We start from the raw sequence: 117,544 nt of genomic DNA on the forward strand, positions 1-117,544 counted from the left end.
GTGTTTTAACACTTTAAAGGTGACAGCGGTGACAGGTGGCGGTACATTATAATCTGAAACGACAAAGAAATCGAACGCTGTCAGCATTTTAATTTCACCGAATTATCGAAAAGTATTTCAATTACTGTCGTTGGAGAATGTAAAACCATTTCGATATTTTATCTGCTGCAGCTCAATTATCTATATCATTGATGTTTGATAATAAATCAGACTGGTTAAAAGCTATTATGCAAATTTCATGAAATCGACTTTTGCTCGAATAGTGTGTTTTTAACACAAACTTTGAGTATGATTGCCAATGAGCCAACTTTCCACCAGCGACAAAAAAGACATGGATTTAAGCAATAGTATATGTCACCTTACGACCTTCGACAATGAGAAAAACAATAGAGGAAAACACATATGATAAACAGCAACACCCAACTGAACAACCACTGAGTTACAGGCTCCTGACTTGGGACAGTCACATAAAAAAATCATTTGGAAATGCTTGACTCATTAGATCGCCATGAAGGAAAACATGATTAACAAAAAGACAAAATACACAAAGTACAGATCTAAAAGACACATTTCCCTTAGTATGCAGGAAATATTTTCGTCTTGAATCAATTAAACAACAAACTAATTAATCAATCAGTTGATTTCTGATCAGAAATAACACAAAATTCTGTGCTCCGAGCCTAATGTTATCATTGAAATGGATCAAGGTTCCAGCCTAGCTGGTCTTGTTAAAAGGTTTCGTTTTTGTTTTGTCTATACATTTTTACTTACTTCCAGCATACTGATAATATAAAGACAAGAACTGAATTCGTGATAATATAAATGCAAGAACCTGATATCGTGTTCAAAACAAGTGTTTTTGCATTACCAGATGCCTTTAACAGCAATGCTCAACACCAAAAGTATGGAAACATATTATATTTATACATGATAGGCAAGCAATCATATTATCGAGACAACAATTCAAACTGGTCAAAATTTTACTTGAGATTTGCAACCATTATAATTTATAACTGAAGACTGAATAACAGTCAATATATATCATTAAGTCCTGCAAGTGAGAAAACTACAAATGTAGCTACTGGATAGGTGATACATTTATAAGCCAACCAATAGTGCAAGTAGTACAAACATATCAACTATATATAGCTATGAAGCAGACATATGCGCATAAAAAGTACATTCAAGTACGCTTTATACGATACTTATATAAAATCAAATGTTTAAATAGAGCATCTAAACCAAAAAGGTTAGCACAGAACAGCAACAATTGGAAAATCACTTTTGCCAAGAATGACAATTGCGACCATCATCTTTCAAAAGTCAATTGCAAAATTTATCTACATAAACTGAAAATGTGCAGTTTTAACAGCTCAGGGTCAAATTATTGGCTACTTGGCGGATGGTACTTTTGTGTATACGATGACACATTCAAGATGGATCTGTTATTATTTTCTTTTACACCTTAGTACAATGTAGTACGTTACCATAAATTACATGTTTTTTGTTATAAATATTTCAAAAATGACACATCTTTCTCACCATCCTATTGTTGTTCAATTATTGTATTATTTTTCGCATGTAATTTTAAAAAGAAACTGTAGGCAAGAATTTCCAAGGAGAAATATTCAGATACATCTATATCAAAATATCACAATCCAAATAAACAGGTTGATTTTCTTTTTATTACAATAATTACAAATGTGTAGTCATTCGAAACCACTGGTCATCCCGTTTACACAAACAAACTGGATCACCTCAACCGCTGTCAAATATGACAAAAATAGACAAGTTTATTTCCCAGTTAAGTGTTAATGTGACGCAAGATGAAATAATGATATACGTACAAGGATAATCCGGAACTTTGTTTACTGTCTGGATCCCCAGCTGACGCAGACCTGCATCTGTTACGGATTCTTTTTAAGGAAATGTTGATAGGTTATTCAATTGTACAATTCATTACATAATGAGCATACGATAAATGTTATTTTATGTGATACTGAAAAATAAGTTTTTGTACGGATAACTCGAATAGAATAACGGTTGCTACTAGTATGGCACAAGTTCATCTTGATGACATAGGAAAGATATAATTGCAAAGTTGGTTAAAGCTGGGGCGTCGATAGTTCTTTATGAGTTTGTCATCAGTTGTGAAAATAGATAGTCCTTAACAATATTAAAACATATTTTATATACACAACACTATAAAAGTTTAGGAACCCAAATTAATATATTGTATCCGAATAGTATTTAAGTTCCTGAACATCCCGAACTTGATATGAATTCCTTAAAAAAAAGATTTCTGTAATTAAAATACTTTACAGTATGAGACCTTGCATACAAATAGTCAGAGTAAATAATTATTCGATCACAAAACAGTATCTTTTAACAGTTTACAAACGAATTATTGCAATCACAATATGCAAATTTCAAATATGATCGTCTCAAGTTAAAAAAAATACCTTAAAAATAGTTTTATTTTCTATGGCACTACTTTTCTGGTTTCATTGAATTGGAACGTTACATCTGATTTGGGTGAGAACCACGTTTTCTGCACGTTGAAGAGCACCTGAAAACTGTTCTACCGAGGAAATTTATATACGAAAAATGAGTTCATTTTCATGTAGGTTACCACAAAATACTGTCTGCTTTTGTCATTATATAAAATAAATATTTTGAAAATAATTAATACAGTGATGGTTTCCCCAGGTTTAATGTAGTGCATGTTTAATTTATCAGGAAAGGTTGTGAAGTGTATACTTAATAACCACAGTACTATAATACAACTAGTACTATAAGTTTGTACTAGGCTACTGTGTAGGTATTATAAATTAGGTTAATCTTTCACAATATGTTTGCATTTATTTATAAGTAGTTATAATTCAATACAAATTCAAATTTGACACGACGCTAAAAAAACCCACACATGGATTATTCTTTTCACTCAAAGATGTACTGTAGTAATAATAACAATCAGATTGAAACTCAGGATACATTCTACTGAAGCAAATCAGTAAGATCTAGTATTGCCCCGTCATCGTGGCAGTTATTGTTTTCCATAAGACTATTTCCTTTACAAACAAAAGTATTTATTCACGGATAGAAGGTAAACTTGGTACATTGTTTTTCCATCGTGATGTTGGAAAACAAGTTTGTCGCCAATAACTTACAAAGTATTACACCAATTTACCTAAAATATATTACAAAAAAAAGGCTTAATCATGCAATCAGTACTTGCATTCATTCTGTATCACAAAATGCTCGGGTAGGTAAGTATTATCCTGAAACTAGAACAACTCTTATCTTACTTGTATAGATGTATCAGAAAAAGCTTTAATGTATAAATGACGTACTGTGAAGAGATGTTTATAGATTGATAGATGTTTGAGTTACGTCCAGTGGCAAATGTTTCATGCGTGTTCGAGAAGTTTGTTGAACACCTTTTTATTGAAAAACTAAAAGACTTAAATGGTATGGGTTTTGGTCATTGTTGGAAAACGAAAGTTGATCTGTAGCTAATTCTAATTGCATCCTTTTAACGTGTACACAGGCAAAATTTGCTAACGTGAATTTCTCATGAATCTCGCATGAAATTCACGTGAAAAATTTCACGCGAGCTTCACCTCAAACGAGCTTATACACGAAACTCACGTGAAAATGTTCATGTGATTTCAAGTGAATTGAGATTCACATGATTCTCACGTGAAATATTTCTAATGAATTTTACGTGAACTTTAAAAAAACAAAAAGCATTTTTCTGGTTTTTAATTAAATTTGAAAATTTATATGTTGTTTGAATTACTTTATTTTAAAAATTTATTTGAAGTTCACGTGAACAAAATTATTGCTAATTTTACGCGAAATCCAAATGAGATTCATGTGAAACTCACGTAAAATGATTGCACGAGAGTTTCACGCATAAGTTAAATTCACGTGTAATTGCTGTATCTATTTAAAATCAAATTTGCCTGTGTAAAATACAAAACTATTCTTGCTACAATTTATCTTGAAAGACAATTATGAACGAATTGACGTATTTTTACTCTAAAAAGGGCACATGACAGTGTCAGATAATCACGCACAATATAACAACTTTGCTAATAATTACGGAAAATTTATTAAAGTTATTAAATCGTTCTGTATTTAATTCTCGAATATTTTACGTATAATCCAAACTATCAAATCGGTTGCGCTAACTTCAAAACATTAGCAAATAAAAACGAACATGCTCCCGAAATCAAATGAAACCACTAACTTGCAAGAAGAATTTCATTGTATAAAATGTAATTTTAAATTACTTTGATTTACTCAAATATGATGTGAAAAGTTCATTTAAAAAAAATTCAACAAATGATATATGTTAAGGTACAAGCAAGTTACAAAATACTAAAGTTCATTTAAGAACAAAGACCGATACGGTTTTGACATTATCAATAAATATGTTTAAGATCAATTGAAGATTGTTTTGAACTAGAGGCAAAGTGCATGTACACACTTAGCAGTTTATATAGGCCGGCGGATATTTGTTCAACTTATTTTGGAAACAATATTTTCAGTTTGACACCTTTCACAAATTTGATTTACTGACTATTAATAAAGCAATAAATTTCAAACCATCAATATTACATTGAACTATTTGATAAATGAGATTTGTGTTTGTTTTGAACACTAGAAATAGCTATACTGTAGTACACTTCCCAGGACGATGTCATACCTAGTGCATTTTACATAATACAGTCCAGTATTAAGGAAATTACTAGTTGTACATAATTCATTTTACAAATGTTTGGGTTTTTTTTTTTTTTTTTTTTTATAAAAAGGATGAATGAATATAACGTATGTAATGAAAAATTATCAATCATACGACGCATTCATTTATTAAAATAATAACAAGGCAATCATATTTGTTTATAACAGTTCTTTCCCTTTCACTGACTTACAATGAATAGCAGACGTGTAACCTTATAACTGATTTTTATAATTCGTTCTTTGTACTGTTTCACCATTGTACAATATTAGGGGAGAGGGTTAACCTGTTTAATATCGCCATTTTCTTTATGTATGTGTCTGTTCCATTTCAGGAGGCTGTAATGCAGTGGTAGTCGTTTGTTGATGTGTTACATATTTGTTTTTCGTTAAAAAAAACTTCACTAAAAAGGCTGTTAGTTTTCTCGTTTAAACTGTTTTTAAAACATATATGATTTCGGAGCCTTGTATAGCTTACTGTTGGGGCAGGGTATGCTTTGCTCATTGTCAAAGACCATACGGTGACCTATAGTTGTGAGTTTCCGTGTCATATCGTCTCTTGTGGAGAGTTGTCTCATTGGCAATCCTATAACATCTTTTTTTTTTTATATAATTGCATACACACTTGAATCTAGAAAGTATCGAACGTTGGTGCTATAAAGAGCTTAACTGTCCCTTTGACGTAATTTAAGATTCATTTTTCCTACTCCTTTCTCTTATCATTCATTTTTGAACTTATTGGTAATATCTTTATCTTTTCGATAAAGTTTGTAATATTTGCTGCTGGAAGTTGAATATTTGCTTAGTCGGAAGTGAATGATGAAAAACGTGTTTAATAATCAAATGACCGTGCTGACATGCATGTGATATGGTCACAAGAATGCTATCATGTGAGGTTTGATAACTGATAATAAAGGACAGTTATCAGCCTGATAAAATGTTAAAAATTTACGCAATCCAATGTCATTCATTAATTTTCTGAAAAGTAATTTCACAAATTCAGAAGTGACCTTAAATTATTATCAGCAGTTATCAGTGAGGTTGATTAGAGATAACATCTGCAAATCAATTGGACAATGTCATTTTAATTTAAGAAAGGGACATTTATGAAAAAAATAAAAATTGAGACAGTTAAATAAATAAAAAAACATCTTAATGTACCTTCGTTCTCAAAATGCATGAAATATATGCCACTGAACGTTTAAGGAACCATCAATTAATCAATCTTAGTGTACTACTCGATATTCATTTTACACTTTTTAAAATTAAGATCAGGTTGAATATTTTGTCATAATGATAAATCTTAAGCTCTTTTTTACGTTGCGTTCTTGAAATCTCCGACTATGAATACAAACCACAAAGGCATCAAAGGCCAGAGTGTTGATTACAAACCCGTACTAAAAACTTTAGCTTTGTACTTTAATATAATTATCGTTCATCTTAACAAAAATAGCGTACCTATTAGCACATATAATCTTTCTTTAGATAAATGAAAATGATAATATTAAGATAAAATACAGGTCTAACCACCAATATACAATACGAATCAACTATAAGAAAAGCTAAGCTAGTCATTGTTCGTGCCTCGGGACAAATGATGAAAGGTGGTTCACCTGAGAACACAGGTATATAACTCCTATGACTTCGCAGTTTATCTCATTATATCAAAGTAGTCTCACCTGTTCACTTCGTCTGATCATAGTATTTAACTTTTCACTATGGGTTTAAGTAGGAATATTGTCAGTTGTATTATTGTTGGTGATGGCATGGTAGGAAAGACATGCTTAGCTAAGAAATTTTGTGGACAAGAAATAGCAGATAATTATGTTGCAACCATTATGGATACTTTTACTGGAACAGTATCAGCTTATGGACAAAAATATACAATAAACATCAAAGACACTGCAGGACAGGTACGTTCATTCTTATATTGTTTAAGGAGGAATTGGCAACTTTTTTTTATTCAATTGACAGTAGATTATTTTTTTCTACGAAAAGTATGTTAGTCATAAAACTCTTCTTGCTTCCAATATGTCGAGATTCTAATACAGAATATTTTTTGTATTTAACAGATTCGCCAAAAATTCTCGATTCCAAACCAATTAAAAATGTTTCTCTCCGTCTGCGAAAAACGTTCAACAAGGGCTCAAAGTGCATATTAACCTCTCTAATGCAATTATTTTAAGCTGTTATATATCCATGATAATAGACTATTTCTAGTCATCTTAGTTAATTGATATTTCTTATATTTGCAGTTTGAAGACTCTGAAATGAGAGAAATTGTTTACAAAGAGTCCAATGTATGTGTCATCTGCTATAGCGTTCTAGACAGGGATTCTATGGAGAGTGTAAAATCATTATGGGTTCCAGAGATAAAGAACTTTTCCAAGAAAGTGCCCGTTGTTCTTGTAGCTACCCAGTCTGATCTCCGAGAAAAGGATAATACTGATCATATTACTAACGCTGAAGGATCAAAACTTGCCAAGGAATTGGGTATTGAACAATTTGTTGAAACTTCATCTTTTAAGAATGAAGGTGTTAAAGAGGCATTTGAAACTGTAGTGAAGGCCTTAGTCATGAACAAGAAGCGAAAAGCAAAATGGTTTAAGCCAGCATTTGGGTCTTGAACTCAAATTATAAGTCTCTGCCCGGAGACTTGTACGTAAAAGATGAACTTCTGAATGCACTCAACTATGTGCATTCGATGAAATTCGAAATGTCCGAGCGTAAGCTATCCACTGGTATGATGACGGAGATACAAATATAGAAACTTACTATGTCTACCGTGTGACATTGTTCTAACAACATCAATGGAAACAGAAGCTATGTTTAAATACAAATCATAAAGATCGTATATGATAAAGAACCATTAATAAGCTATTTATAAAACTGTCAACATGTGTATTTATAAACATGAGCAAGCATATTGTTTTCCAATAAAATCATTTAACCTTTTTTATGTATTGGTTTTGTCATTTGTGATGAATCAGTCAGTAGTTCACCGCAAGTTGAAAGGTGTATTAATTTGTATGTAGTCACCCCCTCATTAAGACGCTCTAGTCAATCCATCATAATATTAATTAAACACATAATTAAAAATAGAATGTATGTCATGATGACCGTCATAAACAACCATTTGTATGGTCACTTAGCAAATGAAAATAACTCTTTTTAAATATGGTGCTTCCGATGCGCTATCTTCTTCACGAACGCTCAAATCCGAAGTTTGAAGACTGTTTACATGTTTGAAGAGACAAATGATATACAGGGAGACAGAACAAAACCACAACCATATACTGTAAAAGTACTTTTTTCGAGGGTATCAATTTTGGTGGTTTGATCAAATACATGTTCATGGATTCTTAAATTCGTGGATTTTAATTCATTAAAAGACAAAAAAATGGTCGGGAGATTTTCAAGCCATCTGAAACAAAAACTCGTTGGTATATAATAGTATGAAATTCAAAACAGTGTAGCTGTGGCCATTGATTGACACATTAAAATCATTCATTGACTGGGACAATTTAGGTGAACGTTTGTATGTAACGACCAATGCTCACTATGTACTTTTTAAAGACACTTAAACTATGGGGTCACCAAAGGTTCTCAACACCTAAATAAAGTAATTCGAAAAATTAATCAGAAATAACACGATATTTTGATTTATATCAATTATATAAATCAAAACACAAAGGTTATTCCTGATTATTTTTTCGAATTATTTTATAACTAAAGGCGTTAAGAAACCTTTGTTGACCCTACAGTTTAAATGTCTATCGTAGGTACGTCATGAACAGTGGTTGTTACAGACAAACGTTCACGTAAATTGTCCCAGTCAATGGATGATTTTGATGGGTCAATCAATGGCCACAGCTATACTGTTTTGAATTTCATACTAATTTCTTAGACATTGCAAAATGAGATTGCAAATGAGACATAGTAACATTTGCTTGAAGGAAAATACAGAAGGCATATACGACATAGGTCAGTTTAAGGTCGTTTAAAGGTGAAAACAACTGTACTTTAGGGTAATGTCTATAAGAACCGGGTGTTTTTTTCCATGGGACATGTGGTGCATGTACACTGGTATAAGCAGAAATGTATTATTGGATTGACAATTGCCGTTATTTTGATCAATTCTCATTTAAATTTTACGAAAGCTTGGTCTACAGTTCTCTGTTGCGACGTGAGCATTATATTGTTTTGATTAATTTCTAGTTCAGATTCTCTTAGCTTCGTATATCTTTATATAACTTTGGTTTTCAATGCGTAAAGCTATTTACGATTCTTATGAAGGTAAACAAAGAATTGTCACCAGAAGAGTTTAAGTAGCCCAAGTTATAGTTTTACTAATGAATAGTTGTAAATAAATAAGTACATTTAACTCCAAATTATCATTTATGATACAAATCTTCGGTTCGAAATAATTATGTATTTGAACTATTAAACATGCTGCCGAGAAGGATAACGTCTAGTGTCGTAAACTCCTTTATAGTGATCAGTGCAGGCGGAAATTGTCTTCGTATTTTTTAAATAGCAAACACAATTTGACAAAATAAAAGCAAAATTCGCAGGTTAAAGTAATACTACTATTAATAATCGATAAAAAAAAGTATATCAGTTGGAACATGTCATTTTCCATATGAGGTCTTATACCCTCTCAGAACTATCTCATCTTTATCTGATATAAGATCTTGCAAAAATATGGGGACTATATGTGACGTCATTAGTTGAGCATCATATCGATATCAGTCCCAGCTTTGCATGAACTGTACTTGATACGGATAGGCGATATCTTTTTGCGCCAAAGCTTCTTCAGCACCACTCAATTTCAAATACATCAGGCTGAAGCTAGTGAACAATAATTTAAATACTATAGGTATCATCTAATTAAGCCAATTTTATGAATTTATTTATTGGCGCAATTGTGGGTCCTCAATGCTCTTCAACTTTTTACTTGTTTGGCTTTACAACTTTTTTGATCTGAGCGTCACTGATGAGTCTTATGTAGACGAAACGCGCGTCTGGCGTATTAAATTATGATCCTTATGGTACCTTTGATAACTAATTATACCATCAGAAAAAAAAGAGTGGCACAAATGATTCCTTTTAAAACTGTATAATTGATTCAAATTGGTTCTGCCCATACAGACTTACTCAGAACCTTGCGTGAAACACCATGTTCCCCCTAGCTATATCAAACAGGCAAATGTGTAGTAGGCATATTTGCGCTAAATACGATTTGATAGATTTCATTAGGAAGTGTCTTTAGATATTTTACGGTCATATTTCATGTGTATTTCAAATGATATTGAAACAATCCAGTTAGAGAATAATATTGATAGCATGAAAAAAAATACCCAGCAAATTCTCTATATATACAAAAATAATAATATGTGGTATAATTGTGAATGAGTCAACTCTCCACCAGAGACCAAATAACGTAGAAATTTTCAACTATAGTCAGCCAAACTTTTAAACGATGCAACAACAAAATATAACCCAATGACCGACTATGTAAAAGTAAATATCCTATACATGAGTGTACACAAATAATATAATAGAGTGACGTCTCCAAAAACCACAACGATTAGTAGGCTGAAGCAATTAATTATTTTTGTACCATAATGATAAATACACAACCTATTCTGGCGCCGATATATTAAATATATCCTCAATTAGACAAAATGCAGCAAAGTTATGTCTGTGTCGTGTTTTATAATGTGCAACCTTGCATTAAATGATACTAATTATTGTTTATGGTTTTTATAGTATGTGTGGCAGATATTAAAGTAAGCATGGTAAGTTTGTAATTCAAGAAAGTGGCTACCGTTCCATTATATGTGGAAATTATAGAACATGGACCTAGTTTACAACAACGTAGAAATCATAAGTTCAAAATAATTGATAAATTAGAATGATTGATGCATCTTAATATACGTGTTTAAGTGGTACCAACACAGTCACGTTCCTGATAAAAGTTGTTCTATAAAGGAGACAAATATGATATTCTTCTCATCTTAGTCGGTCTTAATTCATCACCGAAGGTGTAGTTTGTAGATTTGATGATCTTCGATTTTTTTTTCTCAGTCTAACATCACTCCCTTCGCTTAAACGTAAAGACCGTGTATCTTTAGTTTTCATGATCCTGAATTCAAGGACGTCCTCACTTTTTCTTTTGTACAATTCTTATTTTTAAATTCTAGCTAGGTTGTCCTTACTTTTTCCTTTATACAAATCTTATATCTTAATTTCTATCTTCACACCTTTCTTGTTCGAGAGTGATATGACTGTCAAAATTAACATGTAAATATATGCTAGAAAAATTATTGCTAACCAACAAAATGACATTTCCGTATTGACTACAAACAATTCTATGTATGATTGTTTTCTGTCGGGGGAATCCCAACATCTCTATACCCTTTTGTGACAAAGAAGAAAAACCACAGGAACAGTATGACAGAATTAATATGTTTTATTGTTCACTGAATTAATGATGCAGCCAGCAATAAATATTCACACGTATACTCTTTCATTCATGAGTGGGCACTTTTTGTGTCATGATAATAACGCATACGTTTCAATATTTATTTTTGGCTTTAATTCTAAACTTTCACTTAAATTCAAATCAAAGAACTATATGTTTTTTTTTTATATATATGTTACAGTAAATAGGTGAAATTAGGAATTACATGTAATCACTAAAATTTAGGGATTACATGTAATTCCTGATACACTTAGTAAATACATGTAATTCCTGAAACCGCCCAGTTATTACCAGTAATTACTAATTTTAAAACGAATTTTTACAGCTATTTACTAACCGTTGAAAACAACATTTATTCTTCTATTCTTGTAATACCTTGAGCAAAAAATGCTCATCTGCACAATTGTATGTGATTCAATAATATCAGTTTGAAAAATAAAACACAAACATAATGTACCCTTGCTAAATTTAAACATATTTGAAAATATCTATTTGATTTTTTTGGAAATGTTTTATTTCTGTGATACGTTATTAAACCTTTACATGTACTGTACATTTGCTATGCACAGATCTTTTTTAAAAACACATATGAAACTGCGTCAATTAACTGAACTATCGATGCGGTCTATAGTTGTTTTGCAGGCAAATTTTATTTTAAAACTCACAATCTAACACAAAAGATGATAAATATAAACACAAAAAAAGAATAACCTAAAAAATTGCCACGGAATCTGTTAAGGAATCGTAGCTGTCATTGGCACTCATACCACATCTTCTTGTATCTATATAAAACAAAAACCTTGAATAAAAAAATACCCATTTTCATTCCAGTGCATTATAACTTTCATGTAGTTTTCAAAATTTGAATGTAGTAGGGTTAAATGTTAATTTTGTTTTGTCAAATGTTGTTTTTTTGGCAGTTTCAGTTGGCCTATCTTAAAAGTAAAATAATAAAAATACCGAATATTTAGAGACACTTTTTACCTTCAACTGGTAAATTGAAAAGCTGAAACATATCAAAGGAATGTAAAACAATCCGTAATATTCCTGACTTGGTACATGCATTTCCCTGTGTAGACAATGGTTGGGTAAATAATTCCTAGGTAGTCGGTGCTACAAGTAGAGCAGGATCTGCTAACCCATCAGCAGCACCTACGGTCACCCACATACAGCTGTGTGGTTCATGTTTTTGGCATTTAGACTAAAGGCCTATCAAAAATGACCATGGTTTTAATATTAAGAACCTTGCATATGTGGTACATTGTTTGACTCTTTCAATATTCAGAGTTTTTGAAAGCCCTATAGCTTACTGCCATAGCATAAAATGCTTCTTATATATGTATTCATTCCAATTGATATTTTATAGCGTGTCTTTCTATGTTGTGATGTTACACTATTGTTCCAGATAAGGGAGAAGGTTTGGTACCTTCAAATGTTTAATCCCGCTGCAATTGTTTTCACCTGTCCTAATAGTTATCAAAGGTACATGTACCTAAGTCAGGAATCTGATGTTCAGTATTTGTCGTTTGTTGATGTGGTTCATAAGTGTTTTTCGTATTTTACATATTAGACCGTTGGTTTTCCCGTTTGAATTGTTTTACACTAGTATTTTTTGGGGCCCTTTATAGCTTGATGTTGTTGTGAGCCAAGGCTCTGTGTTGAAGACCGTACGTTGACCTATAATGGTTTACTTTTATAAATTGTGACTTGGATGGATAGTTGTCTCATTGGCACTTACTTATACCACATTTTCCTTTATCTATTAAACAAATTCAAGTATGTGAAAATATTCAGATATAAAGATAATGCTTATGATTTCAATACAATTACCGCTTTTCTACCTTGCTCAACTCAGTGTTTCTGAGTTTCAAAAAAGTACTGTTATAAATCATTATCAACAGTACTCTTACATGTCTTAAGTAACAAAACCCACCAACAACGTCAATTACATTACCATCAAAATACCATTCTTCTTCTACCCTTACATAACCACCTAGATTCTAAATAACATCATTTGTGTGATGGAATTGTCAAACTCCATTTACAAGGGTACAACAAAATTGTGTCGAATAAAATTGAAAATGGAAATGTGACAAAGAGACAACAACAACCCTACCAAAGAGTTAAAAAAAAAACCAGCCACTGGCCACCAATGGGTTGGTGTTTTAAATTTTATAATAGTACCTTTTACAGAATCAGAAAACAATTATATCATCGGCATACTTAAATAAATACAATTCCTGTACATCATAAGGCGATTTACCATTGCTTAAAAATTCCCTTTCAAAATCATTCACATACAATGCAAATCCTGTTTTGTATTTTGTCTCTCTTGAAGAAATATTTGAAGTGATCAAGAATTCCTAATGAATATTAATCCAGAAAAGTGCTTCGGACACCCGAGATTTATAAAGTGAAAAAAAAATGTTTTCTTTCACTTTTTTATAAGGGTTCTTGAATTATGTCAAAGATATTAAAACAAAAATATCAAGTTAGTAAATAGCTGTAAAAATGACAAAATAAATCAGTGATTACCTGTAATCACTAAACCAATCAGTAAATACATGTAATTACTAAATTGACTAGTAATTACAGGTATTTACTGAATTGGTTAGTAATTACATGTAATTCCTGATTTCATCTATTTACTGTAACATATACATGTAGAACGAAGAACATGACAACACTCATTGTGATATTTTGAAAATACCAATAATAAAAGTCAATCTGGCTTTTCTTGCCTTTGTTTCTTTAAATCTTTCTGAATAGCAGTTATCCAAATATAGATGTAATTTTTCAAATTAATTTTGTAACAAGTACTTGTTTTCTGCTTTTTCAGTTTCATTTTTACGGCAATATTAAAATTCAGATCAATTTAACAAGATTATGAGAAAACTACAAAATTGTAATTTATAAATATATGTACAAAGCCTGGCGAATATAAAAAAAGGTTTTTGTGGCCCTCAATTTTTTTTTATAGGAAGTTAAACCTTTATGCATCATTTAATTTAGTTGATATAACAGATTAAGCTTTAATGTTTGAATGACAATTTAGGCAGTTATCTGTAAGACACTGAATATATATGGAAACAAAAATAAATATGTATTATATAAGTATACTGCGTACACTTACGGATTGCGCTAAACCCATTTACAAGCTTTTATAATAGACAGACAAAATATTCTGGCATTTTCACTATCGTGTTTTCATCTTGCAAACACAACCATATTTACTCATATACCCCACATCATTGACATAAAAAAGGAGAAGGAAATTAAGGATTTTTTTCCCACTTCAAAGTAAAAAAGTCTAGGTACAATGACTTAAACAAATTGAAATTCTTGTTTACTGCTATGATTTGAAAACGATGGACGATTAAAATACTTTGGGAGATTTATCATTAAGTCTGTGTAAATCTAGCATAAGAAATCAAAATATTTCATAAAGACATGCCATCAGCTATAACTAAGCATAATCGGTTTATTTCTATTTTCGTTTTCCAGTTTCTATATTTGAAATAAGGAACAGGAATGTTAAGCAGATATCAAATCGGTTTAGATATGATTTGACCTTTCTCTGTCGACATTGCTGGGGTTTCGTATATCCATGTAAAAAACAACTATGCAAAAAGATCGATTCTTGCAAAGACTTAAACACATACATTTAAAACCATTACATATAGCATGATATATAAAAGGCACCGGCGTGATATCATTAGAATCTATTCAAAAGATAAAAAAATAGCATATTTTGACGGAATGCAATAAGCAAAATCCACTTGATATAGCTTGAGACATGCACAAAATGAATATGTCGATGTTTAACCTGTTTTCCCTCTTAAACAAGGACAATGAGACAACACAATATATAAAGAAAAAAACTCTCTACTATCAGCGTGAAAGGACTTGGTTATTTCTTCTGTTGGATCAAATACCCTAATTGCACTCTTAGCCTATTGGCTTTGTCTCATTCTTGCCTCGTCTTTATGATTTTAATTGTACATTTTCACTTTAGAGCAATATGTTATAGCATATCTATTAATAAAATACCCTACCGTGATTTTCATGTAAAATATAATAAAAAAATTCAAAATTACACAGATAAATATGATTCGATGTTTGAGAAGGATGCATTCGTGAAATCAATAAGAACTACGAGCATGATTCATTTATCAATTTGAATTTTATTTTAGAATATTTTTAAGAGCAGATTCTATAATTAAAAAAGAGGTATTTTTAAATCTTGTATGACAAAGAAGCATCAAAATAGAATCTATTATTATAGCTGGTATGAAACTGTTCCAAAGTTAGCTGAACTGAAACGGTTCCACCATTTATACTGGTCAGTTAACTGATATATATATATAGCTTTGATCTTGTACAGATGACGGTAAACAAGGGATAAATCTGTCACTTATGATGATCATCATTTTCTTTCCTTTTGTAGTTGAGATATTTATAAACGCTACATGCTGTTAAAGATACTTGTTTTGGTCATTATAACCAATGTCCTTGGTGTTATCAACTCTTGATCATATAAACAAACGTTCAAGGCTGTGCTATGTAAAATGTTTAAAGTTCAAATATAAAATGATTGATTTCGAATGTAGCATGAGCATGATGTGCGTGTGTGTTATATGATGCTGAATATGATTTCCAAAGACATCATCACCCAATAGGAAAACAAGAATGCCCTTTGCAAAAAAAAAATGGACAATAAAAAAACGAAATGTTTTGGCCTTTTACCGTATACGAATATATATGTGCTGGTACTGTAAAACCATACTAAACATAATTTTATTTTGGCCACAAATTAAAAAAAAAAACAATGTTTACACAGTTCGATTAGTCTGAAAACAAATAAGAAGTGATAAGTGTATTTCTTTAAAATTAAAATGGTATGCGATGTTGCTTTCACATCCTAATGTCCTTAATCTCCTTAACGGTTTGGTGTCCTTTGTGTCTTGTTTATTGATATAATATTAATTGTATAGGTAAAAAGCATACAGGAATGATTCAGTTTTGTTCCCGTGTTGAGATATCGATATAATAAGGTGTTGCGCATTCCTGCTGAAGGTATATCAAGAAAAGCAATTCGAAAGCATTCTATTTATAACGTGTTGTTTTAATTTTTTGAAAGACATAAAATATTTTGTTGCAGAATTAAATACCCACCTTCTTGGGTTATTGGAACTATATATGCTATTTAAAACCCTATCCTGACCTCTAATTATATATCTTTTGATCCCTTGTTTATTTATCATGTTTCTCTTGTCAAGGCTGATCATGTCTAACACTAGCATGACCTTTTACATAACAAAATACGTACGCGTTCCTAAATAATGGAAATGCATATGTTAGAATGCATTTCATAAAGAACATGCACAAGACTAGTGAGCACCCAACTTCAAATTTAAAAACTAAAAAGCTTTTTCTTAGTTCACCTGGCACTATAAACTTTCTCATTACTTTGCGTCCGTTCTCCTCTGAAACTACACCTTCTCTTTGGAACCTCTAGTTTTTAGTACAGGATGCTGCTTGCATTTAAAGTTTTCGTTTAACTTATTCACCATTTTCTTTGTGGATTACAGCTTTTCTTACTTTATGTAACATTGTGTCTATTTTTAAGACTGTATTTTAACCTTGATTTCTATTGTTTATTTGTGTCGTATAAGTCACATCTCCTTTTTTGACAATAAATTGAAATTTTAGACAAGCTGAAAGTTCATAACCTGTATATTGTCTGAAACTTTTTTTATGAATGAATTCAAGTGGACAATCAACTTTGTAATTAATATTCTTTTAGGTGTTGTAGTGTAAATATCAACATGGTCATTAAGATTTCTTAATTTAAATTGTACTTTCAAAATACATGAATAGTCCCGAAATATCTTGAATGAAAGGAAGTATGGATCTCATTTTCTCACAAACATCGAAATAGCGAACACCGTACGTTGATTTATTACAATAAGATCGTTTCAGTTAAATAAATGTCAGTAACATGTGCATTATAATTAATTTAATAACTAATTACAATACTTATGTGTATCGCGAAACTTTTATTTGGAACATTTAACTCCTTACAATTTCAAAGACATGATATTTCTTTTCTTTCATCTTTTAAATCAAGTCCCACTGTTTCGATTTTTGAAGGAAGATTGTACTTTTGCATTATCGATAAGCAGTATTTTATTTTTCGTGCATTTCATATTCAAAATCTGTATTTTGTTTTTCATGTATCAAATCATGCTTAACAAACTGATAGTTACCCAACACCTTCACTATAAACAGAGTTTTAAAAATAATTTAAAATAACTGTCCATCCAATAAACAGAAACAAAATCGTTATCATCAAGTAAAGGAATTCATATATCAAAAGTTTGTTGTATAATACAAAAAAAAAATGATTAAAATTTCATGCAATGGACGACGATACAAACTTATTTGCATTAGTTATGCAAACGGAAAGTCTTTTTTCTTTGACTTATTATTTATAATTGTCCTTTGGTATTCTCCATTTTTTGTAATGCATTTATTATACTGTCCCTCTGGTATCTTTCGTCCCTCTTTCATACGTGTTATTCCATATTCTTCAAATGAATAGAAAAACCATAATCTACATAGAGTCAAGTCCCGTCAACACTTATATAATAATTGTATCTTGCTGTACATTAGTTAATTCTGTAAACATACGGATAATCTTTGTTACAAAATCTAGAAGCCCAAAACGGCTAGAAATAACTGATTGACAGGACGGTGTTAGGAAGTGGAAGTCTGTTGTATGAGTTTAACAGTTTATTTCGTGAACATATTTATCTAACACTTTTATCTAATATTTACCAATTTATCATAACTATTGTATTGGTCTTTAAAAGAGCATACACGTTTTGCATTGTACATTTTCTTAAAACATTGTCAATATCAAATATGATTATCCATCCCATTTCCGCATAACAAACGTTTCAATTTTGATGTTACAATTTAGATTATATTATAAAGTTGAATTATCGCTCTGAAACACTAGTCTGGCTCAATACACATATGATAGGTCGTATCCTTCTCGAAACTGAATATTCCTCTATTACCATTGGTATGAAGGATCACAAGGTTGAACATCTAGGTTCAATTTATGACCTTTTCTCTTTGCGAGGATAAAGTATCTGCACTTTAAGACATGGTGTCATGGTATTTTATATCCCTTGGCTGTGATACATACGTTTTCATCGTCCGAAAACACGTTTTATAATACTGGCTGTCTTCTTTTTGTATATAACTGAAGCTAAAACAACGCTTTCAAGAACATTTCTCATCCCAGTTTTCGCAGCAGCTGAACATTTATTATAATATTCAGCCCCAATAAGTTTTGTCATATTTTGTCCTTCTAAGTCAGAAACATGTTGAGTGTTATTTTCATCGCGAATGTCACTTTGGGTCCCAACTAAGATAACTGGCCTCCTTTTGTTGAATTTACGAATTTCATGTATCCAGAATGACTGCACATTGTTAAAGGTTTCTCTCTCTACTACACTATAGCAGACGATAATGACGTCAGCATCTGAAATCATTTGTGATCGTGTGTGTTCATCTTCATGCTAAATGCAGAAAATAGAAAAAAAATATTAATGTGTTTTTAAAGGAGTAACAATGTGGAAAAATCAATTGACTTCGGTTTAAATTTTATTGAAATGTTACTGAAGAAAAAATCCGTGTAACATTAAGAAATTTCATACCTGACCATTTGTATCCTTTAAATTAACACTGTACTGGTCACCGTAAGCAGTCACATAACCTATATAACTCTCGGCTACAGTAGCTACATAATAATCAGGGAACGAGTCACCAGCAAATGCTTTGGCCATGCATGTTTTACCTATAAGTCCATCACCAACAATTGTGCAAGATACATCATGACTGAAGCAAACCATTTTCACTTATCGGTTAGCGGTTGTAATTTTTTTAAAAGGCTACGACAAAAATGATTATCAACTATTAATTCAAACTTTTTATATACCATTACTAATTGCCTGATTGAACTCTATTGTTTACAATAATCTCCTGCTAAGTAAAATTGAATTATTTTCTATTGTTTTATCTTGTCAATATACATTGTGTATAGTAACCCCCCTGGAGCTTCTAGTCAGTATGTCGTATTGGCCGCTTGGGGGCATGAAAATTTAAACTCCATGCTTGTCCTTATTTTGGAGCAAGGTGTTAATGAGAAAAAAAAGTTTGAAAGGATTAATCTTTGAAATTATCAATATTGCTTGAGAAAAAAGTTGTGTATACAAATTAAACATGTCATTGACCTATTCGATATAGGAAAGCCCATATGATCGGGCTAATACAGAAGTATCGGGGTGATAACTGGACAGATATGCAAAAAAGCAGATATTAAATAGTTTATCATATGCTTTTACTTATCGGCTAGGTTGAAAACTGAAGTACGTTCAAACAGCATTTGTGCTTTTTTTTTTTTTAGCAATGGTGTTTTTTTTTTATCGTTTGACGAGTTTGAATGTCCTCCTGGTATCTTTCGCCTCTCTTTTGCAAACGTTTATTTTACAGTGATATTTTGATTAATGCCATTGTCTTCAGTTTTATTACATTTTCCAAACTAGACATATCCGTTTGATAAATGAATATAGCACTCACTAAACTCCGTTATATATTTCTAAGTAATGTAGTCAAGCTCAAATTATACTTGGACGTTCAAATCTTATAATATTAATTCAGAAGAAAAAGAAATCAAATTATGATTCCTGACAAAATTCTTGTGAGGTGTCATATTTTATTTCATAAAACTGACCACAAATTTGTATTATTGCTTTGTGATGCTTTATTGTTAATGTATAACAAAAACAAAAAAAAAAGATTTACACAATTCATAATTTACGTAGAAATTTTGTAAAATTAAAATTAGAAATGCGAACAGTCACTGCACATTTTTGCCATAGAATAAAGAAAGAATTCCAAGATCTGAACCTTTTGGTTGTTAGGGATGAGGGATGGATAAATACCCTGCCACGTCCGATCTGTGTTTCAGTTTGATGTATTTCTGCTTTGTATCGAACTGATGAGTTGAGCCTCCTTCAGCTGTTTTTTTATAGTTTGTAATTGTGATGTGCTGTAACAGCACTGTCCAAGGTTGGGGATGATTTAGTGTTCACAAACATGTTTAACCCCGCCATATTTTCATGTGCCTGTTCCAAGTCAGGAGTCTGTAGTTTATTGGTTGTCATAAGTTCATATTTGTCATAAATGATTTTTCGTAATATGTTTTGTTACAAATAAGGCCGTTACTATTCTCAATCATGGCGGGACCTTTTAGAGCCAGTTATACGGAATTGAGTTTTCTCATTGTTGAAGATCGTACGTACAGTTGCCAATAATTGCTTACATTCACTTCATTTGAACTTTGCAGGATAGATGTCTTTATGGCAATAACACCTCATTACCTTATTTTTGAATAAGCCGAAGTGATAAAATCCACTGAGAGTCAACTATTGGCATATGTTTAAGTAAGTGTAGTAAAACTTAATTGATATATAGGTTTAAAAGAGGGGTGAAAGATACCAGAGGAAAATCCAAACTTATAGATCGAAAATAAACTGACCATGCCATGTTTGTTTTGATCACAGTTTCTGTACATCCCATTCGTTGTATAACCACCTGTTTTGTAAGATATTTGTTAGAAAAAAACCCACCAAAAACAAAAAACAACTAACTGGATGTTTAAGTCATATATAAATCCATCTGTTTGACAATGTAATACCTGTATCAAGAGTTTCATTTCGAAGTGTTTAATTTTTTCACGAGTTGTATGTTGTATGTGTATGTTTCTTTGATTTATTTTGCGAAAATGTTTGTGAATTGACATGACTATCATAATTTTTTACAAACAAAAAACACCATAATGTACTTTTAATTTTTTTTAATATTCATAATACGTAAAAAATTGATACATTATATTTTTTTACATATTGAATTCATTGTCACTTCGATTATCATAATTTGAAAGAGTTTTGTTTGTCATGCAATGTTCAATATTCATAAAACATCACCAGTGTCAGTTTCAGACAGCTGACAATCGTTGTAAGTGTCAATTGGTATGCTAATATTCACCATGTCCTATTCATTTATTTCCCAATGTGTGTTCGTATTTGCTCCATTACGGCGTAATGGACCATACTATTGTCATTGTGCAAGGTTATTCACAAACTTTTCAGCAGCCTGCGTTCCAGCTTCGATCCGCAAACTTAATGAAAATTGTTCCGGAATGGAAACGATCACTGTACGAAGTTTGCGTTTTTCAATGGTATGGTAGAATCGCCTGCATCTATGCCTTCACTCTGCTCCGTATTGCAAATGTACACCGGTGGTACAATGCAAGCAGACGTGGACTTAAAGTATCAGGCTTCAATCTATCTTCATACTGATATCTGTTTATAATCATATTATTCAACTCTGGGATGAGAGAATTCTCTCAGTTTTTCAACGTGAGAAAACACGTTTCAGTACATTTGTCTTCTTCTTTCGGTATCTAATGGCGGCACAAACAACACTTTCAAAGACATTTTTGACTCCGTCATTAGTAGCGGAAGAACATTTGTTGTAGTAGTCAGCCTTTATTGATTTCATTAAATTCTGTCCTTCAGTGTCGGACACGTGATCAGTGTTATTTTCATCACGAATGTCAATTTTAGTTGCCACTAAAACAATCGGCTTTTTCTTGTGAAGTTTTCTGACCTCTGGAACCCAGACGGATTTGGCATTCTCAAATGATTCACTGTCAACTGAGCTATAGCTTACAATGATTACGTCAGCGTCTGTAATTGCTTGTAATCTTGTTGATTTTTCTTCATGCTGAAAAGATAAATGAGAGAATCATGAGTAAACTATAAAATAAAATTCATTTATGTTTTGAATCAATGTTTGTGTAAATACAATTCAATATTCTTTTGAATTAAAATAAATTTAATCTAATCTTATTTTATATATTTTCAAAATTTGTCTTTATAGATATTTGTAAAGATTCTTTAATAATATTTATTTATATGTTTACCTCATGAATATTCAAATTGTATTTGTCCCCATAAGCAGACACAGATCCACTGGTTGTTTCTGAAACTGTGCAACATATTTGTCTGAGAATTGGCTTCCAGCAAATCTTTTAGAAAGGCATGTCTTACCAACCATTTCGTCACCAACAATTTCACAGGAAACAGTGTTCTGGTAGCAAACCATTCTTTCGATTTAAAAAAAAATCTTTAAACGTTGAAGTACGTAGAAAAAGTGTTATGCAAGCAGGTAAAATCTTCAGCTCTTTTATAGTTCACAAGTCGTTTGCTTTGGTAAATTCATTGTCAATTAAGATCTCCTACAAAGTGAAGATTCCATTGTTTGAAAACTGTCAATACTGTGTGATCAAATATACCCCCAAGTGTTACAACCAAGGCGATTCTATCGCTGCCTGTGGTTGAAATTTGAAACTTTCTTCTTGTTATATTTTTAGCCCTTTTATCTCATTGTAGATAAAAAGGAAACATTCTTTGTTAACTTCATGTTATTGATTATTTTGATGTTGTTTGTATTTCTTTGTTTTGATATTTGATAGTTTTTAAACTCTACAGTGAAAATTATCAAACATTATAAGTTCACAATGAACAAAGAGAAAATTAAAGGAACAACAAACATGAATAACAATTTAATAACTGACTTTGCTTACTACATGGTATTGATTTTTTTTATTATTGACATCCTTATCTTTTGATCCCCGAATAGATATATAGTTGTTTCATTGGCAATCATCCTACTAACATTTTTCTTATATTGTTATTTATACCTTGTAGCTATACCTTGTAGCCTATGTCTTAATTAAGACTACCGCATTTTCATTTTTAACCAAAGAGACAACTTTTGCAAAAAAACTGAAAACAGAACGCCTCTGAAGCGCTATTCTGGATGTAACATCATCAGGAACGCCCAAAGCAGAAAAGTTGAAAACCAAGAATGTCTAATAACCTGGAAAAAGGACCTAACAATATACTCAAATTTATTTAGGTCAACTTTGCATAAGGCAGTTGAAACCTAAGTGTCTTTTGATGTCAAAACTTGCGATACTGCATCATACCACATCTTCTGTTTTATATATACTTGCATAAATATAACTACAGTTTAGTTAGAGATTTGAAAAGATAGATTCACATATTCTTTTGCATGTTTCTTATATAAAAAAAAGGACATAGTCATTCAGTATTGATAAAGCGAAGAGCATATACAATATAAAAAAAGGTCATTCCTCTCTCCAGAACTATCAGAATAATCCATCATAGAACTGTCCTGAATAGTACTAGTTGACACCATCAGGGTAAACTAGATTAAAAGGTAAGATATAGATAATACCTTTATAACCGACTGTGTCAAGGTCGTTAAAAACTTCCATCATCATATACATTCATAGTATTTTAAGAAAGCTTAAAAGTAGTCACATATATAAAATTTCTGTGACAGAGACACTTGCTTACTACTGGAAATAGTTAAGAACTGGATACAAACAGATATGTACATAGTCATTGGCCATATACAGACCCAGGAAGAATTTTAGGAAGCAATGACATACACGAACAGCTATATCATAGAACTTAGGCCATAAGTGTCCATTCATCAGAATTTTATAATTTCCGAAAACAAAACATTGGTACAAAAATGTATATTCTGAATACTCCAGCTCGCATTATTTTGGCACAATCTTTATGGGGTGTCTATTTATTGTAAAACCGCTTTTGTTTTAAACAATACACTTACATTTGGCCAACAGAAAGGTATCATATTTTTTGTTTTGATTTTGAACAATAGAATATATTCCCTGCAGAGATCTTACAAAGGCAGTAATATGAGGCGTCCAGGTGGTAATACATTGTCTATATTGGGAGCATGTATGCTATTCATTTGCTTTATTAAGCAACTTCTTTTCCTCTATATAAAAAGCATGAAACATTTTGCATATTTTGATTTCAAAACCCGTGCCTGCAACAACGTAGTTTGGAGGAAAATTTGATATACCTTTTTTTATAAACAAGTGTTCTGTGAATGCAATTACAGTGTCTGTTCTAATGTGGTGATGTACATTTACGTTTATGGATATAATAAAGGTGGAGCATTTAAATATTCCTTTTATTCAACGCAAACGTGTAACAGTGACAGATATTTTCATAAATTGGATTTAATTAATTGGTTTCTGAAATGATTTAGAGCTGAACATACATATTGATAGACTTTTTTTATAAGTTTTTTTTTTTTCTAAATTGTTATGTTTTGTATTTGCTTTCAGTAAAAAAAAAAAAAAAACATTTCTTAATTTAGATTTTTTTTGCAGATTTATGTGTCAATGATTCATTTACATTTCCATTTTAAAGGAAAAAAGATAAAATTTGAGCTTCATTTGAAATGTTCAAAAACGTTTGATAATACAAAATGTTCTATGCACATTAGGAACAAGTTATTTTTTTAAGTGAAACCCAGGGTAAATTACAAAAAGGGAAACATGACCAAATAGTATGAAATTCAAAACAGTGTAGCTGTGGCCATTGATTGACCCATCAAAATCATCCATTGACTGGGACAATTTACGTGAACGTTTGTCTGCAACAACCACTGTTCATGACGTACCTACGATAGACATTTAAACTGTGGGGTCAACAAAGGTTTCTTAACGCCTTTAATTATGAAATAATTCGAAAAATTAATCAGGAATAACCTTTGTGTTTTGATTTATATAATTGATATAAATCAAAATATCGTGTTATTTCTGATTAATTTTTCGAATTACTTTATTTAGGTGTTGAGAACCTTTGGTGACCCCATAGTTTAAGTGTCTTTAAAAAGTACATAGTGAGCATTGGTCGTTACATACAAACGTTCACCTAAATTGTCCCAGTCAATGAATGATTTTAATGTGTCAATCAATGGCCACAGCTACACTGTTTTGAATTTCATACTATTAATAGCCCTTTTTTATAATTTTTTTTTTCTAAATTGTTATGTTTTGTATTTGCTTTCAGTAAAAAAAAATAAACATTTCTTAATTTAGATTTTTTTTGCAGATTTATGTGTCAATGATTCATTTTCATTTCCATTTTAAAGGGAAAAAAATAAAATTTGAGCTTCATTTAAAAATGTTCAAAAACGTTTGATAACACAAAATGTTCTATGCACATTAGGAACAAGTTATTTTTTTAAGTGAAACCCAGGGTAAATTACAAAAAGGGAAACATGACCAAATAAGACATTAAAGACATATCAACCATAGAACTGCATGGAAAATAACTGTCACAATCCTGACTTGGTACAGGTACCAAAGTCACATATTAAATTGTTAACAGTTCAAATAAGTAACAAATATTATGTTTCAAATATTTCCCATTGCAGGACAGGAACTGCCTAAATTTTTCGAGTGCAGCCTCCTTCGAAATGCTGTTCATGTTTCATTTTCGGTGTAGAGTTTAAAATGTTGTTTTAAGTCATGGTTTAGTCCGGCTTTTGTGACTACTTGTTTTAAATTGTTGCCTTGGTATATTCTGTCCTTTTTTCCATGTCAGACAACGAATGTTGAAAACAAAATGTTCAATGCCCGAATAACTTTGTATGTTTTTATCATTCCTCCTGAGTTTTTTACCATTTAAAATGCTCGTAATACTTTATATTTACTGATGCTGATAGAATAATATTTTATTAAGATATTTTGGTTATTTAAAATCAGTTTATTAACAAAATTGATGTTTTTTTGGCAAAATTTTGATATTTCTCGTTTAATAAAAATGTATTTATAGGCTAAATTTTTACGATATAAAGACATTAAAAGTACAAATATCATTAAAAAGTATCAAATATTTTATGTCATTTTACCAATGCATCGTTTTTGTACCTTTCAAGTTTTCATTATTTTTTCTAAAAGATTTTTCGTAAAACAAGAAACTTGAATTTACTTTTCTACTTGTTACCATATTCTAGGACAATCGTTTTTTTTCACAAAAAAAGCTAAATTAGAGGATTGTTGCTTAAAAAAACACTCTTCAATGATACCAGGCTTGTACTTTTTAACGTCAGACGTGCTCCTTGTTACATAAGGATCGCCAGTGGGTCTCGAATTAAATCAGTAGGAAGGCATTATGAAAAATAATATTAACAGTTTTTAAACCAAACAAAGAAAATGTAACCAAAAAACGATAAGGATGTATGATTGATCCTAAGTGTTTCAAATATAGAAAAATTTAAGCGGAACGGATAATAAAAAGTAAAATAACAAAAATACCGAATAAAAATGACCGCACCATTAATGTTTCCAGCTTTTTTTTTAGCAGTGGCATCGACCTACTGGACCCATTAAAACCACCAATGATAGCAGGCTAATAATTTAGGTTAAAACGAGATTATCAATGACTATAGATATTTTTCATTTTCGTAGGCCTGATCCAAACATCTCTTCCCGCTATAAGTAAACCACATAATGTGACTTATCAGCGAGTTTTCGTTTATCATGATAAACACAATGGGTGCCGTAAATTGAGCAGAATCTTCTAAACGTTGCAGTGATAATCATTATGCTCCCCAATCTTAAGTTTTCTTTGTATATATTTGTGCACTGCTGGTTGCTGTTTTTCATCAGGCCATTGGATTGTCTAGAGAGGTATGGGAGTTCATCCTTATTGATTCTGTTTCTACTTATGAATAATTAGCTAACTTTCCATTATCTTCGATATCAATTAACCTTATGTGTTTGTAGAAATAAGAAGATTCGGTATGGGTGTAAATGAGACTACTTTACATTCAAGTCACAATGTGTAAAACAGCAATAATTAGTATTTGGAAGTTCAATCAATACTTATACAATAATAATATAATGACAAGTAGCAATGTGCAAAAGCAGCAATGATAAGTATTTAGAAGTTCTATCAATACACGAGATAGACTTTTTATATGTTAGTGAATAATACTTGTACTAGCACAAAGATTATGACAGTCAAAGCATATAATGTTTTACAGAATAGCAACTATACTAACAAACAATGAAATCAATGAAACAGTATCAATTACACACCACAAGCAGTGAAATAGTCATATAGGTAGAACTCCAGGGGGTTAATATGATCATATATACAAAATTTAAAACAATAGAATTGTCACTTTGCAGGAGATATTTTATCAAACAAAAGAAGAGACGGAGCGATCAACTTAGGTTCTATAAAAGGCAGGCGACTTTAAACTTTCTTCATAACACATTTGTTGATTTAAAAACTCTGACGAAAACCAATCTAAGTATAGTTCAAAAATGGTTTGCTACGAGAACACTGTTTCCTGTGCCGTTGTTGGTGATGGAATGGTAGGCAAGACATGCCTTGCTAAAAGATTTGCTGGAAACCAGTTATCTGAACAATATGTTGCTACAGTTGCAGAAACAACAACTGGATCTGTGTCTGCTTATGGTGACAAGTACAGCGTCAATATCTATGAAGATCAATCAGCAAGATGCAAAACAATAACAGAAGCTGACGTCATTGTGGTATGCTACAGTGCAGTTGACAAAGAATCATTTGAAAACGTCAAATCCTTTTGGATTCCAATGGTCCGAAAACTAAATAAGAAGAAACCAATTGTTTTAGTCGCTACACATAGTGACATGCGTGATGAGAATAATACTGACCATGTAACAGACACTGAAGGACAAAACTTTATGAAATCAATTAACGCTGACTATTACAACAAATGTTCTGCTGCTACAAACGAAGGAGTAAAGAATGTCTTCGAAAGTGTCGTCTGCGCCGCTATTAGATATAGAAAAAAGAAAACCAATGTGCTTAAACGTGTTTTCGCACGATGAACTTGAACTTGTCTCTGCCCGGAGATAAACATTAACTACACAAATCTTGTGTAAAGAATAGCAAAACACTTGCTGTAAACAGACTTTGCGATAGAAGGAGATGGAGGTGGAATGTACCACTGGTGTACATTCCGACAATGGATTAAAATATTGCTGTCGAATTACAGTGTTTGAGATGGAGAATAAGTAGTTCCGGTGATGTTCAAGGACATGAACTTAGAAAAACAATATGAAATCAGTCATATTTATGAACTTTAAAGAGAAACGAATTGACTTAGTGAAAAGACACAAACAATACTTGTTTATTATTGTAAAGATGATAACAACAATTACTTTAATTTATGTTTTAAAAATAAATTTTACGAAAAAAAATATTTGTTCTCTTAATATTTTATTGATTGTATATTGAAGGAATGACCTGTAAAGGTATAAATACTACTTAGTTACAAGTTTAGACTTAAGTTCAAATAAGAATGATGTTGTATTGCATGAAGACATTGATAAAATAGAGACATCATGAATACTACTTCTCAGAGAAAAAAAGACGAAAAACAAACAACGGTCCAGTAAAGAATAAGTTGTACAGCACATTTTTAACACAAGTTTTAAGATCATAAAAAATTTACCCAACCTATGACAATGCTTTAGGGTGAAACAGAATGCAAAAGTTACGAAAGGGACATTCAAAACACATAAATCAAAACTGAAAACACAATGGCAAAAACGAAAATAAAAAACAAAAACCTAAGAAAGCTACATAACACATAGAAAACTAAAGAATAACATACACGAAACCCGTCGAAAAAAATTTGCTTAGGTTATGTTTATCCGAAATATATTAATTAGTCCTTTATCTGTATTTAAAAGGATTTTTTTATTGACCATGGTATACCTTCATCTTACATTAGTGTTTTCGAAGTTACAATTTAGTGATTGTGCTCATTAAAAATCACGAAATCTTTGTTGTAAACGACATGTCCTTTTAATCGACCAAACAATAATATGAAGCAAAAGTACCATTCGAAAATAGTAAAAAAGGAAGTTGAAATCATCATGATTTGTACTCAAATGTCACACCATATCAACAGAGAGGTATCAGTAAAGGTTTGGTGGTTCGCTCGTATTGTCAAAATTGTTATCTATCGGTTCAATCTCTATATATATTGAACAGAAAATAGAAAAAAGGAATTTCCTCCAGATTTTTCTTAAAAACCCATGTATAACGTTTTACTATTCCTCAGTGTGTATTTGCACTTCTATAACGCACGATAACAATCAACGTCATCTTTGTTAAGTGATATGTATTTTTTTATAGAAAACTGCTGAAGCCTAAAACTCTATGTTGTTTTAATCAATCTGTTATACAAACCCAATAAGACAACGAAAAATTATAAATTGTACGACAAGTTTTTTATTTTCTTTTTTAGGCCCGGCGTTGTCAATTTTCTTTTCGAATTTTCTAGTCTGCATGTCCTTTTGGTATTCTTCGCTTTGCGTTGTTGTTATCGCTTAATAATTTTTATTAACGTGATACGTGATCTGAAGAAATATTTTTTTTGTATATTGTTGTATTTTGTTAACATTTTGTTTTGAATATTCCCTTCGTATCTTTTGCCTATTTTTATTCCGAATACCTGAACATTTTACATAGGTCTTGAGAAATGTTTCTCTATTTTAAACACAATTAAGCTGTCGTATGAACATCATATAATAGTAGATCATGACTTGGAATTGATAAACCATTGGGACCATAAAATTTACGAAAAACTTAACAACCTTTATTTGAATTGGTAATCTTTTGTTGAGTTTTGATTTTTCATCTTGTTCATGAAGTATTCATGATGTTGTCTATAATGATGTGTTTTTATTTGCATTAAAAGCAAAGTGTGTTACCCAGTAACATTGATATTTTGTTTAAATATGAATATTTTTCATTGATTTTTATCAAAAATTAATTGACTGTAACAACCTTTACATGTCATTCCTTCAATGTATTGCGAGTACATATCAAACAAAATAAACACATTTTTTTTTATAAGATCATTTATTTTCATTATATAAATCACTGTTATTATTTTACAATAATATACAATAATAATTTGTGTCTTTTCACCATTTAAGTTTTTTTCTTCAAATTCATTCTCATAACTAATTTATAATGTTTTTCAATGAATTATTACGTTTCCCTTTAAGTTGATACTGATGACTGATTTCATATTGTTTTTGTAAGTTTGTGTCCTTGAACATCATCGGCACTACTTATTCTCCATCTCAATCACTGTAATTCGACATTAGTATTTCAATCCGTCTTTGGAATGTACACCAGTGGTACATTCCATCTCCAACTCCTTTTATCTCAAAGTCTTTTGGTAGCAAAAGGTTTTGCTATTCTTAACACAAGATGTGTTTAGTAAATGTTTATCTCCGGGCAGAGATAAGTTCAAGTTCATCGTGCGAAAACACGTTTAAGCACATTGGTTTTCTTTTTTCTATATCTAATAGCGGCGCAGACGACACTTTCGAAGACATTCTTCACTCCCTCATTTGTAGCAGCAGAACATTTATTGTAATAGTCAGCATTTATTGATTTCATAAAGTTTTCTCCTTCAGCGTCTGATACATGATCGGTATTGTTCTCATCACGCATGTCACTATGTGTAGCGACTAAAACAATTGGTTTCTTCTTATTGAGTTTTCGGACCATTGGAATCCAAAACGATTTGACGTTTTCAAATGATTCTTTGTCAACTGCACTGTAGCATACAACAATGACGTCAGCTTCTGTTATTGTTTTGCATCTTGCTGATTGATCTTCATAGATATTGACACTGTATTTGTCACCGTAAGCAGACACGGACCCAGTTGTTGTTTCTGCAACCGTAGCAACATATGTGTCTGAGAATTGGCTTCCAGCAAATCTTTTAGCAAGGCATGTCTTGCCTACCATTCCATCACCAACAACGGCACAGGAAACAGGGTTCTCTTGGCAAACCATTTTGTACAATTTCTGTTTAAAATCTTTAAACGTGAAATAAGCAAGTAGAAAAGTGTTATGCCAAATGTAAAATCTTCAGCCCTTTTATAGATCCCGAGTCGTTTGCCTGGATAATTCCATTGTTTATAAAGATCTCCTACTAAGAGAAGATTGTATTGTTTATAAATGACAACCCTGTGTGATCAAATTTACCCCCAAGTGTTTCAACCTAGATAACTCTCTCACTGCTTGTGGCTGAAATATGAAACGTTTTATTGTTTTATTTATAGCATTTTTCTCTTGCAGTTTTAGCTTAATGGAAACATTTCTTTGTTAACTTCATGTTATTGAACCTTAATTATGATGTTGTCTAGTTTTTCTTTGTTTTGATATTTGATAGTTTGTAAACTCGATGCAGTAAAACATAATACATTACCAGTAAGCAATACAGTAATGGGAAAGGAAAACACAAAACAGGGTGTTCTGTAATCATATAGTTTAAAAATATAGCAGACGTATAATTGATAAGTAAAACATAATCGGTACCAATTTTACTGTCCTTGGTGCACATTGCGACAATTACTGTTTCTGCAGTGATGCTCAAGACAAAAATATTTGTAAATCAAAAGCTTATACAAAACGGAACAACAGTATAGCAAAAATTTGTTATTCTAGTTTTTAGGTACATCAAAAGAAGTAATTTTACATACCGCATACTTCGTTTAAAAATTACAATATGTTGTCGAAAGTGAAGTTCCTTGCAAACCAGTCAAGAAGGAAAATAAATTATAAAGTCGAACTTTATAGACACTTATCGTAAACAATAGATGAAGCATTTTCTTCAAACAATTATTCAAGTCCAGTAGTCAGCACTTTTTGTGCTGACATAAATTATCATTGATATTGTTATATTTATAAATTAACCGTTTACAAAATTTTGAATTTTTTGAAATACTTCTAAGGCTTTTCTACCTCAGGCATAGATTACCTTAGCTGTATTTGGCAACACTTTTAGGAATTTTGGATCTCAAAGCTCTTCAACTTCATACTTTATTTGGCTTTTTTTAAAACTTTTTTGGATTCGAGCGTCACTGATGAGTCTTTTGTAGACGAGACGCGTGTCTGGCGTACATATAAAATTTAGTCCTGGTATCTATGATGAGTATATTAATATGAAAATGATGACTCTTTTACTATAGTTAATACACAATTTTGCTTACACTTCAAACTTCGAGTGGGTATCTATTCATTATTTACTTGCCTTTGTTTTAAATGATTGTATCAGTCACACAGAAAGCTATTAAATGAATTGTTTTGATTTTGAGCAAAGAAACATATTCCCCACAGAGATATAACAATAGGTGTAACATGAGGCGGCCTGGTGGTAATATTGTCAACACAAGGGACATATTGCGATATTTACATGTAATGGAACTTGGTTTCCTCTATATATAAAGCTTTGATACTTTGCTTTTTATAATACAAATCAAGTTTATCTAACTAGCTTGGATGAAAATTGTATGGAAATATTTGGATTAACAAGTGTATTTCTTGATGTCTTGTGTGCGTAATTAAAATGCTGCAATGCATGTGGGGAAGTAAATACGATTTCATCAAAATGATTTCGCGATGATTTGGATATAAAACAACGTAAAATGTCTAATATGACTTAACATTAGAATGAGGAAATTCACAGTGCCAAAGTGATACAGTAGATAAATATTTTTCTTTAATTGGATGTTATTTATGGATTTCCACATAACGTTATGACTTTATTTGCATATTCTAGACATTTTTTAAAAAGGACCTAGTGCATGAAAAATAAATTTCAATTTCTCATATTTGTTATCTAGATTGTCAGGTGGTATATTTATTCTTTTTTTTTACTCAATTCACTGTAGCTTTTATTTTCCTTTACATTATGAAGGGTTCACGTAAATGGGATCGCTAATTAGGTTTAAGTGAACAATGTACCTAAATAGGAAAGGTTGTTGGTAATTTAATGAAAATAGATAATTTATGTAAGCCTAAGCTGCATTTGGTTTGAATTTCGATCGAAAATGAACTTGGATCATAATGAAAACCTTATACAATGTATTTGAGCAAAACGTTTTCTTCTGGTCATCATTTCAAAATTAATAAACGACTAAATAAACCAGGTAAGAGCTCAAAAATATTCTTCCCTTTCGAGAAAATAGTCAGTTATACACATTAGGATTTGGAATATCAATAGTGGAAACGATTCAAAATCAGTAAAAGGAAGAATTCATTACTAATTATCATTTCATGTATCTGTGATATGTTATTCTGCAAAAAACAATCAATTCAGTCATTAGACAATAGGATCAGTTGTTGAATAAAAAGCTGTTGCAAATGAAATCAAATATCAAATATATATTCTCACAGTAAATGCTTAAATAAATAGAATCAAATGGTACTTTTTGTTGTTTTCCTGTTTTATTTGTTAATATTAGTTGGTCAATGTTAGCCTTGAGAAACGTCTGGTTGCGTACATGGCAAATGTCTATTTAAAGTTTCCTGCTCCTTAATAAGGCAATAATAGTATATCGGTGTAAATAACCTGCTTAAGAGGTTTTAGAGTCAAATTGATTGACATTTCTAGATGGCTTTTCAGACTGAATGTGCAGGTTGCTGTCTAAATGAGTTTGCCATATGCAATCTTTACTTTCTATTTGTAATGAACTTCTTATTTAAGTTAATCTACACATATATACAATCGGGCCCTTTCTATATTCCTTTGAAATGATTTACATTGTTATATACAGGCTTTATAGATGTCACTAGTATACTTTTTGGTTACATTTAAAGTAACATAGAGATGTAGCAGGAGTAGTTTACTTATGTTCAGCCCATTTTGAATACACAAACAAAGATACAAAAAATCTTTTAGTGTATCAATTGGATTTCTAAATTGAACGAAACCGGTGCGTTCAGATGGTTTGACTCTGTAATGCAGGACTACTCTGCAATGTGAATCAAGACTTATTTAGATAGATCATACAAAATAAACTCATCATAGATATCAGGACTAAATTTTGTATATACGTCAGACGATCGGTTATTTTATTGATCACATTACAATACTGCTCATGGATTGAATACCGACAAACATGTTTCTAGTTAGTTGCAAAACATAGCAAATGATGACAGGGTATATGATTTTTTTAAACGGAATGTAAAATCTAATTAAAGTGATATAGGAATAAGAAGATGTGGTATGATTGCCAATGAGACAAATTTCCATCCAAGTCACAATTTATAAAATAAAAACAGTATAGGTCTTCAACACGGAGCATATGCACACATATCGTCGACATTTTCCTGAGATTTACTCAGGGTCCGAAAGCTAAGATAACAGGATATCAGATAACCCAAACCTAATGTTTGAAATTTCTTTATTACTATTAAACTTATTAGTAAGAGTAGAACATATGTATCATAGCCAACCCTTCTTCATTGAACAAACTTATCGATAAAAAGGAATATATATATTTTCCTTGGTATCTTTCTATCTTAAGTAACAACACAGTTATTAGCTACATTGCAAATTTAAGTGTTTCATTTAAAAACAAACTTTAATAGCGTTCGTTTCCGTAAATAGTTATCAAAGGTGTTAAAATTAGAATTTGATACGATAGACACGCGTTTCGTCTTCATAAGACTCATCAGTGACGATCATATCAAAATAGTTATGAAGTCAAAAACGTACAAAAATGAAGAGCATTGAGGATTCAAAATTCCAAATCATTTGCCAAATACTGCTTAGTAACGTTTCAAATGTCAATAATAGGGTCACTGCTTCTATAAAAAAAGACTACATTGCTGAAGACAGATGTGTTTTATTTTTCGAAGATGTGATCCGATATATTTGCTTGCATTTATAACTTATGACCTCTTATCGTGTGCAGTACAACATGTGCCATAAGTGAAGCAGGAACTGAGTTTATCTTTGGACTTTAAAGTATTTATGCTGATAACTCTTTGATAGTCTGAGTGTTATTTCTGAACTGCCGGATTTTTCTGTCTAAACTCAAGTTTTTCTTAAAGACATCTGATTTTTTTGCTCACTTGTTTTTTTCTTTTTCTTTAAAGATTACTGTTAAAATTAATATAAAAGGTTGAGATCTTACTATGAACATCTTTTACATGATTTTCCCGGTTTCTTTGATCTATCTTTACATTGTGTATTTGATTCTATTAACATACCCGTAACACGTTATGCAACTAATGTGTTAACAGGGAAAAAAATAGTATTTGGTAGTTAGTTGAAATACAGAAAATTTGTATGTGTTTGTCAACACTAGAACTAGCACTTACATTGTCTACAGTCTAGGTATATGATAATAAAAGTAAACAAAGTTGTCAACTATACACAGAAAACAATGGCATAAATCAAACGATATCAATTTACACACAACAAGCAGTGAAATGATCATATAGTTAGAACTCCAGGGGGGCTTATATGATTACATACATGCAAATATATAAACAATAGAATTTTCACTTTGCAGGAGATATTTTCAAACAATAGAAGAAACAGAGCGATAAATCTAAATTTAGATACACAACGTTATGATTTCAGTTTTGCAAAACATAGAATTTTCTTTTTCGTTGTGCCATATACATATCAGTCGAAAATAAAGTTTTAAGGCTTCTGAAGCGGTTTTGTCCACAACAATTTATCATGATTTTTAATAGACCCATTAACTTATGGTTAACCTGAGAAATGTGAGATAAGATCTAAGCATACCAATGTCATTAGAAGTACCATAAGGTGAACACAGACAGACGAAAGACTGAAATCAGTCGGATAAATATAACCTGAGATTATCTCCATTATTTGATGGAGTTTGTGTTATTAAGTGTCAAGTTTTCTAGATAGTATTTATTTGAGTTTTTTTAATTGTTGTATTTTTTATATGGTCTTGTCAGCTCTCATCATTGCATGAGAAAATTTAAAATCACAAATAAACTCCAAGAAAAATTAAACGAAGGTCTTTAATCAAATGGCAAAATCATAAGATAAAACACATTGAACGAATGGATAACAACTGTCATATTCCTGACTTGGTACACACCATTTTTTTATGTAGAAAATTGTGAATTGAACCTGGTTTTATAGCTTGCTAAACCTCTCACTTCTATAACAGTCGCATCAAATAATGAGAGTTTAATACACCTTCAGTATCTTCTTCATCTGTATTTTTTCTGATATATGAACATTTGACGTGTGTTGGATGTGAACTGAGTAATTTATCCACACATTAAAACAACTAGTGGATCTCGTCTATAATAATTGTTTTTGTTTTATTATAATGGGTTTCGAATATTGCATGTTTTTCGTGGGTTTTTTTATGCCCTCCGACCGTTTTTAATGCTTCTCCTTCGACATGTAGTTGTATCCCATTTATATGTTTTTAATTGCTTTTAAATAAAAATCAAAGTTTTTCCCATTAACATTGATGTTTTGTTTCAATATGAAAACATTTCAATGATTTTCGTCAAAAATGTTACTGACTGTAACAACCTTTCATTCCTTTCACTGTATTATGAGTATATAGCAAACAAAATACATATTTTTCATATAAGATAATTTATTTTCATAATATAAATCACTGTTATCATTTTACAATAATTAACAATAATAGTTTGTGTCTTTTCATCACTTCAGTTTTTTCTTCAAATTCATCATCATGACTAATTTGATATTGTTTTTCAATGAATTATTTCGTTTCTCATTAAGTTCAAACTGATGACTGATTTCACATTGTTTTTGTAAGTTTGTGTCCTTGCCCTTACTGGCACTACTTCTTCTTCATCTCACAATCACTGTAATTCGACAGCAGCATTTCAATCCATCGTAGGAATGTACACCAGTGGTACATTCCATCTCCAACTCCTTCTATCTCAAAGTCTTTTGGTAGCAAAAGGTTTTGCTATTCTTAACACAAGATGTGTTTAGTAAATGTTTATCTCCGGGCAGAGATAAGTTCAAGTTCATCGTGCGAAAACACGTTTAAGCACATTGGTTTTCTTTTTTCTATATCTAATAGCGGCGCAGACGACACTTTCGAAGACATTCTTTACTCCTTCATTTGTAGCAGCAGAACATTTATTGTAATAGTCAGCATTTATTGATTTCAAAAAGTTTTGTCCTTCAGCGTCTGATACATGGTCGGTATTATTCTCATCACGTTTGTCACTATGTGTAGCGACTAAAACAATTGGTTTCTTCTTATTGAGTTTTCGGACCATTGGAATCCAAAATGATTTGACGTTTTCAAATGATTCTTTGTCAACTGCACTGTAGCATACAACAATGACGTCAGCTTCTGTTATTGTTTTGCATCTTGCTGATTGATCTTCATAGATATTGACACTGTATTTGTCACCGTAAGCAGACACGGACCCAGTTGTTGTTTCTGCAACCGTAGCAACATATGTGTCTGAGAATTGGCTTCCAGCAAATCTTTTAGCAAGGCATGTCTTGCCTACCATTCCATCACCAACAACGGCACAGGAAACAGTGTTCTCTTGGCAAACCATTTTGTACAATTTCTGTTTAAAGTCTTTAAACGTGTAATAAATCAGTAGAAAAGTGTTATGCCAAATGTAAAATCGTCAGCCCTTTTATAGATCCCGAGTCGTTTGCCTGGATAATTCCATTGTTTATAAAGATCTCCTACTAAGAGAAGATTGTATTGTTTATAAATGACAACCCTGTGTGATCAAATTTACCCCCAAGTGTTTCAACCTGGATAACTCTCTCACTGCTTGTGGCTGAAATATGAAACGTTTTATTGTTTTTTTTATAGCATTTTTCTCTTGCAGTTTTAGCTTAATGGAAACATTTCTTTGTTAACTTCATGTTATTGAACCTTAATTATGATGTTGTCTAGTTTTTCTTTGTGTTGATATTTGATAGTTTGTAAACTCGATGCAGTAAAACATAATACATTACCAGTAAGCAGTACAGTAAGGGGAAAGGAAAACACAAAACAGGGTGTTCTGTAATCATATAGTTTAAAAATATAACAGACGTATAATTAATAAGTAAAACATAATCGGTACCAATTTTACTGTCCTTGGTGCACATTGCGACAATTACTGTTTCTGCAGTGATGCTCAAGACAAAAATATTTGTAAATCAAAAGCTTATACAAAACGGAACAACAGTATAGCAAAAATTTGTTATTCTAGTTTTTAGGTACATCAAAAGAAGTAATTTTACATACCGCATACTTCGTTTAAAAATTACAATATGCTGTCGAAAGTGAAGTCCCTTGCAAACCAGTCAAGAAGGAAAATAAATCATCAAGTCGAACTTTGGACACTCATGCATAAGCAATAGATGAAGCATTTTCTTCAAACAATTATTCAAGTCCAGTAGTCAGCACTTTTTGTGCTGACATAAATTATCATTGATATTGTTATATTTATAAATTAACCGTTTACAAAATTTTGAATTTTTTAAAATACTACTAAGGCTTTTCTACCTCAGGCATAGATTATCTTAGCTGTATTTGGCAACACTTTTAGGAATTTTGGATCTCAATGCTCTTCAACTTCGTACTTTATTTGGCTTTTTTTTAAAAACTTTTTTGGATTCGAGCGTCACTGATGAGTCTTTTGTAGACGAGACGCGCGTCTGGCGTATATATAAAATTTAGTCCTGGTATCTATGATGAGTATATTAATATAAAAATGATGACTCCTTTACTATAGTTAATACACAATTTTGCTTACACTTCAAACTTCGAGTGGGTATCTATTCATTATTTACTTGCCTTTGTTTTAAATGATTGTATCAGTCACACAGAAAGCTATTAAATGAATTGTTTTGATTTTGAACAAAGAAACATATTCCCCACAGAGATATAACAATAGGTGTAACATGAGGCGACCTGGTGGTAATATTGTCAACACAAGGGACATATTGCGATATTTACATGTAATGGAACTTGGTTTCCTCTATATATAAAGCTTTGATACTTTGCTTTTTATAATACAAATCAAGTTTATCTAAGTAGCTTGGATGAAAATTTTATGGAAATATTTGGATTAACAAGTGTATTTCTTGATGTCTTGTGTGCGTAATTAAAATGCTGCAATGCATGTGGGAAAGTAAATACGATTTCATCAAAATGATTTCGAGATGATTTGGATATAAAACAACGTAAAATGTCTAGTATTCTTTACATAAGAATGAGGAAATTCACAGTACCAAAGTGATACAGTAGATAAATATTTTTCTTTAATTGGATGTTATTTCTGGATTTCCACATAACGTTATGACTTTATTTGCATATTCTAGACATTTTTTAAAAAGGACCTAGTGCATGAAAAATAAATTTCAATTTCTCATATTTGTTATCTAGATTGTCAGGTGGTATATTTATTCTTTTTTTTTTATTCAATTCACTGTAGCTTTTATTTTCCTTTACATTATGAAGGGTTCACGTAAATGGGATCGCTAATTAGGTTTAAGTGAACAATGTACCTTAATAGGAAAGGACTTTGGTAATTTAATGAAAACAGATAATTTATGTAAGCCCAAGCTGCATTTGGTTTGAATTTCGATCGAAAATGAACTTGGATCATAATGCAAACCTTATACAATGTATTTGAGCAAAACTTTTTCTTCTGGTCATCATTTCAAAATTAATAAACGACTAAATAAACCAGGTAAAAGCTCAAAAATATTCTTCCCTTTCGACAAAATAGTCAGTTATACACATTAGGATTTGGAATATCAATAGTGGAAACGATTCAAAATCAATGAAAGGAAGAATTCATTACTAATTATCATTACATGTATCTGTGATATGTTATTCTGCAGAAAACAATCAATTCAGTCATTAGACAATAGGATCAGTTGTTGAATAAAAAGCTGTTGCAAATGAAATCAAATATCAAATATACATTCTTACAGTAAATGCTTAAATAAATAGAATCAAATGGTACTTTTTGTTGTTTTCCTTTTTTATTTGTTAATATTAGTTGGTCAATGTTAGCCTTGAGAAACGTCTGGTTGAGTACATGGCAAATGTCTACTTAAAGTTTACTGCTCCTTAATAAGGCAATAGTAGTATATCGTTGTAAATAACCTGCTTAAGAGGCTTTAGAGTCAAATTGATTGACATTTCTAGATGGCTTTTCAGACTGAATGTGCAGGTTGCTGTCTAAATGAGTTTGCCATATGCAATCTTTACTTTCTATTTGTAATGAACTTCTTATTTAAGTTAATCTACACATATATACAATCGGGCCCTTACTATATTCCTTTGGAAATGATTTACATTTTGATATACAGGCTCCGTTACGTTAGCTATATAGATGTCACTAGTATACGTTTTGATTATATTTAAAGTGACATAGAGATGTAGCAGGAGTAGTTTACTTATGTTCAGCCCATTTTGAATACACAAACAAAAAATCTTTTAGTGTATCAATTGGATTTCTAAATTAAATGAAACCGGTGCGTTCAGATGGTTTGATTCTGTAATGCAGGACTACTCTGCAAAGTGAATCAAGACTTACTTAGATAGTTCATACAAAATAAACTCATCATAGATATCAGGACTATTTTATATCTACGCCAGACGATCGGTTATTTTATTGATCACAGTACAATACTGCTCATGGATTGAATACCGACAAACATGTTTCTAGTTAGTTGCAAAACATAGCAAATGATGACAGGGTATATGGTGTTTTTAAACGGAATGTAAAATCCAATTAAAGTGATATAGGAATAAGAAGATGTGGTATGATTGCCAATGAGACAAATCTCCATCCAAGTCACAATTTATAAAATAAAAACAGTATAGGTCTTCAACACGGAGCATATGCACACATATCGTCGACATTTTCCTGAGATTTACTCCAAACAGGGTCCGAAAGCTAAGATAACAGGATATCAGATAACCCAAACCTAATGTTTGAAGTTTCTTTATTACTATTAAACTTATTAGTAAGAGTAGAACATATGTATCATAGCCAACCCTTCTTCATTGAACAAACTTATCGATAAAAAGGAATATATATATTTTCCTTGGTATCTTTCTATCTTAAGTAACAACACAGTTATTAGCTACACTGCAAATTTAAGTGTTTCATTTAAAAACAAACTTTAATAGCGTTCGTTTCCGTAAATAGTTATCAAAGGTATTAAAATTAGAATTTAATACGATAGACGCGCGTTTCGTCTTCAAAAGACTCATCAGTGACGATCATATCAAAATAGTTATGAAAAACGTACAAAAATGAAGAGCATTGAGGATTCAAAATTCCAAATCATTTGCAAAATACTGCTTAGAAACGTTTCAAATGTCAATAATAGGGTCACTGCTTCTATAAAAAAGACTACATTGCTGAAGACAGATGTGTTTCATTTTTCGAAGCTGTGATCCGATATATTTGCTTGCATTTATAACTTATGACCTCTTATCGTGTGTAATACAACATGTGCCATAAGTGAAGCAGGAACTGAGTTTATCTTTGGACTTTAAAGTATTTATGCTGATAACTCTTTGATAGTCTGCGTGTTATTTCTGAACTGCCAGATTTTTCTGTCTAAACTCAAGTTTTTTCTTAAAGGCATATGATTTTTTTGCTCACTTGTTTTTTTCTTTTTCTTTAAAGATTACTGTTAAAATTAATATAAAAGGTTGAGATCTTACTATGAACATCTTTTACATGATTTTCCCGGTTTCTTTGATCTATCTTTACATTGTGTATTTGATTCTATTAACATACCCGTAACACTTTATGCAACTAATGTGTTAACAGGGAAAAAAATAGTATTTGGTAGTTAGTTGAAATACAGAAAAGTTGTATGTGTTTGTCAACACTAGAACTAGCACTTACATTGTCTACAGTCTAGGTATATGATACTAAAAGTAAACAAAGTTGTCAACTATACACAGAAAACAATGGCATAAATCAAACGATATCAATTTACACACCACAAGCAGTGAAATGATCATATAGGTAGAACTCCAGGGGGGGCTTATATGATCACATACATGCAAATATATAAACAATAGAATTTTCACTTTGCAGGAGATATTTTCAAACAAAAGAAGAAACAGAGCGATAAATCTAAATTTAGATACACAACGTTATGATTTCAGTTTTGCAAAACATAGAATTTTCTTTTTCGTTGTGCCATATACATATCAGTCGAAAATAAAGTTTAAAGGCTTCTGAAGCGGTTTTGTCCACAACAATTTATCATGATTTTTAATAGACCCATTAACTTATGGTTAACCTGAGAAATGTGAGATAAGATCTAAGCATACCAATGTCATTAGAAGTACCATAAGGTGAACACAGACAGACGAAAGACTGAAATCAGTCGGATAAATATAACCTGAGATTATCTCCATTATATGAGAGAGTTTGTCTTATTAAGTATCTAGTTTTCTATGTAGTATTTAGTTGAGTTTTTTAATTGTTGTATTTTTTTATATGGTCTTGTCAGCTCTCATCATTGTATGAGAAAATTTAAAAATCACAAATAAACTCCAAGAAAAATTCAAAACGAAGGTCTTTAATCAAATGACAAAATCATAAGATAAAACACATTGAACGAATGGATAACAACTGTTATATTCCTGACTTGGTACACACATTTGTTTATGTAGAAAATTGTGGATTGAACCTGGTTTTATAGCTTGCTAAACCTCTCACTTCTATAACAGTCGCATCAAATAATGAGAGTTTAATACACCTTCAGTATCTTCTTCATCTGTATTTTTTCTGATATATGAATATTTGACATGTGTTGGATGTGAACTGAGTAATTTATCCACACATTAACACAACTAGTGGATCTCGTCTATAATAACAGAGAACACCTAAGTTAACCATAACCTGAATTGTTTTTGTTTTATTATATTGGGTTTGGAATATTGCATGTTTTTCGTGGGTTTTTTTATGACCTCCGACCGTTTTTAATGCTTCTCCTTCAACAAGTAGTTGTATCCCATTTATACGTTTTTAATTGCTTTTAAATAAAAATCAAAGTTTTTCCCATTAACATTGATGTTTTGTTTCAATATGAAAACATTTCAATGATTTTCGTCCATAATGTTACTGACTGTAACAACCTTTCGTTCCTTTCAATGTATTATGAGGGATATAGCAAACAAAATACATATTTTTCATATAAAATAATTTAATTTCATAACATAAATCACTGTTATCATTTTACAATAATTAACAATAATAATTTGTGTCTTTTCATCACTTAAGTTTTTTCTTCAAATTCATCATCATGACTAATTTGATATTGTTTTTCAATGAATTATTTCGTTTCTCATTAAGTTCAAACTGGTGACTGATTTCACATTGTTTTTGTAAGTTCGTGTCCTTGCCCATCACCGGCACTACTTCTTCTTCGTCTCACAATCACTGTAATTCGACAGCAGCATTTTAATCCATCGTAGGAATGTACACCAGTGGCACATTCCATCTCCAACTACTTCTATCTCAAAGTCTTTTGGTAGCAAAAGGTTTTGCTATTCTTAACACAAGATGTGTTTAGTAAATGTTTATCTCCGGGCAGAAATAAGTTCAAGTTCATCGTGCGAAAACACGTTTAAGCACATTGGTTTTCTTTTTTCTATATCTAATAGCGGCGCAGACGACACTTTTGAAGACATTCTTTACTCCTTCATTTGTAGCAGCAGAACATTTATTGTAATATTCAGCATTTATTGATTTCATAAAGTTTTGTCCTTCAGCGTCTGATACATGGTCGGTATTGTTCTCATCACGTTTGTCACTATGTGTAGCGACTAAAACAATTGGTTTCTTCTTATTGAGTTTTCTGACCATTGGAATCCAAAACGATTTGACGTTTTCAAATGATTCTTTGTCAACTGCGCTGTAGCATACCACAATGACGTCAGCTTCTGTTATTGTTTTGCATCTTGCTGATTGATCTTCATAGATATTGACGCTGTATTTGTCACCGTAAGCAGACACAGATCCAGTTGTTGTTTCTGCAACTGTAGCAACATATTGTTCAGCGAACTGGCTTCCAGCAAATCCTTTAGCAAGGCATGTCTTGCCTACCATTCCATCACCAACAACGGCACAGGAAACAGTGTTCTCGTAGCAAACCATTTTTTGAATTTCTGTTTTAAATCTTTAAACGTGAAATAAGCAAGTACAAAAGTGATATGCCAAATGTAAAATCTTCACCCCTTTTATAGATCCCCAGTCGTTTGCCTGGATAAATCCATTGTTTATAAAGATCTCCTACTAAGTGAAGATTCTATTGTTTAAAAATGACAACTCTGTGTAATCAAATATACCCCCAAGTGTTTAAACCTTGAAACCTCTCTCACTGCTTGTGGCTGAAATATAAAACTTTTTATTGTTTTATTTTTAGCAATTTGGTATTGCAATTTTAGCTAAAAGGAAACAACTCTTTGTTATTGAACATTATGATTTTGTCTCGTTTAATTTGTTTTGATATTTGATAGTTCGTCAATTCGATGCAGAAAAAAACCCATAGTACATACATGATACAGAAAAATGGTGGTACTTTTAGAAAATAGAACATTGTTGACGACAGATTTTTTGTAGCCATGATCCCATATATTGTCCTGCATTGGTGACTTATAATTCCAAAAATATTGTGTGCAATACTACATGCGGAATGAGTGAAGCAGGAACTCGTTATTTTTTGGGTTATGAAAGTTTTACAAATCTTAAGGTTATCTGATATTTTGTTACACCGTCATTTTTTTCTTTCTTTCTAAAACCATTTATACAAACATATGATTTTTACTGCTCACTTGCTATTTCCTAATTCTATTTCTCGTGTTGTTCTTTTGATTACTTAATACTGTCTACATAGATAATAAATTTTAAGAACTTACTATGAATATCTTAAAGGGGACATTTCTTGTTTCTTGAATGTCTTTCCATTGTGTATTTTGTTCTGATAACTTATATTTAACATATTGTACAACATGGTTTAACAAAAATAATATGTACTTAGCCGAAAGTTAAAAAAGACAGAATTGTTATTTGTTTGTCAAAACTTGTATTAGTACTTAGATTGTCTTCATTGTAAATATATTATACTAAAAGTAAACAAAATTATCACTTACACACAACTAACAATGAAATAAATAAAACAATATCAATTTACACACCAAAAGCCGTGACATGGTCATATAGTATAACTCCAGGGGGCTAATACAATCACATACATACGAATTTATAGACAATAGAATTGTCACTTTGCAGGAGATATTTGTCAAACAATAGAAGCAACAGAGCGATCCACCTATGTTCTGTAAGGGTCATCCAGCTGAAAATATCTCACAAAATATTTGTCGTTCTAATGCATTTTTTTGTAACATTTTATTTTCATTGAAATTTTGATACATCACATTATGATTTCAGTTTCCACACTTCAAATTTTCTATTTCGGAGTGGCATATGGCTATCGGTCAAAATTAAAGTATGGTTGCTTCTAAGGAAGTTTTGTCCACAACAAAGATTTCATGATTTTGAACAGGCAACTTCACTGATTCTGACTTCAAGATAAGATGAAAGTATGCCAATGAAAATAGAATTGTCTCTAGAACCATGCTGGTACAGAAAGATGAAGGACTGATATAAGTGGGATACACATAACTCGAGATGACCCATGTTTTGGTGGAGTTTGTGTTGCTCGGTCTTTTTTTCTATGTCATTCTTTGATAACTAGTTTGTCTTTTTGTCGTTTGTTCTTTTTAGCCATGACGATGCTAGTTTCTTAAGTGTTTTATATCCGCTTCGCATCTTCTATCTCTTTTTGGTTATGCCTTATATGTGAACATTTGTCATAGGTGTTGAAACAAATTGCAATATTTTATAATATGTGTTGATAATGTACAGAACAAATAAATCGAACGTTATAAAACGAGTGGACATTGACCGGGAATTGCTTAACCAATTGGAGCACAAACATTTTAAACATTGTATCCGCAACCTGTATTTTACTTTGTGATTTTTTTATGTACTTTGTTTTTGTTGTTTCGTCTTTTTTTATGAGTGTTCATTGTGTTGTATCCAGTAATATTGTTGTTTTGTTTCAATTGGTATACTTTCCATCGATTTGTATCAAAAGCTTACTGACTGTAAGAACTGTTACATGTCATCCCTGTAGTATATCATAAGTAAATGGTTAACACAACAAATCATTTTCATGTAAGATAATTTATTCAAACAACAAAAATTAAAGTAATACAATAATATACAAGTATTGGTTGTGTCTTTTCAACATATAAGTTTTTTTCTCTTAAAGTTTATCATCGTAATTAATTTCACATTGTTTTTGTAACTGTTTGTCCTTGAACATCACCGGCACCACTTATTCTCCATCTCAATCACTGTAATTCGACAGCAGTATTTCAATCCGTCTTTGGAATGTACACCAGTGGTACATTCCATCTCCAACTCCTTCTTTCTCAAAGTCATTTGACAGCAAGTATTTTGCTATTTGGACACATTTGAAGATGTGTAAAGTATAGGTTTATCTCCGGGCAGAGATAAGTTCAAGTTCATCGTGCGAAAATACGTTTAAGCACATTGGTTTTCTTTTTTCTATATCTAATAGCGGCGCAGACGACACTTTCGAAGACATTCTTTACTCCCTCATTTGTAGCAGCAGAACATTTATTGTAATAGTCAGCATTTATTGATTTCATAAAGTTTTGTCCTTCAGCGTCTGATACATGGTCGGTATTGTTCTCATCACGCATGTCACTATGTGTAGCGACTAAAACAATTGGTTTCTTCTTATTTATTTTTCTGACCATTGGAATCCAAAACGATTTGACGTTTTCAAATGATTCTTTGTCAACTGTACTGTAGCATACAACAATGACGTCAGCTTCTGTTATTGTTTTGCATCTTGCTGATTGATCTTCATAGATATTGACGCTGTATCTGTCACCGTAAGCAGACACAGATCCAGTTGTTGTTTCTGCAACCGTAGCAACATATTTGTCTGAGAATTGGTTTCCAGCAAATCTTTTAGCAAGGCATGTCTTGCCTACCATTCCATCACCAACAATGGCACAGGAAACAGTGTTCTCGTAGCAAACCATGTTTTCAATTTCTGTTTTAAATCTTTAAACGTGCAATAAGTCAGTAGAAAAGTGTTATGCCAAATGTAAAATCTTCAGCCCTTTTATAGATCCCGAGTCGTTTGCCTGGATAAATCCATTGTTTATAAAGATCTCCTACTAAGAGAAGATTCTATTGTTTATAAATGACAACCCTGTGTGATCAAATTTACCCCCAAGTGTTTCAACCTTGAAACCTCTCTCACTGCTTGTGGCTGAAATATGAAACGTTTTATTGTTTTATTTTTAGCAATTTGGTATTGCAATTTTAGCTAAAAGGAAACAATTCTTTGTTATTAAACATTAAGATTTTGTCTCGTTTTATTTGTTTTGATATTTGATAGTTCGTAAATTCGATGCAGAAAAACCCATAGTACATACATGATACAGAAAAATGGTGGTACTTTTAGAAAATAGTACATTGTTGACGACAGATCTACTCTATCTTTTGTAGCCATGATCCCATATATTGTCCTGCATTGGTGACTTATAATTCCATAAATATTGTGTGCAATACTACATGCGGAATGAGTGAAGCAGGAACTCGTTATTTTTTGGGTTATGAAAGTTTTACAAATCTTAAGGTTATCTGATATTGTGTTACACCGTCATTTTTTTCTTTCTTTCTAAAACCATTTATACAAACATATGATTTTTACTGCTCACTTGCTATTTCCTAATTCTATTTCTCGTGTTGTTCTTTTGATTACTTAATACTGTCTACATAGATAATAAATTTTAAGAACTTACTATGAATATCTTAAAGGGGACATTTCTTGTTTCTTGAATGTCTTTCCATTGTGTATTTTGTTCTGATAACTTATATTTAACATATTGTACAACATGGTTTAACAAAAATAATATGTACTTAGCCGAAAGTTAAAAAAGACAGAATTGTTATTTGTTTGTCAAAACTTGTACTAGTACTTAGATTGTCTTCATTGTAAATATATTATACTAAAAGTAAACAAAATTATCACTTACACACAACTAACAATGAAATAAATAAAACAATATCAATTTACACACCAAAAGCCGTGACATGGTCATATAGTATAACTCCAGGGGGCTAATACAATCACATACATACGAATTTATAGACAATAGAATTGTCACTTAGCAGGAGATATTTGTCAAACAATAGAAGCAACAGAGCGATCCACCTATGTTCTGTAAGGGTCATCCAGCTGAAAATATCTCACAAAATATTTGTCGTTCTAATGCATTTTTTTGTAACATTTTATTTTCATTGAAATTTTGATACATCACATTATGATTTCAGTTTCCACACTTCAAATTTTCTATTTCGGAGTGGCATATGGCTATCGGTCAAAATTAAAGTATGGTTGCTTCTAAGGAGGTTTTGTCCACAACAAAGATTTCATGATTTTGAACAGGCAACTTCACTGATTCTGACTTCAAGATAAGATGAAAGTATGCCAATGACAATAGAATTGTCTCTAGAACCATGCTGGTACAGAAAGATGAAGGACTGATATAAGTGGGATACACATAACTCGAGATGACCCATGTTTTGGTGGAGTTTGTGTTGCTCGGTCTTTTTTTCTATGTCATTCTTTGATAACTAGTTTGTCTTTTTGTCGTTTGTTCTTTTTAGCCATGACGATGCCAGTTTCTTAAGTGTTTTATATCCGCTTCGCATCTTCTATCTCTTTTTGGTTATGCCTTATATGTGAACATTTGTCATAGGTGTTGAAACAAATTGCAATATTTTATAATATGTGTTGATAATGTTCAGAACAAATAAATCGAACGTTATAAAACGGGTGGACATAGACCGGGAATTGCTTAACCAATTAGAGCACAAACATTTTAAACATTGTATCCGCAACCTGTATTTTACTTTGTGATTTTTTATGTACTTTGTTTTCGTTTTTTTCATCTTTTTGTATGAGTTTTCATTTTGTTGTACCCAGTAAAATTGTTGTTTTGTTTCAATCGGTATATTTTTCTTCGATTTGTATCAAAAGCTTACTGACTGTAAGAACTGTTACATGTCATCCCTTCAGTATATCAAAAGTAAAATGGTTAACAAAACAAATCATTTTCATGTAAGATAATTTATTCAAACAACATAAATTAATGTTATACAATAATATACAAGTATTGGTTGTGTCTTTTCAACATATAAGTTTATTTCTCTTTAAGTTCATCATCGTAATTAATTTCACATTGTTTTTGTAAGTTCGTGTCCTTGAACATCACCAGATCCACTTATTCTCCATCTCAATCACTGTAATTCGACAGGTCTTTGGAATGTACACCAGTGGTACATTCCACCTCCAACTACTTCTATCTCAAAAGTCTTTTTACAGCAAGTATTTTGCTATTTTTGACACATTTTAAGATGTGTAAAGTATAGGTTTATCTCCGGGCAGAGACAAGTTCAAGTTCATCGTGCGAAAACACGTTTAAGCACATTGGTTTTCTTTTTTCTGTATTTAATAGCGGCGCAGACGACACTTTCGAAGACATTCTTTACTCCTTCGTTTGTAGCAGCAGAACATTTATTGTAATAGTCAGCATTTATTGATTTCATAAAGTTTTGTCCTTCAGCGTCTGATACATGGTCGGTATTATTCTCATCACGTTTGTCACTATGTGTAGCGACTAAAACAATTGGCTTCTTCTTATGGAGTTTTCTGACCATTGGAATCCAAAAGGATTTGACGTTTTCAAATGATTCTTTGTCAACTGCACTGTAGCATACAACAATGACGTCAGCTTCAGTTATTGTTTTGCATCTTGCTGATTGATCTTCATAGATATTGACGCTGTATTTGTCACCGTAGGCAGACACAGATCCAGTTGATGTTTCTGCAACTGTAGCAACATATTGTTCAGCAAACTGGCTTCCAGCAAATCTTTTAGTAAGGCATGTTTTGCCTACCATTCCATCACCAACAACGGCACAGGAAACAGTGTTCTCGTTGCAAACCATTTTCGAAGTTGTTTTTAAGTCTTTAAATGTGTTAAGAGTATTTAAAGTAGATAGTCGTTATGAGAGATAGTTAAAATTTCTGTCCTTTTTATAGATCGTTTGTTTTTCGGTCGGATTCTCCCATTGTTCTTCAAATCCCCTGCAAAGAAACAATGCTTTTGTTTTTTCTTGCACACTGGTGGTATCAAGTTTACCCCCTGGAGTCACTACGTATATGTCCAAATCACTCTATGTGGTAGGAATAGGAAAGTATTTTGAAATTTTTTAATGTTTACTTTTCGATAGTCGAGTTTTCCACAGACATAACAGTAATACAATACGGCGTTGGAGGAGAACAACATTTTGTTTATACAGTTTTGTCTTTTTGCATTTCGTATGAATTATTGTTTTGAAATAGAACAACTCACATGAATGTCATGCTGTCTTGATTTTTGAGTTTGTAATCATGTATGATAAAGTAATACCCTTAAAGTAAACTTTTTGTGTAATTCCTCCTTTCTCTTTCAATACTTCCTACCTTGTTTGGAAGGCAGCATTTCTTATGAAACGAATAAGTCTTGTGAATGTTGTTGTCTTCTTTACTGTACTTGTTTATATAATTTTCGATGATTGTATAGTTTGATCTGTCTTTTTCAAATTAGTATAGCTTAATGGTTTTTTTTTACTCAATTTTGACAAACATGCTATTCCGTGCAGACAGTGTATGTTGTTGAACATATTGTAGAAGGAATTCATATCTGATAAAAGAAGAAGTCTGAAATAAGTTCAAATATGCTTGCATATTAAGCACAGTGATTTTCATACGATTAAATATTCGTTTGTGTCTGATTAAAAACAAACGGGTACAATATTTAATGCTAATGTTTGCCATGTAGATATACAAATTTCACTTCATTTTCTGCATAAATGTGTTTTCAATTAACATACCGATCACAATAGAAAACCTCTATATAAGGTAGTAGATTATGCAAACTCAGATATAATTTACATGTTATATGGTATATATTGGTGTAAATAGAATGCACGTTTTTTTTGTGGATTCTCATTATATGACAGCCCACTGTCTGAACTTTAAGTGGAATTTTACTGATACTATATGTCGAAGATAGTCCAAGTGGGGTTATTGAATTGTTTTAACATCAAAATATATCGCATTTCTCGTTTCCTTTTTTTACTATTATATTGACAGACCAACAGAGAGTTTCGAATATCACCGTCGTGGCTGAAAACAAAAGGTGTATTCGCTTGATTAGAAAACAATGAGTATACCTACTGATTGACTCAAGGTGGTAAATATCTATCTGGTTATCCTGGTAGGGGTTGTAATATTATTCACTTGTTCAGTTTTGAAAACTACAGGGGGTCAATGTACATATATACTGTATTTGGTTGTGCTCTATCATTTTTATTCTGTAGATGGAGTAGCGATGATTCCTTAGGGATATTCAGTGCAATTTCCACTGTTTGGCAATACTATATTTTTGTTTTACTTTATTATGGATTAATAGAAGTGGAATTATTTTGTGTTTTCTTCAACCCAACAATATTCATGGATTATAAATTTATCAATATCATATATTTGTTTTAAAAACTAGTGATGATTTTGTGTTCCTGCAATTATGATAAGATTCAGGTGGATGTAAAGAGGTTTGATGAGCAAGTTTGATCACTTAATTGTGTATTCTTCAAAAACAATTGTCGATGGATTAAATTTCATACACTGCAAACTGCATTGCATTTGAAAACTGTTTGGTAATTCTGTGTTACTCTTTGGTCTCCCTTATGGTATCTGAACATTTCCAAAATTTGTGCATATTACGATTTGTTTATGAAAAGTTTATAACTATAGTAATAAATAGATTGAAAAAAAAATCCTCTATTTGTAATTTCAGACTTAATTTTTAAATTGTGCTTCTTTTTGCAAATTATTTATTAATAATGTTAAAATATTTTACTAAACATCGGTTTCCATCCTAATATTTAGATTGCACACTTTCATGCAAACTGCAATTGATTTATAAGATGAGAGGCATCGATGTTGTGTTTTTTTCGGTGGTGATTCAAGCTATGTTTAGACTCAGTGTCGTTTTGGGAAAAATAATTATTTTCAAAGGCGACAATAGTAGTATTTTGGGTCCGTGTTTTCATGGTTAAAAAAAATCGGTCTACAAAAAGACATATTCTGAGTTTTCAACATCTGTGGTTTTGAATACATTTGAATACATTTGAATAAAGGTGCCACTGCTTTTTTACGTAACATTGCCTTTTTAGGATATTGTGTGACTCCGGGTGGTTTTCTGTAAAAACGAAAATAAGAAACCGAAATTTCAAAATGCAAAATAAAAATTAAGGTCAAAAGCAAAACAATTTGCAAGGTAAGGTCACATTAACAGTTTAACATTGAAGAATAGTAGTATATTGATTTTTAAATGTCATATTCCTTTGCTGGGGACATTTAACTTAAGTATTTAAATTATTTTGAGAAAAGATTTTAAACTATTTAATTAGGCAGATTTCGCTAAAAGACTCTTTGTTAAATTCGTAAAATTAAGTAAATTTTCACTAAATAAAATTCAATACCGTCAAATTGACATACCCCATACCAAGTATAAACAGTAATATTGTAAATGGCCTTGTCCTGATTGTGCTACATAAATCTGATATTGTTGTTAGAATTTTATATTCAAAATAGTTGCAAAATATTATTTTAATGTAATTATTCTGCAAATAAAATGAGAGTTCTGTGAACCGGTCAGACAAGTTATTACAGGGAATTAAGCGTATTTTGTCTAGGATTGCAAATAAATCTTTGGGAAAACCTGAAAAATATTACAGTGACTTTTTATGGTTCTTGCTTTGATATCACATCGTAAGTTTATAAGGATTATATATATTCAAGGAAATTATAATATAGCACGTACTCGTGGTCTTGATCTTAGAATAAAATCACTGAATACAAAGTTACTTTTTTCGTAAACAAATGCAACTAAAGTACCTATTTAGTCGACTCTATGATCAGTTGTAAAGGGTTGAATTTTTATTCATAAAAAAAAAAGAGTTAGCGAATGTGTTATTTACAAAGAACTAAACACAGAAAAATCAAAAAAAAAATTTTGTTGGAAAAGGGGGATAAGCTTTTTATCGCGATTTTTTAAAAACCGAAAGGTAAATCAAAGATGGAACAAGAAGTCATAAGTTCAGAAAAAAAACCTGACCTGAACATAAAAGTATCATGGACGACATAAAAATAATTTGACCTTGTTCCTAATAATTACAAGCATTTCGTTTATATGTTATAATGTGAATTATAGCATATTATAGAGTTCCTGACATGATATATAAAATAACTCTCTTAAATTGAGTAAATTATTAATTATAATTTGTTTTATCATCAAGAAACTAAAGTTCCATCTTCCTCAGTTGACCTTAGATGCTATCATTTTAAGTCCCCTTTTTTGTCATACAGCTCTTTCTTCTACATCATTTGGTTTCAAATATTCGGCTTTGAGCGTTCCTGGTGAAGATAATTAAAGCCTCGGTCACACCTTACCGGATAGCTCGAACGGACGCCTAACGGATAAAAAAAAAGTTATCCGTTGACAAAATTTTTATCCGTTGGGAGTCTGTTGGTGTACTAACGGACATGTAACGAATGCCTAACGAACACACAACGGACATTGAACGTACGTGAAACGGATACGTACCGGACAGAACGGACGTCGAACGTACATCCAACGGACGAGTACCGGATAAAACGGACACCTAACGGAAGCGTAACGGATAAAACGGATAAACAAAATAATCTGAAAAATAAAGGCAATAAACCATCTAAAAATTAAAGGCAATAACCCATGAGAAATTTCAGTTGGCATTTGTCCGTTTTACATCCGGTAGGCATCCGTTTTATCCGTTATCCTTCCGTTAATGTCCGTTTCACATCCGTTTTATCCGTTAGGCGTCCGTTAGGTGTCCGGTAGACGTCCGTTGGTGAATTGGTCTACCGGATCTCCAACGGATGCATAACGGACACGTAACGGATACAAAACGGACGAGTACCGTACAAAACGGACGCCTAACGGACGACTAACGGACGTTCAACGGACATTTTATCCGTTGGACGTCCGTTCAAAGTTTTGAACATGCTCAAAATTTTCAACCGGACAGAACGGACGTCAACGGATAAAACGGACGCTTAACGGACGCCTAACGGATATGGGCGGACGCCTAACGGATAAGAACGGACGTCTAACGGACATGAACGGATTGAAAAAAAGTTATCCGTTAGGCGTCCGTTCAAGCTATCCGGTAAGGTGTGACCGAGGCTTAAGAGAAGCGCCTTAAACATAAAAAGTCAAATCACAAAAATACTGAGCTCAAAGGAAAATTCAAAACGGAACGTCTCTAATCAAATGGCAAAATAAAATGATAAAATACATCAAACGAATAGACAACAACAAAAAACATAAAAGTTATATACATTGTAGTTTTATTTTCATTTTCATAAGAGCTTTTTTTTTAATCTTTATTAAACGTTCTTCTGTGAGATTTTTTTTATTAATATTAATGGGTTGCAATGTTATTTTGATACTTATCTATTGATATTGGTTTCGTGTGGATGTTAACTCATTTACGAATACGAAACACATCACTTTCATGGACATCATCTTCCATTCCGTCCATGACTTTATACTTTGTTTTGAAACCCCAGATTGTTGGAAAACTGATAAGACAATCTGTGTTGGGTTATAAAGATCTACTGGTATTGTGCCAATAATCCGTTAGTTTAAATTTGTAAGCAAGAAATTTAAAAGGGAAAACTCTGTTTGAACCGTTTGATTATATAATAGATTTGATAATAGCTTGATACATAACAACCTTTCAATAACCATAGCCTTGATTGCGAGTGTCTGTGACATATCCTCGACATGAATCAAAATATTGCAGCCGGTGCAGTGTACCCGCTTGATAATAACACTAAAGTGGGGTAGAAAGTAAATCTGTTCTTAAAACTACAACGTGTTGGCATTTTTAAACGTAATTTATATGAAAATTGGATGTACATAATGACCTCATAAAACAGATGGTCTAAGAATTAAATATAATTACACATAGTAGATTAGCCTGAACAAAACACTGGAATTATTGAATTATACTTTACCATTTCCAAAGTTTATATTGATTTGTTTGACAATTTAAAGAGAAACGCTATACATGGACTTTAGTTTATTAGCAAAGTGTAAGTGTTACTTGTATAAAGTAATAACATGTGCACCCTCTATTTCTCTCTTTATCTAAAAAAAATTTAAAAAAATAGAAAGAGAATTTCAAGCCACCCTGTTGATTTATATAAGTGACTTGTCAAATGTCCGTCTTTTTGGAAGGTCACCTGAATATATACGTGAACGTGTAAAATGCTATTGATAGATGAAGTTGGTACGACATTGTCCTTGAAAAGGGACACAGCGAACTGACAAAATACCTTTCGTAAAATTATTCCTAAATTATTTGTTGATATTTTCCTAATATTATGATGTTGTCAATGGTAATTATTGATAAGCGTTTCGTCTATGCTGAGATTCCTTCATTGTTTTAAAGGTTAACTTTTAAATCTTCGTGGTTTTATTGCTACGTCTATTTTTTTTGTCACCAGCTTTTGGATTCTAAATACTCGTCGGTCGTACAAAATGAACGCGAATCTTGAAAAGTCAAATTTTAAAGTTACAAATCCTATATTCAAACATTTAAATTACAATAATCAAACTCAACATACTCATACTCATTCCATGAAAAAGAAAAGCAAACATTAGTTTGAAACTGGAAACAAATATATTCAGTTCATGAAATGTGCGTTTCTGAGAATATCAGTATAAAGACGTTGTTAAACTGTTAAAGTGTGCTTTTCTTAAAAGCATTTGAACTTTAGATTAATAAATATAGAGATAGTAAGTAAGTCTAGCCAGTGAAACAAAATGAATATCTAGTACACTTTCAATAAGCAATGACTTATCTACAAGGTACTTAGTAGGAGTTGTTTATTACTATATATTTGACATTGGAAATTATATTAATATTTATACAGCTTATAAATCTAATTCCATTTCTTTGTGTTCAACAAACTGTGTATAAATAACATTTTGTCTACACTCTTTAAATCGCCTGTATCAGCAAATACTAAAGGCTTAAAGGTTGAAATCAGCATGAGACCATTGTATAGTAGTAAAACTGACCTTGGTGTTTAAATTCAAACTTTCACGTAAACAACTTATAATACGTCATGTACTGGCCGATCTTTTGGTCAGTCGTGGTAAAGATAAAAGGCCAGTTAGAGCACACAGGCATTAATGAAACTTATTTTAAATCAGCTCATGAACCAAAAATAAACGTACTTAATGCACATTTCTGGTTAAATTAGCGAATAATTAATTGGTGGTGGTATGATTGTCACTAGAGTCCAAATAAAGTGGATGTAAACTAGTGGTCACTGTTATATCTTCAACAATGATGATATACATTTGGGACAGTGGTTTAATATCACAGCATATGAAAAATACTGTCAATTACAGTTAAAAGAAATCCAAAAAAAAACGAGCTCCAAAAGAAAATTAAAACGGAAATTTCTTTATAACATGACAAAATCAAAAGCTAAAAACATCAAACGAACATCTAACGAATGGAAAACAACTGTCATATTCCTGACTTAGTACAGGTATTTTCTTATGTGGGAAATAGTGGATTAATCTGGATTTATGGCTAGCTTCACCTCTGACTTGTAGGACAGTCGCATGTAATTCCATTGTATTGACAACAATATGCCAGCAAATCAAACAGACATAATAGAATAAAACGTCAAAAATTTGGGTACATTGTACAGCAGTTTAACATGAAAATGTCTTGACGCTTTCATTACATGCTTTCTTTGTTATAAAATGTATTGAACAAATACATAAACTTCTTTTTGGTGATTTGTTAGAAGAGAACAAATGTTTCAACACCCCTCTGAATCGAACAAAAAAATCACAGAACTTAAATCATCAAGGCTAATTATTTTGTATAAGCTGAATTATTGTTTGTTTGTTCTTTCGTCATTCTTCTCAAACCATTGTGTTGCATAGGCATGTATCTCCATACATTAACGTTACCAATAATCGATATGCAAATAAAATTCTTCAAATATTAACAATAATTGAATATGCAAATAAAACTTGCTACCTTCTTTAAATCTAGCTTGCTAATGCCACCTTTCAAAATAAACTAATTCGTTCATGGCATATTTAATGATTGAAAACGAACCGCGATGATTGAAAGTCAACGTTATTCGCTCCATGTCTATTCATTTACCCATGAGAGTGTGAAGAAGACTTGATCGACGCCTTCTTTTAGACTTTATAACTGATAGTAAAATATCTTCAAATAACTCATCTACTTCTTCTTTGTTATCAGATCTACACTCGATGTACGCATCAAATTTGTTAGATTCCATAATATCAAGTCCTTCTCGTTTAGATACATTGTTATGTTCGTCTCTTGTGTCTTTGTATGTGGCAACTAATACCACTGGCGTTTTCTTGCATAGGTTTCTAATTTCAGGAATCCAGAATGACTTGACATTTTCAAAGGATTCTCTGTCAGATACACTATAACACAAAATAAATACATTGGCTTCTTTGTAGGACTTTGTTCTAACCTCCTTATAGTCATGCTGAAAAATAAAACAAAATACACCATAAGTAATTTAATCTATTTGTGGGACTAATTCTGTGCATGGGCTAAGCATTAATGAGCAAGAGCAAAGACCGGTTGGCTGGAAATCAGAATTAGGTGTCCGGGAAGGGTTACCGTAATATATTTTCCTGCAGACTGTCAACATTGTCCATGAACTAGAACGTTAACAATCTGACTCGGCGTGTCAGTCTCATACAAAGCAGGTTTAATAATTATGTTACATACATATAAAACATGTTCTAGTCCTGAATATGCATATAATTTGCAACATGTTGTTCAAGAGTCATCCGTCATCATTAGTTGCAAAAGTTTTATTAACGATTGTGATACGCTTTATGATTTGTCATTAATTTGTTTTGTAATATTTTTGATTATTTGAAAACAAAAAAAATCATTTAGGTATCTTACACATTTACATATGAGAAGGAAAACAAATCATTATGTTACAACGTTAAATATTACTTAAGCTAATATAAAAATTGGGAGATGTGGTATGATTGCCGATGAGACAACTATCCACCAGTCTGAGAGTAAAATTGAAGTGGTAGTAAGCAATTATAGGCCAACGTAAGCTTACTAAATTTCAAAATCTAAAGCACTTTGGGGTTAGATATAAATAATAAGAAGAAGATGTGGTATGACTGCCTTTGATACAACTCTCCACAAGAGACAAAACGATACAGAAATAAACAACTATAAAAGGTCACCGTACGGCCTTCAACAATGTGCAATGCTCATACCGCGTAGTCAGCTAAAAAAAGGTCGTATTCCAATAGAATAAATAATTTGTTTTAAACACTAACCTGGCCAGATGAGTAGACGCTATTTTGAAATAAACAACTATAGGTCACAGTATGCGTTTCAACAATTTGCAAAGCCCATACCGCATTGTCAGCTAAAAAAGTCTCATCTTTCAATAAAAAAAAGGAACTACTAACCTGGCCAGATGAGTCTACAATTTTGATGACATAATTTGATCCCAGCATGTAAGTCGGTACAGTGTATAAATCAGAAACTGTAGCTGTATAGTCGTCTGATGTTTGACTTCCGGTAAATGTTTTACAAATTTGAGTCTTTCCTACCATCCCATCTCCTACAATAGGGCACATCACAGTTTTATCATTCTCGTGTGTTAGCATGTTGTTTATAAGTCAGATCGTCAACTGATCATTTTAAGTCGCATTCACAGTTTTATACCCTAAACTTGAAAAAAATTATCCATCTTAAGCACACAACCTTTCAACCGACTAATCCCTCCATAATGACCTTCGACGAGAATTTGAACGCTACTGTGAAATTATTAATCTCTTTCATCAAAAAATGAAATGTCTCCTTTGCTTTTGAATTATTAATTTTAAGCCTGTCAGAATGTAGACAGTTTTAAAAGAGATAGTTAATTCAAACAAATATCTTATAAAATGAAATATATGAATTAAGATATTTGCGTAAATTTGTTTAAGACAAAGTAACTAAGGTTTCAACTCCCTCAGGCAGATTTTACCTTAGATGGTTTTTGTTATATATTTTATGTTGGTCCCTTTTGGTTACAAAGCGCTTTGATTGTTTCGGGTCTTGTACATCATAGACTTCCAATATTCGACTTCGAGCGTTCATGATGAAAGTAAATTCTGAAAAGCGGTTTGGAAGCATGACATTTAAAATGTGTTGTTTTTATTTTTAGCTATTTTGTGCCCCAATGTCCCAATCTGAGCTTATGCCATGACTTGGCGTTCGTCGTTATCTGTTGTCTGGCGTCGTCATCATCCGTCGTGGTCGTAAACTGTTTAAAAATTGCAGTTTTTGGCTTATCTTATATCTTTAAAAAAACGGTACTTAAAGCGAATCTGACATTGGTTAAAAATGTTAAAAGGTCAAGATCTATCAGCCCTGAAATTTTCAGACGAATCGAACGACCCATTATCGGGTTGCTGCCACTAAATTAGTAATTAAAATTTTCATTACTGGGTTTTTACTGTAATTCCTTTATAAAACTTAGGTTATTTAAGAATTAACAAAGTAGGATGTTTATACGACAAGGCATACATGTACCATAGGAGGTTTTGTTTTAATATGTTTTTTCAATTTCACAACATAGGTCGAAATCTATGGAATGGAACGTTAACATTTTTTTTTCTTCTTTAGGCATGAACATATTAATATTAACGAGTTTCTTAATCAAATACAAGGTTTTTTAATTCTTTTTTTTTTAAAGATTTTTTTTCTGGAACAGTTTAATGCGTAGTGCAAGGATATCGAGGTCAGTAGAAAAGGTATCTTTTATAACAATATAAATTCATCAACAAGAACAATGTAGAACATATTGATCAAATTTAGGGCGCACATGATTAAACTCTATTAAAAGTTATAGCAGATGTCGATGTTAATACGCTTTAACTTCGGTGGTAATAACCTATAATTGGGATTGAAGTATTTTAATTGATTTAAATACTAGAATATTACATCTGTTCAGGACAGTCTGACTAGGAAATTATAGTTAATAATGAGATCTATATCATTCTTTTCTCAATCAATTAATTAAAATTAAAAGTTTTGCGTACAATACTTGTTTATGCAATCCTTAGATTTGAACTTGACTTGACCTCACTAACTCTTTTTTTCGTAATTCATTGTTAAAATTTGATGGCATAATATCCCCATAGACATTTGTATAACAACAGCGTCTTTAGACCTGCAATTTGAACCATAACACTCAAAGTATAATAAAATTAAACTTAAAGAGGCAAAATTTGCATAATTGTGACACCATTTGAATGTTTAAGTAGTTATTTTCTATGGATTACATATATTTTACATTCTGAGTGAAGATGAATTATAAAGTAATTGGTATTTTGATTGATTTTTGGCACAGTCGTAAGGCCTCTTTTTAACCTGATCTTGAACTCTCAATACTTCATAAACAAATCTATAAAATAATATTTTATCATATAATGAATACACAGAGGCGGATTAAGGAGGGGGCAGGGGGCCCGCCCCCCTCCCCTTTTGGGGAAAAATGTGTTTGCTTATATAGGGAATCACTGAAGCGTGACTGGAGCGGGCCCCCTCTTAGGGCAGTCAGTGGGCCCCCACTTATGAAAATTTCTGGATCCGCCACTGATACATGTACATTGTATATACAAAGAGCTGAATATAAAACTCCAACAAGTTTTCCTTTTTTTTTTTAGATAAAAAGCATTTCTTATCTTCTGTTAAATTTTTTTTTTTAAATATCAATTTTGATAAGTGCAAACTTATTTATATTGCGTTCAGTGTTTAAGAATATCTGCTAAGCTTCTTTTTGGACAAGTTATCTAAGCAATTTCTTAATTTTTCAAATGCAAAACATTGTACAACCCTAGTAAACCATTAATGATCTTCAAACTATGTTCTATCTATGGGATTGTTTTGTTATCCATGGTTCTTCCATATGTTTTGCATAGTTTGATTTTCTGTTGTGCCGTTACAGCACTGTCCCAGATAAGAGGAGGGTTGGTCGATGATTGCTTACCTCCGAGTCATTTGAACTTTGCTGGATATTTGTCTCAGTGGCAATCATACAACATTTCTTTGTTTTTCCATCAAATATTTAGAATTTACAAGTCCATTGACTTTAAACACATCGCAAAATTCCAAAGTGATTAAGTGGTTTTGGAAATCAAAGGTGTATAACAATAAAATTCTTTATTTAACGAAGGTAACACATTTAACAATTACATGTTAATCTTCCATGAGGCTTTCAAAAACTATAAATACAAATAGAAAAGGGGGAAAAAAAGACATACAAAGTAAAATACACAATACAGTTAAATATAGCGGCTTTAATATTGAATAAGTACATAATATGCATTAAATAGAAGAAGAAAAATACATTAGTTTCGTGCATCTTTATTCTGTTCAGTTAGAAAATAGTTTGAACAGTTGGTCTTAAATGTATCTAAATTATCTATTTCTTTAATATTACTTGGTAAATTATTCCAGTGAATAAGACCAGAATATTTAAATGTTCTTTTAAAAAAATTAGAATTAGATTTAAAAAATCAAAATTAGGTATACTTGATTTGGAGTCTTAAAAATATAATGTAGATAATATTATTTCATTATCATATGAATATAGTTTTTAACTTAAGCATATATAATACGTAGGCGACTAAATCAACTATATATTTTCAATAAATGTATTTGCCAACTTTATAGTGTGAACAGAGTCAGTTAAAAATCTTTATCTTTTTTGTAAATCAAAATATGCTGATGCTTTAAAATATATAACCACAGCAATTTATGTATAGAAGATATACTTGATAAAATATATATTTTGATTGCAGATGAAAACTTGCTGATTTAAGTTAAAATCCGAACCACAATAATTTATAGATATTTATCAATATGAAAAATATTAAAATATTTATATTGTAAAACATTTATCTGACCTTAATCTTACCACTAGATTAACAACGCCTATTAACACTCAAATAATTAAAATAGTTTAATGTTATCAATTTATCAACCTTGTATATATATATTGATCGCTTGACCCAAGACTGACCGAAACCTAATTGAGTAACTATCATAAAAATGTTATTACCAACTATTTGGTTACGAAATTTTATATCATATGTTAAATGGCTATATGTAAACTTCTCTCTCACTATCCGAATGGAAAGCAATTCATATTAGTTTAAACTGTCTTTCAAAAGGTAGATATATGTAACCTTCTTTCTCACTATCCGAATAGAAAGCAATTCATATTAGTTTAATCTGTCTTGAAAGAGGAAGACAATCGATAACAAAAGAAAATATTGGGAATAGTCAAAAATCCAAGGCACCATGAAAAATTGCTTGATAAGCAAATGTTTTAGATAGCCGTAGGAACTATCTAAAATGAAGACACAGCTGCTTACATATGTTACTCCGGATCTGTTGCATGTTCCTGTCCCAAGTCCTTATTTTTAGCACATAAATCAGGTTCTGTTTTTTTGTTAACATTTTGTACTGTCGGGACCTTTTATATCGTACTATACGGTATGGATTTTGTTCATTGTTGAAGGTCGAACGTTAATCCATTGTTCCATATATGTCAACTTCATTTGATCTCTGGATGCTTCTTCTTATTTTTATTACACATGAAATAAAAGTATTCTCAAGATACAATTTGTCGCCAGTCTCTATGTAAAAAGTCAGAAGTGTATACATGTAGGAAGGGACGTTGACTCAACTTACGAGGAAAATGTCAAAAAGACTTCAACCCCACTTTAGAGCAGAAAACAGTACAAGGCCACCAATTGGTCTTCAACACAGCGAGAAAATCACGCATTTGAGTTCAGTTATGATAGTCAAAAGAACTAATAGCGGTTTTTTGTCTGACTTTTGTTAGAAACGGTTACATGTATTTTATTCAAATCTGTACGTGTGTGATGTAGGGCTTGAAATATATATTGTTGGCATAGGTCTACCAATGAAGACATTGTGTTGGTTTTTGTTTTGTTTTGGTTGCAGTTTTTGCTGTATCGATAGAAGTTTGTTTATTTTCTATTGCATTTTTAAATTGTTTCCATTTTACACTTTTCTTTACACGAAGAATTTTAGTTATTGTCCATGATATTAAATGTATGTAGAGTCGATATGACCTTAGCACTATAACTTAAAATTGCAAGTAAGGAACGAATGTAACCCTGAATTGACCGGAGATTTTAAAGATAAGTTGAATAATAAAAACATTTGCATAGTATGATTATGTGTGAACTTAAATTCAATTAAATGTTTAACTACTTAAATGTTTTCAGTTTCTAAAACGATTAAAAGAGAATTATTTTAATCTGTTTCACTCTATACTAGCATATTAGAATTATTCTAATGCTGTAATTGATCTATTGATTGGCCAAACTATTATATTTTCGATTATCCACTGAGGTTCTCCGTGTGGTCAGACTGAGGTCAATACGTAATGTCAATTATCCAATCATTCAATCTCACCCTGCTGACAAGTTTACAACATCTGTCCTGTTCAGGTAAAGCTAGGTGTTATTGTTTTTATGTAACTGTTCAATCAATTGGATAAGATTTAAATAGTCCACATTCCGAACGTGTCTGTAATACAGGAGCATTCCTTCAAGGACATTTGATTCAAGCAAGCGCTTTTGAAATTTTCAGTCTTCCCTTGGACCAGTCGATATATTCAGGTAGTTTATTTGGTATACAACTGGAATGCTTTGCAAGATCACGTAGTATAAATCGTGTGAATTCGAAAATAAAATTGAAGTTTTAAGTAAAAACACCTAATATGTTAACTCAGTCTAACGTCAGATGCAGATTTTGTATTTTTACTTTTCAGATTGCTTTTTATACGAATGTTTTAAGTTATGATTCATAGATTTATTTTATTGCTGTAAACTAATGATGAATTATCATCAGTCATTTTATTATCAAGACTATAAGAACCCCATTGAAAATAAGCTTCTTGGTTTACATTTGACATCCTTGGGTTAAGGCATTAGAGGTACATTTAGTCACAACCATTGCTATTAATTTATCAATTTATTAATGATTATTTATTAATATTGTATTAATTTAAGTTTCCAAAGCTAATTATATATTTGTATATATACTTTTACCTAAAAGTCTTTTTATCATAAATCTTTAAACATTATTACTTACTAAATCCTTTGGTTAATTGTTTGTGTTTTTTTTGTACAGTAATTTTTTGCATTCGAACAAGCTTTTTAGTTCTCTTGTCGTCAGAGATATTATATTTTTACCAATGTTATCTCTTCGTAAATTTTACGGACGCCATCACGAGTTGGTTGACCGTTATGGAATAACCGTTTCACAAATGATATCGGATATGTTCCTTACGTCGTAACTACAATCCCCTTCCCTCTCATAAATGTGACCTACCGAATTAGATTATCAGTTACCGGATTTGTTATCTCATAAGCAACACGACGGGTGCCACAGGTGGAGCAGGATCAGCCTGAGATCACCCCTAGTTTTTGTTGGGGTTCGTGTTGTTTATTCTTTAGTTTTCTATGTCGTGTCATGTGTACTATTTTTTGTCTGTTTGTCCTTTTCATTTTTAGCCACGGCGTTGTCAGTTTATTTTCGATTTATGAGTTTGACTGTCCCTCTGGTATCTTTCGTCCCTCTTTTATCTAATAATGAATTAATGCTTGCACCTTTTTTCCGTGTACATTTTCAATAGCATTGTTATATTGTATATATTATGTAGTCTCTTAAATGCAATGTATTTATATGTACTGTGCATCATTGGATAAAGAGTACTAAACATTATAGTGACGTCAATTCGAAATTTAAAATTTTAATTTTTTACTTATCGAAATGGATTTTAGTTCTTACAACCATTATTTACTAATTTATTCATTTTTTTGTAGGTGGTAATATTTTATTGCTTGTTTGATGAAGCAGCAAAACTACTCAATCGTATATTATATTGAAAACGCCCTTGTAACAGTTGTAAAGTTTAAAGTACAAGTTTATATTTATTCTAAAATAGTAACGCAAAGATGTCCTGTTTCGTTTGATTATTGTTAATGCGTGGGTCGCTTGTATTTTATAGTACAACCATACAAATACACAATGTATTGCTTTCTGTTGAATTCTATACACCAAACGAAATTACTTTGTGTAAAAACCAGAACTTGATTTTGATAGTTGGAAAATGACAAAATAGCATCATGGAAGTATCAGTAAACTCCATCATATTACAAGGACTAGGATTCAAATATTTTATATGTCAGACGTGCGTTTCGTCTACAAAAATCTCACAAGTGACGCTCGAATAAAAAAAATAATTAAAAACTCCTACGTGACAGTTCAGTTTTTGCTTTTATTCAAGTAATACATAGCAGAAACAAACGATACTTTGCACTAAGAGGATAACAGAAAATCAACAAAAAACAGTGGATAGACAACAGACCACATCAGCCACTTACACCCGATATCGGAGAGAGGGAACAATTAAAGTGGGTAAAACACTTACAAAATACCGAACGAAATTAAAGCTGATTGCATAACTTGAATAAGGCACCATTGTAGTGGGGTTGAACCAGTTTTTTTCTGCTCAAACTCCCTTCGCTTATCAAGACCATATGTCGTAAAACTAAAACACACAACAAACAGTCCAGCTACCGACTGGATGACCTTAGAAAGAAACAAAACAGCACACAATTTGGAATTTTCCTCGCTACTATAAGAAATGACGTTTTCTACGATGGCTCTGAGGTCGTCCCGCGTCTGAGGTAGCCACAGTTATTAGTTGGATACTGCTGGATATGCGCATCTTGTTCATTAACATTAACTGAATACAAGTAATGCATTGGGAGATTGTGCTATTTGTCAGAAAGTTAGCTGTAATGAAAACCCATACACACATACACACTTTAATCTCCTAACTGGGCTTGGTATAATTAAATTGTGTATTGATCTTTGGCAACAATGAAAATAAAACAAAACCCACTAATTTCACTTAAGGCGTGACCATTTGGCATTGTCCAGTTGGGGGGGGGGGGGGGGGGGGGTGACGGAGTGGATGACACAAGTTTGTTTTGTGGATTGACTACTAGTTTTCATTTGCATCTATTGCTACGCTTGCATTTTTTCACTTTTATGCACAACTGTTTCCTGCAAGATTATAATCATGTTCAGCTCATTCATTTTCAAAAACAAATTAACTGGGCTTCGTATAATTAAATTCAGATGTAAAGGAGATAACCATGTGTATTGATCTTTGGCAACAATGAGAAGAAAACAAAACCCACTAATTTCACTTAAGGCGTGATCATTTGGCATTGTCCAGTTGGGGTGGCGGAGTGGATGACATACGTTTGTTTTGTAGATTGACTACTAGTTTTCATTTGCATCTATTGCTACGCTTGCATTTTTTCACTTTTGTGCACAACTGTTTCCTGCAAGATTATAATCATGTTCAGCTCTTTCATTTTCAAAAATAAATTAATTTTCCATAGTTAACGCGGATTACTGTTTTGAATTAATTAATAATATAGTGTTTTTATAGTATCAGCTAGAATTGCCTGATTTAGAATTCTACAAACTGCCGACTTTTGTCGTGGTTTGTTTATGGAAGTTTTAGCATGCAATGAATAATCTACTTCCAAAAGCATATTTTAAAAGAATGTTTATTATACTCCCAACATTGTCCTTTCATATTAGAGCAACACAAATGAAATGCAACAAGATAACAGAAAATGACGGATGTCAAATTTGGAGCAGGATTGCTTACCACACCATTAAAAACAAAAACAAAACTAACAAACAAACAAACAAACAAACATCTGATACCACCCCTGGTTTGGGTTGGGTTGGAGTTGCTTAGTATTATGTTATGTTGTGCTTGTGTTGATTGAAGCCGGAGTTGGAATCCCAAAGAGGAAACAATGACAATTTGCAAGCGTATTCCTCGTGAGAGTTTATAGTTATACCTCTGTCTGTTATTTTTTTGTGGGAATAACATCAATTCGATAATTCATTAAAATTGGGGGGAGGGGGAAACAAGACTACAGACTCTGTTTATAGTTGCTCTTTGGCAATCATACAATATCTTCTTACTTCATAACATAATACTACCTTTATTTTAATTCATTTTAGGCATTGCACAAGAAAAACATCGTAATGTTGTAAAAAGAAGTACAGTCACCACATTAGAGTGCAAGTTTGTGTAAATTTATATCAGCAGATTTAGTACTTTGAGATTGTTTTCAGGAACTGCGATACTTTTGATACGGTGTTGTTTGATTATTTTCTTGTCCTGTTTTGTTTTTAAGTGTAGCTTTTGTTATTCAACTGTTCATAATTAAAAGGGGTGAAATTTAAAACAAAACAACGACAAAAACCAAACTAAACTCCATCACATGACAACCTCGGAAAGATATAATATGTTATAAAGGTTTTTTTTTGTACTTTTGTATTGACACGTTCAATCATTGAAATCCGTTATTGGTGTGCGAGTGTCTTTTAGTGTAAGAAGTAGAATTATGAGAAAAATGTATCAAGTACAAAGGAAATAATAAAAAAAGTAATATTGTTTTTTTCAAATTTAAACCTTTTATTTTCATTGCCGACATAAATGATATTGCTGCAACACGAGATTCTGATAGTGAGACTAATGTCCTCGGTGTGACTCAACACTATGTCAATAAAACAAGTCCATAACTGGAACTATGGTTTGACTGTGATTTGCTATGTAGCTGCAACTCGTTGTGGTTGCAACTATGATGTGCTAAAGCTGAAACTGACCATGGCTTGACAGATAAAAATGTTCTTTTCAAATCGAGGAAGTGCTCTCCTATATCCTATCAAACTTTACCAAGCCTCTGTTTCAAGTTTGCATGACATGAATGATCCATCAAAAGCGCGTCCTTTGTGGCGTAGTTCATGGTAGATCTAACTCATTAGATGCGTTTATGCGCGAATTGTGAATGGTATTGTTCGTCACTGATTGTTCACTCAGTTTTTCATCAGATGGATAGAGATCCGTCCATAAGTTTATCCAGATTTAATGTTATATCTCTTCATCTTGCTAACAGATGACGGAGAAGGCTTGAACGCCTTCTCTTCTTGTTTTTAATGACGGATAATAAAACGTCTTCAAAAACTTCATTCACTTCTTCCTTGTTATATGATGAACATTCAACGTAAGCATCAATTCCGTATTTATCCATTACTAATAGTCCTTCTTGTTTAGACACATTGTTGTTTTCGTCATCAATGTCTTTTCCAGTAGCCACTAGAATAACTGGTGTCTTTTTGCAAATCTTTCTGATTTCTGGAATCCAGAATGATTCGATACTTTCAAATGAATCTCTGTCTGATAGGCTGTAACACAATATGAAGACCTCTGATCCTTTGTAGGATTTTGTTCGAAGTTCTTTGTAATCATGCTAAAAAATAAAAAATAATTTTATCAGTATTGAGTTTAATTCATAATAAACTTCTATAAATATTAATTTGTGTAACCATTGCCCGACCCACCCCTCTTCTTAAAATTACGATATTGGAGAAACCAGAGGTTATTTCCAAGAAGTACGTGAGAAAGTACATCTATTTAAATGCAGAGATAACCTATTAAACAACTGAATTTTATCGATTAAAGATCCGGGTACAGTACTGCGGTAAGTCAATTATAGCATTTTTTCGTTGCTGCACATATGATCAAGAAATTTAAATATCTAAACTAGTATGAATCGGTTCCTCCGATATTGAAATAATTAATCTGACTACATCATTTCCATTGTATATACTTGTTTATGTATTGCCATAGCATATTATTTATGCTTTCGCAAATAAAATATTCATTCATCATTCATTCATTTCCATTTAGTTTCTTTTTTAACCTCCCTTTTCTGTTAGTCGGCATTTTTTTCTTTGCGGCTTGGTTATCATTTCATTAACGTACATTGTATACTATCATACATGAAACTTAATTTAACTGATACCTCTCCGAAACTTCATTTGATCATGTTAAACTTTTTAAATTTTGTCTTTTGATTTTTTTTTAAATCTCAAAACTAAATGGCAATACTATCATTAGTTTTAATAGAATTCTAGCAAAAATGTCATCTTACCTGTCCAGAAGAGTCTACAATCCTGAGAGTATATTTGTCTCCCATAAACTGTGTAAGTACAGAATGCTCATTAGTCACTGTAGCTTCGTAATCTTCTATCGTCAGATCACCAATAAATGTTTTACAGATCTGAGATTTCCCCACCATTCCATCTCCAACTATGGTACATGTTACGGTTTTATCACTAACTTGAGAAATCATTGTCCTTAAAGTAGTCTAACTAGTCTGAAGGTATTAAATTAGTCTAGCTCGTCTGAAGGTAGAACATGAAATGATTATTTTTAAACACCTGAAGTCTTTATATATGGCCTCATCTCCGGTATTGATCCGGAACGTTAGATCAACAACCTTGAAAATCTAGCAAACAACCTGTATCATGTAGTTTACAGGTGTAGGGGTTCAAAGATCTTTTATATATTTAAATTTTTATATTAAATCATTATATTAAATCATTAAAAAAGATTGAAAAAGATCTTTGATTTAATGAAGAACATTAAAAGGAAATGTCCAGTTCTGTATCGGGGTTTTTCTTAAGTGTTAAACACGAATTTGTGATGTTTAATGAATTAAAATGATGTACTGCGTGTATATTAGATATAATTATGGTGTGCTTTTTCACGAATTTCTTGTTCAAATAAACCTTTATATCTACTTTATCAAAAGTTAAACAAAAAAACGCATATCGTGAATTGTTCTATTTGTCGCGATATAAGTAACAACTTTTATGCCTTTAATAAGTCAGGCTATCTGGACCATTTGATGCTCATTATAGTTTCGTCTTTGTTTGTATATCTATTTTTAAGAATTGCTATTTGGTCAATTTAGTCTGTTGTACAGACCAATATCTTATTTATTGAATTTCTTTTGCTGTTATTATGTATTGAATCAAGTTTTTGTGATACTTTTTCTTTTCGTTTGCTTTATTTTTTTATTTTTTTTTTATTCTTTTAATGTTTTTTTTAAGTTAAAGTACCAACTATTTACTGATGACTCATTATAAATTCTACTGCACGTTTTAATATACATGTACATGTATAATCAAATGCATGTTATTTGAAACCAGAAACAAATGAAGTTCAAGACTACAAGATTTGTAAATTTGATTGGCCTCTGAAAACTTCTCAGTAATTTAATATGCAGTAGCAAAAATTTTGATAAACAAGGCACTCTTCATATTTAAATAGCCTAAGAGAACTTAAAATTCAGTACGAATCCCGTACCAGGAAGTACGCTTATCTTTATCTAATGTAAATAGAAACTTTTCCTTATACGAGAAAAGTCTGCGGAAAAACCGATCTGTTATTATGAATGTTGATCTTTAGTTTTAAATGCAAGGAGCTTAATGTTTAACTAATAAAGTCTGTGTAAATATAGTATAATAAAAAGAAATAAAGAAGGGTGGTTCAGGGCAATGACTGTATGTTTACTATAATTCTATATACAAATCGTACACTATTGTTTTTATTAAAACTAAAATAGACTTTTAAGCTTTTTATGCGACCACAACTAAAAACAAATCAAACTATTTCAATGACATAACCTCTTTTTTTACTGATAGAGGTCGTTTGGTATCGATTTTTATTCAAATGATGTAAACCAGTAACTACTTGTTTGATTGTCATATTTCAGATGTCAGAAGATTGATTGTTTTAAAAGTACTCATGACGGCATCAATGTCAATGGATCTAAGTATGTGCACCTTTAACATATCGACAAGATTGTAAATAGGTCATTGTTTTCTTTCGTGATTCAAATCTTTTGAAATTTGAATAATAAAAACTATTTTGTTACTAAAGCGAAATTAACAAAGCAAATTTGGCATGTACTTATTTCATCATAATCTTAAGCATCTAACGGAGGTTTTTGACGATTGTATCAAAAGTTGATGAATAGAACCAGTCTTCATCGTAACAGTTAAAACGTACTTTTAAAACAGGTGATTTACTAAATTCCAAGGTCAAATTGCGACATATATAGATAAGAGATTATTTCTCACAAATTAAAAAATCTTGAGTTTCTGGAAATGATTTCATATACATATCAGTATAAAATAAGACAAAACAATAAAGTATGTGACACTATCGAAGTTATGTGGGTCGGATCAGATTAGAGTAAGTCTACCCTTACACTGAAGGAAATTGTTTCAGAGGAGACTTATGAATCTAAATGCAGGAGAAGTGGCATATCACCTCAAAGGTATTCACAATTCATCCATTGAGTGTTGATTACTTAAACGATTTAAAGGGGTTCTAGTTCATGCCTTATTTACACGAATACACATCAGTCGGTTTTAAGACCCCACAAATCGTAACTGGGAAAGAGGTGAAAAGGTATGAATGCCACAACTTAAGGACAGTAGTCCCAATGGAATAAGGTTGTAAATGACCAAACATATGACCTTCTGTTGTAGGTTTTACTTCATTTTTAAGGTGTCTTCGTCGTCCGCATTAATACTAGCCAAACTGAAGGTTTCCTTATCAGGGATCTTACTGAAGTCCAGATAGCAATATTTCCATATGTCGTAAACCTTTCAAATTTGATATTGAACGAGATCGAAACGGATTTAACGTAACACCATAAATCAGAAGTACCATACAATTCAAAAAGCATACGGAAACCGTTTCTCAACACACCAAATGGTGATGCAGGATCTTCTGATGTAGTATAGTTATTATAGAAAAGGCGAAAACGTATAGAGGATAAAAAGACTGTCTATAGTTTAATATGACACTGTATATTTTACATGTGAAGGTATTCATTAATTTGACATATAATGCGTGAATACATTTATGATTCATAAAAAAAAATATAGGGGAAATTTATTCTTCATTGACATTTATGAATGAATTTGCATTATAAAATTTAATTACTATTAAAACATACAGTTGTTACCTCTGACGTTCTGTGTTTGTTTTGAAATTTAAATTGGCTGTGTGTAACATAGTTGGTTCTACACGGACAAATAATTTCATTGATACAATTTTCCCAACCAAGTCAAAGATTAAGCACACATATCTGCTTGTCCATCTTATTCATTAATTAATGCAGCCATCTGCTTTCTATTCCTTATACTTAATGTACAAGTTTGTTTATTTGTATACCTTGTACGTGAAATTTCAAAAGTCAAATCTGAAAATAATTATGATAATGATATAGGGACATCCTGAACGATCTCCGTAATATGATAGATAGGTTACTAGACCTCACGCGATATCAGTTTACTTCAAACCATGTAGGAAAAACCTATAGATATCTTTCGAAAGGGAAAAAGAAAATAGAAGTCGAGAGAATGTACCCAAACGCGACAATTAGAAGCAATGAAAAGTAAAATCACAAAAATACTGAACTTAGAGGAAAATCACTTAAAGCCAGTAGCAATACCAGGTGCAATTGATGGTAAGAGTGCATTCTGCATCACACACGAAATATTTAAAAGAAACAAGTGTTCCACCTAAAATTATCGAAAAACCTATAATCATGTTTCAGTACATGTCAATAAAAGCCTTTGTCTATTTAAGATTTTATTTGATCATATGAAAGCAATCGTAAATGTGCATGTCTTATAAGTAGCAAGTTAAGGTTCATCCGCGTAAAGAGCTTGGATTTTTAATCGTTGTGGACAAAGTCACACTTTGATCAAGGTGACATATAGGACATCCATTAATCACTCTTGAACAAAATGAATGCTGTGATTGAGGTGTCTGTTACTGCACAAAGAATATACTATAACATTTGTTATACTTTAGTTAAAGGGTGTTAGTCGCTCTAGTTAGTTGTAATGTGAAACCTCTTTTAAAAAACACCACAACCAAAAAGGCGTTTTTAGATATATAAAATTGCACTGTCATGAATTTTAATTTAGCGACTTACAATAAATACTCACTGTGTTGATGCATTTATTCTGATAATAGTGGTAATATATGAAAATATCTGTAATTTAATCTATTAGTTTGTATTTTTTTAAACACATTGAAAACATAGAAATACGAAAATAAACCAAACATAAAAGTACTCGTCTACAAATGTATGTGATAAACGTATAAGTATTTAAGTACTGGCTAAGGTTGACGATGGTTATAGTTTATAAATAGTTATCAAAGGTACCAGGATTATAATGTAATACGACACACGCGCGTTTCGTCTACATAAGACTCATCAGTGACGCTCAGATCAAAACTTAAAGCCAAAAAGTTCCATCAAACGCATTACGATTAGTATATTTAACCTTAAACGGAAGTTATACTTATTGTTTGATGATTAAATATATATTAAATTAAATAAAGGCAACAATAGTGTACCGCTGTTCGAAAGTATGAAATCGATTGAGAGAAAAACAAATCCGGGGTACAAACTAAAACTGAGGGAAACACATCAAATATAAGAGGAAAACAACACAAGCTACAATGAAACAAACACAGTGCTTCGCTGTAGATATGTCGTAGGTTTACCATTACAATGTATATAAAACATGATCTGTCGTCAGAACAGTAGAGTATCGGACTGTTTAGCTTAATGATATCTGAACATACCAAATGCATCATTTTTATATATTGCAATCTGATCAGTTTCTTTACCTAATTTGGCTTAGACATAACGTTCCAGTTTAATCAAAGTTGCTATAGTTTTGAATGCTTTAATGTAATGATAGTTATAGGTCCATATGATCTATGATAAATCATTCTTCTGTTTTTAGTCATTAGTTTAGAAACATGTCAACATATTAATTAATTTATAATTTATCAGCGCATATATAGTATATAAGAAGAGATATGAGTCATGCGTCAGTTAGACAGTAATGCAATACATGCATTTTTTTTTTAGATACACTTCATTATTCGATGACATACTTCGAGTCTGTTCATAGGACTACATATTGCTCTCCAAAGATTGAAGACTACGTAATGCTGTATAAATAAACACTGAAAAGACTCGAAAGGGTTGTAACTTTGGAAAAGTAATTTGACAAAAATGTCAAACTCCAAGGGAAACCTGAAGCGGAAAGTCCTTTATAATATGGTAAAATCAAAAGCTTAAACGAGTCAAACGAATGGGTTGCGCTCTGTGTGAAGATAAAACTTAAAATAAACTAGTAATCTTTAGGTACTTTGAAGTTTCTTGATTTGAACTTGTTCTTTTGAAAAAAGTTTGCTAGTCGTTTTTTTTCTTTTTTTCACATTTTGTTTTCTTTTTCAATTACTCAGACTTTTCCCTAAGCAATCAAAAAACAAATACCATGTTTCTCAGTATTGAAAATTAAAGCAACTTTTATACATTTAGATAGATAATTATCAAATTCTAATTGTATAAAGATATTTTTTTTATTCATGAAGATGTTACTTTGATTACAAGCAGCGAACATCCCTAAGAGCAATGGCATTTGAACGGGTGATACTAAATGATTATCATTTGACCAGAGACAGCCTAAGTAAGGGAACATATGGGTAATACACCTATGTAGTGTTCTGATATTGTCCAAATATTGACATAGAAATTGTGAAGGATACAAACTAATCCTAAATTGATGTAAATGACCTTTTAACTAGTTAATTGTGGAACTGTTATCATATAATTCTAGTCAAAATAAATCGAATTTATAACAAAATCATAGTTTAATTAAATTAAAAGTTTTCGCGAGATCTTACCAAATCAAGCATACCAAAAAAAAGATAGAAATGGCCACGGTACATACCCATTTTGAAGGCTATTACGGAAAAATAGTCAGATTTAATGTAACAAATGATCAAAAAAGGTATTAAAGATACGGATGTTGACCTTCAAAAGTATAACAAAAATACCGAATTCAAAGGCAAATACGGAAAAAGTCCATAAAACTGACGAAATCAAACTTTATCAATTCAACAGAACAAATACAAACAACTGCCAAGTACAAGCATTTTCTGAAGAGTTTGTTTATCTACAAATTATTAAGATTTTGATGATCATGGCAACAAAAAACTATAATAATGCCAATCTCAAATCATTTTTCAATTTAACTAGTCATCGGTTATTAGTTTTTCTGTGAAAGTTCATGAGTCGAAATAATTTCACAATGTTATGTATGAGAAAATCAACCGTTGTTGAATGTTTATCACCATAACGCTACTGGACTAAAATTGCTTTAAATTTACTATATTGTCAAGATATAAAGTGGCGGGTGAGTCGCATAAAATATAACGGGTACTTTCACATTTAAATGTAAATAATCATGTTATGTTGCTATTATGTGAGTTCTACTTGTGAACTTATTCAAAAGAAAGAATACATTAAAGTTACTTTGATCATGTCAAAAGAAATCATAATTTTTGTATATACATTAGACATAGACAGAAAAGTTTAACAGATCATGCTGAGTCACTTATGGGTCCTTTAATTTTCCAATAAATGAACATGAAACCATATTTGTGAACGATAAGGTATAAACTATGCTTAATGAATCCAAACTTTGACTTTGCGGTTAAGATTTGTTGGTATATCAAAGCATTTTTCTTACCGGGAGAGTATTGCCTTCATATCACCCACTCTTGAGGTTAACATATGATTATATTATTTTTCTCAATTCAGGTTTATTATTATTTTTCTTATGGCTTTACTTATCAAAATGGATTACATACAAATAAAAATTAGATGTGGGTAGTCTGAGCAATTTAAGGCAACTTAATTAAGGCAAGATACAGCTTACTATAATATAACTTTCGGATTTTTATAGTATATAATGTATGGGGAATTGGACAGGTTGGCTGAATACCAAACGTTTAAAATCAACAAACTATTTGTCCTGCAGAACAGCAAGATGTTGTGCTTTGAACACCGGTATACCACTCTTGCCTTTAATTGCAAAGATCCAAAAAGTAAAATAACAAAAATACCGAACACAAGAAAATTCAATAGGAAAGTCCGTAATCAAATGGCAAAAAAGCTGAAATATATCAAACTAATGGAACAACTCTCATATTTCTGACGTGGTACAGGTATTGTCGTATGTAGATATAACTGACGCTATAAAAATATAAGGAAAAGATCGATAGACATAAAACAATTTGTTTTCTAAAGCATTTTTTCTTATGGTTTTGTTTACAATGTGGGACGGTGTTTTAGTGTGTGAAAATTTAGCCTATAAATCATATTTATATAGATGTCATGTTTTATATATTTTTATATAACTTTTATTATTCTGTTTTGAACTATTAAATTAATTAATAGTGTTTGCAGTTATAACACAATCCTAGTGATATCAATATATTCAACATAATAGCAACGAATGGGCAAGTTCCTGTACAAATGCTATAAATATTGTTTTGTCAAAACATTATAAACCAAAATGCAATCTGCTTTGTATTTAGATGTGTATATAGATACTGATTTCAAATAAAAAAAATCAAAGTACACGACCATTAGAATATCTGATATATATATACTCAATATCAATAGTTAAAAAATTGTATCAACAAAAATACCTAACTCCAAGGTAAATATACCAAACAATGGCACGAATTTATTCATTCGGAAAGCTAAACTCATCACTTCTGCTCTTTAGTTTTGTTAACATTTTCTGAATAGAGTTGATGAAAATAACGAAACCAGTGGCATTTTAAGTCAGTGTTGACCACTCGACTGGGGAAGTCATCGACTCAAAATGTTCGTTGTCGGTTGAACCTTCTTATTAATTGCGCGAGTCATCAAAGTTGCAAGGCATACAACTAATTGCAAGGCATACAACTAAGTACTTTATAAGTAATTTTTGATGATTTATCAGTGACACTTGATTCAAAGTAGTTACCTAAGTCGGCCAATGGCATTTATACGTTGAACGACAAAACGAAAATTAAAAACATTGAGTATACTTATTCATACTACAATACATTTTCCTTATTTTTATGGTTTTGTTTACAATCAAGACGATGTTTTAGTGTGATAATTTATAAACTAGATCCATATGAGAATAATTTTTTTATTATTTTGTTATGAAGTAATGAAGTAAAATTATACTTTATCGAGCTATAAAAGCATAAATTCATACTATACCATTATTTTGCAACGTAACAACACGAAAACAGCAACGGCGTGTTATGTAAACTTTCTTTCAATAACTGTGTGCATTATTTGTTTGACTTTCAAATTCTTAAATGCATTTAGTCTTTGTAATCTGCATAATAATTATATTTCTTTTCATTTTGTTTTAAAATTAGATCAAGCATATAAACATATAGAAATACAAATAATTTATTGAATTTTTTCATTTTAATTTTTTTTTAATTTCACACAAACATGAATAGTAAAATGAAAAACCTGAAATGCATCACAGGTTTAGGTCAGTGCTTTAGCGATGTATGTATTGACATAGTTTAATAGCCAAGTTTTTGTTTGCAAATGACTCACCTGACAAAATAAACCCTGTTGTATTCCATTGTTATTATGTTTAGAAAGTATCCTAGGTAAAGGTCTTTTAATTATCCATATATATATTTGTCCGTGTCATATTTATGGTTAATGTTGCTGGGCGCTGAACGTAAAGAGTGCAATGTATTCATGTCATTTATTGGCCCTTGGTAGTATTTAATAATAAATATAAAAACAACATGTCTTTATGACCATGATGTAAGGGGTTGAATTATTAGTTCAAATCTAAGAATAAGGAATAACAAATATTCCAAAATTCATGGATAATTGTCATAATTTAATGGTGAGAATTTGGGGATAAGGTTTTGAAAGAGTCTCACGGAAAACGAATGGCGATTTTCTTTTGGAATCTTGACTTGGTACAGACACTCTAAAATAAATGTGGATTTAACAAGCCTTTTCAACGCCACAAACCTATTTGAAAGACATTTTTAGAAAAACCTACATCTCTAACGCTTAACGATTTGTGAAACAGTCATTTTAGAAAAAAAAAACACCAACTATTGGGATCAACGTACCTGTACCCCGCAAAACGGTTGCAGCTTAACAACATTTCTTTCACGGATTTTGTAAATATATATAAAGAGGGTCTTCCATACTCCATCATTTGTTTAACTTAAGACGTCCAAATTCAGAAGTTACTCGGTATCTATACACCATACAAAGACGAAAGGTTTCAATTAGAAAGATATAGAGTTGATGTGAATGAAGAGCGTTCTCTCTTATAATGAAAAACATGACTAAAAGTGCAGTAAAGTAATTCACAGTTTTGTATCATAATTTGTTTCAGCATAGAATATTTGGAAGCCGTTTTATTTGTTATAAAAAAAACCAAAGACTACAAGAAGAGGAATTGAAAACCTCCTTGAGACAGCAACTCCACCTACACAATAACATAGATGTCCAAAGGCCACACAATACGATCTCCTCTACAAAAAGGCCTATAAATGACAAGATTTACGTTAAGAACCTATACATAAAGTCAATAAAATATCGGACTCTTCTTTATCCTCAATTGTTTTAGATATAAATATATATTAACATATAACCCCCTTTTCCATTCACATGATAACAGAGGTTCATGACTAACGACAGATACAATTTCATGTAGAGTTATAACTGCATAACCATGCTTTTTATATATCAATGGTAAATAGAAGTAAGTCAAATAAAATCAGGTTAAGAAACAGATCAATTTTTAGTATCGAAAAACAAAGACTGAGCAACATGAACCTCACCAAAAACAGGGGGTGATCTCAAGTACTCCAGAAGGGGGAGTTGATCCTGTTCACTTAAAGGCATTTTTCCTGATGCGCATGTTACAAACCCGGTAATAGGTATAATTCGGTAGGTCACATTCGGAAAAAGGGACAGTACTATAAATAGTTACGGCATGAGGATTATATCTGCTGTCACTCTGTGAAACGGATATTCCATAACGACCAACCAACGCGTGATGGCGTCCGTAAATCATACAAAGGTGTGATTTCTACATAAACTCTTTGTTTAATATCTTCTTTGTGATCCTCTATCATTGAAATCATAATAGGAAATACAAGTCTTGAAATTCGTATCAATTGGGAGATATATACACCGTATGCAGGCGCATCTGTAATTTTACTGCATAGAAATTGACAGTTCACAAGTGGGAAACTAAAATCATCTCGTTTGTCTAAAAGTTTTGTTTCATCCGACCCTATTTGCCAATTTCTAGATACAAGTCAAGATATGAGGCAGACTTAACTGTATCTGTTGTATCGTTTTTGTGCTGACATGAATATATTTATAAATTAACTATTTCAAAATTTTGAAATTTTTGAAATACTAAGGCTTTTCTACCTCAAGCATGGATTACCTTAGCTGTATTTGGCAACACTTTTAGGAATTTTGGATCTCAATGCTCTTCAAACTTCGTACTTTATTTATTTATTTTTTTAACTTTTTTGGATTCGAGCGTCACTGGTGAGTCTTTTGTAGACGAAACGCGCGTCTAGCGTATATATAAAATTTAGTCCTGGTAACTATAATGAGTTTATTTATATCGAGTTCGATAGGATAGATGAGTTCAACATAGTCTGAAATGGATTTGAAGTTCTAATGAAAAAGATACCCAATATAACCAATACAGCATTGCTATAGTTTCTTTAAAATTTATTTTAGCATTTGTTGTGTTTTGAATGAAACTTTAGATCAAAATCTGAGAAAACTTTAAAGCTTTCTATGAATGGTACGCAGAGCTTTACTAAATTAGAAATACATGTAAACGAATAGAAAGGGCTAACGTTTCTGAATATATAAAATTGAGAATGGAAATGGGGAATGTGTCAAAGAGACAACAACCCGACCAAATAAAAAAAAAAAAAAAAAAAACAACAGCAGAAGGTCACCAACAGGTCTTCAATGTAGCGAGAAATTCCCGCACCCGGAGTCGTCCTTCAGCTGGCCCCTAAACAATATATACTAGTTCAGTGATAATGAACGCCATACTAATTTCCAAATTGTACACAAGAAACTAAAATTAAAATAATACAAGACTAACAAAGGCCAGAGGCTCCTGACTTGGGACAGGCGCAAAAATGCGGCGGGGTTAAACATGTGTGTGAGATCTCAACCCTCCCCTATACCTCTAACCAATGTAGAAAAGTAAACGCATAACAATACGCACATTAAAATTCAGTTCAAGAGAAGTCCGAGTCTGATGTCAGAAGTATGTAGGTTCTTTCATTTCCCTGTAGACATTGAAAATGAGGTGAATGGATAAACATGATAAAACCATTTCATTAACAGTAGGTTCTTGTGTTTGATAAAAAGTCTAAGACGAAGTACAAATAAAAGTTCTAAAAACTATATTTAAAATCCTTGTCCGTTATCTAGTTCAGCATAGCTTTGTAAGGGTAAAATATGAAGTGGATTTATTTTTAAATACACCTGAGATCTTTTATATATACTGACATCTACATATAATGATCTCCCCGGATACTCTTAATGCAACCTTGAGATCCGACAAACATCCAGTGTGTGGTTAATTCTATGCTCTTTAGAAGTTGAAATTATAAATTGAATGATTAAAACCTTCACTATCATCAAAATCAAAGTGTTAAATTCGGAATATTCTTTTTATCCTTGGTCAAGTGTACATCATGTACTGCATATGATCATTTCCTTTAAACTCTGGGTTTATGCAATTATTAATGGTTATTTTTGTCAAAAACAAAGAAGGCTTCAGCAGCATTTGATGTACGTTTTCTGAAAAATTTTACTGGCAATGAGTATCAACTTTGTGTTTAGTTTGTCTTTCCAGTATGTTTATGCAAGCGCTACTGGTAAAAAATACTAACTTTGTTTTTTTTCATGATTTTGTACTGGTGAAAATAATTTTATATTGTTAATTCTTAAACGAGTTTTTTTCCCCCTTTTTTTTAAGATTCGTGTTAACCCATCTTTCTGGTTCTACAAATATAGATACAATTTTGATTTACTAGTTTCCAAACGAAATCACTTTTTTGAATTGGATACTGGAATTTTTATTTCCAATTCCAAATATGTAACAGTTTACCCTGTACGTTGTTTTGGGTGATCTGTTTTAGTTGTTATCGAATTGTTCGATTCTATGTGTGTTGGTGTTTGTTTGTAAACAAAAAAAGATGTTGTATAATTGCCAATGAAACGACTCTCCACAACTTGTCCATTGTTGTTTCACTTTATTTGTTGCGATTGTTCCATTGTTATCCTCTTATAGTTGATGTATTTCGATTGGTTTTGTTTTGTTGCCCTGATTTGTTTTTTTTTTTTCTCAATCGATTAATGACTTTTGAACACCGGTATACATGTACTACTGTTGCGTTTATTTATTCTTCATTTCTTAAATGTTCTGTATTTGTTTCTTTTCCTGCACGTTTGGGATATCTGGTGAAGGTAATTGTGATGCGAAATGATGTCCTTATCTATATAGTACTACTGGTTCAGTGCTGCTGCTGCTGCTTCTACAGTCTTCGAATGTAACATCTGCTTAACTACACTAACTTGCTTCTGTCCTGGTTTGATCTAATTATGATAATTACCCCCATCACATACTGTGCCTGTTCAAAGTCCGTCTATTTTATTTAAGTTTTGTTCATTGTTGTTTCTCTTTATTTGTAAATCACCGTCTAGTTTCTGGTAACTATGTATTTTGTGTTGTTAATTGTTTTGTTTATGTTTTGTGTCTCAACTTAACTAAAGAATACTACTGAAACTAAGAGGAGTTCATATTTAGATATCTTTTCTTGAAAAACCTTATATGTTCTACTGTTTACTTTCTATTTAGACCTTTTTTCTCGAAATGACTACTGATGGTAGGTTGAATACCAAAATTTATGACAAACGCGATGATTTTAATTTTACTATAGTCTACTTTCCATTTCTGTGTAGCAACAGCGGCACCAGCATATGGCGTATATGTGTCTCAATTAATACGTTACTCTATAGCTAGTTCAAAGTACGTTGATTTTGTTGAACGAGGAATACAACTTTCTCAAAAGTTGCTAAGACAGGGATATGAATCAATCAAATTAAAGTCATCACTCTAGAAATTTTACGGTCGCCATCATGAGCTGATTGACCATTATGACAAAAGTGTGTCAGAAATCATATCTGATATTCTTCCTCAGTCATAATAACCTCCCATCATTAACGAACTGAACAGAGAAATAACACGACGGGTGCCGTATACGGTGCAGGAAATGCTTACCCTTCCGGAGCACCTGATTTCACTCCCGGTTTTTAGTGGAGTTCGTGTTGTTTCTTATTTGTTATTTATAACTGTTGATGTAAATGTCCCTTGGTTTTGTGAGTTTTTGTTTACTCCTTGGTTTTGATTGTTATTGTCTTCTCATTTTCAGTATAAAATAAAACTCGGTTCAATCTAATTTTGTTAAAATATAGCAATAGATACACGTGTGCATGATAAAATTTTACGAATTTCAATTACAGATTTGTGAAAATAATTCAAAATGGTTATTAAGGAAATCGACAAAGGTTTTCGTTGACGATAAAGACGTTGCCTGAGTCTCATTTAAGGACAGTCAGACATGTTCCTACCAATATCGGACTGATATGTGAATTTAAAGATAATGTCGTTTTCCTTTTTAGGATATGTTGAATGGGTATAGGTACACATTTCGTATGATGCCTGCATAGCATGAGACGACGTTCATTCGTCTGGTATTACCAGTGTACCGTATTTGTTCAGATGGTTTGTATATTATAAAGGATAGAAATTCGAGTTGGTAAACTACTGTTGACTCATGTCTTATACAAAGTTTAAATTAAGTGCGTTTTGACAAGATAAGAAAAATAGTATTCCTTTTGTTTCATGCATACACATCATTACTTCCTTATCGTTTCACGAAAATGTTCCTTGTTCATCCATAAATTATGCCATTCTGAGCATCACAACCCTCTTTTCGACTTGTGCATCCGGACATATACTTCAGTATTTTACTTACTCTTCAGCAGAATGTGACACGAAAATTGTACAGATCTATCTTTATGTTGTTTGTTTCATAAATAATTAATGAATACATACTATGCAAGATATAGGGAATTTTGCTGTCTAAAGGTCACAGAATTGTCCTGAAATGGGAGCATATTCCATCATGTCTATAATATAAAATGAGCTTATTATAATAAGCGGGTTATTTAAACCTCCTTATTGCATCTGTTTCTTATATATTGCTTACCTAGATTCTAATTATGTATGTAATATTTGTATACTTAAGATGTATATGTATACATTTAAAGGTACTGTTAAAAAGCATCAAGGTTGTTGCTCACAAAAAAAAAATTAAATTGTAAACCCCGCACGTATTGACGCAATTACTGAGTAACCTATTGTTTAGCCTTATTATGGATATTTATTGATAACAATCTTTTGAAATTTAAATAAAGCAATGTTTTTGAAAATGTATATGATGTAAACAAAGCTTAGTTGAGATGTACTCTTTGGTTGTTATATCTATATTTGTAACAGAGGCAGGATCTGTGTGTTTCAAGGCCTTTGTTTTTTTATTCTGTAAAACAATTTTTTTGTAACAATGACATGCATTGATATTCTCACCATTTTATGTCTCTTTGAATATATACAAGATACACACATACTTTGCATTATATATACTGCAAATACTTAGTTAACGAGCAGATTTCCTGAATTACTATAGAAATTTTAATTTCAATAACAATCTTTAATTTTGCTATTAATCATGAGTAACTCTCGATGCATCGAACGAACTCAGAAAAAAAAATGATAAAAACGAAAATACATAATACAAATATTAAACATGTGAATTTCTAATTAAAAACAGCATAACAAGAAAAAGATTAAATTTCGTCTGAGAAAGTTGTAAGATATTTCAGTGCAAATACATAATCAATCAAAGCATTGACAATCATAATCATGTATCTCTAAATGAATGTAAAGTTTCAAATACTATACATTGTATTATTGATAATATGAATAATAATATGAAGGTTTTAATTTCATTTATACACGCAATGTATGATGGAACCGTCATTTCATCAATAATAAATGTAAAAAAAATAATGATATGTTATAGTGCATTCACATTTATAAATTGATTTTGTTAGATACAATTAATTTATATTGATACATAGATTAATAAAAAGTCAAAGCCAGACATTGATTGATTCAACTTTGTATCTCATTATCTAACATGAAGACCATTGTTTAACATTTGATACTATCATATTGCTATAACAGGGGGCATCAGTGGCCAAGCGGTCGTAGTAGTTCTACTACTGTAATCACTGTCCAGTCAACACTGAGGTTGTGAGTTCTATCCCCGCTCGTGCTGGTGTACTCGACTTAAATCTTAATTTATTAGGATTGTCAATTTTCCTATTAAAAGTTGGTGGTTTTCTCTAGGCACTCCAGCTTCCTCTACCTATAAAAACTGGCCGCCACGAAATTCTAATAACTCATCAAATATATTTTGAGGACTCAATGCTATTTTTGTGTTTTATTGTTTCCATAAATACATAAATCGTAAATAGTGTTGTAAAATTGGTCTTCTTATAGAGTGTAATTTTCTCCTTCAAACTTGAATATACCATACAGATTTGTCTTTGTTTCGAAACAGTCAATTCATTTGTAAAGAATTGACCATTTAAGTCGCATGAGTGATGATATAAAAAAAAGTATCTTTTGTACCAAGTTGGGAATGCCAAGATGTTCTGTAAAAAGTTCAGAAGTTTTGTGCAACATTATTTCAAGAAAGTCGAAGACATATCTCTTGAAAATGAAAAAGATAGTTTTTGTCCAAAATACTACGTTTTATCTGAATCCTCAAATTCGAGGGACACATTTACTGAACCCAAAACCAAAATTTGACGAACATACAAAGTCACCATTGTAAGTAGTTGTTTAAATTTTTCAAACTTCTATAATTATGGTAATGGACAAAGGGTCAGCTTTGATCATTGTGTCTCTTCGTACACCTTCTTATTCATTATGTTTTGGATTAGGTATTGTTCCTGCACAGTGGTAATACTCAAGAGGATAACGTTTTGTGATATTTTATTTCATGGGTGGTACGTGTACTTAGTTATCCGCTCTACTGGATTGTAATTCTATACTTTTTATAGATACATCATTACTTAAAAGGCGTATCAATATAAAATTTAAATGTCACGAATTTAAATTTAATGATTTACCATGATAGAAATTTGAAGTACTCGAGCTAAAAATAGTGATAAAATGAAAATATGAAAAAAATGTGAAAATTAGTTTCAATAAATTATAAGCCTGTGAAATAAACACTTTATATTTTTTTGCTTTTCAGTGTTTATCTTCATTTGGAACACTACAATTTAATTTGTAAGTCAGGGGTACTAAATACGCTACAGCGATATTTATAACGATTTGTGAATTCGCTAGTTAAGTGAGTGACAAATGTGAATATAGGTGATAAAACGTTTGTGGGAGGGGGGTGGGGTGGGCAGAAGAGGGAATAATTAATGATAGAACAATTTCATTTCTTTTCCTTAATTTTTAAATTCATCATTTAACATTGATGACAAGCACTAGCTTGTAAAATGCTATCGCTCAAATCGTCGAAAATTTTAACATTTTAGCTACTAACAAATAGTTTACAAAACTTTAATATTAATAATCTGATCTTCTCGAAACAAATATGAGATAGATAAAAAAACAAAAAGCCCCCCCCCCCCGCAAAAAAAATAGCCCTCCAAAAAATTCAATTAGCACATTTCTCGAATTCTACAACTTCGGTACTGCTTTTCCAATGCTCAAATATTTTAAACATCTTTATCGCAATCAAATGAATAAAAGTATATGTGACATTTGTTTAATTACAATGTTTACCTTCAGGGAGTTATGTAGGTGTATATTATTTATTAATAAATGCAATAATAAAGGCAACTGTTTAATGATTTATATGTTGGTCTTTACAACTTTATAATTTTATTTCAAAATCGAAATGGATTTTATTTAACGACAATTTATACCGTAGATTTATTGGTACCCACTTCTTTGTGATGTTCTGTTTGAGCGTTTTTTCTTGCTTGGAGGCGATTGTAAATACATCACTTTCTTTAGATATACTTTTAACAGTTGTGCGTTGGAGTTCTAATAGACACACAATTGATCAATTGAAATATGTAAAGTTATTCTTCTTTTAACATTTGCATTTGGTTACATTGGGTACGTTGGACAGAGTTCATGATTTCTGAAAGAAATGATATATTGCACACATATATATATATAAATCTTTTGAGCGTTCCCGATGAATTTTAATTTAGCAGTCAGCTTTATGTGCATACAATGGTTACATCAATTCAATTAGTCAGTGGTAGTCTTTTTACCTCCAGTTGACCTTCCTATTGTTTTGATTTGGTGCCAATATTACCAAGCCTGATATCTTTTGATAACTATTATCAAGACCAATATTCAAGTGGCCCTCTTGAAGTTACAAAGATCAACGACAATCGCCAAGTGATGGGAAAACATATAACCTTGTCAAGACAGAATAAAAAGAAAATATATTCCGAAAAGTGTATTTGTGAGCTTAGTATACTTCAGACTGTAAGGAAATATAAATGTTTACATAATAGTCTAGTGTATGATGCATCAAACTAGTTTATTGCTTACTATATTTACATAATTATAAAATCAATCATTACACAAGTTAAAAGGGTCATTTAGAGAGCTTAATAAGATAAATATAAAACTTAGTGCATTGAAAAAAAAACCGCAGAAAATATAGATGAAATATACATAAAAAACATAAAATGTTGTACGTTATTTATCGTAACAAATTCATTGTAATTCAAAATCGTAAAGAGGTTAGCGCAATTTTCCTTGAATTTAGTTCACGCAAGGATAAAAAAAAATGTCCTCCAATCTCTACTAAAAATTAAAAGTGACAGCTGCATGTTTGCACATTAAGGTTCAGCAATATATTTTGTGTATTTCTGAACAGACAAACAGATTGGAGATGACCATTAATAACAATTTTGGTAGATTTTGTAAGAAATATAGATGGAATGAATAAGAACATTCTTAGAGATAACCAACATAGATATAAGAAGATGTGGTATGAGTGGCATTGAGACATCTCTCCATCCATGTCACAATTACTAGCAGTAAAAGTAGAACAAAGTATACTGTCTTCAACACAGCGCCTTGGCTCACACTGAACAGCAAGCTGTAAAGGCCCTAAAATGACTAGTGTAAAACCCTTCAAATAGGAGAACCAACTGTCTAATCTATATACAAAAAGAGAATCGAGAAAACACTTACATGTAGGAACCACATAATAAACGACAACCACTGAAATGATTGTTTGAATCTTCATATAAAGATCAGTTAATGTTTCATAAGGACTCTTTTCAATGCAAAATTTAACAAACACGCTTAAAATTTGTGATAATGCACTAATACTGTCTCCATCGACAACATATAGCACCGAAAAACGTGTTGTCCTAATGGATAAGTGTTAATCTGTAATACAATCTTTTATGAATTTTATATAGGGTCTGTTTCAATTACCAGGTGAGTTCAATTGATTTACTGGAAATCGACCCTACCTCTTTTCACAGCAATACAGCCTTCTTTTAACAACTAACGTTTGTGGTTATTCCCAACCTTTGTACATATACATAACCCCTTTTCAATATTGTAAATATTTGATTTCTAAAAAACAGATTCTTATTGGCTTGGCTAATGGTTTTGATGGAATAAAGCACGAGGGAGAATGAACAAAACAAACTGACAACTGTAATTGTGCTTGATCTATGAGAAAGAAACTGTAATCACTTAATAACAAAGTTGCTTGCAAATGGTTCTATGGGGTGAAAAGGAAGTAATTTCTTCGAGAAATTTAACGATGCCATCACGAACTAGTTGATCATTATGGATATCTGTTTCACAGATGACGATGGATATGATTCAATTGGTATAACCTCGTTCCCGACCTCTTTTCCTTGAATGTGACTTACCGAATTATACGGGCTTGTACTTACACAAGCAACACGACGTTTGCCACATGTGGAGCAAGATCTACTTTACCTTTCAGAGCACCTGGCACCACCCTCGATTTTGGTGAGATTCGTGTTTCCCAGTTTTCTTTGGTGTGTTTTGTGTACTGTTCAGTCTTCGTTTTTCGGGGTTTTTGTTTCGTTTTTGCCATGATTTTGTTAGTTTGTTTTTGATTTATGATTTTGAGCATCTTTCGCCTCTATTTTTCAATGAAATAGGTCCATGTTAAAAGAAAGAGAAAACAGTAAGAGGCACATGAAATCAAATCGTATAGAGAATATAATATCATAGAAATATGACTCTGACAAACATGATGTAGTTCAACAATATTGATATGTACCCAAGAGTCATGACGGTGAATACCAAAATGCGTATGCTGCTTGAAATGAGACTTCTTTGATATCTCGTTATTACTTCTGTCATGATTGAGTCAATGGTATTGATCTTGTTAACATAAACTTTACATTTTTGATAACATGTTTACATGAATTTACGTTATATTTAAATTTTCTACTTCTTTTTAATTGTTAAAATTGATACTAAAATAACTTGTTATTTCTAAATACAGGTGTTATTATTTTTACCATGTCATTTAAAAATCGTTTACGTGATTGAAAGGGTGCAACATCATCTTCCTTGTATTTGATTAAAACTCAAGTGAAATTCTGTGACTCGAATATTAAATATAAAAAGTAAAGCTGTATTTCTTTTGAATATTTCTTTTTACTTTGTTTTTGTCATTTTAATTTTCGATCAATATTTATTAAAATGTGAGGAAATAGGTCATGATAAAAATAAGACTACACTTATTGAACTACTGAAAATAAACTCATCATAGATACCAGGACTAAATTTTGTTTATACGCCAGACGCGCGTTTCGTCTACAAAAGACTCATCAGTGACGCTCGAATCCAAAAAAGTTAAAAATGCCAAATAAAGTACGAAGCTTAAGAGCATTGAGGACCAACTCTTAAGTCACCGACAAAACGTGACATAATTTTAACGAGACATCCAACGGCCTGGTCTACAGAATACAACCTCAAGATCATAGGTTCGTAAACTGCAGCAAGCGTAAAAAGAGGGACGAAAAATACCAGAGGGACAGTCAAACTCATAAATCAAAAGTAAACTACGTTAGCCATGGCTAAAAATGAAAAAGACAAACAAAAGTACACATGACACAAAATAGAAAACTAAAGAATAAACAACACGAACCCCACCAAAAACTAGGGGTGATATCAGGTGCTCCGGAAGGGTAAGCAGATCCTGCTCCACATGTGGCACCCGTCGTGTTGCTTATGTGATTACAAATCCGGTAAATAGTCTAATTCGGTAGGTCACATTCATGAAAGGGAAGGGGGTTGTAGTTTCGACGTAAGGAACATATCCTATATCATTTGTGAAACGGTTATTCCATAACGATTAACCAACTCGTGATGGTGTCTGTAAAATTTACGAAGTGATGATTTAACCTTCACCATTTGGAACTCTTGGTTTAATAGCTTCCTTGTGAGCAGCAGCCCTCTATCATAATAAGTATATGGCAGACTTAAACAAGCATATGCACACCCCTTATAAAAATCTGAAATAGCAGTGTAAGCGTACAACAACAAAACAAACAGCAGTAAAATCCAGCTTGGAAAAGCTTGACTGATCAGATTCCCACGAATCACAAAATCAAATAACAAAACGAAACAATACACAAACGTAACTATTTCGAGAACTGGCATTAACAGGAATCTAGTTCAAAGCGAATTACACATGCGTCTTTAAGGACTAAACAAGAATCGTTAAAAAATAAAAGATGGAATAGTTAGCCGTCGAAGACCATCATAACATTCCAAGAAAAGGAAACACATAACTGGGTTTACGACAAATAAGACATATCAGTGATCATGGTTACAGGGATTAGCGAATATGCAAATAAAGAAGGATTAAAAGGCCAAGGAGAACGATTAAAATCGACATTATGTAAATATTGCAATTCCATATAGCGTCAGTATTAACTGGAATTGGTTTCACATGTTGGAAAATGCATGCAAAATAGGCGAAGATTATTTATTCTGTCGACAAAATCAGTAACACCTATGTTAAGTGTTTATGAGATTCAATCGATGTTTTTCATTCAAAATTTGAACAACGGTCAAATACTGTTGCCTTTTATATATTATCCGTTTTACTGTTGTGCATGCATACAGCTATTATACAAGGAACATTACATAAAATAACATTCAAGAAATGGAACCAATTTACAAAAAGTATAGAAAATCTTAAAACTAATAGAATCAGAAAAACTAACGAGGAATGGAAACATGTTTTATGTTATGAAGAATTCACGAAAACGGAAAGTTTAGGTACTTAAAACAAACAATTAGTATCAATACAAATTGAACTAGAATATAACTAGTATGGCATTATCTTAAAGAAAACAAAACATAATAAAAGAGACAAACTCATGTCCAGATTATTTTTATCAGGAAGTATCCGAACATTTGACAAATTATTTAAAGCCAGAAATCATGCTAGTACCGAGCAACTGGCTACTGAGTGCTTAGCACTCCCAGGCATAAACACACCTTTCAAGTTGATGTAGAAAAGCAAACAAAGCATGATGTATAGACAATTCAAATACAAAGACATCAATACAAATTGATAGCATTAAAAAAACCCGTCTAAGTAGGAGTTTTAAGCATTTCATACGTAGCTGATTTTCTTTCTAAAATGACTATTAAATAAATGTTTATATAGTTTTGCCTATAAAGGGAAGATTTCAATCATTCAAATCGAATTACTAAAATCATTCGAACAGATGCATATATTTCATGGAAAGTGACTTTTCCTATTCATTTGTACAATATATATTTTTTTGTACAATATATATTTTTTTATTTTCTTATAGATACATAATTATAACAAGATTTATTGCAATGAACTAAAATTACTAGACACTGTCCGTATAACCAGAAATTTGTTTGTAAACACTGTTTTTTGCAACGATAACGTAAACCAAGGTTCGTAAATTAAACTTCAAACGTATTTAGCATTTAATTAAATATTTCACAGAATAGGACTAATAGACATATATAGACCTTCTCAAATAATGTATAATGAAAACAAATTTATAATAATAATTTTAAAATACTCTATACTCAACAGACATCGTTTTGAGTTTCGTAAAGGGCACTTTTAACACCCGGCGTATTTGAAAAAGTAGTAAAAGTTGCTTCATAGAACAAATCGCGTAAAATTAAAAGTTGAAGTCCAAATTTTTACACGTTCAAATTCTATTAATGATTTAAATCCATTTTTCAGGATAAGCAAATATGTACGGTTTTTAATATTTATATTAAGTTGTCTATTATTGCTAGTTTTCTATGGACTGTTTAAGTGGGGTTTTTTCGATTTTTTTATCTATGGAACTGTCTGTTTTTCGTCGACTAACGTTGTTTTTTGTTTGTTTTTTGTTTTTATCTTTGTAACATATTTTTTATTTTTATTATTTATAAACGATGTAATACAGAATAAATAACATTAGAAATCAACTCACTTTATAAATGATATTATAAATAAAGAGGAATAACTCTACATAATATAGCTGTAATAACAGACCCAAAACAATTGTTCATAGGAGATATGGGTGTTGTTATTAAAATGAAATGTTCTAGATTTTAACGCGAGAAATTTATGTATTACTGAAAAATTATTACACCAGGGTTTTCGATATCACAAACATATACTAAATTTTGTCATCGGTATAAGGACATCATTCGTAAATATAGCTCAATATGTAGACGTCTTATACGTTCAGGTATTTCACATCCAATTTTTTATGGAAATATTCTTTATAAAGCTCAAAAAATGTCAGTATTCACCTCAGAAGCTAACAAAACCTTTACATAGACTTATTAAGAAGGGATATAGTTACGATACTGTTGTCATGTCATTAAAGATTGCATATTTTGTCGTAAATATTGATTCACTTACAGGGTCTCTTCATCGGAACTAAACACATTTATTTAAAAACCAGTTGTTGGCATGACACGGGTTATGTTCTTCTCATATATGTTATAATGGTATGATACTAAACCCCTAACGGGAAGGATTGTGCCTGATATTCATATGATGAAGACATAATCTTTCAATCAGTTTAATTAAAGTCTGGAGCTGGCATGTCAGTTAACTGCTAGTAGTCTGTTGTCATTTATGTATTATTTCATTTTGTTTATTTTCTTTGGTTTCATCTTCTGAAATCACGTTTGTGACCCGGATTTGTTTTTTTTTCTCTATCGATTTTTGAGTTTTGAACATCGGTATACTACTGTTGCCTTTATTTATCAGACTCGGACTTCTCTTGAACTGAATTTTAATGTGCATACGTATTGTTATTCGTTTACTTTTCTACATTGGCTAGAGGTATAGTGGAGGGTTGAGATCTCGTAAACATGTTTAACCCCGCCGTATTTTGCGCCTGTCCCAAGTCAGGAGCCTCTGGCCTTTGTTTGTCTTGTATTATTTTTAATTTTAGTTTCTTGTGTACAATTTTGAGTTTTATCAGGTGTCCCAAGGATCATCTTAAATGATGTTATGAAAATGTCACACGTGCAGTCTTCTGAATCCTCATTATACTATAAAAATTCAGACAAGTTTGAATATATTCGGCCGTGTACTGTTCAACTTTCAGATATTTTACATTTCAATGACAACCATCAATATTGCTCTATTTCCAAATGTAACCGTAAAAATTGTAAAACCTGTGATATACTTATAACTGATACCCACTTTCAAAGTAATTTAACCACCAAAAATTACAATACACATAGTCATGAGGATTTGAATTGCACTGCTTCCAATATTGTATACGGTATTGAATGTACTCTTTGTGGATTGATCTACGTCGGGGAAACTCGACAAAGACTCAATTTTAGGATGAATGATCATCGGTCTAATGTAAATGATCCTAATAACAACAAATTTCTCTATAAACATTTCAATCAGCCCGACCATTCTATTGTTTCAATGAAAGTCCGGATTATAGAGAAAATATATCATTCAACAAATGACCCCATATTGAGTACACCATATCGTTTACAAAGAGAAGACTTTTGGATAAGAGAGTTGGGAACAGCCATTCCCTATGGATGCAATAACAAAATTGATGGTGTAGGTATTTTGTCTAGTCCCAGGTGTAGTACCGTCAATACATTACAATTGTTTAATACTTCTGCTCGACGAAATAGAAGTCATGGTCACAGAAAATATATACCACCTGCTGTACACACCGTGACAATTGATAGTCTATTAACGTCTGTTCAAAAACCTTTAGGAATTCATCATATTAGAACTAAATTATACTCCATTCCATTGTCAAAACTTTCTTTACTATTTCAAGATGCCCAAAATACTTCCGTTACTGATTCTCGTTCTGTTTTGTATAGATTAGTTGCAATTATCATGGACATTGCTAACCATAGACTATTCAAACCCGTATCGACTACACCCAATAGTGAGGAAAAACGTTATTTTTTTAAGGTAGAATTCGCCAATAAAAGAGGGACGAAAGATACCAAAGGGACAGTCAAACTCATAAATCTAAAACAAACTGACAACGCCATGGCTAAAAATAAAAAAGACAAACAGAAAAACAATAGTACACACGACACAACATAGAAAACTAAAGAATAAACAACACGAACCCCACCAAAAACTAGGGGTGATCTCAGGTGCTCCGGAAGGGTAAGCAGATCCTGCTCCACATGTGGCACCCGTCGTGTTGCTTAAGTGATTACAAATCCGGTAAATAGTCTAATTCGGTAGGTCATATTCATGAAAGGGAAGGGGATTGTAGTTACGACGTAAGGAACATATCCGATATCATTTGTGAAACGGTTATTCCATAACGGTCAACCAACTCGTGATGGCGTCCGTAAAATTTACGAAGGGATGATTTCAACTTCACCATTTGGAACTCTTGGTTTAATAGCTTCCTTGTGAGCAGCAAACCTCTATCAAGAAAATCATGATAGGAAATGCAAGCACGGGAATATCGTATCAATTGGGAGATATATACCCCGTATGCAGGTGCTGCTGGAATGTTGCTACTTAGAAATGGAAAGTTCACAATTGGAAAGCTGAAATCATCTCTTTTGTCGTAAAGTTTTGTTTTCAACCGACCCTCATTGTCAATTTCTAGATGTAAGTCAAGATATGAAGCCGACTTAACTGTATCTGTAGTATCCTTTATCTCTAGTTCGATTGGATAGATGCGTTCCACATAGTCACTAAATTTTGAATTGTTTAGTGAAAGAACATCATCTATATAGCGGAAAGTAGAGTTAAAGGTTTAGATGCTATAAATATTAGCAATATTTTCCATCAAAAATCTGTACAAAAAAATATACCTGATTACTTCAAAAATAAAGCTACACCTGTTATTTCTTATACTTACACCAAGTCTATTGCATCCAAGATTTTCAACCACAAGAGAATTTTAGAGGCTTTTAACCTCAAAGATACAAAATCCAAGCCTCCGGATTGCTCATGTGCATCGTCACAATACAATTACAGTCCAGCTGGTCATATTATTACTGGAGACCTTGGCATCGTTACCAATGAACAACTAAGAGAGTTGTTACCCAAGGGACCAAAATATAGAATCCCCCAGCCCATCAACTGGAAAAAGAATTTCAAGTTACTGATGGATGCAGTTGAGGACTATGCAAGAAAATGGGTAAAGCGCGAACCAGACGAACCAGAACTGGACACTTTGTCTGAATGGATCAAAGCTATTCGATCATGCATTCAGAGGCGCATACAAAAACTACGATGTAATATGAGTACTAAAGTTTCTAACCCTTTCAAGAATCCGGAGGTTGTGGATGCTTTATCCTCTTTGCATGACAAATATGTCGTTGTTCCAGCAGATAAAGCCTCCAATAATATTGTCTTCATATGTAAAAAACATTATTTGCAATGTCTCACTACAGAGCTTGGAATTGATAAAACTACTGGTAATCCTACATATTCTTTAACATCATTTACCAAGGACGAAATTTTACAAAATCATAAATCTGTCCTTCTTTCTTTTGGTATCAACATCAAAGAAAACGAAGAAAACTTGCCTTCATTATACTGGATACCCAAATTACACAAAACTCCATATAAAGAACGATACATAGCTTTGCTTCAAAATGTTCAACCAAACATCTTTCTAAAGTACTGACTACTATTCTTTCGACAGTTAAAGATGGGCTTCAAAAATATTGTGAGGAGATATATTCTACCAGTGGTGTTAACCAGATGTGGATTCTCAAAAATTCGAAAGATCTACTGCTTAACCTTCAATCACAATCTTTGCAATTTTGCAGCAACATAAAAACTTTTGATTTTTCTACGCTATATACTACTATTCCCCATGCTCAGTTGAAAGATCGACTACACCATCTCATAAAACAGAGCTTTTTCTATAAAAATGGAAATCGTAGATACAAATTTCTTGTTTTGGGTTACAATAATTCATATTTTGTGAAAAATCACACTGAATCTCCCAGAAAATATACAGAAGATGATATTATCAAAATGCTGGACTTTTTGATCGACAATATATTTGTTGAGTTTGGAGGATTTATATTTCAACAGACAGTCGGTATTCCAATGGGTACTAATTGTGCACCCCTGCTGGCTGATTTGTTTTTGTACTCGTATGAAGCAGAATTCATTCAGAACCTTCTAAAAGACAAAAAGAAAAAGCACCTTGCGAAATTCTTTAATTTTACTTTCCGATATATTGATGATGTTCTATCATTGAATAACCCATATTTCAGCCAATACTTACATCTCATATATCCAAGTGAACTTGAAATTAAGGATACCACTGATACTAGAAGGACTGCTTCATACCTTGATCTTTTCCTCAATATTGACGTAGATGGACGACTTCACACGAAAATCTATGATAAACGGGACGATTTCAACTTCCCAATTATCAATTTCCCATTTCTCAGCAGTAACATACCCTCTGCCCCTTCGTATGGTGTTTACATATCACAATTGATACGTTATTCTCGTGCTTGTTCACACTATACGGACTTCATATTCAGGAGTGTGCTCCTTACGCAGAAACTGCTCCAACAAAGTTATGAGGAGGACAGATTAAAATTGACACTCCGTAAATTTTATGGACACCATCACGATTTGGTGGATCCATACGATGTTTCGTTGACCAAACTAGCTAAGGACATTTTTACCACATGGTAGATTGTGTTTTGTCATAATGTCGTTTAATCTTTTAATTACCAAATGTGACTTATTCCCGATTGTGACTGTTTTGCCGAGTGTGAACTCGCATTACTATAAGACGTGGTACGGTACTTATCCATCCCAAATTCATGTATTTAGTTTAAATGTTTAATGTTATATTTGTAATTCTCATCGGATTTTGTCAAATGTGTTGACGTCTTTTCTATTATATTTATGTGTTATGGTAAAGAAAATTAATCACCGCCTTCATTTATCAGATTTGATTTCGTTCAAAGTAATCAGTACGATATTTTACGTTTGAAGTTAGATTCATAACAAACCTGACATAGTTTTATAATATAGTTAATTGCTACCTCAGTTTTATATTAATAAGAATTAAAATGTGCTTTGTTATTTAAATGCAATATCAGTATTTAGTTCAAATATATAATCTTAAATTAATCCTAATTCTATCTTATTCATTCTTATGTGACGTCATTTTTCATTTTTTGATGCTCTGTTTTACTAATTCAAATGACGTCATTTTTTCGTCATTTTTCAGTTTCAAATATGACGTCACTTGGCGTAGAGGTTTAAACGTATTCGGATGTGTCTACTTTTGTGTTTCAAATGTCTGGTTATGTAAATGTATTTCAGTTGTTTCCTGTAATTAGTTAATACTTCAGCTTTATCATGTACATTTTTTGAATATTCATTTTATTAAATTTACTGTTTGCAAAAGTATAAATTACTCTAAATTATAGGGATTTTCTGGTAACTTAACAGAAAACCCTTGCCGTTTTTGGCACAACCTTTTTGATCTTTTGGTCCTCGATGCTGTTCAACTTTGTACTCGTTTCGGCTTTCAAACTTTTGTATCTGTGCGTCACACATAGGTCTTGTGTGGACAAAATACACTTCTGGCGTATTAAAATTTTGAACTTGTTGCCTTTTGTTGGCTGTTGTTCGTGTGATTCTTTGTCAATTGTGTTCTCCAATTTATTTATATTGTAGTCCTGTGTTGTCATTTTGATGTTATATTTCACATGGCCATAAAAGTGCGAGGTTTGGCATGCCACAAAACCAGGTTCAACCCACCATTTTTTCCTTTAAAAATGCCCTGTACCAAGTCAGAAATATGGTCATTGTTATATTATAGTTCGTTTCTGTGTGTATTACATTATAACGTTGTGTCGTTTGCTTTCTCTTATTTTTTAGTGTAAATTCACATTGCGATAAGACGTGTCACGGTACTTGTCTATCCCAAATTCATGTATTTGGTTTTGATGTTATATATATATGTTATATTTGTTATTCTCGTGGGATTTTGTCTATGTGTGTTACATTTTAGTGTTATGTCGTTGTTCTCCTCTTATATTTAATGCGTTTCCCTCGGTTTTAGTTTGTTATCCCGATTTTGTTTTTTGTCCATGGATTTATGAGTTTTGAACAGCGGTATACTACTGTTGCCTTTATTTAGTATAGCGTTCATTATCACTGAACATGCATAAATAGAATGTGGCGGGTTTAAACATGTTTACGAGCGTCAAAAACGTCCCATTATTTTTGAAGTGATGACCAGCATGGATTATGTTAAGTAAACATCTACTGTTCAGTGACGATCTAACAAAAACATTTAGAACGCCAAATCAATAACGAAATTGAAATTGGAAGCAGAAAAAGAACAAAAAAAGACAGAATACTAGTAGTAACTTCCTACCAATCAAAAAGAGAAATTAAGGGATTTTGTTTATTAACTCATTTCACTAGCCCAAAGCAAAAGAACAAAGCATGTTTTGCTGTTACTAATCTCAAAGTCGCACTGAGCCCTTCAACTTGAGAAAATGATACCATCTGTTTCTAAATATTTTTGTTAAGATTATATTACAAGTAGCTCATTGAAAGAACACACTGAAACGAAAACGCAGTTTGAAAACTTCAAATACACAGCCATAAAATGAGTAAACAGTAAGTTCGATAAAATACTAACAAAGAATCACAAATGATGTATATCTATTTTTTTAAGCATTTATTTTTATAATTTCCATGTTTGATTTCATCGTCGTAACATCATTTTCTTTTTGTAATAAATATTGATGTACACCATTATGTCCTTTGTTCATTAATTAGTTTTGACACAACTACACCAACAAACTTCATACGAATCCATATCTTCGGCTTGGTCAGAGCTATATATAATTATCAATACTGACGTATACAATAGCTCTGTAAGTATTGTCGCTACGCCCGAATAAGCAATCTCTTTCTCATACAATCCGGTACCTCGATACGACTTTTTATTGGATGGAAGGCATCCATTTACGATATTAACCAAGACGTGATGTTTCCATGTCTTCACCTAGCCAGTAAATGGTGAAAAATATTTGAAAGTCTCTTTTTCTTGGATTTGATGACAGACAATAAAACATCTTCAAAGACTTCATTCACTTCTTCCTTGTTATATGATGAACATTCAACGTAAGCATCAATTCCATATTTATCCATTACACTTAGATATTCTTCCTTCGATACATTATTGTTTTCATCATTATCTTGAATGTCTTTACCAGTGGCAACTAAAATAACTGGTGTCTTTTTGCAAAGTTTCCTGATTTCAGGAATCCAGAATGTCTCTATACTTTCAAAAGAGTCTCTGTCACTTAGATTAAAGCATAGTATAAATACTTCTGACTTTTTATAGGACAGTGTTCTTATGTCTTTGTAATCATGCTGAAAAATAAACATATGAAGGTTTTAAAACAAAAGAATGACGTGCGAAAGCTTTAATTTAATCTAATGTGTATGTATTTTTAAGAATTACCAAATCAATGGAAATCCCACTGCGAATTTCGTGGACGCATTTAAAATTCTTCTTTGTATTAAAGTATCAATTAATTATTTACAAAATATCTTTAAATAAATAATTAATCTGATACAAGACTAGGTTTTTCCACGTAAAGTCTCTCCTTTAAATCCACTCTTGTGACGGTTATTTAAGTTTATTTTACGATAAAGATGTATCTTTTAATCAAGTGTTGCAATGACATTTATTTCTAAATCATTAAACCTTATTTGGTGGCTAGTAATTTAGTTAATAAGTAAATGTCGACACAATTATTTTGCCTATTGACAAAATAGAAAGTATGAGGACAATAGTGAACGTATATTCTGTAAACACATATACATCTAGAGATATATATACGTCGCTTAAGATAGCAAACAATGTTAAATAAATCCTTTTTATTTCATTTTCTTCCGATACAATTAAATGTTCCAAAAAACATTGTATTTCATTCTTTTCAGGTATCCGTCTACATTACTCAAATAAAAGAACTAGTAATTCAATCTTACCTGTCCAGAAGAGTCTACAATCCTGAGAGTATATCTGTCTCCCATAAACTGTGTAAGTACAGAATGCTCATTAGTCACTGTAGCTTCGTAATCTTCTATCGTCATATCACCAATAAATGTTTTACAGATCTGAGATTTCCCCACCATTCCATCTCCAACTATGGTACATGTTACGGTCCTTTCACTTTCGTGTGAGATCATTATGGTTCGTGAGTTAGTTAATTTTGTATACAGGTAAAACATTAAATGATTCTCTCTAAAACAACTGATGTCTTTATATACCGAAACCGTCAGGTATTGACCCGGAAATATAAAACGAATAACCTTGAAATCTGACAAAAACAGTATGTTGTTTCAATATGAAAGATATTTAATGCTGTTTACAAGTTTATATCATGGTTATTCATTTTTTTTGAAAAATTCAATAAGAAATATAGTACTTCTCATTTTGAATATATGGTTTATCTTTGGTAAATAACAATAATGTGTCGCGTAAAATGCCGGTGGTGCAAACTGTTAAAAAAATTAAAAAAATAAAAATTATACATCAGTTAACGACAACCACGGAATGACAGTCTTCAGACATGAGAAAGGCACATATAGTGTGTGGCAACGTTAAACATGTTTTCGGGCTGCCAACCCTCCCCTAACTTAGGACAGTGGGGTAATAGCAAACGAACAAAATTTTATAATCAGTTGAACAAGGACTTATCTCGTTAGATTGATACAAAGCCCCGAACAAAACAACTAACAAAAACACTATATCGCAATCTTCAAATATGAGTTCACTAGTAGCTACTAAAAGCTATTTCAAAGCCAATAACAAGTTATATTAAGTCGTGTAAATAAGACTGAAATATTCATCAGCACGCATCCAATATCCAATGGATATTGACCAAGACGTCATTATCAGCCAAAAGAAAGTTTGACTGTGTGTAATGTCAATGCAATCTATGTTAACGTATTCATGATTTGGGAAAATATACAAGGGGCAGGATTACATTTTAGTGAAAGACATACTGAATAATAATCTCAATAATATGGTAATTTTTAAAGTCTTATCTACAGCTTCCTAAAAAATGTAACTACTTTTCATAATTTTGAGCTATGAAATGTGGAGAAAAGTCTTTTCATTTACTTGGCGATACGAGTTTTCCGTATCCCCATAATTCTTCCTAAATGATTCAAACCAATGGAAAATCCATTTTTGATTTCTTGGAAGTCTTTAAATTACTTCTATATATTAAATGTGTTATTTAAGTATTTGAAAAGTGGTTTTTAGAAAACTTGAGCACGAGTAACGTGATAATAGGCTTAAGTTTTAACGTAAAGTTCCTCTTTTAATTGACAAAATCTTATCAAGGTTATAAAATGATTATCTATGAAGATAGATCTTTATAGATCAAGTGTTTGAATGACATTTATTTCAGATTTATTTACCTTTCTATATATTCTTCGATTTACAGTTTTTAAAAGGTGCCTGGTATATTTTTTATTTATTTGTTTTTATGTTGGGTTGGATTTATTGTTTTGTTTCTTATACTAACATAGATTTTAAAACTATAAGCAAATATTAAATCAGGATTTTCTGCGGTGACTTTACAGTTGTGGGTACATTCTAGTCCTTACTCTTAAGTAAACATAATCTTTTGATAACTATTTACACCACTGGGTCGATGCCACTGCTGGTGGACGTTTCGTCCCCGAGGGTATCACCAGCCCAGTAGTCAGCACTTCGGTGTTGACATGAATATCAATTATATGATCATTTTTATAAATTTTCTGTTTACAAAACTTTGAATTTTTCGAAAAACTAAGGATTTTCATACCCCAGGAGTAGATTACCTTAGCCGTATTTGGCACAACTTTTTGGAATTTTGGGTCCTCAATGCTCTTCAACTTTGTATTTATTTGGCTTTTTGAACTATTTTGATCTGAGCGTCCCTGGTGAGTCTTGTGTAGACGAAACGCGCGTCTGGCGTATAAAATTATAATCCTGGTACTTTTGATAACTATTTACACCACTGGGTCGATGCCACTGCTGGTGGACGTTTCGTCCCCGAGGGTATCACCAGCCCAGTAGTCAGCACTTCGGTGTTGACATGAATATCAATTATATGGTCATTTTTATAAATTTTCTGTTTACAAAACTTTGAATTTTTCGAAAAACTAAGGATTTTCATACCCCAGGAGTAGATTACCTTAGCCGTATTTGGCACAACTTTTTGGAATTTTGGGTCCTCAATGCTCTTCAACTTTGTAATTATTTGGCTTTTTGAACTATTTTGATCTGAGCGTCACTGATGAGTCTTATGTAGACGAAACGCGCGTCTGGCGTATAAAATTATAATCCTGGTACTTTTGATAACTACTTAACTATAAGCAATACTCAGAAAACCTTCTTAGTGAACGAATAGAACATTTTTCATAAATAAAGCCAACAGTAGTATAACGGTGTTCAAAAGACATAAATCGATTGAGAGAAAACAAATCCGGGTTACAAACTAAAACCGAGGGAAACACATCAACTATCTGAGAAAAACAGTCGAATGACAAGAAAACTGAAGTGCAACTAAAACAAGCGCCACCATACTTAAACGTAGTATTTGATAACGACTGCCATATTCCTGTCTTGGTACGGGATATTTTAAGAAAAAAAAATAAAATGGTTGGTTTAAATTGGCTAGCCAAACCTCTCCCGCTTTATAATAATGTTAAAAAATATAAGTCATCTGAATCAAGAAGAGTAAAGAAAGTATTAGCTCAATGTTCAGTTCAGAATAAGATTGCACTATACTTGTATACCCTTAAAGTTACATACATTCTCCTTCAATTAACCATAATAATGCTATTTACTTTTAGCTTTCAATAGTTCATAATGATATCAAAATGTGTATGCGAATGTTTTTCTTCAATTCCTAAAACGTAAATCGTTATGACGAATCATTCACAATAAAACATAAAACATAAATTGAAGTACATTGGCAGAAAGTCGAATTATAGTACAAATTTATCAAAGATGTTATAGTACAAAATAAAGGCAACAGTAGTATACCGCTGTTAAAAACTCATAAATCCATGGACAAAAAACAAAATCGGGGTAACAAACTAAAACCGAGGGAAACGCATTAAATATAAGAGGAGAACAACGACACAACACCGAAACGCAACACACACAGAAACGGACCAAGCAACAGACAAAACACCACGAGAATAACAAATATAACATCAAAACCAAATACATGAATTTGGGATAGACAAGTACCGTGCCACGTCTTATCTCAAAAATAAGAGAAAACACAAACGACTCAACGTTAAAATGCAACACACACAGAAACGAACAATATTATAACAATGGCCATCTTCCTGACTTGGTACAGGACACTTTTAAAGGGGAATAAAAGTGGTGGGTTGAACCTGGTTTTATGGCATGCCAAACCTCGCACTTTAATGGCAAAGTTAAATATAACATTGAAATGACAACATAATATTACAGGACTACAATACAAATAAAAAGGAGACCATATTAGACAAAGAAAAGCATGATTAATAGATAACAAAAAGCATCAGGTATAAAATTCAATACGCCAAAAACGCGTCTTGTCCACACAAGACTCACTAGTGACGCACAGACATAAAAGATCGAAAGTGAAAAAAGTACAAAGTTGTACAGCACTGAAGATCAAAAGTTGAAAAGGTTTTGCCAAATACGGCATTGTTTGTATGCCCGGGATAAGAACATTCTTATTATATAGAACAATTCATGCTATTGCAAACAGTAAATTTTAACAAATGAATATGAAAGAGATATACATAATGAAACTGAAGTATTAACTAATTACAGAAAACTAAACCCGAATACATAACGCCCAGATATAAAAGATCGAAAGTGAAAAAAGTACAAAGTTGTACAGCACTGAAGATCAAAAGTTGAAAAGGTTTTGCCAAATACGGCATTGTTTTTATGCCCGGGATAAGAACACTTTTATATAGAACGATTCATGCTATTGCAAACAGTAATTTTAACAAATGAATGTGAAAGATATATTCATAATGAAACTGAAGTATTAACTTATTACAGAAAACACGTTTCATTGATAAAACAATGATTTGTAAAACTGTCATATTTCAAGCCAAAATATTGAAGTTAGATGTACCTTTAAAGGCATCAATGTCACTGTTTAAGGAAGACGGAAATGCATTAAAATATATGTACTTAAAACATATCAATTAGATTGACACATGCTTATTGTTTCTTTTTGTTATTTCTTGATTAAAATCTTTTGAAAAGAAAGGTTTTTTTAATGATCAAGATCATTCCATATTATGAATAATAAATTATAATTCGAAGAATCAGTCTCATTTTACATAGTATATTTAGTTTGAAATTGTTTTCATACGTAAACTATATCATGATTTATTTTTCGTAAAAAGTTGAGGATATTTGAGCTCTAATGGAAAATGTACGTTCTTGATTTAAAAATTCTAAAGTTTGGGATAATAGTGGCTCCCACGTGTTAATGATACCAATTCTGTGAATAGTATAATGTTTTAGCATGTCGGTCTTTTCAAAACAAGAAATGCCCTTGCCATTTGCAATTCCAAAATATAAGTAAACCGTATCAACAGGGTGTACAAAAAGTAATATCATGAGTTATCATTACTGTACATATATAGCAGTATATATTTAGTTATGTTTTAATTCCAAAAAAGAAATCAATGGGGTTTTTTTCAGTTCAAATATAGCTTATGTTAATTAAACTATCCAGGAACTTATCAGTTTGACATGTTATGTATAAATAGCTTTTCGTTTTATGAATCATTTTCTACATGACGGAAATAAGTAATTCCACAGACATTTGCTGTATGCATTGGTTTAACATTATGTAATTTGATTGACGTTATACATGTACCATATTAAAACCTCAGACACCAGGCATGCTACTGTTTGACTCTTAAACTGCTACGTGATAATATCGTCATAAGGTTTTACACACATGCATAATTATCCCTTTCAGGAAGCTTTGTAGGTTAATATCCGAATGTAAGTCACGAAAACATTAGCAACACTAAAGCATACAATGCAAAGAAATATAAAATATGCTTTATACCTCCTAAAAAGAGCTCAGAAATCTGGCGAAAGAGACTACATATTTTCTACCAGGTTTTTTGGATATTGCAATATGTACTATTACCAGAATAGAACATATCAATCAAACATTTAATTTTAGTTTGTAAAGTTTTTCAGAAAAATAAAACATAGCCTTAAAAAATCTAACTTGGACCCTTGCAGCTTAATCGCGCAAGACTGCGATAAAGTAAGATTAGCCTAATAAAATATATTTTATAGGAAAGTGAAAACAAATATTAAGAAATTGACGGATAAACATACACATAAGAATATAGAGTAACAAATCAAAGCCAATATATGAAAAGGGATTTATACTGGAAATTACCAAAAATCGAAGACGTAGAGATTACTGGACCACACTTGGTGCTAGCTTTTTTCCAATTTTTTTTCAAAGATATCGTATATACCGGTAATGAATGATTTAAGTGGCCATGTTCATACGTGATCAAACATGACAGTCTTATCTGGAGAAAGTTAATTTTTCATCCTTGTTCGTGTAGTCATTAATTAATCTTAGCAGACAAATGAAAGACGAGGTTATACTAATGTATACTAATTCAGTTATATTGGACAGAAGCAAACCTTTGTTTGTCTTGCTCTTATGTTACACAGGGAATATATATTACTTTTAATAGTTAAGTGGCATGTTAGTATGGTTACAATAGTTATCCGCTCTATTCGGTTGTAATTCAATACTAAACCTGTAGTAAACATTCTTTTCCATTGATTATCCGACGGTACCTCCAACGATGCAGTTCATACCTTTATTTCATGTAAAAAAGTTTTCAAATATGAACTTCAAATATATCCGATGTCATACGTTAACCTATAGTTAGTTCAATTATTTTACATGTATTCTATATGTTTACGCTTCAAACTTTTAAATCTGAACCTTTTATTTTTAGGGCTCCGTGTTGAAGACCGTAATTATACCATTAATGGTTACTTTTACAAACTGTGATGACTTGGATAGAGAGTTGTCTCATTGGCACTCATATCACATCTTCTTAATTATATCTATTAAATTCTAAATCTTCGGAGTCTAAAAGCAATATGAATAATTTCAGCGGTCTATCAAAGGTTTGTCATCAACTTCAAGTTTTCAAAATATTTTTCAGAAACATCAAGAAATAACAAACGACAAACACTGAAGAGGACTTAGAACATGCGCATTAATATATGGGACCATCCTTAAGTCATTTTTTTTAAATATAGTATTTCTCCGTCCTATCCCGATTATTATATTTACATAGCGCAATATTTGTTTCAAAGATACAAGTTATTTCATTAAATTCGTGTTATGTATGTAAGTTGTAATTCTCATTGTTTTTGTATATACATGTAATATTAAATGTTAATGTATATCGTATTGTCGTATTCAACGGATGTTTCTTTTATAAATGATATCGAATTAAAAATTGCCATTTAGGGACCGTTCAATATTTATCAGATGGATGGGCCGGTGCAAAATGGGGCGGGGCAAGCACTTTTTTTGTGGAAATATTTGGATGGGCGAGAACTTTTTTTAATATATATAGTAGATGGGCTAGAACTTATTTTATTTGAAAAAAATTTGCTTTCAATTTTATCGGTGTGGAGGAAATTCCTTTTGCAGGCACAAAAAACATAAGGGACATGGTCTCAACAATAATTTTCAGTTTAAGCCAAATCCAGATAGTCATCTTTAAATTTTTTTATAACTTTTTCAAATCAACATGGATTTTCATAAAACTCTACAATTATTTCATTTATATATTGATCTTACAGAATACCAGGTTGTTTGGTAGTTTAGTGAATTGCTGTCATTCTATGGATTTAATAAATAGGTTAAAAAAAAAGCTAAAATTTTCAGTTTTGGCTAAATCCAGATAGTCATCTTTTATTTTTTTCATAACTTTTTCAAATCAACTGGCATTTTCATAAAACTCTACAATTATTTCATTTATATATTGATCTTATAGAATACCAGGTTGTTTGGTAGTTTGGTGAATTGCTGTCATTCTATGGATTTAATAGAAAGGTTAAAAAAGCTAAAATTTTCAGTTTTGGCTAAATCCAGATAGTCATCTTTAATTTTTTTCATAACTTTTTCAAATCAACTGGCATTTTCATAAAACTCTACAATTATTTCATTTATATATTGATCTTATAGAATACCAGTTTGTTTGGTAGTCTGGTGTACTGCTGTCATTCTATGGATTTAATAAATAGGTTAAAAAAAAGCTAAAATTTTCAGTTTTGGCTAAATCCAGATAGTCATCTTTAATTTTTTTCATAACTTTTTCAAATTAACATGGATTTCTATTAAACTCTATAGTTATTTCATTTATATATTGATCTTACAGAATACCAGGTTGTTTGGTAGTTTGGTGAATTGGTGTCATTCTTATGGATTTAATAAAAAGGTTAAAAAAAGCTTAAATTTTCAGTTTAGGCCAAATCATTGGATAGTCATCTTTAAACTTTTTTATAACTTTTTCAAATCAATTTAAATCTTCATAGAACTCTACAGCTATCTCATTTATATATTAATCTTACAGAATGCCAGGTTGTTTGGTGTTTTACTGTCAAATGTTCGGATTTAATTAATAGGTGAAAAAGGATGCATCAAAGTCAAAAATATGTCTGCCTAAATTGCTTAAAAAGACCATAATTTCTTTTTTGAAAGATTAGATAAAGGGACATTGGTATTTGAACTATATTTAACATGCTGTGTTATTAAGACAATAATTAGTAATTCAGCATATGATAATATTTTTACTAGTCCAAGAGTTATTGTCCCTTAGTTTAAATTATTTCCTTAATTTTAAATCAATATTGTATCTGAGGCTGCAAATATAAAATCAAATATATACATGTATATTCATGCTGGTTTTAAAAACAATAAAATGTATGGTTCTGATACACACTTAAATATTTATATATAAATGGAATTAACTAGCACATTTTAAATTTTGTATTTACACCAAAGTCTATTCTTTGATTTCAAGACATAAACCTGCAAACTTTCAAATAGAAAAAGAACTTTAATATTTTTTGATTGTTTTAACTTTTGTGGGGCAAGGACTTTTTTTATAGATTTTTTTAGATGGACTAGGACTTTTTTTCAGAATTTAAAAGGATGGGCATTAACTTTTTTAATGAATCAATATTAAGAATGCACCGGCCCATCCATCTGATAAATATTGAACGGTCCCTAATGTGTTTTTGAAAATTTACGAGGTCTAAGTCATTTTAGGTGCAAATGACATTTATGCACCGATACCGAAATATATTTAAAACTGATGGTTGTCAATCAAATTGATATACAAAATGTATATAGTATAGATCTCTGATATCTTTATCTTCATCTAGTAAGAATATAGATCTCTAAATAACCTGTAATAATATTGGTACGCGAGTTATAAAAAGTAAAATAACAAAATTACAAAAATGCCGAACTCCGAAGAACACTCTATAAGGAAGGTACCTCGGCAAAAAGCAAAATAAAAGCTCGAACCCATCAAATGAATATATAACAAATGTCATATTCCCGACTTTTCTTATGCAGAAAACGGTTGATTAAAACTGGTTTTATAGCTAGCTTAACCTCACACTTGTATGACAGTCGCATAAAATTCCATTATATTGACATCGATGTGTGTACAAAACAAACATACAGAAAAGGTAAAAATGTCAAAAACAGGGGTACAGTAGTCAACACTGTGTTTTTCTTACCAAAGGGAATTATTTTAGCCTTTTGCATTCAGATGCAAATAATAAGTATAGTTGTCCCAATGTTTATTCATAATGCTTCTCAATCATTGGGTTTCGTTCTATATTTTTACTCTATATATTATCATAATGATATTGAAGTTTTCTCTATTTTTGTAAATAAACATATGTTATGAAATTTTTTTATAAATTTATCGACAAAACGTCTTCTACTTAAAATTAAATACAAAAAAATATTTGCACAGAACATCAAATGTTAAATCACTTTATCATTCCTACTACTAAGATAGCAAAGGTAAAATATTTTTATAGTTACCATTTTAAAGTGATATTGCACTTTTTTACTTATAAGAACGCTTTATTTGTTTTATTTATTCCCATCTCAATCACCGCAATGCCGACACAGGTTAACACAATGCTTTTTAAATCATTGTAAGACTGTTGTCTCAAACTCTCCTTTGTCTTTTTTATTTTAACTTTTCCAATAACTTGTCGTACTCGATTGACAAAAAATAAAAAATATTATTAGTTAGTAGTTAAATAACAATTCAATACCTATTTCATATCGCTTCATGTTTAAATGGTAAACATATGATTGCAATAAAAAGATGTCACAATGAAACTCAAATTTTGTTATACAAGTATTCCGTTTTTATTACATCATGTGAAGGAGATTCAGGTTTTTATTTACATTATGCATTATAAATAAATGGTAAAACGCATAATTTATACTTGAAAGTAACTTGGTACACTATAAAAAGAATAAGAAACCACGTGAACAATATAAATCAAGAAAACATTTTTTTTTCTTCCCAAAGGTATTCAGAGGCAAATAATAAGTATTGTTGACTCACTATTTATTGATAATGCTTCTCAATTTTTTGGTCTCTTTATATATTGTATCGCTATAAATTATCATAATGAATATAATACGTCAGTAATGACATTGAAGTTTTTTCTATTTTTTGTAAATAAACGTATGTTATGAAACTTTTTTGTAAACTTATCGACAGAACGTCCTCTTTCTAACATTTTGTACAAAAAAACGAACACAGAACCGCAAATGTAAAAGCACTTATCAATTGTAATATCACTTTATCATTCTAACTAAATAGCAAATGTAAAATATCGTTAAAGTCACCCTCTTCAATTATAAACAATGCACTTTTGCAATTTTAATGATCCTTTTTTTCCCTTGAAATTCAAGCGTGAAAGCAATATGTTTAGAATTAAGATCTATCTCACAGCATACGCTATAAATCTATTACTTTGAGATACATAACGGCATATTTTGTTAATAGTGAACAAAAAGTAAATCATGCTACACAGAGGAGCAAGTGATCAGTATGCTTGCATTCGTATTGACAATATATTTGTTGAATTTAGAGATAGACTTTTTCAACAAATTGTAGGCATTCGTTGGGAACGAACTGTGCATGCTACCATACAAGTGAGAGGTAGCTAGTTATAAGAACAGCTTTTATCCACCATTTTCTACATAAGAAAATGCCTGTACCAGTCAGGAATCTGACAGTTGGTATCCATGTGTTGAATGTATTTGAGCTTTTCATTTTGCCATTGGATTACGACATTTCCGTTTTGCATTTTACTCGGAGTTCGATATTTTTGTTTTTTACTTTCTATCGTATATTCCAGAACAGAACATTGTATGTCTATTTCTTTTACTAGCTTCATGCCAATAAACTCATCATATATACCAGGATTGAAATTTTGTATTTGCGTCAAACACGCGTTTCGTCTACAAAAGACTCATCAGTGACACTCGAATCCAAAAAAGTTAAAAAGGCCAAATAGTACGTATTGAGGATCGATAATTCATAATTTTTTTGCCAAATACAGCTTATGTAATCTATTCCTGAGGAGAAAAGCCTTAGTATTTGTTTTGTAACAGTTAATTTATAATAATCTATTATCAATTAATGATATTTCATGTCAACGCTGAAGTGCTGACTACTGGGCTGGTAATACCCTCAGGAAATAAAAATTCCACCAGCTGTGGTATTGACCCAGTGCAACATAACGAAATGAGAACATTAAATCAAAAACCTACAATACATTTCATTCTATTCTTTTGTTTTGAATCTTTTGTTTTGAATGTCTAATGTTTTTTTTATGCAATTATACATCTTTTTTTTTATTTTTAAAGAAAATGATATTTATTATATTCCATTTTCATGTTAAAGCTTTTTTAAACCAGTTTCAGGGGTGGTATGACTAGATATCTAAGAGTTTTTAAATGAACCCAAATAAAGATGCAGTCAATATAAACGGACCGGTTAAAACACACGTGTAAATTCTAACAAGTTTTATTCTCGATAAAGTTATCCTGATTAACTAAAAAGTACAACACGACTGTCGCCTTATTGAGGGCAATGTAAAAAATTTAATGTTCTGCGTTGAAATCTCAGCTTGAACGTAACGATAAACGTGCTAGCGAAAAAAATATACAGAATCAGCAAAATAATCGATCATACACAAACAAAAAAGAGTATTTCGGCTGTAAGTTCATTCCCATATCCACTTTTCTAGGTATCAAGATGTTTATGTATATTATGCTCTTCGTTTATGTCAACATTTCCTTTAGTTCCAAGGCACTTATGTCACCTGTTACTTGAAGTACCAAGGTTATCCGTCTCAAATAATTTCAATACAGAAAACTTCTGATCAATATTTACATTTCATTATCTGAGCACCAATAAGTCTTTAATTGTAGAAAATTGATATACAAGTCTACTACTTATATATTTATATACTGTTATTTTCTGATTAATACTGCGTTGAGACGTGTCCTTTTCAAAATCAATGTTCAAATAAACATGTTTACGAGTGACATTGAATAATGCTGATATAAAAGCCATGAGAGAAAAATAACCTTTTCTTTTGATTGTGTTTGAGTGCATTTAGAGTACGAAATTGGGCATGACAAAAACCGTGAACATGGTGAAAGTATGGTGTTCTGACTTACATGTATGTTGTAGTGAGTTTTATCTAAACATTTGGGTTTTTTTTACTTATAAAATGTTTTTTTTTTATTATAACAAGGGGTCGTAACCGCTCCTGGTGGACTATCAGTCAGCTCAGTACCTCCATAATTTATAACAAACCGTTCGTAAGGTGTATGTTTATAAATTTACAAATTAATAAAGAAAGGTTTCAACTCAATCAAGCAAAGTTGGCCTTAGATTGATTTTGGCTATTATTTTTAAGTTCTGTTTGTTCGCATAGCTCTTCAAATGTTTCGGTTCATATCCATCCAAATATTCAGCTTTTGGCGTTCCTGGTGGAGGTAAATCCAGAAAACGCTTCGAACAAAGGAAGTTTATAAAGTGTTGGGTTTTTTTTTCATTTATAATTCTCTTCAGGGTCAACGACTTTAGTCTTAATCATTATTTGAAATTTCAAATTTTTAAACTGGTAATTGGGGCAACTTCCCAATTGCAAGAAACAAATTTAGTACAGTTTACATCTTCGAATTTGAATGTTTTTTTGGTTTTGACTTGCGTTTTCTATTTTTTATGTCGTTTGCTGTAATAACGCTTAAAAACCATTACTTTTTGGAGGATAATAATTTGGTTTTTAAAAACAATCTCCTTGTAAAGATTAATTAGTTGGTACCTATACAAAAATTATGTAAAGAAACCTTGATCGAAGTTCCACAATAATTGGAGACTCTCAGAAGACGGATGAACCCAAACCTATGATTTTTAAGAATGTCATCTTTAACTTACTAGTAAAGGAAATATCAGATTCTTGAACTATATCTTCGTTAAATGTTTCTTTAGTACAACTCTTTGTTCAAAGTAAATGTGATACTCTTGAAACGTATCACACATTAACTATAGTGGTGGTCCTTTATATATCTCGACTTAAGACTACCAACACAAATTAATCACTGTGTAATGCTTATGCAGTTACTGTTATAGTAGCAGTATTCAAAACTGATTTATTAGGTCTTTCCACTTTTCCGTGGAAAGACCTATTGCTTTTCTTCTGATTATTATTTTTTTTTTTTTTTTTCTTCCGCCTAATTTTTTTCCTTCGCTGTTTTTTTGTTTCGCAAGATGTCGCTTAGAAATTTGGAATATGATATCGAACAGTTTATACGCTTTTGAAACCAACTCTGCTTAACCGAATACTTTACCATATAAGAGTTATCTCCCCGAACACTGTTTTTTCTTGTTATCTCTAAGGCTTCGCAACCGTATAAGAAACCGACAAATTTATTTTTCCAAATTGCTCGTTATATCCTCAGGATGTTCTGTTTTATTTTGACCAAAGCCGTATCTAGATTCCATATGAGAGTTATTTCCCCTTTTGTATTTGAAATTTTGAAATGTATTTAAACTGGAAAACCATAAGTGATAGAGACCTAGGGTCTTTTGATTTGAGATCCTTGGTCCAAAAAAATGAAAATTAGGTCAAGGTCAAAGGTCAAGGTCATATTCTAAATTTTGATTTTGGCTTATTTTCACTCATTTTCATAAACCTTATAAGATATCGACAAATTATTTTTACTAAATTGTTAGTTGCGACATGTCGTAACATAATAATTTTGGTTGAAAGGGTGCGTAGACATTGACTGGGAGTTTTAGCCCCTATTATATCTAAAATTATGCGTAAAGTGATATAACTTATTAACCATACATATTAGAGACCTAGGGTCTTTTGATTTGAGATCCTCAGTTTGTGACCTTGAAATTGAGGTCAAGGTCATAGGTAAATTTGACGTTCTAGATTATGACCTTTGCTTAAAATTCATATCATTACATCATAAAGCCATAGGAACTGACATTTTAGACTGATTTTTAATATTCTAATATCAAAATAGATATTTACTGGTGGAAAGACCTTCAATTGTTCTCTGAACAATTGGTTTTTAATTTTAAATTTGTTTTCTTTATTGTTGATCTAAAAAAAAACTCTGTAGAAGCTTTGGATAAATTATGTAGACGAAACGCGCGTCTGGCATATTAAATTATAATCCTGGTATCTTTGATAACTATTTACACCACTGGGTCGATGCCACTGCTGGTGGACGTTTCGTCCCCGAGGGTATCACCAGCCCAGAAGTCAGCTGTATTTTTTTTTCTCTTTGACAATACCTTTGCACCTTTCAGCAATAAAGTTTATCGAAAGGTTGGTAGATATTCCTATCGGCCTCAGTTGTGTTCCTTTAATACAGACTTGTTATTGTTTTGAATCACATATTATGGCAAAACTCAGAAACAGTAAATATAATAATATGGTTCCAAACATAATCTAAATTGTAAAATGAAAGGGTACAATATTGTTGGTGGGCAACCCTAGAAGTTGAATAATAAATTTGAATAAAAGTTTATCGTCGTCATAGAACCAAAAGGTAATATTTTCATTTTTGTTTAATTCCTTGTTTTGGAGATAATTAGCAAAATCGTTTTGTCATATCTGTCAGCGAAAATTTTCATCTCTGTTTATTTTTACACATTTATAAGACGAATTACATAGTCGTAAGTGGTCAATATGACCTTTTGCGTCTATCTATTGCTATGGAATGTCTAGTCCTTACAAAACAAAACCATTTAAATGTTAGATTACAAAATTGAGTCATGTATGGCTGATTTGTTCGATGCAAACAACATTTTTTGGGGGTCTTATCCGATACTATAAACGACGTTTTATAACTATGACCATGATATATAGGTATATAGGTTAATAGCACCATGAAGCCACAAGTAATTAATCAGTGTGAATTTTTCTGGATTTCTTTAAAGATTTGTTTGTAAATGTGTATACCATAAAGTTGATAAAACAATTGATTGCAGAATTTCCAAGTACATGCTGCTATACACAGTTTTCCATTAAACAAACAATTGTAGTCCTGAATGAAATTAAGTAAATTTGTTGTTTTAAGTCATACAAACTCGTCGCCAGAAAGATGTTCTTACCCACCCTGTCTCTGTTTGACAAAAGATAAGATTATCATCAAAGAAGTACATTTCCGTCATGTTTTGTATACCTTACATACATTCATAACAAAGTTTTGTTACCCAAATCCTTAAAAGTTTATAATCACGCAATAACCAAAAGATAAAAACAATATGTAATGTATACTTTGTTGTCAATATTTTTTACGTGCAAATAGGTATATAAATCCATTCCTGCTTTACAGTGTTTATCTATCAGTTAGTACAATACATTTAAAAGTACCTATAACTTTGTAATAAATATTTGTAACAATAGATCTGAAATATAACCACTTGAGAAAAAAAATTTAATTGTTACATCATATACATTAAAATGTCGAGATTTGTTGACGAATCCTCTTGTTGTCCTTGTATGTAAGGACACTCACCTTTGTGTCGTATAAGTTTACCAAAGATCTGTGTCATACAATTGGTACTGTAGTTATTTATTTATGAATTAAAACCGTTATAATTTGTTACTATTAATGATCACTGTTTTTAATTGATTAATTGATTGATTATTTATTTGTTTAACTTCCAATGGCAAATATTTCACACAAGTTTTAAGAACTATTGGTATAGGGTAAGTAGTTTTTCCTCTAGAAAATAGGTTTGCTAAATCCTTTAGTGCGGACCTATTTTCTAGGATTTGCTAGCAGCAAGCTTGAAAATTTATAAACGAGTGTTACATACATTCGATATATCGATTAATGTGTTTATTGTCGATGATTACTATACGTCTTATACTGTTTCGTGCAAAGATTTAAGACTTCTGTTGCATATAAACTACATGATCAATGTACTTTACAACCAAGAAGATGTGGTATATTTGCTAATGAGACAAAGCTCCTCAGGAGACCAAATGACATAGACCTTAACAACTATAGGTCACAGTACGGCCTGGAACAATGAAAAAAGCCCATTACAAATAGTCAGCTATAAAAGACCCCGAAATGATACTATACATGATGGTTAATTGGATAAATCATGTGCGTATTAAACAAATAATTCGTCGAGAAGGAAGTCTTACCATTGAGTAGATATAAGAAAGGTTGTTAGTTTTATACACTTAGATTTTTAGATTTTGATAATATACGCACATATGGTACTGAAATCAGTTTTGACAACTCTTGTTTTATGTAATAACAATCATCGAGCAAGCTAAAGTAATCACCATTTCCAAAAATTATCCTAATTTTAGGTAAAACCATCTGAGACTTTTCATGTCCAATTTGTGGCATTTATACTACATTTGCAACACGACGGGTGCCGCATGTGGAGCAGGATCTGCTTACCCTTCCGGAGCACCTGAGATCACCCCTAGTTTTTGGTGGGGTTCGTGTTGTTTATTCTTTAGTTTTCTATGTTGTGTCATGTGTACTATTGTTTTTCTGTTTGTCTTTTTCATTTTTAGCCATGGCGTTGTCAGTTTGTTTTAGATTTATGAGTTTGACTGTCCCTTTGGTATCTTTCGTCCCTCTTTTTGCACCATATATATCAAGTAAAATATCAGTCATTTATACAAGGTTAATTTACTGGTAAAATAAGGAGTCGTGATTACCGTATTACATGGCTCACATGTGCTCCTTTAATTAAGTGGTTGGCGTTTGTTTATGTGTTACATAATTGTTTTTCGTTCATTTTTTAGACATATATTAGGCCGTTAGTTTTCTCGTTTGAATTGTTTCACATTTGTCATTTTGGGGCCTTTTACTGCTGAAAATGCGGTATGGGCCTTTTTCCTTTCTGAATGCAGAAAGGTGACCTATAGTTGTTAATTTCTGTGTCATTAGGTCTCTTTTGGAGAGTTGTCTCATTGGCAATCATACTACATCTTTTTTTCAAGTTGATATGGCTTTGTTTCCAAGTTATATTTGTTATTCTCATAGGATTTTGTCTAATGCTTAGTACGTTTCTGTGTGTGTTACATTTTAATGTTGTGTCGTTGTTCTCCTCTTATATTTAATGCGTTTCCCTCAGTTTTAGTTTATGACCCCGATTTTGTTTTTTGTCCATGGATTTATGAGTTTTGAACAGCGGCATACTACTGTTGCCTTTATTTTGTACCGTAATGGAAGTTTTTTAGAAGGACGATTTAACTTGTAAAATATATTTTCTGCAAAAATTTGGAATTAAAAAAAAAACAGTTCAAACAAAACACCGTTAAGCGTTTGCGGTGACTACACGCAGTGTTTTTCCATTCAGCAGCAAAATTGGAGCTTTGCAAACATATTATTACCGGTAAAAAAATTCTGGCTTACGCAGAATTTCTTGTGTAATAAAAAGGTTTGTATTGGAATATTTTTTTTCGTACAGCAGTTTAAATTGTTCAAAACTTTTACCTTAACTCTTGGCGGTTTTTTTTCTTCAGAAACTGAAAGCGATTTGAAGATTAATCAAACCACGCATTTTGATTCTTGGTATCATTTTCAGGAAACGTTTGATCTCAATTTGTTTATACACAGACATTTGCTATCTAGATTTTATATCTATAGAACCCGTTTGTAATCTCAAATTTACTAAACCTAACTTGTTTTATAGTTTTATGGAGTTGTTAATTATTCTGACATAGGTTAACAAAAGGATTCGTAAAATATTGTAGGCATCTCAAACTAACAACCTGTATTACTTTATTGTTATAACATAATAAAAGGAATATTTCTTGATTTAATTAAACTA

The 117,544-nt window shown here is 31.5% G+C and overlaps 10 protein-coding genes and 1 long non-coding RNA gene across 11 annotated transcripts; 1 reads left to right on the forward strand and 10 right to left on the reverse strand.

Annotated features, from left to right (window-relative positions):
- The first annotated feature begins 6,399 nt into the window (after window positions 1–6,399).
- Window positions 6,400–7,701, forward strand: LOC139516887 (cdc42 homolog). The gene is made up of 2 exons (XM_071307308.1): window positions 6,400–6,659; window positions 7,002–7,701. The coding sequence occupies exons 1-2, from the start codon at window positions 6,465–6,467 to the stop codon at window positions 7,371–7,373; spliced, it is 567 nt and encodes a 188-aa protein (XP_071163409.1). The 5' UTR covers window positions 6,400–6,464; the 3' UTR covers window positions 7,374–7,701.
- A 9,904-nt stretch (window positions 7,702–17,605) lies between these two features.
- Window positions 17,606–19,210, reverse strand: LOC139516888 (rho-related GTP-binding protein RhoQ-like). Its single transcript, XM_071307309.1, has 2 exons — window positions 18,964–19,210; window positions 17,606–18,825 (listed from the first exon to the last, which is right to left on the reverse strand). Exons 1-2 carry the CDS (start codon window positions 19,156–19,158, stop codon window positions 18,454–18,456), a joined length of 567 nt encoding a protein of 188 aa, XP_071163410.1. The 5' UTR covers window positions 19,159–19,210; the 3' UTR covers window positions 17,606–18,453.
- Window positions 19,211–21,147: 1,937 nt separating this feature from the next.
- LOC139516889 (uncharacterized) lies at window positions 21,148–22,526 on the reverse strand. The gene is made up of 2 exons (XR_011663038.1): window positions 22,296–22,526; window positions 21,148–22,096 (listed from the first exon to the last, which is right to left on the reverse strand). It is a non-coding gene; the product is annotated as an uncharacterized lncRNA (long non-coding RNA).
- An 8,029-nt stretch (window positions 22,527–30,555) lies between these two features.
- On the reverse strand, window positions 30,556–31,104 carry LOC139515320 (cdc42 homolog). Its single transcript, XM_071304887.1, has one exon. The coding sequence runs from the start codon at window positions 31,102–31,104 to the stop codon at window positions 30,556–30,558; it is 549 nt and encodes a 182-aa protein (XP_071160988.1).
- Window positions 31,105–37,101: 5,997 nt separating this feature from the next.
- LOC139515321 (cdc42 homolog) lies at window positions 37,102–37,650 on the reverse strand. The gene has a single exon (XM_071304888.1). The coding sequence runs from the start codon at window positions 37,648–37,650 to the stop codon at window positions 37,102–37,104; it is 549 nt and encodes a 182-aa protein (XP_071160989.1).
- A 6,039-nt stretch (window positions 37,651–43,689) lies between these two features.
- LOC139515322 (cdc42 homolog) lies at window positions 43,690–44,190 on the reverse strand. The gene has a single exon (XM_071304889.1). The coding sequence runs from the start codon at window positions 44,188–44,190 to the stop codon at window positions 43,690–43,692; it is 501 nt and encodes a 166-aa protein (XP_071160990.1).
- Window positions 44,191–46,673: 2,483 nt separating this feature from the next.
- Window positions 46,674–47,222, reverse strand: LOC139515323 (cdc42 homolog). The gene has a single exon (XM_071304890.1). It carries the CDS (start codon window positions 47,220–47,222, stop codon window positions 46,674–46,676), a length of 549 nt encoding a protein of 182 aa, XP_071160991.1.
- A 2,431-nt stretch (window positions 47,223–49,653) lies between these two features.
- Window positions 49,654–50,202, reverse strand: LOC139515324 (cdc42 homolog). Its single transcript, XM_071304891.1, has one exon. It carries the CDS (start codon window positions 50,200–50,202, stop codon window positions 49,654–49,656), a length of 549 nt encoding a protein of 182 aa, XP_071160992.1.
- A 4,975-nt stretch (window positions 50,203–55,177) lies between these two features.
- LOC139515325 (cdc42 homolog) lies at window positions 55,178–59,087 on the reverse strand. The gene is made up of 2 exons (XM_071304892.1): window positions 58,863–59,087; window positions 55,178–57,901 (listed from the first exon to the last, which is right to left on the reverse strand). Exons 1-2 carry the CDS (start codon window positions 59,061–59,063, stop codon window positions 57,533–57,535), a joined length of 570 nt encoding a protein of 189 aa, XP_071160993.1. The 5' UTR covers window positions 59,064–59,087; the 3' UTR covers window positions 55,178–57,532.
- Window positions 59,088–67,975: 8,888 nt separating this feature from the next.
- Window positions 67,976–69,796, reverse strand: LOC139516892 (cdc42 homolog). The gene is made up of 2 exons (XM_071307313.1): window positions 69,519–69,796; window positions 67,976–68,834 (listed from the first exon to the last, which is right to left on the reverse strand). The coding sequence occupies exons 1-2, from the start codon at window positions 69,717–69,719 to the stop codon at window positions 68,466–68,468; spliced, it is 570 nt and encodes a 189-aa protein (XP_071163414.1). The 5' UTR covers window positions 69,720–69,796; the 3' UTR covers window positions 67,976–68,465.
- Window positions 69,797–98,733: 28,937 nt separating this feature from the next.
- LOC139516893 (cell division control protein 42 homolog) lies at window positions 98,734–100,327 on the reverse strand. The gene is made up of 2 exons (XM_071307314.1): window positions 100,058–100,327; window positions 98,734–99,436 (listed from the first exon to the last, which is right to left on the reverse strand). Exons 1-2 carry the CDS (start codon window positions 100,298–100,300, stop codon window positions 99,062–99,064), a joined length of 618 nt encoding a protein of 205 aa, XP_071163415.1. The 5' UTR covers window positions 100,301–100,327; the 3' UTR covers window positions 98,734–99,061.
- Between the last annotated feature and the right edge of the window lie 17,217 nt (window positions 100,328–117,544).

Source organism: Mytilus edulis, chromosome 3, assembly GCF_963676685.1.
Source record: "Mytilus edulis chromosome 3, xbMytEdul2.2, whole genome shotgun sequence".
Lineage (NCBI taxonomy): Eukaryota > Metazoa > Mollusca > Bivalvia > Mytilida > Mytilidae > Mytilus > Mytilus edulis.

Bases quoted from the DNA above. Each gene is read 5' to 3' on its own strand.
- LOC139515325 (XM_071304892.1), bottom strand. From the start codon at position 59,063: ATGCTAACACACGAGAATGATAAAACTGTGATGTGCCCTATTGTAGGA. The intron at 57,902-58,862 runs GTTAGTAGTTCC...TTTATTTTTCAG, and splicing joins TTGTAGACTCATCTGGCCAG to CATGACTATAAGGAGGTTAG.
- LOC139515321 (XM_071304888.1), bottom strand. From the start codon at position 37,650: ATGGTTTGCCAAGAGAACACTGTTTCCTGTGCCGTTGTTGGTGATGGA.
- LOC139516892 (XM_071307313.1), bottom strand. From the start codon at position 69,719: ATGATTTCTCAAGTTAGTGATAAAACCGTAACATGTACCATAGTTGGA. The intron at 68,835-69,518 runs GTAAGATGACAT...TTTATTTTTTAG, and splicing joins TTGTAGACTCTTCTGGACAG to CATGATTACAAAGAACTTCG.
- LOC139516893 (XM_071307314.1), bottom strand. From the start codon at position 100,300: ATGTTTTACCTGTATACAAAATTAACTAACTCACGAACCATAATGATC. The intron at 99,437-100,057 runs GTAAGATTGAAT...TTTATTTTTCAG, and splicing joins TTGTAGACTCTTCTGGACAG to CATGATTACAAAGACATAAG.
- LOC139515320 (XM_071304887.1), bottom strand. From the start codon at position 31,104: ATGGTTTGCCAAGAGAACCCTGTTTCCTGTGCCGTTGTTGGTGATGGA.
- LOC139515323 (XM_071304890.1), bottom strand. From the start codon at position 47,222: ATGGTTTGCTACGAGAACACTGTTTCCTGTGCCATTGTTGGTGATGGA.
- LOC139516887 (XM_071307308.1), top strand. From the start codon at position 6,465: ATGGGTTTAAGTAGGAATATTGTCAGTTGTATTATTGTTGGTGATGGC. The intron at 6,660-7,001 runs GTACGTTCATTC...TTATATTTGCAG, and splicing joins TCAAAGACACTGCAGGACAG to TTTGAAGACTCTGAAATGAG.
- LOC139515324 (XM_071304891.1), bottom strand. From the start codon at position 50,202: ATGGTTTGCAACGAGAACACTGTTTCCTGTGCCGTTGTTGGTGATGGA.
- LOC139516888 (XM_071307309.1), bottom strand. From the start codon at position 19,158: ATGGTTTGCTTCAGTCATGATGTATCTTGCACAATTGTTGGTGATGGA. The intron at 18,826-18,963 runs GTATGAAATTTC...TTCTGCATTTAG, and splicing joins TAAAGGATACAAATGGTCAG to CATGAAGATGAACACACACG.
- LOC139515322 (XM_071304889.1), bottom strand. From the start codon at position 44,190: ATGGTAGGCAAGACATGCCTTGCTAAAGGATTTGCTGGAAGCCAGTTC.